The sequence below is a fragment of the Ranitomeya variabilis genome, chromosome 5 (assembly GCF_051348905.1).
Source record: "Ranitomeya variabilis isolate aRanVar5 chromosome 5, aRanVar5.hap1, whole genome shotgun sequence".
Classification (NCBI taxonomy): Eukaryota; Metazoa; Chordata; class Amphibia; order Anura; family Dendrobatidae; genus Ranitomeya; species Ranitomeya variabilis.
In genome coordinates, this window is record NC_135236.1 from 237,166,212 (window position 1) to 237,310,390 (window position 144,179).

The window sequence follows — 144,179 nt, forward strand, 5'->3', positions numbered from 1 at the left end:
GCTAGCACATCTGGGCAAAAACTGGCGGTGTTAGAGCCCAGGGTCAGCAGGAGGAGCAGGGGGAGCGGAGTGTAGGCCGAAGCCTGCACTCGAGCAAGTTGAAAGGAAACCTTTAACACCCCCCCCCCCAGGCGTTTGTAGCTGAAAGAGCCATTGTGTACAGCACTAATGCTGGAAAAGGTAAACTTAGCTCTTTTAATTATGGTCCTTGTACATGCGGAACCAAACATTTATGAAATGTGTCTCCTCACAGCGTTAAACCGTCCGGTAGGTGGAACTTTCCTTTGTCGTGTGACGCAGCACAGCCATCATTTTTACCCCCTTGGCGCCGTGCGCCCACTCCTCAGCGTTGTTTGAATCTGTCCCGGAGCCTGCGCTGTTAGGTTAGCCCTTGGCCATGCACACATGTTGCGCTGCCCGTCTTCTGACCTCATTTGGTGTCAGGCTGGCTGCGCCTGTGCGGGTGCGCTGGCCGAGATCCCGCCTCGCAGTGTCGTCTAATGTAATCCCACCGCGGGCCTGTGATCCGTGCCCGTGCGCAGTGCATATCCTGTCCTCTCACTCCCCTCCCTACGGCTTTTTCAGACTGTGCGTTGTCACGGCCGTGGCATGCTATTAGGGACCAGCTGACATCGCACAGTCTGAAGAAGCCGTAGGGAGGGGAGTGAGAGGAGAGGATATGCACTGCGCACGGGCACGGATCACAGGCCCGCGGTGGGATTACATTAGACGACACTGCGAGGCGGGATCTCGACCAGCGCACCCGCACAGGCGCAGCCAGCCTGACACCAAATGAGGTCAGAAGACGGGCAGCGCAACATGTGTGCATGGCCAAGGGCTAACCTAACAGCGCAGGCTCCGGGACAGATTCAAACAACGCTGAGGAGTGGGCGCACGGCGCCAAGGGGGTAAAAATGATGGCTGTGCTGCGTCACACGACAAAGGAAAGTTCCACCTACCGGACGGTTTAACGCTGTGTGGGGACACATTTCATAAGTGTTAGGTTCAGCATGTGCAAGGAGCATCACGAAAAGAGGCACTTTTTCCCTTTGCATTATTACTGCTGCACAAGGTGGCTCCTTCAGTAACAAACGCCTGGGGGGGGGGGGGGTCAGGTTCCCTTACATTTAACTTGTTGTGTCTGCGTGGCGGTCGCAGTACACGTTGCCGTATACACAGCAGGGGAACAGCTGGCGGTGCTGAACCCCACTAACACATTGGCGAGGTGTTTGGCTCTGTGCGTACAGCACTTCTGGACGGCAACTAGCGGTGTTGGAGCCCAGGGACAGGTGGAGGAGGAGGAGGTTGGAGGAGGTTGGAGGAGGTAGGAGGGATTGCCACACACACAGCAGGGGAAAAGCTGACGTTACTGAACCCCAATAACAGAGGAGGGACTGTTGACTGTGCGTACAGCACTTCTGGACGGCAACTGGCGGTGTTGGAGCCCAGGGACAGGTGGAGGAGGAGGAGGTAGGAGGAGGTAGGAGGGATTGCCACACACACAGCAGGGGAACAGCTGACGTTACTGAACCCCAATAACAGAGGAGGGACTGTTGACTGTGCGTACAGCACTTCTGGACGGCAACTGGCGGTGTTGGAGCCCAGGGACAGGTGGAGGAGGAGGAGGTAGGAGGAGGTAGGAGGGATTGCCACACACACAGCAGGGGAACAGCTGACGTTACTGAACCCCAATAACAGAGGAGGGACTGTTGACTGTGCGTACAGCACTTCTGGACGGCAACTGGCGGTGTTGGAGCCCAGGGACAGGTGGAGGAGGAGGAGGTAGGAGGAGGTTGGAGGAGGTAGGAGGGATTGCCACACACACAGCAGGGGAACAGCTGACGTTACTGAACCCCAATAACAGAGGAGCGACTGTTGACTGTGCGTACAGCACTTCTGGACGGCAACTAGCGGTGTTGGAGCCCAGGGACAGGTGGAGGAGGAGGAGTTTGGATGAGGTTGGAGGAGGTTGGAGGGATTGCCACACACACAGCAGGGGAACAGCTGACGTTACTGAACCCCAATAACAGAGGAGGGACTGTTGACTGTGCGTACAGCACTTCTGGACGGCAACTGGCGGTGTTGGAGCCCAGGGACAGGTGGAGGAGGAAGGAGGAGGTAGGAGGGATTGCCACACACACAGCAGGGGAACAGCTGACGTTACTGAACCCCAATAACAGAGGAGCGACTGTTGACTGTGCGTACAGCACTTCTGGACGGCAACTAGCGGTGTTGGAGCCCAGGGACAGGTGGAGGAGGAGGAGTTTGGATGAGGTTGGAGGAGGTTGGAGGGATTGCCACACACACAGCAGGGGAACAGCTGACGTTACTGAACCCCAATAACAGAGGAGGGACTGTTGACTGTGCGTACAGCACTTCTGGACGGCAACTGGCGGTGTTGGAGCCCAGGGACAGGTGGAGGAGGTAGGAGGAGGTAGGAGGGATTGCCACACACACAGCAGGGGAACAGCTGACGTTACTGAACCCCAATAACAGAGGAGGGACTGTTGACTGTGCGTACAGCACTTCTGGACGGCAACTGGCGGTGTTGGAGCCCAGGGACAGGTGGAGGAGGAGGAGGTAGGAGGAGGTTGGAGGAGGTTGGAGGGATTGCCACACACACAGCAGGGGAACAGCTGACGTTACTGAACCCCAATAACAGAGGAGGGACTGTTGACTGTGCGTACAGCACTTCTGGACGGCAACTGGCGGTGTTGGAGCCCAGGGACAGGTGGAGGAGGAAGGAGGAGGTAGGAGGGATTGCCACACACACAGCAGGGGAACAGCTGACGTTACTGAACCCCAATAACAGAGGAGGGACTGTTGACTGTGCGTACAGCACTTCTGGACGGCAACTGGCGGTGTTGGAGCCCAGGGACAGGTGGAGGAGGAGGAGGTAGGAGGAGGTTGGAGGAGGTAGGAGGGATTGCCACACACACAGCAGGGGAACAGCTGACGTTACTGAACCCCAATAACAGAGGAGCGACTGTTGACTGTGCGTACAGCACTTCTGGACGGCAACTAGCGGTGTTGGAGCCCAGGGACAGGTGGAGGAGGAGGAGTTTGGATGAGGTTGGAGGAGGTTGGAGGGATTGCCACACACACAGCAGGGGAACAGCTGACGTTACTGAACCCCAATAACAGAGGAGGGACTGTTGACTGTGCGTACAGCACTTCTGGACGGCAACTGGCGGTGTTGGAGCCCAGGGACAGGTGGAGGAGGAAGGAGGAGGTAGGAGGGATTGCCACACACACAGCAGGGGAACAGCTGACGTTACTGAACCCCAATAACAGAGGAGCGACTGTTGACTGTGCGTACAGCACTTCTGGACGGCAACTAGCGGTGTTGGAGCCCAGGGACAGGTGGAGGAGGAGGAGTTTGGATGAGGTTGGAGGAGGTTGGAGGGATTGCCACACACACAGCAGGGGAACAGCTGACGTTACTGAACCCCAATAACAGAGGAGGGACTGTTGACTGTGCGTACAGCACTTCTGGACGGCAACTGGCGGTGTTGGAGCCCAGGGACAGGTGGAGGAGGTAGGAGGAGGTAGGAGGGATTGCCACACACACAGCAGGGGAACAGCTGACGTTACTGAACCCCAATAACAGAGGAGGGACTGTTGACTGTGCGTACAGCACTTCTGGACGGCAACTGGCGGTGTTGGAGCCCAGGGACAGGTGGAGGAGGAGGAGGTAGGAGGAGGTTGGAGGAGGTTGGAGGGATTGCCACACACACAGCAGGGGAACAGCTGACGTTACTGAACCCCAATAACAGAGGAGGGACTGTTGACTGTGCGTACAGCACTTCTGGACGGCAACTGGCGGTGTTGGAGCCCAGGGACAGGTGGAGGAGGAAGGAGGAGGTAGGAGGGATTGCCACACACACAGCAGGGGAACAGCTGACGTTACTGAACCCCAATAACAGAGGAGGGACTGTTGACTGTGCGTACAGCACTTCTGGACGGCAACTGGCGGTGTTGGAGCCCAGGGACAGGTGGAGGAGGAGGAGGTAGGAGGAGGTAGGAGGGATTGCCACACACACAGCAGGGGAACAGCTGACGTTACTGAACCCCAATAACAGAGGAGGGACTGTTGACTGTGCGTACAGCACTTCTGGACGGCAACTGGCGGTGTTGGAGCCCAGGGACAGGTGGAGGAGGTAGGAGGAGGTAGGAGGGATTGCCACACACACAGCAGGGGAACAGCTGACGTTACTGAACCCCAATAACAGAGGAGGGACTGTTGACTGTGCGTACAGCACTTCTGGACGGCAACTGGCGGTGTTGGAGCCCAGGGACAGGTGGAGGAGGAGGAGGTAGGAGGAGGTTGGAGGAGGTAGGAGGGATTGCCACACACACAGCAGGGGAACAGCTGACGTTACTGAACCCCAATAACAGAGGAGCGACTGTTGACTGTGCGTACAGCACTTCTGGACGGCAACTAGCGGTGTTGGAGCCCAGGGACAGGTGGAGGAGGAGGAGGTTGGAGGAGGTTGGAGGAGGTAGGAGGGATTGCCACACACACAGCAGGGGAACAGCTGACGTTACTGAACCCCAATAACAGAGGAGGGACTGTTGACTGTGCGTACAGCACTTCTGGACGGCAACTGGCGGTGTTGGAGCCCAGGGACAGGTGGAGGAGGAGGAGGTAGGAGGAGGTTGGAGGAGGTAGGAGGGATTGCCACACACACAGCAGGGGAACAGCTGACGTTACTGAACCCCAATAACAGAGGAGCGACTGTTGACTGTGCGTACAGCACTTCTGGACGGCAACTAGCGGTGTTGGAGCCCAGGGACAGGTGGAGGAGGAGGAGTTTGGATGAGGTTGGAGGAGGTTGGAGGGATTGCCACACACACAGCAGGGGAACAGCTGACGTTACTGAACCCCAATAACAGAGGAGCGACTGTTGACTGTGCGTACAGCACTACCAGGCAACAACTAGCGGTGTTGGAGCCCAGGGACAGCAGTAGAAGCAGAGGAACACAATGTAGGCCGAAGCCTGATTGGAGAAAGGGAACCTTTAACCCCCCCCCCCAAGGCATTTGTAGCTGAAAGAGCCAGCTTGTGCAGCTCAAAAGATGCAAAAGGAAAAGGTGGCTCTTTTAATTATGCTCCTTGCAAGCACAGAACTAAACACTTATAAAATGTGTCCCCTGAAACCGTGAAACTGTCCCGGAGGTGGGACTTTCCTTCGTAATATGACGCAGCACAGCTGTCATTCCTACCCCCTCGGCGCCGTGCCCCGGCTCCTCATCGTTGTTTGATTCCGTCCCGGAGCCTGCGCTGTTAGGTTATCCCTTGGCCAGGCACACTTAGCGCTGCCCATCTTCTGACATCATTTGGTGTCAGGCTGGCTGCGCTTGTGCGGCCGCGCTGTCCGAGAGCCCGCCTCGCAGTGTGGTCTAATGTAATCCCACCGCGGGCCTGGGATCAGTGGCCATGCGCAGTGCATATCCTCGCCTCTCGCTCCCCTCCCTACGGCTTTTTCAGACTGTGCGCTGCCACGGCCGTGGCATGCTATTACGGATCAGCTGGCACCGCACAGTCTGAAGAAGCCGTAGGGAGTGGAGCGAGAGGCGAGGATATGCACTGCGCATGGCCACTGATCCCAGGCCCGCGGTGGGATTACATTAGACCACACTGCGAGGCGGGCTCTCGGACAGCGCGGCCGCACAGGCGCAGCCAGCCTGACACCAAATGATGTCAGAAGATGGGCAGCGCTAAGTGTGCCTGGCCAAGGGATAACATAACAGCGCAGGCTCCGGGACGGAATCAAACAACGATGAGGAGCCGGGGCACGGCGCCGAGGGGGTAGGAATGACAGCTGTGCTGCGTCATATTACGAAGGAAAGTCCCACCTCCGGGACGGTTTTACGGTATCAGTGGACACATTTTATAAGTGTTAAGTTCTGCGTGTGCAAGGAGCATAATGAAAATAGCTACCTTTTCCTTGTGCAGCATTACTGCTGCACAAGGTGGCTCTTTCAGTAACAAACGCCTTGGGGGGGGGGGGGGACAGGTTCCCTTACATTTCAGTTGTGTCAGCGTGGCGGTCGCAGGACACATTGCCGGCTACACAGCTGGGGATCAGCTGACGTTACTGAAACCCAATAACACTGGGTCGTATGTTTTGACTGTGCAGATGGCACTTCTGAGCCTCAACTGGCGTTGTTGGAGCCCAGGAATGTAAGTTCAGGTGGTTGAAAGATGAACACAACAGGAGACCTGGATAACGTATACAGTGACCTAATTATTTAATCAGGAGGAGGAGTGGCAAATTCCTGCGAGATCCAGGCCTTGTTCATTTTCAGGAAAGTAAGCCGGTCAACGTTATCGGAGGATAGTCGCATGCGACGGTCAGTTAGTACACCACCTGCAGCACTAAAGACACGTTCCGATAATACACTGGCCGCAGGGCAAGACAGCACCTCCAATGCATACTGGCTTAGCTCTGGCCATGTATCCAGCTTTGAGACCCAAAACTTGAAAGGGGAAGAGCCGTCTGGGAGTACAGCAAGAGGGCAAGACATGTAGTCTGTCACCATCTGACGGAACCGTTGCCTCCTGCTGACTGGAGCCGTCTGTGATGGTGTAGACTTTTGTGGGGGGCACACAAAACTGTGCCACAGTTGGGCCATACTGGTCTTGCCTTGGGCAGAGGCACTGCTTCTGCTCCCTCTTTGTGCAGAGCCTCCACCACTGCCTGGACGCACTGAGCTGCTTTGGAATGCACTAGCAGCACTTCTCTCAGTTGGAATGGAGAAGATGATGGAACTGACCAGTGTGTCTTGGTACTCCCGCATTTTTCGCTCCCGGTTCAACGGTGTGATGAGGCTTTCTACGTTGTCCCGGTAGCGAGGATCGAGGAGGGTGAACACCCAGTAATCAGACATGTTGAGAATGTGGTCGATGCGGCGGTCGTTTCTCAGGCACTGCAGCATGTAATCCACCATGTGCTGCAGACTGCCAACTGCCCAAGAAACGCTGTCCCCAGCTGGAGGCGTGATCTCTGCCCGCTCGTCATCACCCCACCCTCGCTGTACACACTGAGTACTGGACAATTGTGTAACTCCCTCCTCTGGACGGATGTCTTCCTCCTCCATTGACTCCTCCTCATCCTCCTCACAAACTGTCCCCTGCCTACGCGTTTGTGAGGAACCACGTGGCGCTGACTGTCCAGAAGATGATGGAAGTGGTGAATCCTCATCCTCCACCTCTTCCACAACATCATCCCTTAGCGCTTGCAGTGATTTTTCAAGCAGGCAGATAAGGGGGACAGTCATGCTGACTAGTGCATCATCTGCACTCGCCATCCGCGTGGAATAATCGAAGGGACGCAAAACCTGGCAGACATCCTTCATAGTGGCCCACTCTGTGGTTGTGAAGTCTGTACGGCGCTGACTGCGACTTTTGTGCGCCTGATACAGCTGGTACTCCATTACAGCTTGCTGCTGCTCACACAACCGCTCCAACATATGTAACGTGGAATTCCACCTGGTAGGTAGGTCACATATGATGCGATGTTCCGGCAGGCGGTGTCGGCGCTGCAGAGCCGCAATGCGCGCTTTTGCCGTGCTGGAACGCCGCAAGTGAGCACACTCTAGGCGGACCTTGTGCAGCAGTGCATCAAGATCCGGATAGTCCCTCAAAAAACTCTGCACGACCAAATTGAGCACATGTGCCAGACATGGGATGTGAGTGAGGTTGCCGAGGCCCAGGGCTGCCACCAGATTTCGGCCATTATCACACACTACCATGCCTGGCTGGAGATTCGCTGGCTCAAACCACACATCGCTCTCCTGCTTGATGGCATTCCAGAGCTCCTGCGCTGTGTGGCTACGATTCCCCAAAAAAATTAATTTCAAGACGGCCTGTTGACGTTTGGCCACGGCTGTGCTCATGTCGGTCGTAACAGGTACACGTTCATCACGGGTCCATGTGGAGGTGGACTGTGACGGCTCCTGCAGCGATGATTCTGAGGAACTGGTGTAAGAGGAGGAGTCAATGCGTACAGAATGGATTCCTGCAATCCTTGGAGTGGGCAGGACACGTCCTGCGCCACTCGCACGGTCTGTACCCGGCTCAACTACATTAACCCAATGGGCAGTGAGGGAAAGGTATCGCCCCTGTCCATGTTGACTGGTCCACGCATCGGTGGTGAGGTGGACCTTGCTACTGACGGCGTTCAGTAGCGCATGTTTTATGTGTCCCTCCACATGCTTGTGCAGGGCAGGGACGGCTTGCCTGCTGAAGTAAAAGCGGCTGGGCACACTGTACTGTGGGACTGCCAATGACATCAAGTCACGGAAGCTGTCAGTCTCCACCAGCCTGAATGACAGCATTTCCAGTGACAGAAGTTTGGCAATGCCTGCAGTCAGAGCCTGTGCTCGTGGGTGGTTTGACGAGAAAGGCCGCCTTTTCTCCCATGCCTGTACTACCGATGGCTGTAGACTGGGCTGGGAGTGTGTGGTTGACTGGGAAAGTGGTGCTGCGGGTGGAATTACAGCGGGTCTCTGGACAACAGGGCCAGAGGTTCTTCCACGGCGATCCTGGGAGGAAGCCGAACCAGCTGCGTGTGAGCTAGAGGAAGAGGCAACACGAGCTGAAGAGGTGGTAGCTGCCGCTGTTGGTTGGCCTAGCTCTTCAGTGTGTTTGTCTAACTCCGCCGGGTGCCTGTTGCGCACATGTTTCCACATGTTGGAGGTATTGAGGTTGGCGACTTTTTGACCTCTTTTGATTTTTTGATGACACACCTTGCATCTGACATAGCAAATGTCATCTGCAACTGTGTCAAAAAAGGACCAGGCACTGCAAGTCTTGGGAGCCCCCCTTTTGACTTTTGGAAGAGACATGCTCCTTACGGGTGCCAAAGCGGAGGCTGCAGGATCCGCAGTCTTCCCCCTCCCTCTCCCTCTTTGGACCGTACGGGGAATCTCTTCCTCAGAGCTGCTCCCACCACCTTCCTGTCCCTGACGCCAAGATGGGTCAAGGACCTCGTCATCCACACTACCCTCTGCCCCCAACTGCTCCTCCCGGGTAGTCTCAGCAGCAGAGCACGCACCAGTAAGTGGCACCTGAGTGTCATCATCAGCTGATGCGGCCTGCGATGTGGTGAACGGAGCCACTGGCCCACCCGCCTCTTCAGACTCAGAGAGAAAAAGCTGTTGGGCATCACTGCACCCTGCCTCTTCTTCCATTTCTCCAATGCTGCTTGGCTGGCCCCCTGTTTCCAAGCCAAGAGATTCAGAGAACAGAAGTAGAGACGGCTCCTGTCCTGGGCTCTCTGTCTGCCTGGGCAATTTGGCAGGTGGTGAAGAGACAGATGGCTGCTCTCCAGTGCTCTGTGTCTGAGAGGATGTGGCACTAATGGAAGTTGATGCATTAGCTGCCATCCATCCCACAACGGCTTCAATTTGGTCTTCACGCAGCAGCGGTGTACGGCGCTCGGCGACAAAGCTGCGCATGAACGACTGTTCCCTCGTGAAAGTGGGTGCTGATGAGTCACCGGTGCCCGCAGCGGGCACAGAATCCCCACGTCCCCTCCCTGCTCCGCGCCCACGCCCACGTGCCTTACTCACTGCCTTCTTCATCGTGGTTGACTGATAAAGAAAAGCAGAAAAGTACTAACGGCTTTGTGTGCTTATTCCTGAAAAACTCCTCCTAACAGGTATAAGAAACACTAATTAGCTAAAGTGTGGACTAGACTTTAATATGAGTTAATGTGGCCTACACAAATGTAAAGTGGTGTAACTGGTGTGTTTGGTGAACTTTATTATTTATTTCTTTTTTGGGGGCTGAACTGACAACGGATAGAGCTGCAGTCACACGGAGACCGTGCAGACAGACGTTAACGGCGCTGTAAGGCCCAAAAACCCTCCTCTACTTTATCCTATGTAGTGTTTTTCCACAAATTAGCTGGAGACGGGTGGAAAGACACTAATAGGATTTTTTTAAATTAATTAGCAGCAGACTACAGTACTTGAAAAAAAATTAAAATTGATTTGGCGGTATGACGCAGTTAACAACCCTGAGCTGGAGACAACCAAGCTACGGCTGCTCACAGACTACAGGGCGAGCTGCAGTCACACGGAGACCGTGCAGACAGCCGTAAACGGCGCTGCAAGGCCCAAAAACCCTCCTCTACTTTATCCTATGTAGTGTTTTTCCACAAATTAGCTGGAGACGGGTGGAAAGACACTAATAGGATTTTTTTAAATTAATTAGCAGCAGACTACAGTACTTGAAAAAAAATTAAAATTGATTTGGCGGTATGACGCAGTGAACAACCCTGAGCTGGAGACAACCAGGCTATAGCTGCTCACAGACTACAGGGCGAGCTGCAGTCACACGGAGACCGTGCAGACAGCCGTAAACGGCGCTGCAAGGCCCAAAAACCCTCCTCTACTTTATCCTATGTAGTGTTTTTCCACAAATTAGCTGGAGACGGGTGGAAAGACACTAATAGGATTTTTTTAAATTAATTAACAGCAGACTACAGTACTTGAAAAAAAATTAAAATTGATTTGGCGGTATGACGCAGTGAACAACCCTGAGCTGGAGACAACCAAGCTACGGCTGCTCACAGACTACAGGGCGAGCTGCAGTCACACGGAGACCGTGCAGACAGCCGTAAACGGCGCTGCAAGGCCCAAAAACCCTCCTCTACTTTATCCTATGTAGTGTTTTTCCACAAATTAGATGGAGACGGGTGGAAAGACACTAATAGGAATTATTTGAAAAAATGTGCAGCAGCCTGCACTACTTCAAAAAAAAAAAAAAAAAAGGACAGTATGAGGCAATGAACCACCCTCCCTGAACTGAATACAACCAGCTATGGATGGCCTATGTGGCTGCACTCAGACTAGAGAGTGGGCTGCACTCACACACACACACACAGAGAGACCTTGCAGATCGCTGTGAAAACAGCGCTACAAGGCAAAAGCAAGGTGAATAGTAGGTGAACACAGCGGTTGCTAAATTAGCCTTTGGAAAGCACAAAGAAGCAAATCGCTATCTCTAAACTGTCCCTCAGTCAGCAAACAGCGTCCTGTCACTAACTGAATTCACAGCAGAGTGATCGCAAAATGGCGCCAGCGACTTTTAAACTGCATCATGACATCATTTCAGCAGCCAATCACAGCCTTGCCAGTACTTTCATGCCCTCCATGCTAAACAGGATGTGCCCACACTTGGAATCTTTCTCATTGGCTGAATTTCTGAATTTTGAATCATGGAACTTCCGATTCCGGTATCCGATACGCGCCAAGTATCGGAATCCCGGTATCGGAATTCCGATACCGCTAGTATCGGCCGATACCCGATACTTGCGGTATCGGAATGCTCAACACTAGTCGTATCGTATTATTTATGAAACTACAATTCCGTACATGCAAGAAGAATATAATATTGGCCACTGAGTAGTTCATAATTCATTGGAAGTAAAGATATGATATGTCCAATTCTTAAATTTACAATCACATTTTTAACAGAGAAGAGGAATAAGTCATTTACACTATATAATAGCCAGCTAGGAAAACGAACAGATGATTTCAAGATTATAAAAGTGGATGTGTCACCAGATATCACAATACAAACTGTCCACCTTATTAAATAAATCACCTAGACTTGCGGAGAATGGTGTATTACCTTTGAAAATGCATGTTAGAATGGCTGTTTAACCCTGTTCTTAAAAATAGCATTGTGTATTCATTCTCCACCCACCCAGCCTAACTGACAGCTGCAGCTTGTACTGAGCAGTAAGAGATCTCAGCAGCAGAAGAGTAATCATATCTTACTTATGTTTTAGTAATCACCATGAAACACAAATGTTGTGGTGTTTCTATATGCCATATAATTTAATTACTGGCCCTGTTATTTTCATCTGCAGATTACTGTTTTTCGAATGGGATCAGAAGGACAGCAAGATATTGAAATGGCAATCCTAACAGCACTTCTAAAAGGTATATTAGAGAACAGGTTGTTCTGCATTTCCAATATTCATATAGAAAAGACTAGGTAGAAGAGGCACATTGGACTCAATATCTTAAAGGGAACCTGTCACCCCCAAAATCTTAGATGAGCTAAACCCACCAGCACCAGGGGCATTCTGTAATGCTGTAGATAAGCCCCAATGTATCCTGAAAGATGAGAAAAAGAGGTTAGATTATACTCACCTGGGGGGCGGTCAAATCCGATGGGCATCGCGGTCCGATCCGGGGCCTCCTATCTTCATAGGATGACGTCCTCTTCTTGTATTCACGCTGCGGCTCCGGCGTACTTTGTCTGACCTGTTGAGGGCAGAGCAAAGTACTGCAGTGCGCAGGCGCTGGGAAAGGTCAGAGAGGCCCGGCGCCTGCACACTGCAGTACTTTGCTCTGCCCTCAACAGGGCAGATAAAGTACGCCTGTGCCGGAGCTGCAGCATGAATACAAGAAGAGGACGTCATCGTAAGAAGATAGGAGGCCCCGGACCGGACCGCGACGACCATCGGACCAGACCGGACCTCCCCTGGGTGAGTTTAATGTAACCTCTTTTTCTCATCTTTCAGGATACACCGGGGGCTTATCTACAGCATTCCAGAATGCTGTAGATAAGCCCCTGATGCCGGTGGGCTTAGCTCATCTTCGATTTTGGGGGTGACAGGTTCCCTTTAACTGGTGGGTAGAAAAGAACATAGTTGTTTTCACATGTTCTTAGGTACCTTGTTGGGAATTCTTGATGATGCTCATGGAGCTCTAAATAACACAGACTTAATGAAGTATAATTATAATGGAAACTTTCCCTAAAAAAAATCACCTTTGTGATTGAAGATTTAATTTTTCACATGTGCTTATTTTTGTGACATAAACGTAGATTGATCAATCATTCCGAAAAATACCACAGACATACAAAGTGAATAATATCTGTTTGGGAACATTGATCTATATGATATTGACCAGGGACAAATTTTGATGGCTGGTCAGAGAGTATTAAAAAAGGCAGATTTCTCCAGTATGAAGTAGCTACGCTGCTATAACACGTGACGTTACACATTGATGTGCCATTGAGCTACACTTACTTTAGTCAGCAAGTTATGTTTTTGCATATAGGATGTTTGTGCTGAATTTGCACAGAAATGTCCTTGACTGTGAGGCTATAGCAAGCCATATACATTCATCCTTCTGGACCTTCCTATCAGTTTTTAGCTAATAGACACTATTCTAGAATGTAATTATATCACATTATTTGTGTTGGGCAATAACATGTACCTTTCAATAACGTTAATCTTTCCTATGTTACATGAATAATACTGTAACATTATTTTTAGGTACGAATGCCTCCGCTCCTGATCAGCTTAGTTTAGCACTAGCATGGAATCGGGTTGACATTGCACGCAGCCAAATTTTTGTATTTGGACACCAGTGGCCGGTAATTTCTCCTTTTTACGTGTTAAGAAAACTTGAGAATAAATTATTTTATTTATAGGGTAGTCTATTACATAATTTATACTTTTTTCCTGCCAATTATCACTATATACAGCCAGCAATAGTTTTACCACCCTGAAAATTGATGTGTCATGGAATCTGCCAAAAATGGCCATATCATAATATTCACTCTAAAGATTATGAATAAATTGAGGAAAAAGCAGAAGTGGCGATTCCCGGGTGCTGCCTAGCAGTGCTGAGACTGAATGTGCATTGTTGGAATCTTTATTCATACCTGAAGAAGGAGTTGACCCAATTTCGAAATGCGTGAAAAAAAGATCCCAATAACACACATCCAGTCTCAGCATTTCTTGTCAGCGGCCGGGAATCAGTGCTATAGTTTTTTCCTCAGTTTCTTCACATCTCATCCCACCACAGCGTGGGGGAGCAACCTATGCATTTACAATAACATTTACATACAATTAAGGTAGTAGTTCCAGGTCACAACTTACTCAGGTGAGCATACACCTCCACATACTTTTTTTTACTTCAGCTTATGGTAACACACTTGGAGAGCCTCTTTCTCCTTTTACTCTAAAGATTATATATAGTTTGCACTGAAGTGGCCTTTGTTTGGTATGTGTTCCCCTAATGATCCCTAGAAAGCTCGGTTATATTCTGAAATGCCTGGCAGGTATACAATTCCCATATTTTGTGTAGAATATTTATTAGGTGTGATTTTAGTAATTGTTTGTTTTACTTTGTTCTATTATTGTCCCAGCCTTTAGGAAGCCTTACGACTGCTGACGGGGCCAATCAGGAAAAAGAGAAGCGATCACCTGCTCCACAAACCAAAGGACCCAGAGGGAAGGGCAAAGGAAAAAAGAAAGGAAAAGGCAAAGAGGAACCAGAAGAAGAGACCGATCCCAGGAAGATTGAGCTCCTGAATTGGGTAGTCCTTTTCTTTGTTCTCTTTAATGATTTTTCAGGGATTGCGTGTTACAAGTGTTGGATATTTAATATAAATTACATTTTTGAGCAAGTCACTAGTGCAAACAAAGCCAAATATTAGATAGAATAAAATTAGTCTAAAGAGGCGACAAATCATTCAACAACGTGAGCCACTTCAGCGTTTTAAGACCTTAATTATGTGAATACTTTTCTGCCCAATGATGACAAGAGTATTCACGGAGTGATACCTTTATTGGCTAACCAGAAAATAGTATATGCTTGCAAGCTTTCAGAGCACAGAGTGTTAGGCGTTGAGATTCTCCCACTGTGCGGGATGGATCCCAGGCATTAGCTGGTGCGGTGGTCTCCCATTCAGGCACGGCCGCTGTGGTTGCAGTTCAGCGCAGACGTTGGTCCCAACGTCATGCTCAGGCTCATGGTATATGTTTGGTTACTGCTGGCTCTCTAGCCAAGTCTATGTACTATCTACCAGTGATATGCAGGTGCAGCCTTGCGCTCTGGAGTCTAAGTCCAGAGATCACCTTACTGAGCATGTCCATGATGTGGCGTCTTCTCATTGGTGGTCGGACGTTAACTGCTCTGGTGATTTGGCGGCTCTGGATTGGCCAGCAGGCGATGTCTCGGCTGACTGGGCGTGAGTGTTTGGGGTGGAGCCTAGCATATAAAAGGCTCTCAGTGGCACACACGGACATGCTAGTGTCATTTATGTTTGGGGTGTGTGTGGGTGGATACCACTCTGTCTGCATGTTTGTGTCTGTCTATGCTCAAAGACTGTACACGTTGGCAGACAGGTAGCACACATTTGCGGTTTTGTATCCAAAGTTCAAAGCTTGATTCTCTAGTCTGCTATATGCTTAGAGTGCCGGTCAGGCACAGGTTCACTAGCTTTCAGGACTGGGGTAACTAGCCGCTTGGCTTTGCATCTGTTTCACTCATGTGTGCGGTTAGCACAGTTTAGTTGCAGAGCAAGCTCTAGCCATGTGCTAACATCCCTGTGACATTAACATGGTATAGCACTTAGCACTCTAAGTGCAGTACCTCTCGGTGAAGTAACTGAGCTTGGTACTCCGTGTTCCAATCATACTGTGTGCCGTTAACACAGTGTGCTAAGGCAACTCTTGCTGTTTTGTTCCGTCATTGTTCACACTAGCAGCAGTGTTCATCCCTGCACAGTGAACCCCGGGTTGCAATTGCACTTTTATTTTATATTTTATGTGGCGCAATCCGTCAACCCTAACACAGAGGCTCCTTCTTCAGGCGGATTACAAAAAGGAAGGAGCCTTTGTGCTATGAAAGCTTGCAAGCATATTTTATTTTCTGGTTAGCCAATAAAGATATCACTCCGAGAATACTTTTGTCATCATTGGGCAGGAAAGTATTCACATCGATTTTTCTGGCTAGCACGGTACCACAATACAATTTGTTATTGTACATCAAGATCTTGTTTAAAATGTCTAAAATTTAGACCATCTGAGCAAATCTGCTAAAATATGTTTTGGTTTCGTTTTTTCGTCATTTTAAACATATGTACAAAGACATTATATACAGGCGAGTTAAATTGGCATTACAAAATGCCAACGTTTATAAATCCGCATACATTTAAGAAAAATCTTTTTTTACATGATACAAATTTTAAAATGCCTACAAAACTTCTGTGGTTTTATGTGCCTGATATGAAAAAGATTCTAAAATCAGTAGAGACTTATTATTTAGCAATCAATTATACCAGTTTTCTGATAGTATAGTAGATAAAATATCCTATTATTTAATAGTGTTACCCATTTTTACAACACTTGGCAAGTGGAGTGGCATTATAGCTGCATGTATTGCATGTATTGTGATAAGTAGTGGTGTGTTATAAGGCTACATTCACACTTCAGCTTCGACATTCCTATTGGTTGTTCTATTTTACGACTAAAATGAATTAATGACTAAAACTTATCCTTTGCATAATTGATGCAAATGAAAGCAAAAGGGCTCTGCTGATTATTATCGGTTCAGTCTGGGTTCCGTTATGTGTCCGTTTTTGCATCAGAAAAAAAAGCACATTATACCCATTTATTTTCCATTCAAAAACTGTCAAACAGCAAAACCCAAACATACACCATAATAATCAATGGGATCCAGTTTATTAAATTATAAATCAATTTCGCAGTTGAACAAATGTACAAAATATATCCATTTTGTATATCTCTTAAAATGAAAAGGCAAATTGAATGTTTGAATGCAGGTGTGAAATTAATTAATTTAATTAATCAACATAACATACAATCTGTTAAATATGGTACTGTGGTACTGTGTATGGTGCTGTGCTGAAAATAGCACAAGCTGCAAATAAAATAAAAAAAATTGGTGCACAGCTTGGTTATGTACAGCGTTAGTTGATATGCCACATAGTTATGAAATATTAGCCACAAAAACTATGACAACCATGAAAAATAAATAAGTGTAAGTACAATATCATTGCGCAGAAGAATGGCATAAATAGCGGAGTTTCTTAGATGTGCATTGTACCCTCTGTTAAGAAAACGGAATCTAAGCCAGCTCTGGTTTCATATTTTTAATATCTATACATAAAATCACTCCATTCTGGTATAATTATTCTGAACCATTTTAATGTTGGTGTGAAGCAGGCCATGTTCATCAGAAATCTGTTCTATATATTCTTGTGCCATTGTACAGTAAGACAATTAGACAATAACATACTCCCAATGCGGCTGTTTCTGCCACTAATGCACTCCTAATGTTAATGGTCTCTCCAATTCATTGAAGGCAAAACATTATTTTATCTAATTTACCTCCTTTTTGCCTTGATACAAGTGTAGCTCAGTGTATTTCATGTGCTTTAAACAGGTTTAACAGAGATGATATATAACATTTTTTTCACAGGTTAACTCTCTAGAGCAAGCTATGATGGATGCCCTGGTACTGGATCGAGTGGATTTTGTAAAGCTTCTTATAGAGAATGGAGTGAACATGCAAAGGTTTCTCACTATTCCTCGCTTAGAAGAACTGTACAATACTGTAAGTAATGCAGAATGGTTTGGTTTGGGTAACTACTGTTACCCGCTGCACATAAGTCCAGCACTGTGTTGCAGTCTCCATTTCGAAACTGATGGCTGAACTGTTCCTATTGTTGCACTGTATTGTTGCCACCTGTCCAGAGCATCAGTTGTTTCACTATAGATATTAGAAGATTGGCAGTCATTGGGCGAGGTGCTGGTGGAACGGGGTACGTGACTCATAGCCCAGGGCAAGAGCAATTTTACCACATACTCTACCTTCAAGTGATGCAAAGTTTATTCATCAAAGCAAACAAGGAAAATTGGTTGTGAGAATGCAACACAATTTAACAGATGTTTCGACCCCACCTGGGTCTTTATCAGCCTTTATTGTTGCACCAGACTGGTGTGATCATTGGTTTGTTGGCGTGATCACAATGATTAATGCTATGGCTTGTTCACAATGATTATGCTATGGCGTGATCACAATGATTTATACTATGGCGTGATCACAATGATTATGCTATGGCGTGATCACAATGATTCATGCTGTGGTGTGATCACAATGATTATGCTATGGCGTTATCACTTAGTATATAGCACAGCCTATGTAGTATATAGCACAGCGATGTAGTATATAACACAGCCCACGCCATATATAGCACAGCCCACGCAGTATATAACACAGCCCACGCAGTATATAATACAGCCCACGTAGTATATAGCACAGCCACATAGTATATAACACAGCCACATAGTATATTGCACAGCCTACATAGTATATAGCACAGCAATGTAGTATATAACACAGCCCACGCATTATATAACACAGCCCATGCAGTATATAACACAGCCCACGTAGTATATAACACAGCCCACGTAGTATATAGCACAGCCCACGTAGTATATAGCACAGCAAGATAGTATATAACACAGCCCACATAGTATATAGCACAGCCACGTAGTATATAACACAGCCACGTAGTATACTGCACAGCCTATGTAGTATATAGCACAGCCAATGTAGTATATAGCACAACGAGGTAGTATATAACACAGCCCACGTAGTATATAACACAGCCTCATAGTATATTGCACAGTCTCGTAGTATGTAGCACAGGCAACATAGTATATAGCACAGCGAGGTAGCACCTTCCGTCGGCCCCCGGATCTAGCCGAGGTCTTTAGCGATGCTTGTTGCAATGCTCTGTTCCCAGTAATGCCTTGCGGCAATAACACGTGATCATGTAGCGGTCTCGCAGCATCAATAGTAAAAAGTGAAGTGGTAAATCCCACCCCAATATCGCTGATTGGTCGTGCCCGGCCGGCCGCAACCAACCCGACCCGGGATTTCCGTTACGGAAGTTACAGACAAACAGACAGAAGTACCCATTAGACAATTATATATATAGATATATTTCCTGCATGGAATGAATAGTTCAGTCGTGGCCAAACATTTTGAGACTGACACAAATTTTTATTTTCATTAAATGTGCTGCTTCAGTGTTTTTAGATATTTTTCAAGACTTGTGTAATTCTCCCTGGCATGATGAATATCAGTTTCTGGAACAAATTCTGACTGTTGATAGCTATCCTCATTCCAGTCTTATCAGCTCAAGGAGATTATCCCAGTTTTGGTGTTTTTGTTTGTCCACCTGTTTTCTGAGGATCAACCACAAGTTCTCAATCGGATACATATCTGTGGAGTCTCATAGCCATAGACCTAAAATTTAAAAATTTGGATTACTAAGCCACTTAGTTATTACTTTTGACTCATGACATGGTATTCCATCATGGTAGAAAAAGCATTGTTCATCACCAAATTGCTCCTGGATGGTTGGAGAGGTTGCTCTTGGAGGATGTGTAGATACTATCCTTTATTTATGACTGTTTTCCTAGGCAAAATTGTGATTAAGTCCACTCTCTTGGATAACACATGAATGGTCTTGGAATGCTTTACTGTTGGCATGACAAAGGATGGTAGCACTCACCTTTTCTTCTCCGGACAATTAATCTTCCAGATGTCCCAAACAATCTGAAGAGGGTTTCATCAGACAAAAAAAGTATTCTTTTCCTCTGCAGTCCAATCTATGTATTTGCTGCAAACTTATTTTTTTCTGATGTCCTCTTCAGATTGTTTGGGGCATACACAAGAATGACTGTTCAGACAATAAAAAGCATGACACACACAACATTGTGCCAGCCTGCCTAATAAAAAGATAAAAAGAGGATCTGGGAATGCTGGGTGGTAAGGAAATTTGCAGGTTTCCCGTTAAGTGATCAAGGAGTACTGACCTAGCTGATGGACTGGAATCATGCAAATCAATTCTCCCACCTATCGTGAGGGATAATTCTTTTTCCAGTAGGATGGAGCACCATGTCACAGGACAAAAGTGATATCTAAGTAGCTCAGTGAACAATCCCATTTGTGCTCAACCTCAAAACCTCTGAGCACTGGAGAATGGTAAGGCTTCTTTCACACTTGCGTTGGTACGGGTCCGTCACTAAGCGTTGGCGCAACATACCAACGCACGTTGTGAAAATTTGGCACGATGTGGGCAGCAGATGCAGTTTTTCAACGCATCCGCTCCCCATTCTAAAGTCCGGGGAGGAGGGGCGGAGTTCCGGCCACGCATGCACAGTAGGAAATGGAGGACGCGACGTACGAAAAAACGTTCCCTTGAATGTTTTTTCATGCCGACGGTCCACCAAAACACGATGCATCCAGTGCACGACGGACGCGACGTATGGCCATACGTCTCGATCTGCTGGCAATATAAGTCTATGGGCAAAAAACACATCCTGCGGGCACATTTGCAGGATCCGTTTTTTCCCCAAAATGACGCATTGGGATGGACGTTACACGACGCAAGTGTGAAAGAAGCCTTAGAATGAGTTGTTATCAGTTAGGATGTGACTCAGGAGCTGATATCCAGCATGCCAGGGTGAATTGCAGAAGTCTTCAAACATTAGGGTTAACACTGTAAATACTGATTCTTTGTCTAAAATTGATAAAAGTATAAAAGCTTAAGAAATGCTTATAATTATACTTTAGTAACCATACAAACATAAACTAAAAGGTCTAAAAACACTGAGGTAGAAAACTGTGAAAACCAAAACTGGTGTCAGTCTCAAAACTTTTGGTCATGACTGTACGGTGCCAATTTATTGAAAGAAAGAGAGATGTGAAAGTTTATTATTCACAATTTCATATAAATTTGTCCTAACGGATATTATTTTCTGTTTCAGAGATTGGGTCCTCCAAATACTCTACATTACCTTGTAAGAGATGTAAAGAAGGTAAATTGTATACCCAAAAGTGAAATAGTGATAAGAATAACATTTTTCTGAAAACAAATTGTTTCATTTTTATTTTGTACTAGATGAGGATTTCTTTTATAAAACATTATATGTGCTTGTCATGAAAGTAGTTAGTGAGACATCCCAACTGTAATAACTAGCAAAAGCAATTGGTTGAAGACGGCTTCTTGATGTTGCATATGGCTCCTGATTACTCGATTAGTAGAGCATGCTTAAAGACATCACGAGGCAAAAATGGCCAGTTTTGGATCTTGCTTTATTCCTGCCTCTACCCTGAGCATTCTTTTTTTTTATCATATGGTTCTAAAGATATGGGCCACTACACAGTGGAGCAATGGGAATAAAATTAGAGTAAAAACTGGCCACTTTTGACCTGGTGATAGGTCCTCTTTAAACACATAGGAGCAAGTTGGTGTGCATGTATTTGCATGTTATATGGGTTTGCTTACCATCATGTTGTTCATGCATTGCATTTGGTGCATTAATTCTTATATTTTTTCATTGCCTATGTACCAATTCCTCTTCATCATCCATCTCCATCGCTTCATTGCCATGCAGAGAATGACTAGGGGATTCGGATGGGTTAACATGGAGGTGAATCTCTTTTCAATCTAATTTATAATATCATTAAGTACACAAGTAGTTAATTGCTAGTATTTATGAGAAATAGGCTCTAAGGCCCTCATTAGATAGCTGCTGGCCGAGCAATAGTTAGGCCAACATCTATCTTTCCCGAATCCCCCATCCATAGGAAAGCTCGGCTCGGCCAAGCACTCCTGTGTTCTTTGGAAGAGAGCTGCTGCCACAGGGAGTGGCTTATCTCAAGGGGAGAACAAAAGGATCAGCATTTGGAAAATCCACAGGCCAGATCCTTTTCTCTCTCGAAATAATCTGTCAAGGAGAGTCAGGAGGCCCCGATACACTTTAGACTGTTGGCCTTTATTGGTAGGTTTGGACAAATTTAGTGTAACGTTTTACAGTTGTATTAATGTATAAAATATTATATACATTTTAATATAATCCCAATTATAATACTCATTGAAGATGTAGTAAATTGAAAGTCACTAAAATGTCTTTGGGTTAGTCAATTTTAGCCTATTGTGAATCTTTAAAAAGGTTTAATAAACAATATGTTTTTATCATTTTTTTGCCTTTTTTGTTACTTCCTATAAACAAGAGTATTATATAGGACAGTACTACTTTCAGTTTCATTCATCCCTCACCAACATTAAAAAACCTTCCATCTCTGGCAGATATGAGTGAAAGTTCTTGTTGCCAAGAATTAGACTGTACGGAGAGCCCCAAACCATAGGAAGCTATAATAGACACATAGGCAGTAGTAATCTTTATTTCTCTATATAACAAAGGACATGTTATAGGTTTTATATAGCATGTTTAACTCCTTGAAAAAGCTAGCCTCACCAGCGAAATAAATTTTCATTTTCAGACTAGTACATATATTAAATATCATGCATTAAAAAATAGCTTAAATGTGATATTAACTTTTGATAAATATTATTTTCTGGACAGGGTAACCTTCCACCAGATTATCATGTCAGTTTGATTGACATTGGCCTTGTACTGGAGTACCTCATGGGCGGAGCCTACCGGTGTCACTACACCAGAAAGAACTTCAGGACCCTCTACAATAATTTATTTGGACCAAAAAGGGTAATGTTAAATGCTACTTTGGATTTCCTGATTAGTCATTCAAAATTGACATTTGTAGCACCAGCAGTTTCACAGGACATTACTTATTAACTGGAAAGGAAGTAGAAGAGATAGATTTGCTGTGTTGTCTACTAGTGATATTGCCTCACATTTTAGATGATATATTTCATGATGTATTATCATTAACCTGAGCTTAACAAGAATTACTGAAGAATAAATATCTGTTGTTCCCCACAGCCGAAAGCCCTCAAACTCTTAGGAATGGAGGTAAGTGTGTATTTGCCTGTTTCTCTGGCATTCTGTTCTGTACATATATTGTCGGTCTTGCAAGGTTGTTTTTGTTTTGTTTTTTCTTTAGTTGTTTGTAGTTTTTAAGTATTCCATCAATTTGGAAAGGAAAAGCCACGCTCAGTGCATTCACTTCTATTTAGGCTTATGATGGGCTTGTACTAATTATTGCCACAGAATTTCAACAAAAAGTATTGCAGTGCAAAGCATAGAAACCACGGTAAAAAGAAAAAAATGCAATCGCACAGCCGCTATACGCCAGACCCTTTCTGCTCCAGGGGTATGAATCGCACCGTCTATGCCTTTTGTCAAAAAACAAACAAAAAAACCGCTACAGAGATTCTGCCTTGGTGCTGCTTTTGAAAAAAACATAAAGCATAGAAACGGCTTCCAGTTTAGACTTCCATATATCATGGACTGATTAACTTATGAGCACACTAGATGACCCTTGGGGTAGAGCTCCAGAGATGAGGACAATGTCTTGCTTTGTTTTATAATAGCAAGTGAACTTTTAAAGCTATTCGTGAGTTAATATGTGGAGTAATTTTAATAAAGTACCTCCTGGGTGGAACAAGACAGTACTGCACCTCCTGGGTCTAGATCTAAATCTGGTACTGTCATAGATAAGTAAAGCTACAAATCATTTCTCACAAGAGTTGTTGAGCTTTTCCAAAAGATGCAGTATAAATAAAGATTATGACTTTGTGATTTAGAAAACCTGCTCAATAGCATTTTCAGGTATGAACTTGCATACGCTTTAATGATATGAGCAAAAGGATGTTTCTAAGAGCAGAAGCAACATATCAAATGTTCCGAAAACCTTTATATAAACTACCACTTATCTATAAGGGATAAAGAGGTTGCAGTCACTCTTGGGACTTGGTTTCAGAGACATGGGCAGTTACCCATTGGTGCAACCTGTGCAGCCGCACAGGCGCCCAGGAGGTAAGGTGGCCACTTCTACCTCCTAGGCAACAAACAGCTTCTGTCACAGATAGATTATATGGCTACAAAGGCCCAACATACTGTTCTTGCACAGGGGCCCTCTTCTGTCTATGTCTGTCCATGGTCAGAGGAGATCCACAAATTCCTCTGTCACATAGGAAGATTCTGGTATTAAACGGCACATGGTAAGTGAGGGGAACCTGTTGCAGATTTTTTTTTCCTTTGCGATATGTTTTCTAATCCTCAGATTTAGATAGGACTACAAGCAGGTCAATTGTAGGAAATTTGCTTTCCCTGTCTCCTATAACTGAAATATAGTTGTAAAAGGCCAGGTAAAGTTTAAAGAGAGCTAATTACTTTAGCTAACTATTGACAACACTTCAAATAGATATGCTCAAACTATGACTAATAATTTTCTCATGGTCCAACTGTGTTCAGGGGGCCCGTTCCTACAATGTAAATCATTTGATAAATATGAAATATGTTCTTTTCCAAATATTTCTCACCCTGAATAATAAGTTCACATTTTCCTTTACCCTTTGTACATTGACTTGGAAGCTGCCTCATTGTTTTTTCCTTAGGAACATACATCACTTTGATCACTCCCTGCCTCTTGTCCCTTAACTGGTTCCTGTAGTAAAGGCCTCTCCTTCCTATCCCTATCCAAGTGATTCAGTAACTGTAGAACATCCGTATGTCCAGCAGTAAAAAGAAGACTTTGCATTTACCGAGGTGACAGTTTCTGTTCCATGTGTTGTCTTGAGTAAGAGAAACATTTATTCCAGTGCATATATATAGTATATCATTTTTATGGTATGTGCACACGTTTAGCTTTTGCGTCAGGTTTTTCTGCTTCAAAAATTAGTGTTGGCAGGAAAAACGGTACATAAAATGTGCATTTTTGCATTTTCCTTGTGGTTTTTTCATTTATTTAAATGCGTGAAAAATGATGCTGAAAAAATTGACACGCTACAGATTGAAAAAACACTTTGAAGGTTCAAACTGCAAGGAAAAAGTAAGCAGCATGTGAATGAGATTTGGCTAGTAGTCATTCATTTTGCTGGTACTGTAAAATGTTTTGTTGGCAAAAACACACAGAAAAACAAGGAAAAGGCGCAGCATGTCAACAAGAGCTAACTCTTTTTTTGAACAAAGTCTAAAAAACAAATAATACACTGTATATACAGTCATAGCCAACAGTGTTGGCATCCTTGAAATTGTTCCAGAAAATGAAGCATTTCTCCTAGAAAATTATTGCAATTAAACATGTTTTCTTGTACACATGTTTATTTCCTTTGTGAGTATTGAAACAATAGAAAAAAAGGTAAATTGGACATTATTTCACACAAAACTTCCCAAATGGGCCAGACAAATTTGTTGGCACCTTTCCAAAATTGATGATGAACAACTTTGTTTCAATAATGCGATGTGCGTTCAAACTCAGCTGTGGCAAGTAACAGGTGAGACAATATGAAAATCACACATGAAACATAAAAAATGGAAAAGTTTACTTAATCTTTGCATTGTGTGTCTGTGTGTGCCACACTAAGCATGGAGAATGGAAAGAGGAGAGGAAAACTCTGACGAATTGAGAACCAAAATTATTGAACAATATTAACAATCTCAAAGTTACAAGTTCATTTTCAGACATCTTGATGTTCCATTGCCCACGTAATTGTCCACATTGCAACGTAATCAAGAAGTTTACAACCTATGGCATTGTAGCTAATTTACTTGGACGTGGATGGCAGAGAAAAATTGATGGAAGGTTGCAACGCAGGATAGTCCTGATGGTGGATAAGCAGCCCCAATCAAGGTCCAAAGAAATTCAAGCTGTCCTTCAGGATCAGGGTGTATCAGAGCCAGCGCTAATTATCTGTCAGCATTTGAATGACATCTATGGCAGGAGACCCAGGAGGACCCAACTGCCAACACATAGACATAAAAAAGCTAGACTGCAGTTTGCCAAAATGTACATAAGTAGTAATCCTTCTGGGAAAGAGTCTTGTGGGCAGATGAGACCAAGATAGAGCTTTTTGATAAAGCACAACAAAGAAAAGAACACAGTACCTACAGTCAAATATGGTGAAGGGTCAAAGATGTTTTGGGGTTGTTTTGCTGCTTCTGGCACTGGGTGCCTGGACTGTGTGCAAAGCATCATGAAATCTGAAGATTACAAAAGGATTTCGGGTTGCAATTTAGTTTTCAGGCTCTGAAAGCTGAGTTTCCTTTCTAGGTCATGGGTATTCCAGCAGGACAATGACCCCAAACATATTTCAAGAAGCACCCAGAAATGGATAGAAACAAAGCAAAGGATAGTTCTGAAGTGTCCAGCAGTGAGTCCGGATCTAAATCCCATTGAACATCTGTGGAGAGATCTTAAAATTGCTGCTGGGAGAAGGCTCCTGCAAACATGAGAGAGCTGGTGCAGTTTGCAAAAGAAGAGTGATCCAAAATCCCAATTGAGAGTGTAAAAGCGTGTTAATGGTTATAGGAAGTGATTGATTGAAGTTATTTATTCCAAAGGGTGTGCAAGTAAATATTAAGATAAGGGTGCCTGCCCCATTTTAGGGTTTTGTGTGAATTATGTCCAATTTGTCCTTTTCTCATTTTTTTTGTGCTGTTCCACCACACACAAAGGAAATAAACATGTATTTTCTGGAAGAAACTATTTCAAAGGTGCCAAAACTTTTGGCCCTGACCATATATATGCATAGTGGGGAAAATACAGTAAGTATTTGATACACTGCTGATTTTGTAAGTTTTCCCACCTACAAAGAATGGAGAGGTCTGTAATTATTATTATTGGTACACTTCAGCTGTGAGAGACAGAATCTTTAAAAAAAAAATCCAGAAAATCACATTGTATGATACAATTTTACATACTTAAATTGCATTTTATTGCATGAAATAAGCATTTGATCACCTACTAACCAGCAAGAATTCTGTCTCTCACAGACCTGTTAGTTTTCCTATAAAAAGCCCTCCTACTCTGCTCTCATTACCTGTATTAATTGCACATGTTTGAACTTGTTACCTGTATAAAACACATCCATATATGTAATACATATGTTGAATATATTGTATCACTTCTATCAGTTTTCTGGTATAATTGCCTCCATAAAGACTGGAATATGCCCCAATAGTTTTCTTTTGTTACAAAAAGCAAATTGAACTAAGTTGATCTGGTCAACAGCATGTATGGACAGAAAATTATAGCTTTCGCATTGAGAACTACTCAGAACTATTCGAATATTAATTTTCTAGAAACCTTTTAATGCAATGTTGTAGTTTTCCCAGTATTTACCTATACATGAATAACTTTAGGATGACGAGCCTCCAACTAAAGGGAAGAAAAAGAAGAAAAAAAAGGAGGAAGAAATAGACATTGATGTGGACGATCCAGAAGTTAGTCGATTCCAATACCCCTTCCATGAACTTATGGTCTGGGCTGTACTTTTGAAAAGGCAAAAGATGGCTCTCTTTCTGTGGCAGCGTGGAGAAGAAACCATGGCAAAAGCATTGGTAGCGTGCAAACTATACAAATCAATGGCTCATGAGTCCTCTGAAAGTGAACTCGTAGATGACATTTCCCAAGACCTGGACAACAATTCAAAGTCAGTTTCTTGTATCTCTTTATGTTCTTTTTATAGCTTTAAGATTTCTATTGCATTGCACCCTTTTTTCTCTAGTTTGGGGAATTTTTTGCCTCTTTTTCATTTGCACCTGATTATTATTTTAGGCCTCAGTCACACATCCGTGTTTAAACACATACGGAAAAAATGGTACCAATGTCATCATCAGTTGTTTGGCTCAGTGTGTCATCAGCATACGGTCTGTGTGTCCATTTTTCCAACCATTGTGTCATCTGTATTTTTCTTGCATGGATAAATAAATAAATTATAAAGCTTCTCCTATCTTTTGCAATGTTAGACACAGACAGCACACAGACTTACACTGATGTCATCCGTGTGCTGAACGTGTTTTTTACGGACGCATAGACTTGTATCAGCACTTTTAATTTGTGATAACAAATAAATGGACATGTGAATAGCACCATGGATTATAATGGGTGCATGTTGTATCCGTTAAAAAAAGGGTTACAACATATATCACGGACACAGATGTGTGAATAAGGCCTTATTTTGCACCTTTTTTAAAGTCTATTTTGGGTGTGCTTGCTTTTTATTTTCCTATGTTCACCATTGTGAGTAGAGTTTGGGGTTTCCAGATGTTTTTGTCCCCCCACCCCAACCATGAGTGATTTTATGTATATCATATATTTTGGCCCAAGTTTTGCTCCATTTTCGTGAAATGTGTCTTTTTGTGCTAAAAAGTTACAAAGCAGGTACAAGACAAAACTTAAGAACGTGTGCAAAATACTCTAAGTATGTTTTTAGACAAATATATCCTAAGTTTGGCTTGTGATAGTGACACTCTTAAACATATTATACTTTGTTTCTCATTAGGGATTTTGGTCAGCTGGCTGTGGAGCTTTTGGACCAGTCCTATAAACATGATGAGCAGGTTGCCATGAAATTATTGACTTATGAACTTAAGAATTGGAGTAATTCTACTTGCCTGAAACTCGCTGTGGCTGCCAAACATCGGGACTTTATAGCACACACATGCAGCCAGATGTTACTGACAGATATGTGGATGGGGCGTCTGCGCATGAGAAAGAATCCAGGTCTTAAGGTAATGTGTTACTTATTAACAAACATTAATGAGACATTTTTTTAATGTTGCTTATATAGCACTAACATTTGTCACAATTGTACAACATTTGTCACTATTCACAACGGTGCTTGTCCTGGATGTAAATACTGTATATTCCTATTCTAATACAGTGGGGCAAAAAAGTATTTAGTCAGTCAGCAATAGTGCAAGTTCCACCACTTAAAAAGATGAGAGGCGTCTGTAATTTACATCATAGGTAGACCTCAACTATGGGAGACAAACTGAGAAAAAAAAATCCAGAAAATCACATTGTCTGTTTTTTTATCATTTTATTTGCATATTATGGTGGAAAATAAGTATTTGGTCAGAAACAAAATTTCATCTCAATACTTTGTAATATATCCTTTGTTGGCAATGACAGAGGTCAAACGTTTTCTGTAAGTCTTCACAAGGTTGCTACACACTGTTGTTGGTATGTTGGCCCATTCCTCCATGCAGATCTCCTCTAGAGCAGTGATGTTTTTGGCTTTTCGCTTGGCAACACGGACTTTCAACTCCCTCCAAAGGTTTTCTATAGGGTTGAGATCTGGAGACTGGCTAGGCCACTCCAGGACCTTGAAATGCTTCTTACGAAGCCACTCCTTCGTTGCCCTGGCGGTGTGCTTTGGATCATTGTCATGTTGAAAGACCAAACCAGGTTTCATCTTCAATGCCCTTGCTGATGGAAGGAGGTTTGCACTCAAAATCTCACGATACATGGCCCCATTCATTCTTTCATGTACCCGGATCAGTCGTCCTGGCCCCTTTGCAGAGAAACAGCCCCAAAGCATGATGTTTCCACCACCATGCTTTACAGTAGGTATGGTGTTTGATGGATGCAACTCAGTATTCTTTTTCCTCCAAACACGACAAGTTGTGTTTCTACCAAACAGTTCCAGTTTGGTTTCATCAGACCATAGGACATTCTCCCAAAACTCCTCTGGATCATCCAAATGCTCTCTAGCAAACTTCAGACGGGCCCGGACATGTACTGGCTTAAGCAGTGGGACACGTCTGGCACTGCAGGATCTGAGTCCATGGTGGCGTAGTGTGTTACGTATGGTAGGCCTTGTTACATTGGTCCCAGCTCTCTGCAGTTCATTCACTAGGTCCCCCCGCGTGGTTCTGGGATTTTTGCTCACCGTTCTTGTGATCATTCTGACCCCACGGGGTGGGATTTTGCGTGGAGCCCCAGATCGAGGGAGATTATCAGTGGTCTTGAATGTCTTCCATTTTCTAATTATTGCTCCCACTGTTGATTTCTTCACTCCAAGCTGGTTGGCTATTGCAGATTCAGTCTTCCCAGCCTGGTGCAGGGCTACAATTTTGTTTCTGGTGTCCTTTGACAGCTCTTTGGTCTTCACCATAGTGGAGTTTGGAGTCAGACTGTTTGAGGGTGTGCACAGGTGTCTTTTTATACTGATAACAAGTTTAAACAGGTGCCATTACTACAGGTAATGAGTGGAGGAAAGAGGAGACTCTTAAAGAAGAAGTTACAGGTCTGTGAGAGCCAGAAATCTTGATTGTTTGTTTCTGACCAAATACTTATTTTCCACCATAATATGCAAATAAAATGATAAAAAAAACAGACAATGTGATTTTCTGGATTTTTTTTTCTCAGTTTGTCTCCCATAGTTGAGGTCTACCTATGATGTAAATTACAGACGCCTCTCATCTTTTTAAGTGGTGGAACTTGCAATATTGCTGACTGACTAAATACTTTTTTGCCCCACTGTATACCTATGTGAGACATACAGTAAATAAGCACATTAGGGCCAATAGTTTTTATAGTAATTAAAAAATCCAGAGCACATAAAGGAAATGCACCCCAACATGGGAGGAACATAGAAACTACATGCAGATCTTGTATTTGTTCGTAGAATCATAAAATATTGGAGTTGGAAGGGACCTCAAGGGTCATCGTGTCTAGCCCCCTGCTCAATGCAGGATTCACTACACCATCTCAGACAGATGTTTGAAGACTTCCATTGAAAAAGAACTCACCACCTCTCATGGCAGCTTGTTCCACTCATTGGTCACCCCCACTGTTGAAAAGTGTTTTCTTATATCTAATCTGTATCTTTTCCCTTTCAGTTTCATTCCATTGCTTCTCACATTTCCATGTGCAAATGAGAATAAGGATGATCCCTCTACCCTGTGACATCCATTCAGATATTTGTCGACAGCTATTAAGTCTACTCTTAGCCTTCTTTTTTGCAATCTAAACATTCCCAAATCATTTAACTGTTCATCGTAGAACATACTTTGCAGTTCGCTCGCCATCCTAGAGCTCTTCTCTGAACTTGCTCTAGTTTTTCAATGTCCGTTTTAAAATGAGGTGCCCAGAACTGGACACAGTCTTCTAGATGTGTACTAACCAAGGAGGAGTAGAGGAGGATAATTACTTCATGTGATCTAGACTCTGTGCTTTTCTCAAAGGCATCCTAGAACTGTGTTTGCCTTTTTTGCTGCTGCATCACGCTGTTGACTCATGTGCAGTCTGTGATCTGTCAGTTTTCCCAAGTCTTTTTCATACCTGCTGTTGCTTAGTTCTATTCCTCCCATTCGATAGATGTCATTTTGGCTTTTCTTGTCCAGATGTAGAATCTTGCATTTCTCCCTGTTAAATACCATTCTATTAGTCATTGCCCATTGTTCAAGCTTATTTATATCCTTCTGAATCCTTTCTCTGTCTTCGCTAATGGTAGCTATCCCTCCTAGCTTTGCTTCATCTGGAAATTTGATTACTTTACTTTCAGTTCTCTTATCTAGATCATCTATAAAAATGTTGAACAACACTGGGGCAAGGATAAAGGCTTGTGGTACCCCACTTTGAAAACTTATCCAATTGGATGTGCAACCATTTATTACCACATCATTCAGCCCAAGGCCCACAGATACAGTGGGGTAAATAAGTGTTTGATACACCGCAGAATTTGCAAGTTTTACTACCTACAAAAAACAGAAAAGCAAATTGCATAATTTTTAAATAATTAAATTGCATTTTATTGAGTGAAATAAGTATTTGATCACCTACCAACCAGCAAGAATTCTGGCTCTCACAGACCTGTTAGTTTTTCATTCAGAAGCCCTCCTACTGTGTGCTCATTACCTGTATTTATTGCAACTGTTTGAACTTTTTACCTGTATAAAAGACCTCTCCACCATGAGCAAGACTAAAGAGCTGTGTAAGGACACCAGGGACAAAAATTGTAGACCTGCGCAAGGCTGGGATGGGCTACAGGACAATAGGCAAGCAGCTTGGTGAGAAGGTAACAACTGTTGGCACAATTATTAGAAAATGGAACAAACACAAGTTGACTGTCAATCTTCCTCAGTCTGGGGCTCCATGCAAGATCTCGCCTCATGGGGTAAGGATGATTCTCAGAAAGGTCAGGAATCAGCCCAGAACTACACTAGAGGACCTGGTCAATAACCTGAAGAGAGCTGGGACCACGGTTTCAAACATTAACGTTAGTAACACACCACGCAGTCATGGATTAAAATCCTGCAGGACATTCAAGGTCCCGTTGCTCACACCAGTACATGTCCAGGCCAGTTTTACGTTTGTTAGTGACTATCTGGATGATCCAGGGTTGGCATGGGAGAAGGTCATGTGGTCAGATGAGACCAAAATAGATCTTTTTGGTATCAACTCCAGTCGCCGTGTTTGGAGGAAGAAAAAAGATGAATAGAGCCCCAAGAACACTGTCCCAACCGTGAAGTATAGAGGGGGAAATAACACACTTTGGGGGTACTTTTCTGCAAAGGGGACAGGATGACTGCACCGTATTGAAGGGAGGATGAATGGGGTCATGTGTTGCAAGATTTTGGCCAGCAACCTCCTTCCCTCCGTTAGAGCATTGAAGATGGGTCATGGCTGGGTCTTCCAGCATGACAATGACCCAAAACATGCAGCCAGGACAACTAAGAAGTGGCTCTGTAAGAAGCATTTCAAGGTTCGGGAGTGGCCTAGTCATTCTAAAGACCTGAACCCAACAGAAAATCTTTGGAGGGAGCTGAAACTCAATGTTGCCCAGTGACAGCCCTGAAACCTGAAAGATCTGGAAAAGATCTGTATGGAGAAGTGGGCCAAAATCCCTGTTGCAGTGTACGAAAATTTGTTCAAGAACTACAGGAAACGTCTGACATCTGTAATTGCAAACAAAGGTTTCTGTACCAAATATTAAGTTCCGTTTTTCTATTTTATCAAATATTTAATGCAATAAATTGCAAATTGATTATGTAAAAATCATACAATGTTATTTTCAGGATTTTTTTAAGATTCTGTCTCTCACAGTTGAAGTTTACCTACCATAAAAATGACAGACCTCTCCATTCTTTGTAGGTGGGAAAACTTGCAAAATTGGCAGTGTATCAAATTTTTATTTCCCCCACTGTATATGTATAATTAAGATTAATTTTAGAGGATTTTCTAAAAGTAAAATGCATAATAAAATGCTTTTTTCCATATATGGTTAAGGTCCAACAACACGTATATGCTGAGTGTTGGATGCTGCATATGTGTTAACCTCATGTGGTGTACAGCAGAGGGTTGTGATCTTTGTGGTCTATAATGTGGCTCATGGTAGACAATCTTTCTGTCATGATGAGCCTCATTCCCTCCCCAATAACACACACACACAAATTTCCACAATATATAAAAGGAAAATGGATATTACAGTGGGAAATAGTTAGCACCAGATGAGTATCTGACCTTTTGAGATGGGCTCCTGGACATAGGGCTGATGGTGAATCCCAAATCTGCCCATATTAGAACGGGTAATGTGGAGAATGATGATTTGCCCAGTAGCTGCCTCTTTAAATAGAGAATGATGGTGGTTTTGGTGGTTTATGCAACTAATACCCAATAATGAAGAAGCAGTATGAACATAAAGAGAACAGTCTTTACTAATGATAATAGGGCAAGTAATTATTTACAAACAGCAAGAAACTGGTGTTCAGGTTTACCCTCACAGTTGAATATTGACTCATACATGCAGACAGGCAGATCTCTGTGGGACAGTTGTTTCATTAAATCAGTGTATTCATTCCTTAGCGCTGAGCTATGCTTCTGCTATGAGATAGCTTTTCCTCCTAGAGGTGCAAAAGGAATCTTCCTAATATGAAGGCAGTCAGCTCACCCTCTTTTATTGGTCCCTTCTAGACCCAGAAGTCAGGGGAAGAAAACGTAAACATTTAAGCAAGCACCCGGTCAGGGACATGTGAAATACAGGCTTTCCACATTTATCAACCTACTCAAAGATATCTCTTGAACTATACCTTCCAGACTTAACAAATCGCACCTCCAGGGAAGAAAAATCCCTGTCTAGAAGAGAATACCTACTGAGTGCAACTATCGTGAAAAAGGCCGAGTTGGTCGAAACGCGTTGACATTCAAAGGTTGCTCTTATTTTTTGAACTTTAATAAAAGAAATCTTGTTTGCATTCAAAAGGAATGTGAAATTGATATTTATTCTATATACTGTAGCTTATTAAGAGTAGGGAAAAATACCTTTCCTCCGAAGAAACAAAACATGGCAGGGCTGCTCTTTCCTTTTAAAATCTTGACATTCTTTACAACTTTATAACTTAAATAAAGGGACTTAAACCGTATTGCTTTGACTGCCATGTTATTGCTACTTTTCATTTCAGGTAATATTAGGAATCCTTTTTCCACCGACGATTCTGTTTCTGGAATTCCGGTCCCATGATGATCTTTCATTTCATACCTCAAAAGAATATGAAGAAGGAAAAGAGAAAGAAGATGATAACATGGTAAGAACCTACTTAGACTGCCATTTGTGGATCATTGGAAATATGTTATCTGTTGATTACTTGCAGAAAATGAATTTACAGCAAAAACAGATATATGGCCTGTGAAAGACTTCATACCACTGTTGAGGCCATTAGATTTTGTATTATACTCTTGTAATATACATTTTTTCTTGATTCCCTAACTCATGCAGTAATGTAGATGTTATGCTTGCTCTGAGATTGTTACATCAGGGTCAAGACACTGTCCATCAAGGTCTTGTTACATGACCTTTACGAAACTCCTTCCAGCTCTCCGGCCCCACAGCTGCCGAGCAACAGTACAGGGAGATAGTGTCACCCTGCTCTGCCGCAGAGTTTAACTGTATCAGCAGTCCGCGCTGCGATGCCCAAATGCAAAAATGCCCCATGCATTTAAGTAAAAAAAATATTTCCAAAGGTGGACAACAATTTCAATTTGTTGATACTGGGTGATAATTTCTAAATTGCAGGGAGTCCATGCTTGGCACATGCTCCACCGCAGCTCCAATCAAATCAGAGTCCATAGAAATTGGTATGGGTTCTGGTAATTGGTAGAGGTAACAGCAGTCAAACCAACAGACGTGAAGTAACTACCTATCTTGTGAATAGGTGATAACTTCTTTTTGCTAGAATACCCCTATAGGAATAGCATTTTGTATGTTATGTAACTGTAAATATCCTAATGTATTTAGGACACTGAAGCTTTGAGCAGTATATAGTGGCTAGCAAAAATATTCACCCCCTTGGCATTTTACCTATTTTGTTACATTACAACCTGGGTTTAAATATTTTTGTAATCTGATTTGTGTGTAATGCATCAGCAGCACTAAATAAGTCTATGTTGGTGAAATTAAGTTAGAAAAATCTAGGCATAAATTAAATTTATGGGATCAAAAAACTAAAAATTGGCATGTGCATATGTATTCACCCCTTTTGTTACAAAGCCCCTAAAAATTCCTGGTGCAAGCAATTACTTTCATAAGGGACATGCTTAGTGAAAGGAAGTCTACCTGTGTGCAATCTAAGTGTCGTGTCACATGGTCTGTCAGAAAATGCACAACCTTTCTGAAAAGCCACAGAGGCTACAACACCATTAAGCAAGAGGCACCACTAACCAAACAACACCATGAAGACCAAGTAGAACTCTAAACAAGTCAGGGACAAAGTTGTTGACAAGTTAAGGTCAGGGATTCGGTATAAAAAAAAAGCCCAATCTTTGATGATCCCCCGGAGCACCATCAAATCTATTATCATCAAACGGAAAGAACATGATACCAAAAAAAACCTGCCAAGAGAGGGCCGCCGTGAAGGTAACCATGAAGGAGCTGCAGAGTTCCTAATCAGAGACTGGATTATCTGCACATACAACCACACTAAGCAGTACACTCCATAGAGATGGCCTTTATGGAAGAGTGGGCAGAAAAAAAGCCATTACTTAGGCACAAAAATTGTAAGGCTCATTTTGAGTTTGGCAAAATACATATTGGAGACTCACCAAACATATGGAGGAAGCTGCTGTGGTCAGATGAGACGAAAATATAACTTTTCGGTCACCAAGGTAAACGCTATGTCTATCAAAAAATCAGCACAGCTCATCACCTCAAGAACACCATCCCCACAATGGAACATGGTGGTGGCAGTATCATACTGTGGGGATGGTTTTTGACAGGAAGGACAGGAAAAATGGTCAGAGTCGAGGGAAAGATGGATGGTGCGGAATACAGGGATATTCTTGAGCAAAACCTGTTTCAGTCTGTCAGTGATTTGAAACTGGGATGGAGGTTCACCTTCCAACAAGACAATGGCCCAAAGTATACTGCTAAAGCAACACTCATGTGGTTTAAGGGCAAATGTTTAAATGTTTGGACTGGCCTAGTCAAAGCCCAAACCTTAATCTAATTGAGAATCTGTGGTCAGACTTGAAGATTGCTGTTCACCAGAGGAAACCATCTAACTTGAAGGAGCTGGAATAATAATAATAATAATAATAATTTTATTTCTATAGCACCAACATATTCTACAGCACTTTACATTTTTAGAGGGGTCTTGTACAGACAATAAAATACATTACAGCAAAACAATAATCACATAAATCAACAGATACCAAGAGGAGTGAGGGCCCTGCTCGCAAGCTTACGATCTATAAGCTGGAGCAGTTTTGCCATGAGGAATGGGCAAAAATCCCAGTGGCAAGATGTGGAAAGCTCATAGAGAGTTATCCAAAGCGACTTGCAGATGTAATTTCCACAAAAGGAGGTTCTACGAAGTACTGACTTTAGGGGGGTGAATAGGTATGCACAATTAAGTTTCAGCCATTTTGTCCTTTTTTTTTTGCTTCATAATAAAAAGAAAGCCAAATATTCAAATTTTAGGAATGTTCTTTACATAAACTGATGCAAGTGAAAGGGAAATTCCAGGTTGTCAGGTAGCAACCATGAAAAATGCCAAGGGGCGTGGGGGAATACTTACACAAGCCACTGTACATTTTCAATTTATATATCTTTCAATACCTGCATTTATTATTTTTGAATTTTTAGTAAATATATTTGTCTGCTAAATTTGTCATTAGGATGGAAATGCTGATGCCAATTCTCGGAAAGGAGATGAAGAAAACGGCCATAGAAAACAAAGGAGTATTCCTATTGGCACAAAGATCTATGAATTCTACAATGCCCCCATAGTTAAATTCTGGTTTTATACAGTAAGTAATATGGACTTCCTTTTAATAATTACGTTGTTTGTTTTTTGGGGGGGTGTGGAGTATGAAATTTTTCAAACAACCTCAAAAAGGTAGAAGTTTGCATCTGTTTACTAACAAAATTACAGATCCCTACTACTATCTCCTCTACTTTTTTTTCATTAATTCTTGTCTTAAAAAACTTTTTCATGTTTAGATGTACTGCAATCAAACAAAAATCCCACAAATCATATAACTAATTACTGTGACTCCTAGGTGTTTATTTATAAATTAGGCTTACAAAAGTGATTTGTTACAATTCAGAATCCTAAGCATTGATTTTTTTTTGCACATAACATAACATTGTTTATTTTCAATTATTACACTTCATTATAAAGAGTTATATTTCCATCAGAAAATATATCTCATCTATTTAAGTAAATATATATATACAACTAGATGGAGGCTGATTCTGACGTATCAGGTATTCTAGAATATGTAGGTAGTATATAGCACGGGCTACGTACTATATTGCACAGTGACGTAGTATATAACACAACCAACGTAGTATATAACAGAGCTACGTAGTATGTAACACAGCGTACGTAGTATATAGCAGAGCTACGTAGTATATAACACAGCCACGTCGTATATAACATAGCCACGTAGTGTATTGCACAAGTATTTAGTATATTGATCAGCCACGTAGTATGTAGCAGAGCCACGTAGTATATAACATAGCCACGTAGTATATTGTAGAGCCACGTAGTATATTGCACAGGCACATAGTATATTGCACAGACACGTAGCATATAACACAGTCATGTAGTGTATTGCACATGGATCGCCCCCAGGCGCAGGGCAGTGGGGTACTCGGTACCGGGTCCCTCTGTCTTGGTTCTGGGGATGTCACGGTGGCTCGACCCGGTCCGTGGCCCTGCTAAGGGGCGCCCAATTAAAGGATGTAGTTTGTCAAGTGTTCGTGATGCCACCTATGGTATTCGGTCAGGATGACCGACGCTGCTAGGGGTCCACTGGGGTGATGGAATGGCAGCTAGGTGGTATACCTTCCCACAGGTGAAGTATGTCCCCAGGGCTTCCCAGTAAGGTAGATGATGATGGTGTAGGTCGCAGTAAATAACGAGGACACAGGGTTGCAGTCTCTTTACCTTTTACTGTAGACTTCAGCGTCCACAATCCAGAGCACTGCTAACAGGGCTGGCTGAATCCGGCCGGTCCGAAGGCACATCCAGAGTTCACTTTGCAGGTGGAAATCAGTAGCCTTCCTACTTGCGCCTGTGTGTTGTAGTACCTCCCTGCTGAGCACCACGGGATAGTCCTCACAACTGTCATGTATGTTTCTGATATTCTCTTTCTACGTCCCCCAGATGATATGGATAGGATGACCTGTATGACGGGGTAGGCCTGGAGCTATTTTATAGGGACCCTAGAGACGCCCCTCTCCCACAATTTGCCTCCGTTGTCTTCATTAGGTTAAAGGTTGGGCAGCCAACTTGGAATTAACTGTCCTGCCGTAGTTTGAAGTAATGCGTAGAGCCTATTACTCCCTCGGTGTTCCGGCCACCGGCTACGCGCCTCAGAAGGATGTTGCCGATCTTAAGGCAGAACTCCTCCCGGTATTATCTCCTTGTGCTGTGATCTCATTTCTCACTTCTCCACAATATACTCCGCTTCTTGTCCTTTCTTAAGATGCTGCCGCAATGAGGTGCAGGCGCAGCTCCGTAACGTTCTATCTCTCGCTAAGTCTCTGCCAGGATCCCACCTCTGACAGGGACCTCTGTCTGCAGCTCAGATGTTCCTCCTTCTCTCCCTGTCTGCCTGACAAGTCTTTCCTGGGTCTCACCCAGTAGCGTTCTCCCTAACTTCCTATCCAACTCCCAGTTTTACCCGAGTGTGAGGAGTGGCCTAATACATAGAACCCTTTGCTCCCCCTGGCTGGTGGTTGGAGTGTGAAGTGTAGTGTGTGACTGTGATACCTGGTCAGGTGAACTCCTTTAGTGCCATCAGACGTACCATCACTCCCCCTAGTGGAAGAGCGACAATACTGCACGACCAGGACTCTGGGGCGCTGCACACAGCTGCGTAGTGTATTGCACAGCTATGTAGTATATAGCAGAGCCACATAGTATATAACATAGCCACGTAGTATATTGTAGAGGCACGTAGTATATTGCATAGCTACGTAGTATATTGCACAGCCCCGTAGTATATAACAGAGCCACATAGTATATTGCACAGTCAACGTAGTATATAACAGAACCGACACAGCCACATAGTATATTGCACAGCTACGTACTATATAACACAGAGCACGTAGTATATTGCACAGCCACGTAGTATATTGGACAGTCACGTTGTATATTGCACAGTCACATTGTATATTGCCCAGCTACATAGTATGTAGCACAGAGATGTAGTATATAACAGAGCCCATGCAGTATGTAACACAGCCCACGTAGTATATAGCAATGTGGGCACTGTATGCGTTCTTAAAAAAGACCTAAAATAAAAAATAAACATAAACTCACCTTCCGAAGGCCCCTTGAAGTCCTGGCGCCTGTGTGCGGTGCATGCGGCAGCTTCCCGTCCCAGGGTTGGTATGAGCGCAGGACCTGTGATGACGTCGCGGTCACATGACCGTGACGTCATGGCAGGTCCTTCTCGCATCCTTGGCACCGGAATCTGCCGCTTGCACTGCCGAGGACAGCGCGCGACGTCGGAAGGTGAGAATAACCTTTTTTTATTATTCCGAATAATGAAGAAATAGAAGTGGCACTCACCCAAAATGCTTTATAGTAGTGTCCTTTATTCAGAGCATGAACTCACAGACATAATATGGAGAGGCGGCTTGTGAGGAGAGGAGTGCATGAGGAGGCAAGAGGACGACGGCCGTTTCGCGCCTGTGCACTTCCACGGGTCCAGGTGCGTGAGTTAAAAACGGCATATCCTATATAGGAGACTAAACATCTTGATGTGAACAGGTGAAACAATTAAAAACCCATTTGGATGTAGGCACCAAATTACGCCGATAAGCACAATGAGTAAATCCGTTTACATTATACATATAATGAATACAAATAATGAATACAATTTCTATACTTTTTAAAGGAAAATATACATATCGGATATGCGCGATATACATAGCGCAAACCCAAATGTATTGCGATTTGCGGGTTTGGAAGTTGTAAAAAATCCCCAAAATGGAGGTGATCGCGGAAAAATATTATTACAGCATGAAGCGAGGTGGATTATGGAAACGAATGCGCAGGGAGCCATTGGATTGAACAACAAACTAGATATGTCTATTTTCCTTTAAATTGTATTCATTATTTGTATTCATTATATGTCTAATGTAAACGGATTTACTTATTGTGCTTATCGGCGTAATTTGGTGCCTACATCCAAATGTGTTTTTAATTGTTTCACCTGTTCACATCAAGATGTTTAGTCTCCTATATAGGATATGACGTTTTTAACTCACGCCGCCTCTCCATATTATGTCTGTGAGTTCATGCTCTGAATAAAGGACACTACTATACAGCATTTTGGGTGAGTGCCACTTCTATTTCTTCATTATTCGGATTTATATTGCTAGTGGCGTTGAGCACCACCCACACGCTGTTGATTGTTGCATGCCGCAGTGGTTCTAAGCAGAGTCCTATACTTCCACGTTTCATCGTTCTGAAATCTGAGACTTTGGCGATTCCACGATATATTCAGCATCTAAAGGACAACCACCTAGTGCCGTTCAATTCCTACAATTTTGCTTTTTTTTATTATTATTATTTGTAACATTAGATCTTTTTACTATTGATGCTGCATACGCAGCATCAATAGTACAAAGTTGGTCACACAGGGTTAATAGCTGCGTTAACGGAGTGCGTTACACCGCGGTCTGTTAACACTGGCATTAACCCTGTGTGAGCGCTCAGCGCTGACTGCAGGGCAGTAAAGCAGCGGCCATTTCGCAGCCAGACTATGGCCGTCGCTGATTGGTCGTGGCAATGGTCGTGGGCGCTTTGCACGACCAATCAGCGACTTGGATTTCCATGACAGACAGAGGCCGCGACCAATGAATATCCGTGACAGACAGACAGACAGAAGGACAGACAGAAAGACGGAAGTGACCCTTAGACAATTATATAGTAGATAACGCATTCTTAAAAGAACCACCAAACTCCCTAACCATTCCAAATCGGTACACACTGTGTATACAGTGTACATAGGCTTGTTTTCCAGCATTTTTGGCAGGACCATATAATGTTTTTCCACCAAACATGTGCCTCAGATGCCTGTACAAAGCATTTTTTTGGTAATGACTCGGATTGAAATAAAAACATATAACATGCTTTTCTCAGACTATTGCGTTGAAAAGTGTAATTGACTCTGATTCAATGCAATTCAGGAAAATGGTATGTGGATGTACACCAGGAATTTGCCCTAAGGACACTCTTTTGCCAAGTGTTTAACCAATGATAATAATGTTAAAAATATGAATGCTGAGAATGTCACAGCCTTTATACTGAACATAGAGCCCAAACCTGATGTGAACCCAGCCTTACCTATTTAAACGGAACCTGTCACCTCAGAAAATGTAATCTACCTGCGGATATAGGGTTAATCTGCATTATTATACTGCCTTGCTGCCTTTTTGAAAATGTGGCTACTGAGAGAAAATGAAATTATTTGAGATACAGTCACCGCTCACAGCATCGCTAACTATACTGTGAGTGGCAGCTGTAAGCAAGTTCCGGCACTTTGATTGACAGCTAGCTCTGTGCGGGTGTGCTGTCACGGGATTATCGCGACAGAGAGGAGTCGGAAGACCGCAGTGTCTGATTTCTCCTACTTCTGCACTGTTTAGAAGCACTTCACCTTCACATTAAAAGTGCAGGTTTGTTTTAGCAAGTGCAAGGGTTAATCTGCTCAGTTGAGAGCTCTTGGAAGCTTTCCTGCATTAAGGCTCTCAGCGGTTTTCTGTTGACCACTCCCCTCTCATATATATTCTGGGCCCTGGCAAGTACTCATTGCCAGAGCTAGCTTCATGCTACATGGTTAGGAGATGGTGGTTTGTTGTTGTTGTTTGAGACGGCTTTTAGTGGATTTATCTGAGACTGCTGCTAGGTTTTGTTTGAGTGCTAATTCCCCTTCTTCTACTACTTTGGTTTTAACCCATCTTCAACTCACCCAGTGTTTACCTCTGTTGTTTGTGTGAGTATATTTGTACGATTGGTATTTTCATTTATCCCTGTGTGAGATAGCACTTACTGCATGTGTTGGGGGACACTCACTTAGCAACGGTATTCAGTCACACAGGCACGATTTTCTCTATTAAACAGTCCATGCGATTTATTATGTAGTCATAAATCAGGTCATGCACAGTTCATTATATGCTTCATGGAACACAATAGGCACCAACAGATGACATTAAGTTGCAGCTTTAACTTAGATACTTCATATACGGCTTTAACTCACAGTTCAGACACTACACCCGCCAGTCCTCCTTGACTAGTCCCCGGGGGGTGTCTATATGCCATATCAATGTCTCTACTCATATAGCGCACACAACATTGGTTCGCATTCTCTAAACACGCCGGACCTCACTTCGTCCAGTTACTGTTGGAGACCACACAGTTCATTACTGACCCTCGTCAGTGCATACAGTTCCCCATACTCTGGGTTACCTTCCCGAAGCTCCTGCTCCACACACTGACTCCTGTCAGTACTCTCTCTCAGAGAAGCTGCTGAACTGGGATCACCATCCCGGACAATGCCTTGCTCACCAGGCCACCTGACAGTCCAGATCCTCAGGCAGGCTGTAGCTCCCCCAATGCAGTACCATCACAGACTCTGCTTATATGGCCACTCCATGCGCAATTCAGGATGTGCTCTTCAGGAAGTCCTACTCCCAGGAACTTCCAACACAGGCCTTCAGATCCAAGGCGTCTCAGTGCGCTATTCAGGGATCCGATCCTACTCCCAGGATCTCCCAGCACCCAAGCCTTCAGTTCCAAAGCCCCTCCACGTGTTATTCAGGGAGATATCACTCTCAACACATAGGCTTCCAGGAACTTGCACATGGACCAAACAAATCCAAACACTCTCCCCATGTGACCACCATCGTCACATTATGTAATTGTAACCACTCCCATAGGTGGGAGGTGTGTGTGGTTAGTCAGACCCGCCCAGCTCTCCAACTAACCTTGCAAGCCTCCCTTTACAACTATACAAATACTTGTGGGACTACAGGTCCCAGAACAACAACATTACTGGCTTACAGCTCAGACTCCCTCTGCGATACATACCGGCCATTTACAATAATGCCAGTCACTATCTCATTATCACCATTACAGTTACGCCTCCATGCGTATCCTGAGGAGCACAAACAGCGCCCCCTAGCTGCAGCATGGGTCACTGCATCACACCTGTTTGTATTACCTTTTTAGTTTGGTTGGTGTATTACTGTACAATACTACTATCCCCTTCCCTGGGTGGGGGAAGGGTACAGACTGAGGGCGGATTCAGGAGCTAAGGCAAGGTACATGCCCTGGCGTCTTCACTACCATCAGAAGTAATCTGGGGAACAGGTTGAGCTATGGCTCCCCTACTGTTAGGGACAGGGAAGGAGCCCCTGGTCCCAGGACACCCGACAACAGAGTTGTGACATGTGCTGTTTACAGTCATCGGCGACAGTTAAGTGAGTGGTGTTGTGAGAGGTGACTGGAGCTGCTCCAGGTACTCCCCCAGCAGCTCTCTGGAAGAAATAAGTTCATTTTCTCCTGGAATCCGCACCATTAGCAAGCAGCATTTTAACACTTTTTACCTACAGATTAACCTGTATCGGCAGGTAAATAGTATTTTCTGACTTGACAGATTCCCCTTCACAAACAGTCTCTTCACATAAAAAGAGAACAGGGACTCTAGTGCCACCTGGTGGAACTAGAAATCCTAAAAGTCAGTACTGACTTTTTTGGCCTCCACTGCCAATTAGCATTTTTATGTTTGCGCTTTTTCTTCCTCCTCTGTCAAAGCCATAACAGGACGATTAATAAAGATTGGCATAGCACACACTCACTGTAATACAAAGCGCTGAATTCATTAACAGGTTCATGCCATTTCATGAATTCGGTGCATCACCTGAGTGGCATCCACCGTCAACCGCGCCAGGAATGTTCCTCCAGTCTGGGACAGTCTGACAAATCTGATTCAAACAGGTGTAAAAACCCCAAACATCACAAATTTTTGGAGCAACTATATGTTGCAGAAACATTTGGAGACTTTTCAAAGCTTTTATGCCACATTTCTGGGATAAAAGCTTTGATGAATCAGCTCCATCATTTTTTTATTTTTTGTTGACAAGTTGTAGTTTTGAAAAAATGGTGGTATGAAATTGTGAAAAAAAATGCCATTGTTGTGTTGTAATACACTGAATGGTAAAAATGACACTAAACTTGATTCTTCAGGTGAGTATAATTATGGTGATTTCAAACTTGCATAGATTTTTTATTTACGTGGTAAAAAAATGTTCAAGTTTCTTTAAACAAAATACCAAAACATTTTTATATGTGTCGCCATTTTCCAAAACCCATAATGTTTTTTTACTTTTCTGTTTAGAGAACCATGTTATTTCCATAGTGAGTTTACTGCTTTATTGATACCAATTTGTGGTACATATGACGTTTTGATTGATTTTATTGCACATTTAGGGAGATGTGGTAACCAACAAAAAAACACATCTTGGATTTCTGATTTTATTTCTCTTTATGGCATAATCCATATGGATTAATAATTCTACATTTTAATAAATCAGACTTTTATGACAATTATCTATTCACCAAACATATATGGTGATTGGTGATGCCAAATATGCTTATATTTGTTTTTCCAATTTCTTTTTTAAATAGGGGAAAAGGGGAGTGATTTGAATTTTAACATTTTCGTAATTTTTTTATAGTTTTGAAAACTTATAATTTTTCACTTTATTTTTTACTCCCCTTAGTATAACACTGTATTGCAGTATGTGGTATAACGGTTCAAAACCCATCAGCATGAATAAAATTGGTCCGATATTGTTCCCGAAAAGTCAGACAGGTGTCATGGGAGTACAATACGATTTTTCTCATCTAACATCCGTATGACTTGAGCATGCAATCCGTATACAATGTGATTTTAACATTATCTTTTACATAGAGTAATTGTCTATGTCATTTAAAGCTAGTTTTCAAAGTGAAGATTCTTCTAGATAGATAGATAGCTACAGATATGTAAGTGACATACAGTATATAATTAGTACAGTGCATGTGTAGCTTATTGTGGACACTTCTGGCCATAAGATGCAGCAAACTTTAGCTTCGCTCTTCCCACGCCCTGGTGCGATGGCAAGTGGGGTAATAGTATTGGGGTTGATGTCAGCTTTGTATTGGCAGCTGACATCAAGACCAGGGATTAGTAATAAGATGCCCCCATTATTAACCCCATAGTCATATTGTAAATAAAAAAACTCCCAGAATATAGTTCTTTAATTAAAATAAAGACACTAACACCTTTATTTTAAATTAGTAAAACAAAGTTATACTCACCCTTACGCCAAATCCACTGAAGCACACGTCCCCTATAAAACACCAAAAATAATAACCATATCCCTCACCTGTCCAACGTAAAGATAATCCTCTGATGCCCATGTCTCTTGTAAAAGAAAAAAAAACATATTCCTCACCTCTCCAACGAGAAGATAGTTAATTTGTCCCTTGACGAGTCTAGCTTTGCTACATTTAGTTGCCATGCTGAATGTTCGCATGATTCGAGCATTCAGCCTGGCAGCCAGCAGAGACACTGAGCTGCGCTTTCTATTCTATTCTGACACTATGATTTTACTGTACTTGGCTGATGAAATATCAGGTTTTATAGGAGATGTGTGTGTGTAAAAATCAGGTAGTACATGCATGGTCCGTGTGCTGTGCGATTTTTTTCTCTCGCACCCTTGATTTGCATTGCCGAGTCTCATCCGATATACAAGGACAATCACAGCGTGCTGCGATTCTTTTCTCAGTCCAATCTGAGCTAAGGAAAAAAGAGGAGATGAGCAGGGAATCATAGAATAACATTAGGAAGAGTGCAGACCGATTTTTTTATTGGATTGCTCTCGTTTGTTTTTCTCGCAAATGAGTATGAGCCCTTAGTCTGAATCTCCTATAAAGCTCAGGAGGCACCGGAGTACCAAGATGGAAGCTTTGAACAGACCACTGAATGCCATCATGATCCATCTGTGCCCCTCAATCGTGTTGGCGAGGGGGGCGATTTGAACTGGTAGCCGCTCCATTTAAATGTTGCTGTCAAAGATTGACAGTGGCATCTAAATGGTTAACAGCAACGATCGGAACTCGGCTCTCCTTGCTGCTGTTGAGACAACTATGTAACCAGGGGCGTAACAACTGCGGTCGCAGGGGTCGCAGCGGCGACCGGGCCCGGAGTGCTTTGGGCCCGCCCAGTCCAGCAAACAAGTAGCACTAGCCGGGAAACTCAGCAGACAAGTCACGCACCCTGCTGTCCACGCCCACAACGGCCAGCTTCTCTAGACTTCCAGCGGTGTGAGGCGAGTTGGCGTGTCCGTGAGTGGGCGTGTCTATGAAGGACATGTGACCTAGCTGGTCACTGAAGCTTGACAGAGATGGAGGGGAAACAACAAACCCGAAGAGCCTGCAGCAGCTGTCACAGAGTCCGGGTGAGGCGTGAAGTCAGCAGCTAGTGAGTCAAGTGCAGTCGCGGCTGTAAAGTGCTGATGTGCAGCCAGTGTGCTGCTCACATCTGTCATTCACCTACACACACACACACCTACACACCTGTTCTGTGCGCACAGGACCTGTGATGAGGTCACAGGAGGGGAGGAGTCAGGGGGTCACATGATCAGTGGCCTCAGTGTCTGCAGGACTCTGCTGTGCTGATTGTCATGGTGCTGAATGAGGGGAAGTTTATGTGTGAGGTCAGGAGGGGTTTACAGTGTGGATGTAGCAGAGCCGTGTGTGTACAAGGTGTACAGAGGGGAGCCGTGTATGTGTGTAGTGGAGCTATGTGTACGGAGCGGAGTCAGGTGTGTACGAGGTGTACAAAGCTGAGCCAAGTGTGAAAGAGGTGAGCAGAGTCGTGTATGTATGAGGTGTATGGAGTGGTGCTGCGTGTTTACAAGGTGTATGGAGCGGAGCCGCTTGTGTACGAGGTGTGCGGAGCCGTGTGTGTATGGAGTGTACGGAGCAGAGCCGCGTGTGTATGGGGTGTACGGAGCGGAGCTGTGTGTGTGAGGTGTGCAGAGTGGATCCGCGTGTGTATGAGGTGTACGGAGCAGATCCACGGGTGTACAAGGTGTACAAAGCAGAGCCGTGAGTGTACGGGGTTCACGGAGTGAAGCCGCGTGTGTACGGGCTGTAAATTTCCGAGTCGGGAAGAATGGTACACGGCTGCGGGCAGAGCCCAGCATGTGCACTGTGGGGGTGTATTGGGTGTACTCGCCAGCGTCAGAATGTGCAGTGCATATGCTCCGGAGCCGACCAGTACACCCAATACACCCCCACACTGCACAGGTCCGGAAATGACACACTGCAGCGTCATACCAGGAAGAAACAGCACACAGATTTCAAACGCCGGGAGAGCGCTTGGAATTAGAGCGAGGAAGGACATGAACGCCCAGAGTCTGCACTTCCGAAGACATCACCCTAATTAGTATAGGGACATGTTAGGCTGGTTTCACATTTGCGTTTTTTGCCGCTGCGTTTTTAGCGCAAAAAAAGCATGCGTTTTTTTTCCTATATTTAACATTAAAAACGCATGCGTTTTTTTTGTATGCGTTTTGCCACGTTTGACGATGCATGCGTCATTTCTATGCTTGCGTTTTGTTGCAGAAATGCAACATGTAGTAATTTCTAGAGGCGTTTTTTTGCGGGGAAAAAACGTATTGCTGTCTATGTAAACGCATGCGTTTTTAAGCACATGCGTTTGGTTGCGTTTTAAACGCATGCGTTTCAATAGAAAAAAACAAGAATACACACTGATAAGCCACCCCCCACCATCAAGGTGATAAAGGGATCCAAACCCTAACCCTAACCCTAGGGATCCTAACCATAACCCTAACCCTACCCCTAACCCTAACCCTACTCCTAACCCTAACCCTAACCCTAGGGATCCTAACCATAACCCTAACCCCAACCCTAGCTATTTCTATTTATAGTGGGTTTTCTAGATGATTTTGATGATTGGCAGCTGTCACACACTTCTCAGCATGCGTTTCAAAAACGCAAACGCATGAAAAAACGCATGTAAACGCGTCAAAATGCCGCTTTTTTTTACCGCATGAGAAAACGCATGCGTCTAAAAAACACAGCGTTTGCACGCGTTTACATGCGTTTTTTCACCACCTGCGTTTGCGTTTTAAACGCTGCGTTTTTAAACGCAAATGTGAAACTAGCCTTAGTTATAAAATAATTTTTCTCAGCGATCACAGGGCAGTATTAGGTCAGACTATACAACAAAGCAACAAAACTATAGTGTGCGAAATAAATAGGGAAAATGTGAATTTCGGTGGGAAATATTTTGGCGCGGGGGGGGGGCCCCATTTGAAAGTTCGCATCGGGGCCCCTCACTTTGTAGTTACGCCACTGTATGTAACATAACCAGAATCTAAAGCAGGTAACGGGAGGTTTCCTCCAAAACAAGTGGACTTCACTGCAAACATATAGTTGCATCCATTTGCACCAAGTAGTTAAAGTGCCTTGCTACATGACTTTGAATATGTAGCCAAACCAGAAACATTTGTTTCAGGGGATTTGCCCCCTCGTCAGTACAAAACAGGAAATTGGCTGGTTCAGTGGCTTATCACAGGGGTGTAACAGTTTAATTGCATCATCAAAAACATAGATTTGCAAATGAAGCACATGTGTATTAGGAGAAGTATCCCACTTGTTGTAGATGATGCAATATACATTATATGCTTGAGTCGGCAATATTGAAGAAATGCTTCAGTGTGACCATTTCTTCGGTCAGATGAGAGTTCACTTCAGATGTGATCACTGTGTTAAGCCCTATGACCTTTTCAGTAATGCTTTGTAAATCATCTTAAAGGGGGATTACACATCAAGGACACAACAAATAATGTTATGTTTTCCCGTGCACCTTTTTTTGCACCACTGCATCACAAAGGAGATCAATTAGACTTTATACATTATTAACAAGACATTACATTACATTATTTCAACTTCCCACACAAAGGCATTTACATTTCAAATCATGGTACACTCGTCCACATCATTTAATAAAGCTTTAAATCCATTTAAACAAACTAATATATGTCGATATTTACCACAAAAACTGTAATATGAAAGATAATAAATGTGTTTTTTCTTCATAGATTTCCTACTTAGCATATTTAATGTTATTCAATTACATTATTTTGGTGAAGATGGAGAGATGGCCTTCACTTCAAGAGTGGATTGTCATTTCATATATCGTAACACTTGCACTTGAGAAAGTGAGAGAGGTGAGAATTGGAACTGGAAGTTATTTGTAGAATGAGAGATTGGTTTTGTATTATAATTTCAGATTATTATTATATTTGTATGGCATGCTGGTGACCCTATGAGTTTCAATGTACTAGTGACTGAACGACGGGGACAAGGTAAATCTGTTGGGCCCATTTTAATATATAAAAGTTGAACAGTGTGTCGCAAAGTCAGGCTTACTGGTGGGCCCCATGCTCCCAGTTCAACACTCCTAGTGAATGTTTCAAATAACATCATTTGGATTGTGGGCTATTATAAAGTATAATGTTGGGTCTCATGTATTACAGACCCAGGTATATGGATCAATACAGTTGTGCGCAAACGTTTACATACCCCAGCAGAATTTTTGCTTTTTTGGCCTTTTTTTCAGAGAATATGAAAATTGTGTTTTCTCTTTTTAAATCATAATGACAACCCAAAACATCCAAATGACCCTGATCAAAAGTTCACATACCCTGGTAATTTTGGCCTGAAAACATGCACAGAAGTTGACACAAATGGGTTTGACTGGCTTCTAAAGATAACATCCTCACCTGTGACCTGTTTGCTTGTAATCAGTGTGTGTTCATAAAAGTTGAGTGAGTTTCTGGGATCCAGACAGACTCTTGCATCCTTCATCCAGCCACTAACGTGAGTCATGGGGAAAGCAAAAGAATTGTCAACGGATCTACGGGAAAAGGTAGTTGAACTATATAAAACAGGAAAGGGATACAAAAAGATATGAAAGGAATTGATAATGCTAGTCAGCAGCGTTCAAACTGTGATTAACAAATGGAAAACCAAGGGCTCTGTAAAAATAAAACCACAGTCAAGTAGACCAACAATAATTACATCCACAACTGCCAGGAAAATTGTTCAGGATGCAAAGAAAAACCCATAAATAGCATCAGCTGAAATACAGGACTCTCTGAAAACTAGCGGTGTGGCTGTTTCAAGATGCACAATAAGGAGGCACTTGAAGAAAAATGGGCTGCATGGTTGAGTTGCCAGAAGAAAGCCATTACTGCACAAATGCCACAAAGTATCTCGCCTACAAAGCACAAAACAGCACAGAGGCAAGTCACAAAACTTCTGGAACAAGGTAAATTGGAGTGATAAGACCAAAATTGAACTTTTTTGCCACAAACATAAACGTTACATTTGGAGAGAGGTCAACGAGGCATATGATGAAAGAAAGTTTTCCTACTGTAAAGCACGGAGGTGGATCGCTAATGTTTTGGGGATGTGTGAGCTACAAAGTCACAGGAAACTTGGTCAAAGTTGAAGGAAAGATGAATGCAGCACGTTATCAGCAAATACTGGAGGCAAGCCCGGAAGCTGCGCATGGGACGTACTTGGGTATTCCAACATGACAACAATCCAAAACACAAGGCCAAGTCGACCTGTCATTGGCTATAGCAGAACAAAGTGAAGGTTCTGGAGTGGCCATCTCCTCAGTCTCGACAGTCTAGACAGTCCAGGAATTTACAGGAACTGGAGGCTTTTTGCTAAGAAGAGCGGGCAGCTTTACCATCTGAGAAAATAAAGAAACTCATCCACAACTACCACAAAAGACTTCAAGCTGTCATTGATGTTAGAGGGGGCAATACACGGTATTAAGAAATTGGGTATGTGAACTTTTGATCAGGGTCATTTGGATGTTTTGGGTTGTCATTATGATTTAAAAAGAGAAAACACAGTAGTTTGACAAATGGCTTCACCCAAACACTAGCCATGAGTGGAGAAAATGTTTTGGTGTTATCATTCATATTCTCTAAAAAAAAAAAAAGGCCTAGAAAGCAAAAATTTTGCCAGGGTATGTAATTTTTTTTTTTAGCACATTTGTAACATGGCATTGTCAACCTGCTATGGGTCAATGCTATACTTTTGTTAGAAGTGAGATTTTCCTCTGTAGACTATTAATTCTAGAGAACAAACACAAAAGAATAGTATCTGAAGTGCCCATCAGTATGTAATATGGACCCACACACTGAGTGAATCACCCTTGAATAGAAATGAACCCCAGTACTAAAAGCAGCTGCACATATAGATGAGCTCCTTCATTCTGCCAACCATCAATAAACTCCTGTCCATCAAACATTGGTGGGTTATCTTAACAGTAGGCCCTTAGTATCTGAAAGTGCATATTAGTATCAGACATTTGGGGTCACTGTTGGGTCCTTCACCTATCTCGAGAAATGGAGTTCCTCAACCCTTGTCTCATGGCTGCTGTGAATGAAAAGATTTGCGTACATGTGGACTCTGTGGTCATGCCATAAATGTCTGAGGTCAGAATACACCATTGACCCTGTCCTGACATCTGCCATACATGTACAGTGCATGTCGGGTGTGGGTTTATGAGAGCTGAGCCTTCACCATATTTGGCAGATGCTGGCAGTATTATACAGTCAGCATATGCTAGTAACAGCTGCCATAAGAGCTCATTGCTCTTAACTCGTTAAGTCCCAATATTAATCTCTGACGTTTGAATACACAATCCTCAGGAGCATAATTTTAGGTGCCTATTACCCCCTCCCCGTACCCATCCTGCGATTGGGTACCATCAATAAAAGCCTTCATGGTTGCCATATTGGTACTCCTGTGAAGCCAAGATACAGGCTGGGCTTTATGGACAAAGATGATTCACTAGATTCAGTGGTATTACATTATATAGAACAAGCGATCAGGCAATCGCAGATTCAAGTACTTTAACCCCTTCACCATCCAGACTGTTTTCATCTTTATGACCAGGCGAATTTTTTCAATTCTGACCATTGTCACTTTATGAGGTAATAACTCTGGAAAGCTTCAGTGGATCCCTGTGATCCTGTTTTTTTTTGTGACATACCGTAATTCATGATAGTAGTAAAATTTGTTTGATATGACTTGCGTTTAGTTGTGAAAATATCAGAAATTTGGCAAAAATTTGGAAACTTTTGCAGTTTTAAAACTTTTAATTTTTTATGCCCTTAAACCAGAGATTATGTAGTTATGTCACACAAATTAGTTAATAAATAACATTTACCATATGTCTACTTCATATGTGAATAATGTTTTAAACTAATTTTTTTTAAGAAGTTAGAAGAGTTAAAATTTGATCGTCAATTGCTCATTATTAAAAAAAAAATTTACAAATCCATTTTTTTAAGTGACTTTGAGGGGCCTATGTGAAAGAAAACAACTATTGGTACACCATTCTAAAAACTGCACCCCTCAAAGTGAGTCAGGATAGGCTCTAATCTGAAGAAACACTGTCTCAACTGACAGAGGAGCTATATCACAAGCAAGCATGCATCTGTTAGCCAAAGAGAAGGGCTGTGACATCACAAGAAATACATATTCTCCTTGGCTGACTGTTTAGAGAAGACTGAGGCAGGAGAAAAATATCTTTTGTGCTCAGTCAGCTGAGGAGAAGATTTATTTCTTCTGCTGGCACAGTCTTTCTCTATAGCTCATTGTTCTGTGTGCGTATTATACAGCTCCTTTGTCAGTTAAGACACAGGTTTCAGGAGCTGAGATTCTTCAGACTTCAGGCCATCCTAGCATGGGACTAAGACGGGCTGGGCTGCCATTTGAAATACGTGACAGGGGTCATTTATTACATTCCAAATAGAAGGTACTAACAAAAGTTGTAATAAACAGTTCAGCACATTTTTAACAAAATGACTTATGTTAATACCAGAATTCATGTTGAACTGAATTTCAGTCAGTGTTTTTACACTGTTGATTATTTTTTCCACTTTCTTTGTGTCAATCCACTTTTCCCTGTAGATTCTAATGTCTGAACCAGGAAAGCTGAGCCAGAAAGTAAAGGTTTGGTTACAAGAATACTGGAATATCACTGATCTTGTAGCCATTTCAGTGTTTCTAATCGGAGCAATGCTCAGACTACAAAATCAGCCATATATGGGTTACGGACGGGTTATATACTGTGTAGATATCATCTTTTGGTATATTCGGGTTTTGGATATCTTTGGAGTCAACAAATACCTCGGACCCTACGTCATGATGATCGGAAAGATGGTAAGTTACAAGTCAGCATAGAATTTTTTATATTTTTTATATGCTGATATGTTTATTGAGACCAACCCTATATATTGACAGTTAGCTAACTGTATCAGAGCTATTTTTTTCCATTGAGCTTAGTACCTGTGTGAAAATAATGACGTTTTCTGACAGCATGTTAACTGACAGCAAGCGAAGATCCTGTAAATGGGGAAGAATTGAAATCAAAAGTACTTTAAAAGTTTTTGTGTGTTCCATCATACAATGGATGAATTTATTTACAGGAAAGGAGTGTATTTTGTTCAGCTTAGGCTAGTTTCACGTTAGCGTTTAAATCTGCAGCGTTTATAACGCATCCGCAAGTGGTGGAAAAAACGCATATAAACGCATACAAACGCGGCGTTTTTTAGACGCATGCGGTATCGCATGCGGTTAAAAAAACGCCACATTTGTACGCGTTTATACGCATTTATATGCGTTTTTTTCTGCGTTTGCATTTTTGGTGTGCATGATGAGAAATTTCACAAGAGAAAAATCAAGATAACCAGACACCGCCAATGGGACTACAGAGGGCGTGTGTTATGGAATCTCTATATATAGATCCTAGGGCTACTGAAATCTTAACAGTTTGCTACTGTATCCTGTGTCATGATAGATCTTCACATGGAGAGCTTTTATTTCAACCTGGATTTAAGCATCAAGCTGTTTCTTGCCTGTGCTTTTGCTTGGGAGCAAGACAGAAATCGCGAAAGATGGAGGAGACAACGTAGGCGTTTTTGGAGGCACCCCATTATCGAACTACGTGAGAGCCGTGGAGCCTATCACATGCTGTATGGCGAGCTTAATGCCAACCCGGAGAAATTCCAGGAATACACAAGGATGTCGCAAGACTCGTTCCGGGATTTGCTTGCTCATGTCCAAGGAGCCATTTTTTGGCCCACCTCATATCTGTATACTAAAGACACACAAAGCTGCATTTTTTTTTTAACTACTGGAGATATGATGTGGGCCAAAAAGTAAGTGTGTGGCGAAGTTTCTTGGTGCACAGTGTGTGTTGCCGGCGGCGGAAGACACAATAAACCAAACATAATTGTGGCAAATCAAATTTTTTTTATTTTTACACAACCCAAAAAATTATTTACTGCGCCAGCTTGGGGTAGAGTGATATAAATGGGGGGTGTGAAGCACTGAGGCCTGGCTAACCGTGGACGACGCAGAGGTGGCAGGAGAAGGGGCAATGAAACTAGAAGGGTTTGGAAGTTCGGGGATGGAGCTTGACACATGAGAGGCTTGAGAAGCACTGGAAGGGTGAGACAAACCTGACATTACAGACACATTAGGAGGGGGGGGGGGAGGAATGCTAAGAGTCCTCTGTTTTGTTTTTTTGTGTGTTTTTTTTTGTTTGCCTGGTTGTGGGAGGTCTTGGTGGGCTCATATGGCGTGGCGTGGTGGTGGGTGACCTGTCAGGGTCCGGCTGCACTGTGTCAGAGTCCATAGTGCTCGTAGATCGTGCAGCCATGGCAGAGTCCATAGGGCTCGTAGAGCATGCAGCCATGCCAGAGTCCAAAGTGCTCATAGAGCGTGCAGCCATGCCAGAGTCCATAGTGCTCGTAGAGCGTGTAGCCATGCCAGAGTCCATAGCGCTTGTAGAGCGGAAGGCCATGCCAGGGTCCTGCTGCATCGTGGTGGTGGCGGTACGGAAGGCCGTGCCAGGGTCCTGCTGCATCGCGGTGTCAGTGGAGGAGGTCCAAACAGGAGCAGCGGATGTCATGGTGGTGGCGGTGGGATGTCCAACTGCACTCGGCATGGGTGGTGCTGTAGTGGTGTCCGGCTGTGGAAGGAATTGAGGTGGCCGTGCAGTGGGATGCAGCAGAGGTCGGCATTGAGGTCAATCGTGACAGTGAAGGCACAGGTGGATATGCCGCCACTGTCTGCTGGAAATACCGACTCTGCTGCATAGCCTGCATGTAAGCAGCATTGCAGGCCTGCATGACACTCAGCTGGAGATCAGGAGTAAGGTGTTCCGACATGCCCTGCTCAATTTGGTTAAATAAATGATGTGCTGGCCTCTGGAGGTCGGCTTTCACTTGATCAAGGCTTTTGCTGACCTCCTGGATACGTGCATTCAAGAGGCTATGTGAAACATCCATTCGGTCACCCAAAGCCTTGATTGCTTCGTGTAAAACCGAGCTCAAGTGCAAAAACTCGGGCATGAGTGACCTGTCCGAAGCCCTCTGCCGCTGCCGGGAGGAGCCCAAAAAATAAGGGGCAGTGGAAGAGGACTGCGAAAGGGGAAGACCTGATGGACGAGCTCCCTGGTCTCCAGTTAGTGTGGAAGGCCCACTTGCTGCTGCGATGCTGGATGGCTGGGACGGGTCCCTGGCTGTCGGATGAAGGACCGCTCCAGAACCTGGGCCAACAGTAGTGCTGTATGTGCTGTGAAAAAAGGAAAAAGAAAATTAATACCAAATATTAACCAGATGCAAAGTTCTATGGAATATAAAAATACAGATTATGGCAATACAATACAACCTAATGCATATGATACTTACGTTCTCTGGGCAAGAACCGGTCTTAAAAATGCCAGAACTCGAAGGTATTTGTATCGTCTGATCCTTGCTCCTGAACCACTGGGAACACTGCTCTCTTGACGCAGGTCCTTGTTGAAGCGGTCCTTCATCGAACGCCAACGTGTTTTGACTTTGGCTACTGTTAAAAAAAAAATTGTGGTCAGAAAAAGGACTTTTGGCCGTGCTCACACAACTGTGTGTGATGAGAGAAACTCCTGAGAGTTTCTTTCATCACACACAGTCGAGTGAGCACGGCCAAGGTCTCTGCTGCTTCACACTGCAGTGCAATACTTACCAAATGCATTTTGGACCCGTGTCGGGGCGTTGTCCCAGCCATCCCACATCGCTTGGGCCACCTCATTCCATAAGCGCCGGATCGTGATGTTGTTTGAGTGCAGTGGATCCCGGGTGTCCCACAACGGGACTCGGTCCTGGACCAGGGAGATGAGGAGGTCATTCTCAATTAGATCATCCTCCCGTTGTGAAACTTAAAAATTAAATAAAGTCATTACAGTTTGCTCAATTAACATAAGGAAAATGAAGAAAAAAGATGCTGAGAAATGGCATGAATAGGAAAGTCAACATACAAAAGGATTCCAGAAGAAAAAAGTAAAGAAATACGAATGGAAAGAAAGGAAGATTCAAAAATATTACACTGAGGATACAGTAAACAGTCAGCCTTGTATACGTACCCGCTGCCGTCTTTCCACCGGACCTTGACTCCGCTGCTCCTGCCCTGTCTCTGCCGCAGTAGAAGAGCTCTAAAAAAAAGAAAAAATCAAATTGTCACATGTGTCGATGTGACAGTGAATACTTACCAATCTGATGAGGCAAGTACTCACCTCACTGACATGTTCTACTTCCGACGGCCCAGGACGAAACTCCTCACCAGAAGAATCCGAAGAAGACATTCTGATGCATGTAGAAATAAAGAAATGCAAGAAATTAGGACATGTAGAGACAGAAAATAGAAAATGAAGGCATTGGATAGGATATACTCACATTGTTCAGTGTCTTGTTTTCCTCCAAGGATGTAGCCTGCGTCTCGTCTGCTTCAGTGTCTGGTGAGAAGTGACCTGCAACTGTCCACACCCTCCCTTTATCACCTTGATGGTGGGGGGTGGCTTATCAGTGTCTAGACATGTTTTTCTCTATTGAAACGCATGCGTTCAAGAACGCAACCAAACGCATGTGCTTGTAAACGCATGCGTTTATATAGACAGCAATGCGTTTTTTGTCGCAAACCTTGCGCAATCGACCGCATGCGTTTCCAGGCGGCAAATTGACGCCTCTAAAAATTACTACATGTTGCATTTCCGCGCCAAGCCGCAAATGATTAAACGACACATGCGGCAAAACGCGAACAAACAAAAACGCATGCGTCGCTAATGTTAAATATAGGAATACACAACGCATGCGGATATATGCGGTACAAACGCTGCGGACACAACCGCAATGTGAAACCAGCCTTACTCTGATATCCTGTTTTAGAGTGTAACTGCACTTATTTCATGTTTTCTATGGATAGATCAAATCAATAAATAAACCAGCATTTTATAAATGTGCTGCTTGTTTCATTTGTTTTATTTTCTATTTTATAGATGATTGACATGCTGTATTTTGTGATCATAATGCTGGTTGTGTTGATGAGCTTTGGTGTGGCAAGACAGGCCATCTTGCACCCAGATGAGGAGCCTTCATGGAGGCTAGCCCGCAACATCTTTTACATGCCATACTGGATGATCTACGGAGAGGTGTTTGCAGACCAGATTGACCGTAAGACTAGAGTTCATAGTAAGACTCTGCTTGCTGTTTCCCAGGCAGATGATCAGTCCAAATTAACAGATTTTCTGCTTTAATTTGGAGTGTAAACTTCACTACGTTGTTTTTATATGTTGGCTTCTTCTCCTTATTGTAAAATATATATACTAACAAAAATCATGTTTCTGGTCATTAGCAGGATATTTACATCCCACACACATTTCATTGATAATTATTAGAGATGAATGAAGCTATAATTATCATCTCTTTTTCCAAAAAGTGAATATTCCCTCCATTAGTTTCCAATCTATAATTTGGTGAATAGATGTTACCTAAATTGGGACCAGGTTACTCAGATTGAGTAAAAGGCAGAATATGATTTATCTTCACTACATTGTCCATTCTACCCACACCCACTATAGTGTGACATTCATTATGACTTACCACATGGTCAAAATTAAAAAGTGGTGGAAACCTTTACTGCTTTGGGAGATAGAGAGATATAGCAAGCATGGATTGTAAAATCACTTCGGGAGACATGTATATGGATGTCTAAGAGAAAACAAGAGAACACCAAGCGCAAAAGGGAGATTATCTGATAGACACATGTGCATAGTTGAGGAGTATACTGCTCACCTTTTGGGTTTGTTAAACCCACAGCCAAGGGATCATGGATTGACAGCTGCTGCAGTACCCTCAGTTCGGGATAGCCCGCTGTATAAAGCAAGTATTGGGAGGATAGGAGTAGTAGTCTATCCTGCTGATGAAATTCAAAAATCCAGGAGATGTTGCACATGATTGACAATGCTGTTTATTCTAAATGCGTTTCACAGTTGCACCAACTTCTTCATCAGGAGAACCCCAAAATCATATAGTGTGGTTTTCCTGATGAAGAAATTGCTCCAGCTTTGAAATGCGTGGAAATAACCCACATGGTCAATCCTGTACAACGTCTTCTGGATTCTTGAATTACATCAGCAAGCAGACTACTACTCTTATCCTCCAACTACTTGACATGTGGATATCTGGCACAATATATTATATAATGATGATGCAAGCAGGGGTCGAACTATAGCCATAGCAACTGCTATGTGATCTACGACAACAGGGCATATGCCGGGCAGGAACAATGGATTAAGGTCCAGCAGTGATAAGTGGGTGAAGGAAGTGGTTCTATTAGAGCAGGGGGCTTGCACAACAGAGGAGGGTCCACCCATGCAGGGAATGAGGATTGACTTATGTGAAAACGGGGGGCTGACACAATGATGGAAAACGGCGTGTTGACCCGTGAGGAATAGGTGGTTCTCTCAGAGTGGACAGTTGGCAAAATGGAGAAGGGCCTGTCATTGATGAGCATAACGTGGTGATGAGCAGGGGGCTCGATTCAAAAGTTTTCATTGGAGCACATCTAGATACACTTTTATAGATAAGCGTCCCTTATTTTAATAGGGGGTGAGTACCAGTGTAAGACATCTTTTTTCATAGGACGTTGTAATTTGGAGGACTGCAGGTTTTTGAACAAACAAATCTATTGATTTTAGTAAATAAATAAATAAATTTAATATTTTATGATAGGGAACAATTACATTGTGCTGTCCCATTGGTAACAGCTGATAAAAGGAAAGTTAATGCAACCCGACCCAGTTTAAAAAAACCTGTAACATGAGAAGCACTTGTTCAACCTTGCCAGTGGACTTAAGGGCTACGTAAACCATATATATTCTTGGAGAATGTATGAATCTGTAAGGCGAAAGCACGATCATACAAAACAATATTACCTTTCTAAAATGTGATTGCTTTATTTATTACAAAATGTTTGAATGAGTATGATGGTAAAGCCATAAAGATTATGGCAAACATTTACAATTTTAGTTTTGAGGTTTTAAAGAGAATACATACTTTATTTTTTGGACTATAAGACACAGCGGACCATAAGAAGCACCTAGGTTTTAGAGGAGGAAATTAGGGAAAAAAATTGAAGCAAAAAATGTGGTCAATTCTGTACTTAATATCACCTATCCTGGTATATATGGTCCCCTCATCCCCATCCTGATACACATGGTCCCCTCATCCCTATCCTGGTATGGATGACCCTCCTCATCCCCAACCTGGTCTGCAAGGCCCCCTCATCCCTATCCTGGTATACATGGCCTCCTTATCCCTATCCTGGTATGCATGGCCCCCTCATCCCTATCCTGGTATGCATGACTCCCTTATCCCTATTCTGTTGTGCATGGCCCCCTTATCCCTATCCTGGTATTCATAGCCCTCATCCACATCCTGGTATTCATGGCCACCTCATCCCTAGCCTGGTATGCATGTCCCCCTTATCTCTAGCCTGGTAGGCATGGCCCCCTCATCCCTATCCTGGTTGGAATGGTCCCCTCATCCCTGTCCTCGCAGGAATGATCGCCTCATGCCTATCCTGGTATGCAGGGTACCCATCTCGTACTAGTATGCATGGCCCCATCCCTATCCTGGTATGCAGGGCCCCATCCTTAACCTGGTATGATTGGCCCCTATTCCACTCCTGGTTTGTATGGCCCCATCCTTATCCTGCTATGATTGGCCCCCATCCCCATCCTGGTATGCATGGCCCCATCAGAAAGCATTAAAAAAATTACACTTACCTTCCCAGCGCTCCCTCGCAGCATCTTGTTCTGATGCCAGCAGCTGCTTTATGCTTGTAAGTCAAGGACAGCTGCCGGAATACTCACTGCTCTGCACGCCGGGACTGTGTGCGCAGAAAGAAGTGAGTATTCATTGCTGTTCAGTAGCGTGCACAGTGTCAGCCGCCGTTTCCTTCAGCTACCAGTTGTCACGCGTGTCGCTACTAAGAATATTAACCGAATTCCACACCTATGGACGTGGAATGCAGTGAATATTCATTTCTCTTTAGCAGCGGGCACAGGAGTTAACCATAGCAGCTGGTTCCTGCCTCTGTGACCCGCTGCTCCGCCGATGCCGCTCCTCCACCTCTCCACCACTGCCAGACTATAAGATTCACCCCCCATTTTCCGCCACATTTTTGCAGGAAAAAAATGTGTCTTATAGTCTGAAAAATACAGTAATATCAGTATCATAAAAGGTATTTTCTAATTTTAGTAAACCCCGGTGTCTCATCTGCAATTTGTTTTTAAAATATAAAATGTTCTTTACTCACCCTCCCTGGATTCAGCGCCGAGTCTCTAATGCTCCTTCTGGGGTCTGTTATTGTTTGCTGCACTGTCACGTCAACAGAGCTGCTGTATCCAATACCTGAACTCAGCAACTTGTGCCGTTAACTTGGGCACAAACGCAGAACTCAGTTAGTGGCTGCAGAAAGACATCAGAGTATAAAACAATGACAGACACCGGGAGCACTAGAAGAGGCTTATTAAAAATTACTGTTATTGTGAACACTTAAGTTGATAATGAAATGATCTCTAAAAGGTCTATAGTTAAAGATGACAAATTTTCCCATGCATTTTAGGAAAACATATATATATATATATATATATATATATATATATATATATATATATATATATATATATATACTATATAATTGTCTAAGGGTCACTTCTGTCTGTCTGTCCTTCTGTCTGTCACGGATATTCATTGGTCGCGGCCTCTGTCTGTCATGGAATCCAAGTCGCTGATTGGTTTCGCCAGCTGCCTGTCATGGCTGCCGCGACCAATCAGCGATGGCCACAGTCCGATTAGTCCCTCCCTACTCCCCTGCAGTCAGTGCCCGGCACCCGCTCCATACTCCCCGCAGTCACCGCTCACACAGGGTTAATGCCAGCAGTAACGGACCGCGTTATGCCGCGGGTAACTCACTCCGTTACCGCCGCTATTAACCCTGTGTGGCCAAGTTTTTACTATTGATGCTGCCTATGCAGCGTCAATAGTAAAAACATCTAATGTTAAAAATAATTTAAAAAATATATAAAATAAAATATATACTCACCTTCCGCCGCCTTTCCCGCTCCTCGCGATGCTTCGGTGACCGCTCCATGCAAACGGCAGGTTCCGGTAGCAAGGATGGTGTGCGAGAAGGACCTGCCATGATGTCACGGTCATGTGACCGCGACGTCATCACACCCTGGGACCGGAAGCTGCCGCCTGCACCGCACACAGGCGACAGAACTACAAGGGGCCCTCGGAGTTGAGTATATGTTTATTTTTTATTTTTTTAACCTGTGACATACGTGGCTGGGCAATATACTGCATGGCTGGGCAATATACTACGTGACTGGCCAATATACTACGTGACTGGGCAATATACTACGTGGCTCTGTGCTGTATACTACGTCGCTGTTCAATATACTACGTGGCTCTGTGCTGTATACTACGTCACTGGGCAATATACTACGTAACTGGGCAATATACTACGTGGCTGGGCAATATACTACGTCACCGGGCAATATACTACGTAACTGGGCAATATACTATGTGGCTGGGTAATATACTACGTGGCTGGGCAATATATTTCGTGGGCTGTGCAATATACTACGTGGGCTGTGCAATATACTACGTGGACATGCATATTCTAGAATACCCAATGCGTTAGAATCGGGCCACCATCTAGTTATATATATACTAGATAGTGGCCCGATTCTAACGCATCGGGTATTCTAGAATATGCATGGCCACGTAGTATATTGCCCAGCCACGTAGTATATTGCTCAGCCACGTAGTATATTGCCCAGCCCACGTATTACATTGCCCAGCCCACGTAGTATATTGCCCAGCCCACGTATATTGCCCAGCCCACGTAGTATATTGCCCAGCCACGTAGTATATTGCCCAGCCATGTAGTATATTGCCAAGCCACATAGTATATTGCCCAGCCACATAGTATATTGCCCAGCCACGTAGTATACGTGGTCACACAGGGTTAATAGCAGCGTTAACCGAGTGCGTTACACCATGGTCAACGCTGCCATTAACCCTGTGTGAGCGGTGACTGGAGGGGAGTATGCGGGTGCCGGGCACTGACTGCGGGGAGTAAGGAGCGGCCATTTTCTTCCGGACTGTGGCCGTCGCTGATTGGTCGTGGCTGTTTTGCTGCGACCAATCAGCGACTTGGATTTCCATGACAGACAGAGGCCGCGACCAATGAATATCCGTGACAGACAGACAGAAGGACAGACAGACGAAAGTGACCCTTAGACAATTATATCGGGTATTCTAGAATATGCATGTCCACGTAGTATATTGCACAGCCCACATAGTATATTGCCCAGCCACGTAGTATATTGCCTAGCCACGTAGTATATTGCACAGCCCACGTAGTATATTGCCCAGCCATGTAGTATATTGCCCAGCCACGTAGTATATTGCACAGCCCACGTAGTATATTGCCCAGCCACGTAGTATATTGCCCAGTTACGTAGTATATTGCCCAGCCACGTAGTATATTGCCCAGCCACGTAGTATATTGCACAGCCCACGTAGTATATTGCCCAGCCATGTAGTATATTGCCCAGCCACATAGTATATTGCACAGCCCACGTAGTATATTGCCCAGCCATGTAGTATATTGCCCAGCCACGAAGTATATTGCACAGCCCACGTAGTACAGATATATTGCCCAGCCATGTAGTATATTGCCCAGTTACGTAGTATATTGCCCAGCCACGTAGTATAGTGCCCAGCCACATAGTATATTGCCCAGTTATGTAGTATATTGCCCAGTTATGTAGTATATTGCCCAGCCACGTAGTATATTGCCCAGCCACGTAGTATATTGCCCAGCCACGTAGTATATTGCCCAGTGACATAGTATATTGCCCAGCCACGTAGTATATTGCCCAGCCACGTAGTATATTGCCCAGTTACGTAGTTTATTGCCCAGAATGAGGGCCATGTGCGCATTACGTCACCAATTACACTCCAGTTCATATGGCAGCTTAGTGAAAGCAGCGATTTGATTGTATGTAGTGAATATATGGCGCTGTCAATCAACTTTATTTTCAAAAACAGGCATCGTTCACATATTGCGCTAAATACATCTGGGCATGCTGGGAGCTGAAGTTTTACTACTCCATAATTCAGCGCTCTCTCCGCCCGTGCATACAGTATGACAGACCTGACTGCCGGCTCCGGGGCTCTCCGTGTCCGGGAACTGATGATGTGTAAGAAAGAAATCACATTCACTCTCCGCCCGGCTACTCACTGCCGTCCACACGTCCATAGCCGCACTGCACTCTGGGAGATGTAGTTCCTGATCGTCACATAGTTTGAATCACAGACCGGAAGTAAGAGAGCGAGAGAACTACATTACCCGACATGCAACGCTGCTCCGGGCACTGACTGCAGGGGAGTAGGGGAGGGACTAATTGGAGTGTGCCCGTCGCTGATTGGTCGCGGCAGCCATGACAGGCAGCTGCCGCGACCAATCAGCGAAGCGGGATTTCTGGGACAGACAGACGGAAGTACCCCTTAGATAATTATATATATAGATATCTATATATATAATTGTCTAAGGGTTTTTCCGTCTGTCTGTCTGTCTTTCTGTCTGTCTGTCTGTCTGTCTGTCCTGGAAATCCCGCGTCTCTGATTGGTCGAGGCCGCCAGGCCTCGACCAATCAGCGACGGGCACAGTATCGACGTAGATGTCATAATGGTTGCCATGGTGACGATGATGTCATAAAGGTTGCCTCGACCAATCAGCGACGGGCACAGTCTGCCGCGAATTCTGGAATCATCATTGTCCATATACTACGGGGACATGCATATTCTAGAATACCCGATGCGTTAGAATCGGGCCACAATCTAGTATATATATAGTTAGTAAGGCCGAAAAAAGACATTTGTCCATCCAGTTCAGCCTATATTCCATCATAATAAATCCCCAGATCTACGTCCTTCTACAGAACCTAATAATTGTATGATACAATATTGTTCTGCTCCAGGAAGACATTCAGGCCTCTCTTGAACCCCTCGACTGAGTTCGCCATCACCACCTCCTCAGGCAAGCAATTCCAGATTCTCACTGCCCTAACAGTAAAGAATCCTTTTCTATGTTGGTGGAAAAACCTTCTCTCCTCCAGACGCAAAGAATGCCACCTTGTGCCCGTCACCTTCCTTGGTATAAACAGATATATATATATATATATATATATATATATATACAGTAAAGACCAAAAGTTTGGACACACCTTCTCATTTAAAGATTTTTCTGTATTTTCATGACTATGAAAATTGTAAATTCACACTGAAGGCATCAAAACTATGAATTAACACGTGGAATTAGATACTTAACAAAAAAGTGTGAAACAACTGAAAATATGTCTTATATTCTAGGTTCTTCAAAGTAGCCACCTTTTGCTTTGATGACTGCTTTGCACACTCTGGGCATTCTCTTGATGAGCTTCAAGAGGTAGTCACCAGAAATGGTTTTCACTTCACAGGTGTGCCCTGTCAGGTTTAAGGGATTTCTTGCATTATAAATGGGGTTGGGACCATCAGTTGTGTTGTGCAGAAGTCTGGTGGATACACAGCTGATAGTCCTACTGACTGAATAGACTGTTAGAATTTGTATTATGGCAAGAGAAAAGCAGCTAAGATAAGAAAAACGAGTGGCCATCATTACTTTAAGAAATGAAGGTCAGTCAGTCCGAAAAATTGGGAAAACTTTGAAAGTGTCCCCAAGTGCAGCTGCAAAACCATCAAGCGCTACAAAGAAACTGGCTCACATGAGGACCGCCCCAGGAAAGGAAGAACAAGAGTCACCTCTGCTTCTGAGGATAAGTTTATCCGAGTCACCAGCCTCAGAAATTGCAGATTAACAGCAGATTAGAGACCAGGTCAATGCCACACAGAGTTCTAGCAGCAGACACATCTCTACAACAACTGCTAAGAGGAGACTTTGTGCAGCAGGCCTTCATGGTAAAATAGCTGCTAGGAAACCACTGCAAAGGACAGGCAACAAGCAGAAGAGACTTGTTTGGGCTAAGAACACAAGGAATGGTCATTAGACCAGTGGAAATCTGTGCTTTGGTCTGATGAGTCCAAATTTGAGATCTTTGGTTCCAACCAGCGAGTCTTTGTGCGATGCAGAAAAGGTGAGCGGATGGACTCTACATGCCTGGTTCCCACCGTGAAGCATGGAGGAGGAGGTGTGATGGTGTGGGGGTGCTTTTCTGGTGACACTGATGGGGATTTATTCAAAATTGAAGGCATACTGAACCAGCATGGCTACCGCAACATCTTGCAGCAGTATGCTATTCCATCCGGTTTGCGTTTAGTTGGACTATCATTTATTTTTCAACAGGACAATGAACCCAAACACACCTCCAGGCTGTGTAAGGGCTATTTGACCAAGAAGGAGAGTGATGGGGTGCTGCGCCAGATGACCTGGCCTCCACAGTCACCAGACCTGAATCCAATCGAGATGGTTTGGGGTGAGCTGGACCGCAGAGTGAAGGCAAAGGGCCAACAAGTGCTAAGCATCTCTGGGAACTTCTTCAAGATTGTTGGAAGACCATTCCTGATGACAACCTCTTGAAGCTCATTAAGAGAATGCCAAGAATGTGCAAAGCAGTCATCAAAGCAAAAGGTGGCTAATTTGAAGAACCTAGAATATAAGACATAATTTCAGTTGTTTCACACTTTTTTTTAAGTATATAATTCCACATGTCTTAATTCATAGTTTTGATGCCTTCAGTGTGAATGTACAATTTTCATAGTCAAGAAAATACAGAAAAATCTAAATGAGAAGGTGTATCCAAACGTTTGGTCTGTACTGTATATATTGTAATTTTTTGTTTTTTTCATTTTGAAAATTACAAAAAGGAAAATGCAAAAGTTATTGGCACCCTTGGAGATTTGTGTGCTAAGAGCAATTTGACCAAGGTTTTAGACCTTGATTAGCCTATTAGAGTTATGGCTTGTTCACTATCATTGAAAGGCCAAGTGATGGAAATTTTGCAGCTTTATAAAAACCTTGCCACCTCTAACCTTGTACTAAAAAACAGCAGCCGTGAGTTCTTACAAGCAGCTGCCTAGCACTGAAAATGAAAATGGTGGATGTTGCCCTTTCCTCAGTTCAAAATGTAATTAAGAAGTGGCAGTTAACAGGAACAGTGAGGCTGTGTGCACACGTAGCAGATTTTTTGCGTTTTTTTCGCGGTTTTTCGCTATAAAAACGCTATAAAACCGCGAAAAAAACGCTCACATTAAGCATCCTATGTAACAGAATGCAATACGCATTTTTTGTGCACATGCTGCATTTTTTTCCTGAGCGGAATCGCAATCCAGAAAAAAACGCAGCATGTTCATTAAAATTGCGGAATCGCGGCGATTCTGCACACATAGGAGTGCATTGATCTGCTTACTTCCCGCACGGGGCTGTGCACACCATGCGGGAAGTAAGCAGATCAAGTGCGGTTGTACCCAGGGTGGAGGAGAGGAGACTCTCCTCCACGGACTGGGCACCATATAAGTGTTAAAAAAAAAAGAATTAAAATAAAAAATAGCGATATACTCACCTTCGGGCGGCCCGACCTCCTCAACGGCTTCTGTGGTGTGTGTGAAGGACCTGCGATGACGTCACGGTCACATGACCGCGGGTCACGTGACCGCTACGTCAATGGAAGGTCCTGAACACAGCATTAGGAACGGAAGCCGCTGAGGTGAGTATAACCTTTTTTTTTATTTTTTTTATTATTTTTAACATTCTGTCTTTTACTATAGATGCTGCATAGGCTGCATCTATAGTAAAAAGTTGGTCACACTTGTCAAACACTATGTTTGACAAGTGTGACCAACCTGTCAAACAGTTTTCCAAGCGATGCTACAGATCGCTTGGAAAACGCTAGCACTTTGCAAGCTAATTATGCTTGCAAAACGCTAGTTTTCTGTGGGTATATGCATGCAAATTCTGCATGCGATATACCCGCGGCAGGAGGCGCAGAATTGCCGCGGAAATTTCCGCGACAATTCTGCTACGTGTGCACATAGTCTGAAGGTCAAAATAAGGTCTGGAAGACAAACCAACATTTTCAGCGAGAACTGCTCATAGAGTCGCTAGAAAGGCAAATCAGACCTCCCCCCCCTGACTGCAAAAGACCTTTTTCAAGATTTAGCAGACTCTGGAGTTGTGGTACATTGTTCTACTGTTCAGAGACACATGCACAATATGGTCTTCATGGAAGAGTCATCTAAAGAAAACCTCTCCTGCATCCTCACCATAAAATTCAGGGTATGAAGTATGCAAACGAACATCTAAACAATCCCTGATGAAGGAATATGCCCTATTCCGAAACTAGTAGGAAATTGGTCCACCGTGCTATCTGTAGCAAGTCACGTGAGCAATCACATGACCGTGACGTCACGCAAGGTCCTGCAGAGGCAGAGAACCGAGAGCTGCACAACAGCGCATAGTCGCTACTAGCAGTGAGCGAGCATAGGGCTGTTTGCCGCCGGCCGGGGCACTGCCTGGAGCCCGCTCACGTGAAAGCAAAAGAGGAAAAAAAACTCCACCGAAGCCGCATTTTTCCACATTTGGACTTTTACAAAGACCGACTAAAGGGAACTGTGGACATTATCGACTATACCGCACCAGGTAAAAAATCAATTTATTATCTCGCTCAGAATTTCCTTATGGTAATGTCGTGCTCCACGGTGGAGCTATTTTAAAACACAGCACAAACTTATTTTTTAATAGTTTTTTAAAGTCATATAAAAGGTGCAAATATTTATTGTTTTTTGGAGGTATTTAGTGGTCACAAAACTGGAGAACCCAGCGCGGATTATTTTTATATATATACCTGTTTATAGCTACTAATACAGAAGGGTGGCACTGTATTTGTATCCACTGCAGGATTCACAGTTTCTGAAGCCCTACTGGTGTGCTTAATTTTATCCCCTTTTTGAACATCTAAACAAGCCTGATGCATTTTAGAAACAAGACCAATGAGATTAAAATAGAACTCTTTCGCCGCAATGATCAAAGGTATGTGTGGAGAAAAAAGGGCACAGAATTTTCAGGAAAAGAACATCTCACCAACCACTAAGCATGGGGTGTATTAATCATGCTTTGAGGTTGTGTTGCAGCCAATGGCATTGGCAATGAAATTTCAACAAATTCTTGTTGCAAACATAACACCATCTGTAAATAAGCTGAAGTTGAAAAGAGGATGGCTTCTACAAATGGATAATGATCCTAAACACACGTCAAAATCCACAATAGACTACCACAAAAGGCGCAAGCTGAAAGTTGCAAATGGCCCTCACAGTCCCCTGATCTGAACATCATTTAAAATCTGTGGCTAAACCTCAAAATAGCAGCGCATGCAAGACAACCCAGGAATCTCACAGAACTGGAAACATTTTCCAAGGAAGAATGGATGAAAATCCCTCAAGCAAGAAGTGAAAGACTCTTGTCTGGCTACAAAAAGTGTTTAGAAGCTGTAATACTTTCAAAAAGGGCGCTAGTAGGCACTAACCATGCACGGTGGCCAAACTTTTGCATCAGCGCATTTTCCTTTTTGTAATTTTTTTAAATGTAAAACATGAAAATATTTTTTTTTGTCTAAAATACAAAGGAAATGTGTAATCTTTAAAATTAGGCCTTTTAAAGATCATTTTATCTTCAAATTGCTTAACTACAATAACAGTAATATCGACCAGATGTGCCCAAACTTTTACATGCCGCTTTATGTAGTATGTAGAACAAATGACCGTTTCATTATTATTTGTACAAATATCGCTTGGAATCACCAAGTTAGAGTCACATACTTACTTTCTACATTGATATCCATACAAACAGTGCAGTAAGGTGTGTGTGTGCTTTATAGCAGCTGCAATTAATGGTAGCTATTTGTCATAAAAGTGGCCATACTGTAAGGGTGCATTTACACGGCACAATTATTAGGAAAGAGCATTCCTAGGAATACCTGTTTCCCGATTTTGCTAAAGTGTAAACAGGTTGGCAATCACTCGACATGTATTCACATGCATTAAACCTGTCAACAGAAATAAAGGTCCCCACACACATTAAGGTACCGTCACACTCAGCGACGCTGCGGCGATATAGACAATGAGCCGACCTAAACTAGATCGCTGGAGCGTCGCTGTTTAGGTCGCTGTAGAGACGTCAAACACAGCAGCTCCAGAATGATGCAGGAGCGATCCAGTGACGTAACGGCGACTCACTTCTCATTCTCGCTGGTTGTTAGCTCCATGTCAAACAGCCGGAGTGTACCGACTGGCTAGAAGGAGACGCTGCAACGCCCCCTATGCTCGTTGCTCGCGTTGTTGCTTTTGATGTCAAACATGACGATACACGCCGACCTGGTGACAAAATAAAGTTCTGCACTTCTAGTTCCGACCAGCGATGGCACAGTGGGATCCAGATCGCTGCTGCTTGTCAAACACAACGAGATCGCTATCCAGGACGCTGCAACGTAACGGATTGTTGTCGTTCTCATTGCAAAGTTGCTGAGTGTGACGGTACCTTTACACTAACATCAGTCAATATCAACTGGTTTGGCTGATAGTCCAATATGGAGGCAAAAGCAGTGGAATCAGTGGAGATAAAGATTCAGTGTGTCTGATTTCAGATTGTAAATCTATTTTTCTCTAAGAGATAAGCTGCCTCCGGAAATGTTCTCTTAAAGAACACAGAAACGCTCAGTGAGGGAGTCCTCTTGTGTCGGGCGCTATAGCTGTTGACTGAAAAATCGTCCAAACCATCAGCCGACAACCCTCAACCTTTTACCCAAAATGTTAACAGGTTCACAGTAATGATCTTCTATGTTCTGGTAGATCTAGGTTAATGTCAATATTAACTTTTAACAGTAACTAATTAAACTTTTTTTAGTAATTATCCTACAGGAACTACAAGGTATGAATTTTTGGAATACATGGCATTACCTTATTTTACTTCCTTCTCTCTCTTCTCATTATGTTATTTCCTGTCTCAGTGCCCAGTTTATGCTCCTTTAAAAGCTGATGCTCAGCAAGATCCATGTACTATATTCAGTCTGTGTGTGTGGGACTTTCCGCTCCTAAACCAATACTCAGACGGGAATTCCCGTACACAGACTGTTTGCATGCAGTGTATGGATATTGCTGGGCAGCAGTTGAAAGGAGCTTCTAAAAGAGCATAAACTAGATATTGAAGCATTGCAGTGTAGTGTTTGTGAGTGAAGAATGCATAAAAAGTAAAGAAGGATATTGCAAACATTCATAACTTTGTAATGCCTTTATGATAATTGTAAAAAAGTAATTAGTTACTCTTAAAATAATGTCTTCAAATGGCAGTAAGAAGTCGGGGAAGGCAAGAAAGTGGAATTATTCTCCAAAACAGTCAAACTAGTTGGTCCTCCTTCTGGCTTGATTGACATCTCACAGCCTGTACGTTACCTCCCTCCATTGTCCTTGCACTGGACACTACTGGATTTCACTGCCAGTTTCTTCATCAGTTTTTCTTTCAAAATATAAACTGATAACAATTATTATGTTTTGTGGTATCTGTTATGACATCCTTTTCCATGTATAGATAATCACCGAACATGAACAAAGATAAAGAGAACAGATATAATATAATAGTTATTAGTGAAGATCAAAATATAGATTATAAGTTATATTATTTTTTAATGTATCGTTTTCTTGGTTCTACCATATATCATTTCTATAATGTGATTTTTATGACTTTCTCATGTATTGTATCTTTTTTTCTGAACAGTGTACGCAATGGAGATAAACCGTAAGTATTTTTATGTGATGTTTATCACTTTCAAATATGTTAGTGAAAAAATAAAATGCGTGGGACAAAAGCCTAATGTCTAAATGACATACGTAAATCACATCCCAACTGTTCATGAAAGTGGAGGACGGTCATTCCTGTAATAGTATTACAAACCATATTCAGCAATACAAATCCCTTCTAGGAGTCCAATTCACTTCTAATAAATGAATCTACATGTTTTATTATCGTCATTTTTAGATCCAAAATTCAGTGCTGATTACTTTCATTATACCTTTGTATTACAGTCTCATGTTTTTATATACAGAGTTCCCAATCCCCTGCATAGACATACATGTAAAGCATACAAATGTTGCTACCATTAAAAGATGATTCTATCATTCTGCTATATTATAGAAGCACTCCAGAAACATTTTTCTTAATTGGCTTCCAGAAAACAGCATGTACAGTCAATTTTCTTACCTGTTGCTTTTCTCTTGACTTGTTATCTCCATTCCATTCTGCTATTATTCATTGGAAATCTTATTGAAAGGCATATTTCCAGATTTTATAGTTACCCGGGCTCTACCCATATGATAGTGGGTAACTGACTGATTACTAGAGGTCCGAACTCTGGTAATTTACTGTTTATGGAACTGTCAAAAATTGCCAAGCACTGATCTTGGATTTCTCTGGCAGCATCATACTTAATTAATAGAGCGAAGACTGAGTACTGTATATATATATTTCCACTCCATTCAAGAGCCATGATCTTGGGATCCACAGCCCCATTCTAGGGATTTCCAAAATAGAAGAAAACGAACGAACGGCACCAGAGGAATATATTCAGCGCACATGCAGATTCTAGGAATTGCTTGCGGTCCCTCAGAAACGACCCTGAGTGATCAGTAAGTTGTGCCGTATCCTAACTTTCAATTCTTGAAATACGCTTTTAGGCTGGAGTCATTCACAATGTATTAAAAATCTGCCCGATTTTGTCTGCCGAGAATCGCACAAATGTTCTCCGTATGGTGATCCGTATTTCATCCGTGTGCAATGCCAGGATGCGTTTTTCTCAAAAAAGTATCCGTGTGTCATCAGTATCTCATCCGTATGGTAAGATTTTCTCAGACACTTGCAAAATGAGCAAATAATGGCTGAGCCTTTCCTGTCACCTGCCCAATGCCTCAGAATTTCTCGCAAGTCACACTGATGGTCCGTGTGTAATCTGTATTTTTCTCGCCCCCATAGACTTACATTGGCGCTTCTCAGCTGAGATACGCGGACAATCGCAGCATGCTGCGATTTCACTCGCAAGTGTAATACGGACGAGAAAAAAGCGGAAGTATTACAGACTAGTGTGACTCCAGCCTTAATGTGAGTCTCATATGAACACATAGTGAAGAAAACATTTCATAGACACGTAAGAGGCTGTATGATTTGGGAGTCAGAGGCTTGTGGTACAACAGAGGAAAAAAATTGAGAGATAATTCAAGAAAAATGACACCACTAGGCAAAATAATGGTGCTGTCATTAACAGATTGCCAATTATTAACTGACCAAATGATAAATGTTTGACCGGCGTCACACTAGCGAGTTTTACGGACGTATGAGCGCAGAAAATACGTCCAGAAAATACGCATTGCACACGGCCCAATGATTCTCTATGGGGCAGCTCCTATCTGCCGTATATTATGCATCCGTAATATACGGTATGTGTGACGGGCGTAGAAAATCGTAGCATGCTGCGTTTGTCAGCGTATTGCGCAAAAAATCTGCCAATGAAAGTCTATGGGGGTGAGAAAATTACGGATTACACACGGACCAGCAGTGTGACTTGCGAGAAATATGCAGCGGTGTTCTATAGAAAAACCAGTAATTCAGTGCGGTGTACAGTAAAATCACACTGACAGAATAGAATAGAATAGGTAGAATAAATGTGTACACATAGAATGTATATATATATATATATATATATATATATATATATACTGTATATATATATATATGTCAGTGAGACACATATATATATATTTATATTTAATTCAGCGCTAGATAGCAGAGAAGCCAGTAATTCAATTGCCGACTTTTCCTCTCTCCTTCACAAACCCGGCAGGATATGAGACATGGCTTACATACAGTAAACCATCTCATATCCCTTCTTTTATTACATATTCCTCTTTACTAATGTAAGAAGTGTCTGTGTGTCAAATTTGGGGTCTGTAGCTATTAAATTAAAGGGTTAAATCACGGAAAAATTTGGCGTGGGCTCCCGCGCAATTTTCTCCGCCAGAGTGGGAAAGCCAGTGACTGAGGGCAGATATTAATAGCCTAGAGTGGGACCATGGTTATAGGACCCCCCCTGGCTAAAAACATCTGCCCCCAGCCACACCAGAAAAGGCACATCTGTAAGATGCGCCTATTCTTGCATTTAGCCTCTCTCTTCCCACTCCCCTGTAGCGGTGGGATATGGGGTAATGAAGGGTTAATGTCACATTGCTATTGTAAGGTGACATTAAGCCAGGTTAATAATGGAGAGGCGTCAATTATGACACCTATCCATTACACTGGTCAACAGCATTTTTGGTGCCAAAGATATTTCATCGAATTTAGGGTATTTTTGGGGTGCTGATTCTGAATATGTCATCAGTTTTGCCAGATTGGCTCAAGTTTTTGAGATTTTTGGTATCTTATTTATAGCACTTGTTGGTAAATGCGACGCATCATCTCATTAATTTCTTTGGATTAGTACTTGAACTGAGCAGTTCTCAATATAGTTTTGTGTTAATTAGTGTTCTAAAAGTTTGTTCATAGCTTGATTTTTGCACTAACTTTATGTTGTTGTCTGTTTTCCAGTGAAAAGCATGAACTCATCAAGAAGAAGTTGTGTTAACGAACCAGACTCATTCTGTTACATTTGTGGTGAATACACACTGCCAAAACATAGAAGAAATATAACAGACTTCGTAAAAAAAGTGTATTTTGCCTATTTTGGGGTTATGCTTGGGGACCAAGACAAGTTTTGGGCACCACACATAGTGTGCAAAGCATGTATCGAATTATTACGAAAATGGAGCAAAGGACAAAGAAAAAGCTTCAAATTTGGTGTTCCAATGGTGTGGAGAGAGCCAAAAAATCATCATGATGACTGTTATTTATGGTAAACACAGGTACAGGCACATCTTCACAATGAGGGACAGGCCTTCTTGCAGATTCCATGTTACTCCCATTTTCGTTTCTTATGCTTATTGAATCCTTGCACTTGCACTTGCACTGCACAGAAATAACAGTCATCATGATGATTTTTTGGCTCTCTCCACACCATTGGAACACCAAATTTGAAGCTTTTTCTTTGTCCTTTGCTCCATTTTCGTAATAATTCGATACATGCTTTGCACACTATGTGTGGTGCCCAAAACTTGTCTTGGTCCCCAAGCATAACCCCAAAATAGGCAAAATACACTTTTTTTACGAAGTCTGTTATGTTTCTTCTATGTTTTGGCAGTGTGTATTCACCACAAATGTAACAGAATGAGTCTGGATCGTTAAGACAACTTCTTCTTGATGAGTTCATGCTTTTCACTGGAAAACAGACAACAACATAAAGTTAGTGCAAAAATCAAGCTATGAACAAACTTTTAGAACACTAATTAACACAAAACTATATTGAGAACTGCTCAGTTCAAGTACTAATCCAAAGAAATTAATGAGATGATGCGTCGCATTTACCAACAAGTGCTATAAATAAGATACCAAAAATCTCAAAAACTTGAGCCAATCTGGCAAAACTGATAGCATATTCAGAATCAGCACCCCAAAAATACCCCAAATTCATTTAAATATTTTGGACACCAGAAAAAAAATTTTTTTTTGTTGACCTGTGTTATTAATCCAATAGTACGAAATGGTTAATTAAACACACACACATTATTAAAAAGTATTTTAATGAAATAAAGACACATGGTGTTTTAATATTTTATTATACTCTCAATCCACCTGAAGACCCTTGTCACCTGAAATAAAGTTTAAAAAAACAAACAACAATATTCCATATGTTCCGTCATTCAGTTTTGTCCCAAGCTGTAAATCCATCTGAAGGGGTTAAATCATTTTACACACAGGAGCTCTGCTAATGCAGCTGTGCTCCTGCCTGTAAAACTTGGTGAATGAATGGAATGCAGGGGAATGTACTGTAGTTACCTCGAGTCGCGGTGATGCGCCCCCTGCTGGATGAACTCATATGAACTCGAGCCTGGGAAAATATTCTGAAAAGTTCCCAGGCTCGAGTTCATATGAGTTCATCCAGCAGGCCATACGAATGACACACGGATAAATTTGTGGGTAAAAATCGCATCCTCGCATTGAATACGGAACTGTATTTTGGGACAATTACTGCGTATTATGGCCATAAAAAACGGACCGTATTTTCATACGCCTAGTGTGACGCCGGCCTTTCTGGGAGTGCTTCTTCAATAGTTTGCATTGTAGGGAACATGCCAGGTGATGTATGCTGCCTGAGGCACAGGCAGCATGAATCGGGGATGAGCTCCCTAATTGCTGCTCTCTGTGTTTTATCATGAACCATTGAGTCACTGCATAGAAAATGTAGTTTAAACAGGATGTGCATGTCTTTGCTGACTTCTTTAGATCTCCCCCTATGTGTGTTCCCACCCTTATAATTTATCTCCTCATTCCGTGCTCCTTTTTAAACTATTGTTTTCTCTGAAATGCCATAAAGTTTCACAGTAAATCATAGATTTCTGTAAATAGACAGATTCATGGTGCCTGTGGTTCAGGATCACTTTGCAGGTTCCCTTTAACCCCTTCACAACCTTTGACATATTTATGTCAAAGGTCGTTTCCTGTCTTTCATATGATCTCGCGCATGGAGTCTACATCTTTCCCCTCACATGATGACTGATTTATTCAGCCATCAAGTGCCTTTAACAGACGTGAGTGGAGCAGTGTTCCGCCCATGGTTGTTAACCTGTTAAATTCCACTGTCAATCACTGACAGCGGAATTTAATACATGCCTACACAAAATGAGTCCTTAATCCCACCCATTGGCACCCAGCGATCAAGTAACAGGGACGCCGATAGGTTTTCATGACAGCCGGGGTTCTGTTGATGAGCCCATGCCTGTCATTGTGAGTCTCCTGTGAACTCCAGCCCATGGTTAAAGCTCTGCTATGTATATCACAAGCAATCGGACCATTTCAGCTTCAAGTCTCCAAAGGGGACTATTGAATTCAGTAAAAAGTGTTCATAAAAAGGTTTTAAAAGTATGAAAAAAATGAAAAAACCCACAAAGGTTCAAATCACCCCCTTTTGCCCTATTGTATTGATAATAAAACAATAAAACAAATACACATACTTGATATCACTGCTTTCAGAAATATCCGATCTATCAAAATATAGAAACATTTAATCTGATCGATAAACAGTGTAACGAGAAAAAAATCAAAAAGCCAGAATTACGTTTTTTGGCCACCGCCAAATTACAATATAATTAAATAACAGGTGATTAAAACATTGTATCACCCCAAAATGATACCAATGAAAACGTCAGCTTGAGCTGCAAAAAATAAGTTCTCACACAGTCCCAGATCCTGAAATATGAAAATGCTTCAGGTCTCAGAAAATGGCGACAGAAGCAAAAATTTATTTTTTACAAATTTCTGAATTGTTTTCACCATTTAAATATAAAAAAAGATACATGTTTGGTATCTGAGTACTCATACTGACCTGGAGAATCATATTGACACCTCAGTTTTACCATATAGTGAACATATTAAAAAAAAATATATGAAATTCAACTTTTTTTGTAATTTGACTGCACTTGGAATTTTTTTCCTTTTCCAGTACACTATATGGTAAAATCAATGATGCCATTCAAAAGTACAAGTCATCCCGCAAAAAAAAAGCCCTCATACAGCCATATTGAGGGAAAAAATAAAAATGTTATGGCTCTTGGAAGAGGAGGGGGGAAAAACTAAATTGCAAAAAAGGAAAATCGGTCATGAAGGGGTTAAAAAGGTGGTCCATGAATTAAAATAATGGTCGCAAAGCAGGAAATGCTTCTAACAACATAAAATCAGAATATAAAATAACTTAGAAACTCCTGGCAGAGGTAGGCATGCACTTCAGATTTAACGATCACCATCAAAGCATTTACACTGCATAATGCTGAACGAGTGTTCCTAGGAATGCTTTCATGTTAATTATGCAGTCAAACAGGCTGCCTGTCAACTAAGGAAAAAAAAATGCTCCATTTGTCAGGTGAAATTATATTAATATATAATATATATCATATATATACTGTATATATTAATATATATGAATTACATTTTGGTTGCTCAAAAGATCATAGTTCTCAGCGGCACATCATCCTGTTAAACAGTACCTGTGCTGTCGAGAACAATCTATTACTGATCGTTCTGTGCACATCTGAACTGCAGTTGGCCTCTATAAATAGGCTAATAAATGACCAATGACCCAAAAACATGTTCCCAGCTAGTGATAAGCAGTGTAAATGAGCCGTTGCTGGAGCAGCCGGTGCCAGATTAAGATTTTACTTTCACAGTGATGCCGATGATATAATTATACAAAAAGGTTCCTCTTTAGAACTGTCAGCACTTTCACAGGACCAGCAAACTGCTGATCCCCCCTTAAACCTATGTATGCAAAAAACTAATTGGAAAAAATCTATCTGTTGCTATAAAGTGGATACAGAGCATTGTATCGGAAAGCAGAGCACTAAAGCTGGTTTCATATTTGCGGATGAGGGGTACACAGGCTATGCAGATATATGCGGATGCCTCCACATGTGTCGTTTTGTCGCTGCGCCGACCTGCGACCAGCGCAATTTTGTTGCGGTCGGCACATCATCAAAACGACACATGTGGAGGCATCCGCATACATCCGCGTGGCCTAGGTACCCAATTATAAAGATAGGGTACGCAGGACACATGCAGACATAGGCGGAGCTGAAGGAAGAGGCGCGGCAGTGGGCGGGGATTAACGGAGGAACTACGCAGCCCTCCGCAAAGCCCTCATCCGCAAATATGAAACTAGCCTAACGGCTATAAGGATACATTAATAACCTAATCACTACAGGATTTAAGCTCACCGAGAGAAAAAATAGTCTCATAACGACATTCCCTTTATTATGACTTAGTAGGGGACGTCATAGAGAGGCAGTCAAAGAAAGGTGGGTGGGTGAAAAGCAACTTCTGATCTTTTAGTCTTGGGTTGTCCATAAATTCTAACATGCAGCAATAAATGCCGAGGAGTTTTTTGTACTTGTATGCCAAATACTGATGTTGCCGAAAACATATACCTGAATTACCTATAAGTATAACTATACTGTGATCCTGATAATTCTAGCTTTATGTTTCAGCTCCTTGTGGTGAAAACCTGTATGATGATGACGGCAAGCGTCTCCCTCCTTGTATTCCGGGCGCTTGGCTCACTCCAGCCATCATGGCATGTTATTTGTTGGTGGCAAATATCCTCTTAGTAAACTTGTTAATAGCCGTGTTCAAGTAAGTTTTCTATTACTAACTTATAATTTAACCCATAACTAAATTTTTTGCCAATAAATTGATCCCAAAAATATATCTATGAAGTTGCCATCAGACCAGTAAAAACTATGGGGCCAATGCGCCAAATAGCTGGTGTGAAACACTTTTTTAAGTCACAACATTTTTGCACAATGTGAAATTACGCAAATATTTTGCCATTTTTGGTGAGTTCACAGCAGCCCGAGCCAGCTCCACCATGGGCAGAGCATGGGCAGGGCAACGTCCACCCATCTAATTTATGACCAGACGTGGCGTATTTTACACCGGGAAATTTACGCCAGTCCACCTCTGGAATAAGGCTATGATTGGAGTAAGATTTCTGGAGAGAAGAATAGAGGCGCACATGACTTGTAAGATGCATCTGATTCATTAAGGCTACTTTCACACTAGCGTCGTGTGACATACGTCGCAATGCGTCGTTTTGGAGAAAAAACGCATCCTGTAAGTTGCCCGCAGGATACGTTTTTTCTCCATACACTTGCATTAGCGACGCATTGCGACGGATTGCCACACGTCGCATGCGTCGTGCAACGGATGCGTCGTGTTTTGGCGGACCGTCGGCACAAAAAAACGTTCCATGTAACTTTTTTTTGTGCGTCGCGTCCGCCAATTTCGACCGCGCATGCGTGGCCAAAACTCCACCCCCTCCTCCCCGGACTGCAGAATGGGCAGTGGATGCGTTGTAAAACTGCATCCGCTGCCCACGTCTTGCAGTTATTTCACAGCGTCCGTCAGTACGTCGGCCCGACGCATTGTGACGAGCCCGTACCGACGGATCAGTGTGAAAGTAGCCTTAGTGGCATTCACTTCTTAATGAACCAGGCACCGCTAACCCCACCATGCCCCCTTATTAACACTGGCATACTAAACTCCTCTTCCTATTCTACTATGCCCTCTAGTGGCTAATTCTATAACTGCACTGTCCCTTTCTACATAATACATAGATAGATATAAATATACTACACATAGCAGTATCATGTAATTATATGCACAATTATACGAACAAGGTAATATCAACATGAGGAAAGGGAGTGGGAATCTCCTGGTCCCGGTGCACCCCTTACAAATGCGCCCCATATAATGCTCCATCCAGAATGCGCCCCATATAATAATGCTCCATACAGAATGGGCCCCATATAATGCTCAATGTAGAAGGGTCTATATACATAAAAAATAAAGAATCAAATACTTACCTCTCCTCGTTCCATGCTGGCTGCAGCTCCGATCTCCTCAGATGACTTCAGCCTATTCTGGTTCTCTGCATTGCTCAGCGCAGAGCGCGCGCTGTAGTGGCGTCATCGCATCCTTTGCCCTGGGATGTCAGAGAGTCAGAAGATGCGGAAAAGATAAGATCTAAAGCCAGCGGGGAACAAGTATTTCAAACATTTTAAAGCATCGACTCATGGGTCCCATAGCATGCCAATGTCCCCGATGCAGAGTGGGTCCCCGCTTGCAGAGGGCCCAGGCACTTGGCAGGGTGGGCAGGGTGGTGATGCTGGCTCTGTGTGGCAGTAATAGCAGTCTGCAGCATTACTCTTAATGTCAAAAGTATTCTGAACCCCGATGGAAATCTAATGGTCCCCATTGCAATTTAATTAGATCTGTCAGGATTCAGCTGGGTTTGTTTGAAAATCGTTTTGGCTTACCTGATATAACTTTATGAATAGAAGCCATGACACTAATGTGAAAAGTGTCTGGTTAATAAAATCAATAATAAAAATAAGGCTTTTACTTTTCACTTTTTTGTTTTTTACATTCACACCCATGAATTGCATAATTTGGAAAATATTGGAAAATATATTTCAAAAGTTTTATATGCCAAGTTGTAAGCAGACAACCCACAAAGAAAGCAACAGCTGTGGGTGCGAATCATATTGGTTTTCTTTAAAAGCATAACTGCCATTAAATTTCCAAACAAGATAATCTCTTCTGACGATGATACTCGTTCCCTAAATTTCACAACAATGCCAAATGTCAAACTAAACAGTTTTTCCTAGAATTTACTTGGCGAACCACAGAAAACAGAGAGTTACTGTTTAAGAGAAAGCAGATGGTAACGTAAGCTTATTATGAAAGCAGTGCACAGCCCAGCTAAGCCTAATGATTCTAATGGAGCCATTTCAGGAGGCCGGAAGCATTGTATTCGTGTAGGACTCTGCCATCTGCTGTTTGCTTGGATGTAAAGACAGTTATGTGTTTGCTAAGAAAATGTAGAGAGCAAATTCTAGAACGAGCTTTATACATATCTCTTACTGGGATTGTTGTGCCAGAAAGAAAGGAGCAAGAATGAACGGAGAGTCATTTGAGCTCTAGGGTGTATAAGCAGATTACTCGGATGCAACAGCGCAGGCAATGAGGAGGCAGTGGTATAAAATCTTAGAATCACAGAATGTTAGAGTTGGAAGGGACCTCAAAGGCCATCGTGTCCAACACCCTGCTCAATGCAGGATTCGCTAAACCATCTCAGACAGATGTCTGTCCAGTCTGTCCTGTCTTTGTTTGAAGTATTTCATTGAAGGAGAACTCAACAACTCTTGTGACAGACTGATCCACTCATTGATCAACCTCACTGTCAAAAAGTTTCTTTTAATATACATACAATAATTCAAATGGGGAAAAAACAGTAGAGGCTTGAGGGACTTTCCTGATGGAGAACAACAATTACGGTAGCAGACAGTCCCAGTTTCGGCCATCCTTCTCTATGTCCTTCCTCAACATTGCCTTCAAGGTTTTATTGAACATTGCCACTAGACCGTCCATCTGCGGCATGTACACCATAATCCTGAGATGTGCAATTTGTAGGGCTTTGAACAACTTTCTTATAACCTTTGACAGGAATGGAGTCCATTGATCCTTTAGAATTTCATTAGGCATACCCATTCTACAGAAGATATAGACCAACTCCCCAGCTTTACACCTAGCGCAGGAGTTTCTTAGCGGCCCTGCCTCTGGGTTCCGTGCAGCATAGTCAAGGACCACCAAGATATATTGATGTCCCCTGGTGTCGGCCCCCGACTCTTGAGGAATAATATTAAGTACTGTCACTTTTTCAAGTGCACCTTTCAGAGTTAGGTTACTGGGTTGGGCTGTTCCAAAGTTTTCCCCGCACACCTCCAACTCAGGGATATTGGCTTCAAGGGATGCTGCCTCAGCATCCTCGACAACGAGCATACAATATGGAAACTTGTCAGCATGTCAGGCGATGAGATTTCTTTAGCGGCGACCTGGTTATCACCTGGGCAGCTGGGCGACCCTGCTTTCCCCATGTCCCATCCCAGAACAGAGTAAAGATCCATTCTATTATCACTGGAAGCAATAAGCCCTTGACAACTCCTACTTCATGGGACACGGTAGCACAGTTCGTGTTTGTTGACCTGATGCCCACCACCTTCGCAGGGACCAGCTGATGAGGAAGTATGTTCCTGACATGGGTTACCAAAGTCCCTGAGTCCAGCAGATCAGTCACTTGCACTCTGTTTACAGCTACTGGGCATGCCTGGGGCCCCTTGATGGAATGAGAGACAGCACTGTAGGTAGAGAAACCAAAATATGAGCATTGCTGTCCTATGCTGCAGTCCATTGGCTCGGAGGTCATGGGGAAATGGGTGGCTATATGACCCTTGGCGTAACACCTACCAACACACAACTGTATTATATTGAACTCTTGAAAGTAACTCAGATGCCTCCTAGATGAGGTTTTAGTCTCTTTCTTGTGGGTACCACAGTATGGTAACTATAAGGCACCTTAGCTCCCCAATGAACTCTGAACCACCTGGCATATTTCCACCAGGCCCACCAGATCATCAGCATTCTGGGGATCTCCCTGGATAACCCAGCACTGGATCAGCTTTCTAAGAGATTGAATGAACAAGTCCATCACTACTTTCTCCACACCCTTCTATCAATCAATGGTTTCAGGTTTTCATTCAGTCCATTGCCAAAAATATATAACATCAAGCAAGTAGCCTTGCTATCTGCCTTTACAAAGAATGGATAGTTCTAAAGACTCACCGAATTTGACCATGGTTCTGTAATAGACTGCCACAGTTGTAACAAGTCAATTCATCAATTCTAAATTATTTACTATCAACTATAAACAGTATTACAGAAGGATGGAAGCATATAGGAAGCACAGAAGCTTAACTGTAAAGTTACAGAGCTGGATCGCCAAGTGCTGTGATGCATGTATAAAAGTCACCAATGCTATGCTGACTTAATAACTGCACAGATCCAGACCTCTTCAGGCATTAACACCATGACAAAAATTGTGTACCAGGAGCTTCATGGCATGGCGCACCATGGTCAAGTAGCTGCATGCAAGCCTTATGTCACCAAACACAATGCCAAGCTTCGAATGGAGTGATGTAAAAGACACTGCTACCGGCCTCTGGGGCAATGTTCTGTGAAATTAGGAATCACTCTTCAATATATGGCAGGAAGTTAAGGGGCGAACCAGAACAGTAAAGTTCGGGGTCCATACCAAACACCTACATTTCGGCACCCCAAACATCGGATGTTTGCCATGAAACATCCACGACTCTAAAATGATACCTTGGGGTAATGAAATCCGTCTTGTGGTTTTTGTGTAATCAGTGTTAGAAATTTTCAGTTAATGAGATGCCCGTCCTCCGGGGCGGGACTAAAGGCAGAGTCTTTTCTTCCTGCTCTCAGCCAGTAGCTCTTCTGATTGAGAGTGCAACATTCCCACAGACACCTCCAAAATCTTGTAGAAAGCCTCCCCACAAGAATGAAAGCTGTTATAGCTTCATAAAGGTGACCAACTCCATATCGGAACTTATGATTCATAACGGTATGTTACAAAAGCTCCTGTAGGCGTAATGCCTACACGTTCCTAATACTTTAGTCCATACACTGTGTATAAATGTCAGTTCTTCAATTACTGTTTTTAAATAACGTTAGCCATAAAGTTAGCTATATAGAATGATGTTTATGAATATTTTCATTCTTTATTTTCAGCAATACATTTTTTGAAGTAAAATCAATTTCAAACCAGGTGTGGAAATTCCAGCGTTACCAGCTTATTATGACTTTTAATGACCGACCCGTTTTGCCACCTCCAATGATAATCTTCAGCCACATGTACATCATTTTAAAGCGCCTATGTTGCCGCTGCAGAAAGATGCAAGAAGGAGATCAGGATGAGCGGGATCGAGGGCTGAGTAAGTTGGAAAGCTTTCCACATGATTACGACCATGCTTTCTGTGTCCTCTTTTTTATTATTGAATTGTTATTTTGGTTTCAGCACATTAGGGATATATTTGATACAATAAAAAGTTTTACAATTTACAATCCTTTCTGACTCCCTACCATCCTGTATATCTGCTTAGTGTCATTCAATAGGAGGCATAATTGTTTACACTCAGTAGATAGAAATGTGACTTTTTTCCTTTTTGTCTCACTGTTTGCACATTTCTTTTGGTCGTGTGTCATTTTATTTGTTTTTTATTTGTCTAATTGTAAAGAGCTGCAAAATATGTTGGCGCTATATAAATAAAACATATAGTAGTTGTTATTATATCGCATGGACAACTGCAATTTTTCTTTTGGCAGAATATGGAAGGAAATTGTGCTTGGAATAAAGTTGACGAAATCAATAAATATATAATCCATAGATCTTGAACACCCTTGTAGTCAAATGGTTCCTTGATTTAAGAGTGTATTAAGCCATAAATTTTGAATTTTCTAGAAGAAATCAGCTTCTGTATTTTTTTACACCAATGGCTCACCAAATGCCAGGGACATGACTCACAATGTAACCGAAGCAATCTACAGCAACTCTAATGCATATCTGTAGCAAAATCTGACCATGGCCAACCGAATCACTGAGGTCTAAGTCACATAAGCATAAGGCATATTACCTACTAATACAGAGATTGTGCTTTTAACCTTGTAGAACTGTTTCTGAATGAGGAGGAACTGAAGAAACTCTATGAGTTTGAAGAACAATGTGTAGAAGAATATTTCCAAGAGAAGGAAGATGAGCAGCAGTCCTCTAACGACGAGCGGATTCGGGTAACCTCCGAAAGGTATTGCCACAGACACCTTTTTGCCATCACCAACATTTTTTTCTAACCCTTAAGGATTTCTTGTGTTTCTTGAAGCTACAGACCAGAGATCTGAGGCTAGATTCAGGAGCTATTTTAATGGCAACATGCCCACTGCTGTCAGGTTCAGTGGTGCCATAGAGACCTGTGAAAATCCAAATGATCAAATACAAGAGTTTTCACAGCAACTCCATGACAATTCTCTACCTGATAGATATCAAAACAGTATAATTATTGTCCCTTTTATATGTATACAGCCCTCATCATTATAAAACATGAAAAGCATTGTACTACGTTAAAGGAGTTTAAAAAATGTAATTAACAGGAAAAAAACAACTAATTATTTCTTAAAGTGAATCCATAAGCAGGATGTTGCTATGCAATCTGACAGCACCATGATGTTGGGACATAGACTCCAGTGATGTGTCACTTAGTTTATTAGGTGCAGTGGTTGTGACAGTTTTCTCTGCTGCAGATCTAGCAGAGCTCAGTTGTTGAGCTGTGTATAGTCTTCATCCATACACCGCAGTTTTCTGTGCACATTGTATAGTGACAGAGAGCTGCTAATCAGCGCTGGGGATAGGGTTGGACCAGGAGGCAGGAGGCCAGTTGTCCTGTAGTGCTAATCTCCTGCTGATAAAATACTGATTGTATTGAAACAGTAAAACACAACCCAGTAAGTGACATCGCTGTAGTTAGGGTCTCTGCTCCTACAGGATGGTGCTCTCAGATTACATCGCTAAAACCTGGTGACAGATTCCCTTTATCTCTAGTGCTCCCCATTGGATTTTATAGATTTCATTGCAGCAATAGCAGGATTTTCATCTAGATGAATGCTGCAGCCAATCATTAGGCCATGTGCACACGTTCAGGATTTTTCGCGTTTTTTTTGCGTTTTTTCGCTATAAAAACGTGATAAAAACGCGAAAAAAACGCTTACATATGCCTCCTATTATTTACAGGGTATTCCGCATTTTTTGTGCAAATGTTGCATTTTTTTCCGCGAAAAAATCGCATCGCGGAAAAAAAAGCAACATGTTCATTAAAAATGCGGAATTGCGGGGATTCCGCACACCTAGGAGTGCATTGATCTGCTTACTTCCCGCACGGGGCTGTGCACACCATGTGGGAAGTAAGCAGATTATGTGCGGTTGGTACCTAGGGTGGAGGAGAGGAGACTCTCCTCCACGGACTGGGCACCATATAATTGGTAAAAAAAAAGAATTAAAATAAAAAATAGTGATATACTCACCCTCTGATGGCCCCCGAAGTGTTCCCGCCTCTCCGGTGCATGCTTTCTCTTCCGTTCCTATAGATGATGTGGTTCAGGACCTGTGATGACGTCGCTGTTTTGTGATTGGTCGCGTGACCGCTCATGTGACTCACGCGACCAATCACAAGCCGCGACGTCATCGAAGGTCCTGAACCACACCGGCATCTATAGGAACGGACGCCGCTGAGGAGATTGGCTGTCTGCAGAGGGTGAGTGTAACCATTTTTTAATTTTTTTTATTATTTTTAAACATTCTATCTTTTACTATAGATGCTGCATAAGCAGCATCTATAGTAAAAAGTTGGTCACACTTGTCAAACACTATGTTTGACAAGTGTGACCAACTTGTCAGTCAGTTTTCCAAGCGATGCTACAGATCGCTTGGAAAACTTTAGCATTCTGCAAGCTAATTACGCTTGCAGAATGCTAAAAAAACCACACAAAAAACGCAAAAAAAACGCAAAAAAAAAATGCGGATTTCTTGCAGAAAATTTCCGGTTTTCTTCAGGAAATTTCTGCAAGAAATCCGGACGTGTGCACATACCCTTAGACTCATCAGTAATTGTAGCATGTACCACAAACGGCCGCTTGATGCAGCAATAGTGTGGACAACAAGTTATTGCTGCAGGAAAGTGAACAAAGCCTATGAGCACTGCTGGATAATTGGCACTGGAGCGGCAGGGGATTTAAAGGGGTTTTCCCTCAAACAACGTACATTCTAATCAATACATCTTGGAATAATAATAACTTCCACAATTGGATGTGTTTAAAAAATGTTCCTGTGCTAAGATAACCTTATAAATGTGCCCCTGCTGTGTACTGTGTAATGGATGTGTCTGACCGTTCAGGGACATGGTCTGATGAAACCACATCTCCTGGGCAGGGGAGGAAGCAAAAGAGAGTATACAGACATTACAGCATGGGAAACGCAATTGGTTCTTTCTGTGAGGAAAAACATTTCACTGCCTGTTTTAAAGGAATGTTTTACCTCACAAAAAGAATCCCTCCCCTGCCAAGGAGCTGGGGTATGATCAGACCATGTTCCTGCACGGTCAGGCACAGCTATTACACAGTACACAGCAGGAGCACATTTATAAAATGATCTCAACACGGAAACATTACTTTTAAACACATCCAATTGTGGAAATTATTATTATTCAAATATCTATTATGTAAAATGTTGATTAAAATTAACTTTGCTCGTGGGGGAAACCCCTTTAAGGGAATTTGTCATCAGAAAATTACTATTGTTTAACCCCTTAACGACCGCAGTTACGCCTTTTAACGGCGGCAGTTAAGAGTACTTTAACCACAAAAAGTGCATAGTGCCCCCCAGAGTCAGATTTGCTATGGGGTCTCAGTTACCAGGGGTAGCCGAGACCCCAGAGAACATGATTCGGGTCAGTTTTTACGGACCCCTGTTTTGCGATCACAGGTAATCGTTTACCGGCGACTGCAAAAAAAAAAAAGCGGTGTGTCATTCTCTGTCTTCTGATGTGATCGTACATCAGAGGACAAAGAAATAGGGGGGTCGGGGACCCTGTTATATTTATCGGTGTCCCAGGGTCCTCCTGCGTCCCCTCCTGGCTGTTGGCTTCTTCCTCCGGGAAGAAAATGGCGGGCGCATGCGCAGTGCGCCAGCCATGATGTGCCAGCCAGCAGAGAAAGATTCTTCCTCTTGTTTTATTTTGGTCACTGTGAGATCCTATCACAGTAATCAAAATAGAAAAAATAATAAATACCCCCCCCCCCCTTTTATCACCCCCTTAGTTAGGAAAAAACAATAAAATAAAAAATATATGTATTTTCATTTTCCGGTTAGGGTTAGGGCTAGGGTTAAGGTTGGTGCTAAGGTTAGGGTTGGTGCTAAAGTTAGGGTTAGGGTTGGGGCTAAAGTTAGGGTTAGGGCTAGGGTTGGGGCTAAAGTTAGGGTTAGGGCTAGGGTTGGTGCAAAAGTTAGGGTTAGGGTTGGGGCTAAAGTTAGGGTTGGGGCTAAAGTTAGGGTTAGGGTTAGGGTTGGTGCTAAAGTTAGGGTTAGGGTTGGGGCTAAAGTTAGGGCTAGGGCTAGGGTTAGGGTTGGGGCTAAAGTTAGAGTTAGGGTTGGGGCTGCAGTTAGGGTTGGGGCCAAAGTTAGGGTTATAGTTGGGATTAGGGTTATGGTTGGGATTAGGCTTTGGGTTGGCATTAGGGTTAGGGCTGGCATTAGGGTTAGGGTTAGCATTAGGGTTAAGGTTAGGGTTGGGATTAGGGTTAGGGTGTATTAGGATTAGGGATGAGATTAGGGTTAGGATTGAGGTTAGGGTTGAGAGTATGATTAGGGGTGTGCTGCGCTTAGGGATTTGATTAGGGATAGGGTTGGGATTAGGGTTAGGGGTGTTTTGGCATTAGGGTTGTGATTAGGGTTATGGTTAGGGTTGGGATTAGGGTTAGGGGTGTTTTGGGGTTAGGGTTTTGATTAGGGTTATGGATTGGGTTGAGATTAGGGTTAGGGGTGTGTTGGGGTTAGGGTTGGAGTTAGAATTGGGGGGGTTTCCACTGTTTAGGTACATCAGGGGGTCTCCAAATGCGACAGCCAATTTTGCGCTCAAAAAGTCAAATGGTGCACCCTCCCTTCTGAGCTCTGCCGTGCGCCCAAACAGTGGTTTACCCCCACATATGGGGTATCATCATTCTCAGGACTAATTGGACAACAACTTTTGGGGTCAAGTTTCTCCTGTTACCCGTGCGAAAATAAAAAAAAATTGGGGGCTAAAAAAATTATTTTTGTGGAAAAAAATGATTTTTTATTTTCACGGCTCTGCGTCAACCTTCTGTGAAGCACTTGGGCATTCAAAATGCTCACCACATATCTAGATAAGTTCTTTGAGGGTCTAGTTTTCAAAATAGGGTCACTTGTGGGGGGATTCTACTGTTTAGGCACATCAGGGGCTCTGAAAATGCAACATGACGCTCGTAGACCATTCCATCAAAGTCTGCATTTTAAAACGTCACTACTTCCCTTCCGAGCCCTGATGTGTGCCCAAACAGTGGTCCCCCGACATATGGGGTATCAGCATACTCAGAACAAATTGGACAACACATTTTGGGGTCCAATTTCTCCTGTTACCCTTGGGAAAATAAAAAATTGGGGGCTAAAAATCATTTTTGTGGAGAAAAATTTTTTATTTTCACGACTCTGCATTATAAACTTCTGTGAAGCACTTGGACGTTCAAAGTGCTCACCACACATCTAAATAAGTTCCATAGGGGGTCTAGTTTTCAAAATAGGGTCACTTGTGGGGGGTTTCTACTGTTTAAGTACATTAGGGGCTTTGCAAACGCAACATAACGCCCGTAGACCATTCTATCAAAGTCTGCATTCCAAAACGGCGCTCCTTCCCTTCCGAGCTCTGCCATGTGCCCAAACAGTGGTCCCCCCCACATATGGGGTATCAGCGTACTCAGCATAAATTGCACAATAAATTTTGGGGTCCAATTTCTCCTGTTGCCCTTGTGAAAGTAAAAGTTTGGGGGTGAAAAGATCATTTTTGTGGAAAAAATATGATTTTTTTATTTTCATGGCTCTACATTATAAACTTCTGTGAAGCAGTTGGGGGTTCATAGTGCTCACCACACATCTAGATAAGCTCTTTGGGGGGTCTAGTTTTCAAAATGAGGTCACTTGTGGGGGGTTTCTACTGTTTGGGTACATCAGGAGCTCTGCAAATGCAACATGACGCCCGCAGACCATTCCATCAAAGTCTGCATTTTAAAACGTCACTACTTCTCTTCCAAGCTCCGATGTGTGCCCAAACAATGACCCCCGCCCCACATATGGGGAATCAGCGTACTCAGGAAAAACTGGACAACAAAGTTTGGGGTCCAATTTCTCCTGTTACCCTTGAGAAAATAAAAAATTGCGAGCTAAAAAAATCTTTTTTGAGGAAAAAAAAAGGATTTTTTATTTTCACGGTTCTACGTTATAAATTTGTGTGAAGCACTTAGGGGTTCAAAGTGCTCAGCACACATCTAGATAAGTTCCGTAATGGGTCTAGTTTCCAAAATGGGGTCACTTGTGGGAAGTTTCCACTGTTTAGGCACATCAGGGGCTCTCCAAACGTGATATGGCGTCCAATCTCAATTCCAGCCAATTCTGCATTGAAAAAGTCAAACGGTGCTCCTTCTCTTCCAAGCTCTGCCATGCTCCCAAACTGTGGTTTACCCCCACATATGGGGTATCGGCATACTCAGGACAAATTGCACCTGGTACCCTTGTAAAAATAAAAATTTGGGGGCGAAAAATCATTTTTGTAGAAAAAATGCAATTTTTTATTTTCACGGCTCTACGTTATAAACTTCTGTGAAGCACCTGGGGGTTTAAAGTGCTCACCACACATCTAGCCAAGTTCCTTAAAGGGTCTAGTTTCCAAAATGGTGTAACATGTGGGGGGTTTCTACTGTTTAGGCACATCAGGGGCTCTCCAAATGCAACATGACGTCCGATCTCAATTCCAGCCAATTCTGCATTGAAATAGTCAAAAGGTGCTCCTTCTCTTCCAAGCTCTGCCGTGCGCCCAAAGAGCGGTTTATCGCCACATATGGGGTATAACCGTACTCAGGAGAAATTGCACAACAACTTTCGTGGTCTAATTTCTCCTGTTACCCTTGTGAAAATAAGAATTTGTGGGTGAAAAGATCATTTTTGTGTAAAAAAATGTGATTTTTTATTTTCACGGCTCTACGTTATAAACTTCTGTGAAGCAATTGGGGGTTCAAAGTGCTCACCACACATCTAGATAAGTTCGTTAAGGGGTCTAGTTTCCAAAATGGAGTCACTTGTGGGGGGGTTTCCACTGTTTAGGCATATCAGGGGCTCTCCAAACACGACACGGCGTCCGATCTCAATTCCAGCCAATTCTGCATTGAAAAAGTCAAACGGCGCTCCTTCTCTTCCAAGTCCTGCCGTGCACCTAAACAGTGGTTTACCCCCACATATGGGGTATCGGCGTATTCAGGAGAAATTGCACAACAAATTTTGTTGTTCATTTTCTCTTTTTACACTTGTGAAAATAAAAAAAATTGGTTCTGAAGTAAAATGTTTGCAAAAAAAAAGTTAAATGTTCATTTTTTCCTTCCACATTGTTTCAGTTCCTGTGAAGCACGTAAAGTTTTAATAAACTTCTTGAATGTGGTTTTGAGCTCCTTGAGGGGTTTAGTTTTTAGAAAGGTGTCAAGTTTGGGTTTTTTCTGTCATGTACACCCCTCAAAGTGACTTTAAATGTGAGATGGTCCCTAAAACAAATGGTTTTGCAAATTTTGTTGTAAAAATCAGAAATCGCTGGTCAACTTTTAACCCTTATAACTTCCTAACAAAAAAATTTTGTTTCCAAAATTGTTCTGATGTAAAGTAGACATGTGGGAAATGTTATTTATTAACTATTTTGTGTGACATATCTCTCTGATTTAAGGGCATAAAAATTCAAAGCTTGAAAATTGCAAAATTTTAAAAATTTTCGCCATATTTCCATTTTTTTCATAAATAATCGCAAGTAATATCAAAGAAATGTTACCACTAACATGAATTACAATATGTCACGAAAAAACAGTCTTAGAATCAGCAGGATCCATTAAAGCGTTCCAGAGTTATAACCTGATAAATTGACAGTGGTCAGAATTGTAAAAATTGGCTCGGTCATTAAGTATCAAATTGGCTCTGTCACTAAGGGGTTAAATTAGGTTTTTATGTATTTTTTCCAATTTTTGATATGTTTTAAATTTTTCAGAACGATATTTATTAAATCAAAAAAAGAATATTCTTGCAGTTACCCTTACGTGTAATGTTATAGAATTTGTTTTAGAAAAATACACTGTATATATTCTTTAAAAAAAAGAATAGAATTAACACATCATTTTCTGATGGCACATTCCTGTTAGACTACATTCACTCACGCATGCGATGTGACACATCTTAGTGCTGTCCATTTTTATATCGGACAGCACGCTGACCCATAGCGTTTCATCAATATATCCACAGATAAGTTTTAAAAGGGTCTGTTTCTCTGGTCTGTCCATTAGACTCAGTGCACGTCCTATTCTCATCTGTTTTACAGATCAGACTCAGGCTTTAAAGTTTTTTGGGATCCGTGAGACATGGATGAAACTAGGAAGACAAATTTCTGCTTCAGAGTCCCATCCTAGTTCCATCTGTTTTTAATTTATACATTGTTAGTGGAGTTATCCACTACTAGGACAACCCCTTCTTAAACTAAATGTTCAGCCATGATAACATAATAAAGCCTATACTCACCTCCTGTGCCGGCTCTGTTCCAGTGGTGTCAGCACTCATGGTCCTGGGGCTGTGATGCAGTGGAGTGACATGCGATGCCCGGTGCCCAATCAGAACTGGTATCACAGTCTCTGCCTTCGGGATCAGCTGATCCATGGCTTCCTCTTCATGTTCAGTTTGTCCGAAGGCAGAGACAGTGATGCCAGCACTGAGGGCACCAGGCATCACGTTATTCCACAGCATTACAACCCGAAGACCACAAGTGTTGACACCACTGGAACAGAGTCAGCACAGGAAGTGAGTGTAGGCTTTATTATGTTACCAGGGCCGAACATTTAGTTTAAGAAGGGGTTGTCCTAGTAGGTGACAACCCCTTTAAGAGTAAACAGATAATAAAGTTCAGTCAGTCTACCTGCTTCAGTGAATAGAAAGGATGAGAAAAAAATCAGGCGCAACTAAGGTGACATATTCGAAAAATCGGTTCATTACTGTCAAATGGTAACTCTCAGATATGTGAATTTAGCCTTAGCAGGTGAATAATGGTGAAAATTATTTATTTTCTGAAACAACACCTTACATTAATACATAGGTAGCGATATCTATATATAGATAACTTTTTTTATTGTTCTTTACTGACATTGAAAGAAAAAGTATGCATTTGTAACACTTGTAATCAGTACATCATTGGCATAAAGGGGTTGTCCAGGTTTGGCCTGAAAGGCTGCAGTCAGTCATTCTATGTTACTGCAAACGTGTGCATCGTCACAACGTGCATATTGCGTGCTGTCAGGATTCTCTGTGACGGTGTCAGGAGCAGTTGGTAATGTGATCCACCCCAGTATTGCCAATCACAACTTGGCAGTGTCTGAGAAATCTAGATGAGCTGCCAAGCTGGGAGAGAAGGATGATAGTACACACACCCAGAGAAAACTATGAAGAAATGTCCAGACTACAAGCAGAAATGTCACATATTGCACTCCAGAATAAACAAATGTGAATATTTCTGCAATGGAGCCGAGACACGCAAAACAGAAAAGAGAGGCAGAATCAGGGGAGCTCAGGGATTTTTGAGCAAGTGATGATCCTGTTCAATACAAACTACAGAAAACTCATCACCAAAGCTTAGTGCATAATTCTGTGATTTGTAAAGATTTTTATGTTTCATATTATAGGGTTGAAAACATGTCCATGAGGTTGGAAGAAGTCAATGAACGGGAACATTTCATGAAGGCTTCTCTGCAAACAGTTGATCTTCGTCTTTCCCAGCTAGAAGAACTTTCTGGTAGAATGGTGAATGCTCTTGAGAAACTTGTTGGAATAGACAAGTCTGAATTGGTTCATGTTCGATCACGAGCTTCATCAGACTGTGATGCAGCTTATCTTCTAAGACAAGGCAGTGTGAACAGTTCTGATGGCAACAGCATATATAAATACCATGCAGAGGGTGATGACATACCATGTGATGAAAGCGCAGGGTCAATGTCACCTGCATTGGGGTTACGTAAAAAAGCTTATTCTTTCGGGATGAAAACAGAGAAAGGTGAAGATGATCAAAAAGACCACTTAGTGCCAAGGCAGGCCAGTCTACGGTATGCTTCTAGCGCCAATGCTGTCACCACTAAAGACTTAAGCACACTGACTTTAGGAATTGTCTCACAAGCCAGACCAATTTCTTGTATTGATACATGGACTCCCGAAAGTGATAAGCAAGAACTTAGCAAGGAAGAGACCGGAGGAGAAACAGTTGTACAAAACGATGTCATCATAAATGGCAAGTCGCTTGCAAATGTTCCCTCTTCTGACTTTGCAAACTCTCATTTAACAGTTGAAAGGACAAAACTAGAAGCTACAATATCCTACCCATTAGAAAAATCAATAGCTGCAAAATATTATCCTGGTCAGTCATATAACACCTGTCAAACAACTATGACAAAATCTAGAAGTTTTATATTTACCCAGGCTGGTAAACTAGTGGGTGGCGTTAATAACTGGACAGCAGAGTATAGCACAATTATGAACCAGATTTGTCCACCTGCAGTAGAAGATTGGGCCAACCAGCTCAGTTACCAAGATGCATCTCCCAAGGGAACTCCAGAACCTCCCAGCATTGTGTCAGAAGCTGAGATTCAGGCTGAGCTTAAACCACTGTTAACAGATACAGAAGATGAAAGTGACATCGGAGAAATAGGAAACAGTGCCTCCTTCCCTTGTACACTTTTCACTGAAAGGACAGATACAGAAAACTTACTCTCTGTAAAGTCAGAAAAGAATTTTGACTTTGCTTCTCCTAGATCCAAGAGTTTACACAGTCATTCTAGAAAGGCTCGATCCTTAATGGATAGACTAGAAAGACCCGGACATGCCAGTAGCGTCATGAACATTGTAGTGGCTTGTGGGAGTGCCACAGAGGACTCAAAAAAGACTAAAGAAAGTACATCAACAGAAACAGAGTGTTAATGTGAATGTGTTGTAAACTGCTTAGTAAAAAGGGAGACACCAATCACAATGATTTATTATGATTCACACCTACCTTCAAAAAAATTATATATACTGTATGTCTTTCAGACCATATGTGCAATCCTATTGGAAGAAAAGACTGTTAAGAGGTTTATACTTCAAGTTCTAATGTTTTAGTTTGAATGAATGAATGAATGAATGCCACTTAATGCAAGAGATTTACTACCTCTTTTTACTTAGGCATTTAAAATATTGTTAGTACTTATTACATTAGCTATTGCTTATCCCAATAATTTCTTGTAGTCTGCCAGAAAATACTATAGATGGCAATGTTAATAATAAATTCATTGAATTCAACAAATACACATTATAATAAACTCCATAAAAGTGTGGACTCACATGGATGTAATCAACATTCAGCTATTAAAGGGATTTTCAACTTTTCCTATCTATTGGCCAGGGCGATGTCAGAATAGTAAAATAAGACGATACTCACCCTTCCTGGTGTCCAGTGCTATCTCTCCACCACTGCTCCAGTCTGTGTATTGGTTGCAGTGGTAATGTCACCATAACTGTGCACCACTGCAGCCAATCACTGAACTCAGTTGTGATGTGCGCTATAGCCATAACGTCACCACTACAGCCAGAGATGGGATTAACAGCAGAATGTGGTGGTGGAATCCAGGATGGGTGAGTACTATTTCATTTTACTATCTTTAGACAGTTCTAGACCATAGAAAGCTGAAAACTCCTTTAATACATCACCGAAAACTCTAAATTTAAATTCATGGTAGATATATTTGACTATTATAGAGTTTAGCATGTCTAAAATAGAAAATCTACAATGGAAGGATCTCACTTCTGTGAGGGAAACGCCAAATGTCAAGACATTCGCACAACCAAATTGGCTTTGCATTGCTAAACGCTACTTGGAACGTCTTGTTCTATTATCCTTAGATGGATCCATGCTGATTTCAGAGAATAACAAATGTTTTTGTCCACTGCTGCCATCGTTCTGTGATTTCAAAGAATGTCAGTACATTTTTTGTTGACTGTTGCTTGAGGCTCTAGTGAAAGATCTTAATTTAAGCAAATCAAAAACTATAAGGCATTGATTTGATGCTGCCTTAAACCCTAGACATTCTAGGGAACTGTGCTGCTGGCCCTTTTGGCACTCACTAGCTAACTATGGTATATGGCAAATTGAGAGCCATTCTATAGTGCAGTTCTAGTGCTAGGACTTAGTACCTTTAAAGTATTAAAGAGCCGAGTAATAACATTGATCTACCTTGAATGGACAATATTATTAACCGTAAATAATAAAATAATTGCTCATTTCTGTGATTTTTAATAAAAGTCATTTTCACACTTTCCACTTGTCTTCATTTTCAAGACAGACTTTTGTGAAAAATGTAAAAACTAAATGATTCAAAGTACCATTTCTGATATCAGAGGGGGCATTTATTCTGGGCATTTATTAAACAATATAAAATGGGCTTTGATTTCCGTCTTTTTGTTCCTACAATGGAATACAGATTCAATATAAAACAGGTACAAATGGAACCAGTAGGACTGGTAGGACTCTATTGACTAAAATCGTGTCCTTCTGGTTTCCATTAAGGTGCCCATTATTTTACTGGATAACTCACAACTTGTGTATGTCTTACTAATAACGGAATTGTTGCAGCTTTCATGCCACATTAGAACAGGGCACCTAAGAAAATGTGAAATCCCCGGACATTTTCCTATATGATTTTCATAGTTTTTGTAACATCTGAAATTGTGATAATGTTTATTGTCTTAACACAAGGATTGCGTTACCAATTACTTGTGCCAGACTGTTCTTTGATTGACCACTGACATATAACTTCCTTTTGCTATATACAGAGCGGGATTATGGTGAAGCCAATTTTGTTTACATAAGATTACTGAATACGGTATACTTACCAACAAGTGAGCTACCAGACCTAACAAGAAAGCAAGATGCTGTGAGCTTGTGTCCATGACTTAGTATCTGAGGCACAAGTCTCTTCTACCACTAATAATAATAATAGTTTTGATTTATATCATGCCAAAACAATTACCAGCACTTTAGAATTAAGTGTATAAATGTACAAACCAGACATCACAGAGTAACCCACTATTCAACAATCCAAACAAGATGAGTGAAGACCATGCTACTTACAATCTTACACAATCTATAAGGAAAAATGAGTAACACATAAGGTAAGCAGTCCTTGTATTGTATGGGCCAGCCATAAATATAATAAACTAGATTGTGGCCCGATTCTAACGCATCGGGTATTCTAGAATATGCATGTCCCCGTAGTATATGGACAATGATGATTCCGACTGTGCCCGTCGCTGATTGGTCGACCTTTTTGACATCATCATCGCCATGGCAACCATTATGACATCTACGTCGATACTGTGCCCGTCGCTGATTGGTCGAGGCCTGGCGACCTCGACCAATCAGAGACGCGGGATTTCCATTATGACATCATTCTAGAATATGCATGTCCCCGTAGTATATGGACAATGATGATTCCAGAATTCGCGGCAGACTGTGCCCGTCGATGATTGGTCGAGGCAACCTTTGTGACATCATCGTCGCCATGGCAACCATTATGACATCTACGTCGATACTGTGCCCGTCGCTGATTGGTCGAGGCCTGGCGGCAGACTGTGCCCGTCGCTGATTGGTCGAGGCAACCTTTATGACATCATGGTCGCCATGCTGTGCCCGTCTCTGATTGGTCGAGGCCTGGCGGCCTCGACCAATCAGAGACGCGGGATTTCCAGGACAGACAGACAGACAGACAGATGGAAAATCCCTTAGACAATTATATATATAGATAAGGGTATTCATGTAAAGCAGCATTTGCCACTAGTCGGTCGAGAACTGTATATGTACAGAAAGTGCTACCAAGGGCATGGAGAGTGTAGGAAACTGATGACTTGTAGATTCTTCTGGCACAGAGAATGAATTAGAGAGACCGTAAAAGGTTTTGTCTCAGACAGTGTTTCATGAAGCGATTCGTTTGGGCAACATGAATCCATAGACAGATTCCTTTTAAGTAAAGATAGGGAGAAAAAACACAAAATGTTCAGTTTTGGAAAAAACTGAAGATTCAGAATAACATAAAGGACATCATGTTAGATACAGCAGAGAGACAGTCATTGGATTTTTGTACTACTATGTGTGGGTGATAGTACAAGAAGAAGTATAAACAGTGGAGAATATAAGTATTTGATATGATACATTGCCAATTTTGCACGTTTTCCCACCTACATAGAATGGAAAGGTCTGTAATTTTTATCGTAGTTAAACTTCAACTGTGAGAGACAGAAGTCTCATGCTGAGTGCCGTGGCGATCGGGTGCGGGTGTCAGCTGTATGTGACAGCTGACACCCCGCAGCAATGCCCACGATTGGTGCTATCACCGATCGCTGCCATTTAACACCTCTGATGCCGCTGTCAGTAGTGACAGCAGCATAGAGAAGCATGGCGCAGGGAATCGGTTCCCTGCGTGCTTCCCTCAGGACAACGCGATGTCCTGAGGGTCTCTGTGACACCCCAGGCTCCTGGTTGTCACAGTGGCATTGCTTTCCTCACGGGAGAGTGATGTCACACTTGGGAGGAAGCATCTTCTTTATCAGGTAAACATAAGCATGTAACATGTTTACACTCCAGGCCAGAAGGGGGAGCTCTGATCCAGCATGTGGGTGGCTCCCCTATATATATTCTGGTCTGGAGGGAAAGAGAGAGTTCCTGTCAGAGAGACAGAGGAGAAGGAAGAAGAGGGACCGTGCAGCCACGAGAAGTGCTGCAGCTCCTAGAAAGAGTAAAAGAAAAAGCCGAACGGATTGTAGAGAGCGTGTAGAAGGAGTGAAGCGCAGGAGAGTGAGTACTGGGGAGAATAGCTACGGCTGGGCTACCTCCCTACAGAGCGCATACACTGGTAGCCAGAAGACCGAGGTTGTGAGGGACTCCATGGCTCACAGCAGAAAACGGCAGGACAGCTGGATTACAAGTCACCTGTCCACCCTGACACCTGGAGACAGAGTGGCGCATAGAGCCCAGGTCATGATAGAGACCCTGTAAAAAGGCTCGAGTCACCTGTCATATGGGTTAGTGACCTACATACAAGGAGGACAGAGAGAACCCTTGAGGACCTTGTGAGAAGCCTAGGGCAGCAAGGGACTACACCACAGCACTAGAGGGAAGGCTTCTAACTCCACCTCGTAAAGGGGACTCCCAATTCGCTTCCAAGCCAGCCAGACCCTACCTATACCTGTGATCTGGTGCCCTGGACTGTGGCTGCCCGAATTCACCAGTAAACCAGGTAAAGAGACTGCAAACCTGTGTCTTCCGTTTCGTGCTACACTACCAACCATCTTCATCTATAGACTGGGAGCCCTGGGGACCCAGCTTCACCTGTGGGAAGCCATATCATCTTAGCTGCCATAACATCACCCCAGTGGACCCCTTTAAGCAGCGTCAGTCATCCCTGATCATGAACCACAGGTGGGGTCATGAACACAAACTTTATTCACAAATCCCTTTTAAGACTTTTCCCTTAATATGGGCACCCAGGGACATGGACCGGGCTGCCGTGACACATCCCTTTAAGTACCGGACCCGGTATCGGGTGTCCCACAGCCCTGGCGGGCATTCCATCTCCATGGAGACTCCTGGCACCAAGATGGCTGTGGGGTCCTTCCAGGTCCTGCAGGGAGGTGGCTTGTCAGTGCCTGCTGAGAACAGGACATGAGAAGCCTCCTTCATTACCTGTCAGATCGCTGATCTGATTCTAAACAGTGTAAAGTGTCAGATCAGTGATCTGACATTATATAGTGATGTCTAGTGTTGAGCATTCCGATACCGCAAGTATCGGGTATCGGCCGATACTTGCGGTATCGGAATTCCGATACCGAGATCCGATACTTTTGTGGTATCGGGAATCGGAATTGGAAGTTCCCAGTGTATGGTTCCCAGGGTCTGAAGGAGAGGAAACTCTCCTTCAGGCCCTGGGATCCACATCCATGTAAAAAATAAAGAATTAAAATAAAAAATATTGATATACTCACCTCTCCGGAGGCCCCTGGACATCACCGCTGGTAACCGGCAGCCTGCTTTGCTTAAAATGAGCGCGTTCAGCACCTTCCATGACGTCACGGCTTCTGATTGGTCGCGTGCCGCTCATGTGACCGCCACGCGACCAATCACAAGCCGTGCTGTAATTCTCAGGTCCTAAATTCCTAGAATTCGGAATTTAGGACCTGAGAATGACGTCACGGCTTGTGATTGGTCGCGTTGCGGTCACATGAGCGCACGCAACCAATCAGAAGCCGTGACGTCATGGAAGGCCCTAAACGCGCTCATTTTAAGCAAAGAAGGCTGCCGGTTACCAACGGTGATGTCCAGGGGCCTCCGGAGAGGTGAGTATATCAATATTTTTTATTTTAATTCTTTATTTTACACAGTAATATGGATCCCAGGGCCTGAAGGAGAGTTTCCTCTCCTTCAGACCCTGGGAACCATCAGGATACCTTCCGATACTTGGTGTCCCATTGACTTGTATTGGTATCGGGTATCGGTATCGGCGATATCCGATACTTTTTGGGTATCGGCCGATACTATCCGATACCGATACTTTCAAGTATCGGACGGTATCGCTCAACACTAGTGATGTCCCATACTGGGACAATGTAAAAACGTAAAAAAAATATATACAGTGGGGAAAAAAAGTAATTAGTCATTCAGCAATAGTGCAGGTTCCACCACTTAAAAAGATGAGGGGCGTCTGTAATTTACATCATAGGTAGACCTCAACTATAGGAGACAAACTGAGAAAAAAAAATCCAGAAAATCACATTGTCTGTTTTTTTATCATTTTATTTGCATATTATGGTGGAAAATAAGTATTTGGTCAGAAACAAAATTTCATCTCAATACTTTGTAATATATCCTTTGTTGGCAATGACAGAGGTCAAACGTTTTCTGTAAGTCTTCACAAGGTTGCCACACACTGTTGTTGGTATGTTGGCCCATTCCTCCATGCAGATCTCCTCTAGAGCAGTGATGTTTTTGGCTTTTCGCTTGGCAACACGGACTTTCAACTCCCTCCAAAGGTTTTCTATAGGGTTGAGAACTGGAGACTGGCTAGGCCACTCCAGGACCTTGAAATGCTTCTTACGAAGCCACTCCTTCGTTGCCCTGGTGGTGTGCTTTGGATCATTGTCATGTTGAAAGACCCAGCCACGTTTCATCTTCAATGCCCTTGCTGATGGAAGGAGGTTTGCACTCAAAATCTCACGATACATGGCCCCATTCATTCTTTCATGTACCCGGATCAGTCGTCCTGGCCCCTTTGCAGAGAAACAGCCCCAAAGTATGATGTTTCCACCACCATGCTTTACAGTAGGTATGGTGTTTGATGGATGCAACTCAGTATTCTTTTTCCTCCAAACACGACAAGTTGTGTTTCTACCAAACAGTTCCAGTTTGGTTTCATCAGACCATAGGACATTCTCCCAAAACTCCTCTGGATCATCCAAATGCTCTCTAGCAAACTTCAGACGGGCCCGGACATGTACTGGCTTAAGCAGTGGGACACGTCTGGCACTGCAGGATCTGAGTCCATGGTGGCGTAGTGTGTTACTTATGGTAGGCCTTGTTACATTGGTCCCAGCTCTCTGCAGTTCATTCACTAGGTCCCCCCACGTGGTTCTGGGATTTTTGCTCACCGTTCTTGTGATCATTCTGACCCCACGGGGTGGGATTTTGTGTGGAGCCCCAGATCGAGGGAGATTATCAGTGGTCTTGAATGTCTTCCATTTTCTAATTATTGCTCCCACTGTTGATTTCTTCACTCCAAGCTGGTTGGCTATTGCAGATTCAGTCTTCCCAGCCTGGTGCAGGGCTACAATTTTGTTTCTGGTGTCCTTTGACAGCTCTTTGGTCTTCACCATAGTGGAGTTTGGAGTCAGACTGTTTGAGGGTGTGCACAGGTGTCTTTTTATACTGATAACAAGTTTAAACAGGTGCCATTACTACAGGTAATGAGTGGAGGAAAGAGGAGACTCTTAAAGAAGAAGTTACAGGTCTGTGAGAGCCAGAAATCTTGATTGTTTGTTTCTGACCAAATACTTATTTTCCACCATAATATGCAAATAAAATGATAAAAAAACAGACAATGTAATTTTCTGGATTTTTATTTCTCAGTTTGTCTCCCATAGTTGAGGTCTACCTATGATGTAAATTAGACGTCTCTCATCTTTTTAAGTGGTGGAACTTGCACTATTGCTGAATGACTAAATACTTTTTTGCCCCACTGTATATATTATAATCTGTAAAAATATATTTTTTTAAATTCCTAAAGAAAAAAATATATAAATATTTTTCCAATAAATACATTTATGTAAATAAAAAAAACAATAAAAGTACACATATTTGGTATCGCCGCGTCCGTAACAACCCGCTCTATAAAAGTATCCTACTAGTTAACCCCTTCAGTGAACACCGCAATATAAATAAATAAAAAACGAGACAAAAGACAATGCTTTATCATCATACCGCCGAACCAAAAGTGCAATAAAACGCAATCAAAAGGACAGATGTAAATAATAATGGTACCCCTGGACTCCCAGTTCTGGCTCTCACTGCAGCGGGCATATAAGTGGAGAGCTCCCGCAGCCTCTCCACAAAATTGTCAGTTGCAGACCTTCCTGAACCTGCCGTGGACCCAGTATCGCAGCAGGTGACCCCCGATAATCCAGAGGCATGGAGCGATACCTTTTGAGGAGCGCGGGGACAGGTGACGGCCCAGGAGACCGCACTGGAGAGCAGCGGCTGCAGAAATCCAATGTGGCACCGACGGGGAAAGCGTCCCTCCTCCAGACAGGAGAAGCTGGAGATGAAGCAGATAGGAGACAGGGCGGGAGAGACGGGCTTGGCTGCGGATGGAGAGCGAGGAACTCACTGCAGAGGAGAGAGCAGGCACAGAACGACAGCTAGGGGAGGAAGGCACCATGGGAGACTGCGGACTATCCGGTGAGGAAAGTGAAAAGGTGGAAGTTGAGACAACATACCAGCAAGGAGAGTGGGGAGAGGCCTCTGGGTCCCCTGCGCCACCAATGCAATACATGACACCAGATCAAATGAGCCAGAGACTCCATGTGGACTCTGGGGAGGACTGTGACAGGGGCAAAGGGGATTCCAGGAGCTCCAGCCGGGAAAGCAGAGGCAGGAGGAAGAGGCGAGGAGGGGGCCATAAGAAATCCGAGGGGCAGCAGGCACACCATTGCACCATCGATTATAGTCGTTATAGTTAGGTAGTGGCGCATTTGATGGATGAAATAAAGGGCACAGATGGGGAATCCTGACATTATAGTTAAGATTGCTCGGGGATGGGGTTTAATAAGAAAGAATTTTACTAATGAGTGTAACGTCGGTGGGTTTATACCTTGTTTCTTCGGCGTTACTCTGCATGTCTCTTCTTTAACCCTTTGCTCCTCTCCCCCTAATTTGCAGGGATACTGTTACCTGTATGGATGCTGCTCAGTTCCCTGTGCCGCTGCACAGCTGTACATATGCTGTGATGTCTTTGCCCTGCTGCATGACCACCCGCATGTGCGGTCCCTGGCTGCTGCTGTGGAAGCTATCTGTGGGTTGCCAGGTCCTCTGCAGCTGGTGCATGACTTTCCACGTGTGTTCAGGCTAGCAGTTGTGCCAGGTGCCCTAAGCCATAGTCCCTGTGCTGTCTGTGCTGTAATGGTTTCTGTTTGTGCTTAGGGTGCGCGCGGCCACACCTACCCTGCTTTTATTAGGGTCTGTGTGTGCACTAGTGATGAGCGAGTGTACTCGTTACTCGGATTTTCCCGAGCACGCTCGGGTGACCTCCGAGTATTTATGACTGCTCGGAGATTTAGTTTTCATCGCGGCAGCTGAATGACTTACTGCTACTAGCCAGCCTGAGTACATGTGGGGGTTGCCTGGTTGCTACGGAATCCCCACATGTACTCAGTCTGGTTAGTAGCTGTAAATCATTCAGCTGCCGTGATGAAAACTAAATCTCCGAGCAGTCATAAATACTCGGAGGTCACCCGACCGTGCTCGGGAAAACCTGAGCAATGATACACTCGCTCATCACTAGTGTGCACCTGTGTTTCTTTCCTCAGCCTATCGCTGAAGGGCAGCTCCTATGTAAACTCTCTCTTTCCTGTTGGGTGTTGCCAGAGCATTGCATTATGTTTCTGAGTCTTGCCTTGTGTGTGAGGTATCCAGCTCCCGTTCTGTCTGCAGTATGTTCTGGGAGTGCCAATACCTGTTTTCCGCCTGTTCTGGGGTCAGAGCACCCAGATCCGTTAGTGTTTTGTTTGTCTGCCTGTTCTGGGGGCAGAGTACCCAGATCCGTTAGTGTCTTGTTTTTCTGCCTGTTCTGGGGGCAGAGTACCCAGATCCATTAGTGTCTTGTTTCCTGGAGGCTGCATATCCAGTACCTAACCCTGTCTGAACTGTGTCCTCTGTGTTATGTTCCTGAAGTCCTTTTGTGTCTGGCACCCCGTACCCAGAGACTGTGAACTTCCTGGCCTTATCTTTTAAAGATGGAGTCCGGTATTCTTGCTGAGCTTTTACTACACTGTGCTCAGCCTGCTATGCAGTGCTAACTCCGTCCGGCCCAGGTCCAGTCCGGCGGTGCTTGCACCATCCCGCTTGAGTTCCATCCTAGGTCCGATGCCCGGAGCCTGACGGCCATAGCTAGGAACCTGATGACCACCGCTGCCTGGTCCTGTGCCATCCATGTCCCAGCCGATGACCTGGGCTGCCATGCCAGTGTCCCAGATGTCTATCCGGTATCCCTGGTGTCCTGATGCAACTGATGTCCTGGCTGCCACGCCTGTGTCCCAGATGTCTCCGATGCCCTGGGCTGTCACGCCTGTGTCGCAGATGTCATTCTGGTATTCCTGATGTCCTAATGTAACCGATGCCCTGGGTTGTCACGCCTATGTCCCAGATGTCTTTCCGATGCCTTGGGCTGCCACGCCAGTGTCCCAGATGTCTCTGCTGTGTCCTGATGTTCTGATGCCCTGTCTGAGTCCTGATATCCTGATATCTAGCCTGTGTCCTGATGTCCTGCCTGTGTCCAATATCCTGATGTCCAGCCTGTGTCCAGATGTTCAGCCTGTGTCCAATGACCTGATGTCCAATCTGGGTCCGACATCCTGAGGTCCAGCCTGTGTCCTGATATCCTTCCTGTGTCCGATGTCCTGAGGTACAGTCTGTGTCCTAATGTCCAGCCTGTGTCCGATGTCCTGATGTCCAGCCTGTGTCCGATGTCCTAACGTCCAGCCTGTGTCCTGGTGTCTAGCCTGTGTCCTGATGTCTTTCCTTTGACCCGATGTTCCACCGGTTCCCTGGGGTCCACTCTGTGATGACGTCTATCCGGGATTGGTGTCTGATGTTCTCCTGCTGAGCCTGTGCTACACCTGAGGCCTGAGAGAGAGGCCATCCTAGTATGCCTGTGCCAGATGACCCTGGACTGCATCAACCCGTGATGACCCCTGCCATCATCTGAAGTCTGTCCGAGGTCGGTGTCTGATGTTCTCCTGCTGAGCCTGCGCTACGCCTGAGGCCTGAGAGAGAGGCTGTCCTAATATGCCCGTGCCAGATAACCCTGGACTGCATCAACCCGTGATGTCCTCCTGCCTTCACCTGTTATCCTGTGACATGTATCCTTCCTTGACGTGTGGAATCGGGATCCTGACATTATTATGTTTTGTTTATGTACTGTGTTTTCATTTAAGTTTTGCGGTGTAATCTAGTTCCGCACATTGTCATCTGCTCAGCTGCCACAGACCCAGCTCACTGCCGTTCCCTAGTCTGGGTAGGTCCAGGTTACTCTATGTGGTGCAGTGGGTCCACATTCCATCCCACTTGGGATGCTCGCCCACGTCGTCATGGTCTGGCGATGTGGAGGCGTCGGCTTGGCCGCGTCTGAGGTAGACAGCCATAGCTATGAGAATTGGAGAGACACCCAGGTCAGAATTATACACAGGGCTATTTATGGCTTCAACCTCCTGGTGCGCTCGGCTTGCTCGGGGAGCATCCAGAGGTTTCCAAAGTGTGGGACGGCTCGCACTAATATGTTTCATGTTCTGTGGGGGTGTAAGGTCATTCAACAGTTCTGGAGGACAGTCCGTAACTTTAGTTAGGGGATAGAGAAAAAAGACTGGGAGCTAGATCCGATGCTGTGGATTTTCCACTATGTGGGGGAGGGAGATAAAGGAGGAGGTAAGATATCACTCTTGCATGATGTAGCAATTCTAGCTAAGAAGTGCATTTTGAGAAGCTGGATCAAAGCGGAGATCCCGACTGTGAGCGAGTTGCTAAATAATGTGCATCTAGAAAAATTGGAAGCTGAAAGAGACAAAACAAAACTGAAGGAGAAATTCTTTAATAAATGGAGAAGGTTTATTGAGCGCAAATGCTCTCAGGATGAGATTAAGCGACTAATGACTCTGTTCTTGCAGGCAGATTGGTACCTGATGAACGATCTACAGGGTTCTTTGGGGAAAATGAAGGTCCAAACTTCTTGATTGTCATGACCGTACGTCGAGCAGGGGGTGCTATTCGGTTCAGGGGTTGAGTTGAATGTAACATAGCAACATAGTAACATAGTTATTAAGGTTGAAGGAAGACTTTAAGTCCATTTAGTTCAACCCATAGCCTAACCTAACATGCCCTAACCCATGTGGCAAAGAGTAAGCTCCACATTGGGGGAAAAAAATTCCTTCCCTACTCCACATACGGCAATCAGACTAGTTCCCTGGATCAACGCCCTATCAAGGAATCTAGTATATATAACCTGTAACATTATAGTTTTCAAGAAAGGCATCCAGTCCCCTCTTAAATTTAAGTAGGGAATCACTCATCACAACATCATACGGCAGAGAGTTCCATAGTCTCACTGCTCTTACAGTAAAGAATCCGCGTCTGTTATTATGCTTAAACCTTCTTTCCTCCAGACGTAGAGGATGCCCCCTTGTCCCTGTCTCAGGTCTATGATTAAAAAGATCATCAGAAAGGTCTTTGTACTGTCCCCTCATATATTTATACATTAAAATAGGATCACCCCTTAGCCTTCATTTTTCCAAACTAAACAGCCCCAAGTGTAATAACCTATCTTGGTATTGCAGACCCCCCAGTCCTCTAATAACCTTGGTCGCTCTTCTCTGCACCCGCTCTAGTTCAGCTATGTCTTTCTTATACACCGGAGACCAGAACTGTACACTGTATTCTAAGTGTGGTCGAACTAGTGACTTGTATAGAGGTAAAATTATGTTCTCCTCATGAGCATCTATGCCTCTTTTAATGCATCCCATTATTTTATTTGCCTTTGTAGCAGCTGCCTGACACTAGCCACTAAATGTGAGTTTGTCATCCACACATACACCCAGGTCTTTTTCATTGACGGTTTTGCCCAGAGTTTTAGAATTAAGCACATAGTTATACATCTTATTCCTTCTACCCAAGTGCATGACCTTACATTTATCCCCATTAAAGCTCATTTGCCATTCGTCAGCCCAAGCTTCTAGTTTACATAAATCATCCTGTAATATAAAATTGTCCTCCTCTGTATTGATTACCCTGCAGAGTTTAGTGTCATCTGCAAATATTGAAATTCTGCTCTGTATGCCCCCTACAAGGTCATTAATAAATATGTTAAAAAGAAGAGGGCCCAATACTGACCCCTGTGGTACCCCACTGCTAACCGCGACCCAGTCCGAGTGTGCTCCATTAATACCCACCCTTTTGTTTCCTATCCCTGAGCCAGCTCTTAACCCACTTACACATATTTTCCCCTATCCCCATTATTCTCATTTTATGTATGGGGTGGGAATGAGGGATGTTTCGAAGATTATTATCCTGTATAGGGATACAAGTGAGTTATCTTTTTGTGCAAATGTTTTGAGTTATGAAAACTAAGAAATTCAGTAAAAAAGATTTTTGTTAAAAAAAAATGGTACCGTTGAAAACGTCATCTTGTCCAGCAAAATACAAGCTGCCATACAGCTCCATCAGCAGAAAAATAAAAAAAAGTTATAGCTCTCAGAATAAAGTGATGTAAAAATAATAATTTTTTCTATAAAATAGTTTTTATTGTGTAAGGCTATGTGCACACGTTGTGGATTGTAGGCGTTTTTGACGTGTTTTTTCACCGCGAAAACGCATACACAACCCATTGAATTCAATAGGATTCCGCAATGCTATGCTACTGCTGCGTATTTTTACGCGGCGGAACCACATCGCGGAAAAATACGCATTCCATAGGAATGCATTGATCCATCAAAATAAAAATTGTTATATACTCACCTTCTGACGGCCCCCGGATCCAGCGCAGGCCTTAGTGATGCTCCCGGCAGCTCCCGTTCCCAGTGATGCCTTGCGACAATGACCTGTGATGACTTAATGGTCTCGCATGATGCTACGTCATCTGGGGTCATTGTCGCGAGGCATCGCTGGGAACGGGAGTTACCGGGAGCATCGCGAGGATCGGGAAGGCTGTGGGGGTTGCAGGAAGGTGAGAATAGCACGATTTTTATTTTTTTTTTTATTATTTTTAACATTCTATCTTTTACTATTGATGCTGCATCTACAGCATCAATAGTAAAAAAGTTGGTCACACTTGTCAAACACTATGTTTGACAAGTGTGACCAACCTGTCAATCATTTTTCCAAGCGATGCTACAGATCGCTTGGAAAACGCTAGCATTCTGCAAGCTAATACGCTTGCAAAACCCTAGTGCTTAGCAGGAATACGCATGCCAATTCTACATGCGTATTTCCCGCAGCAGGGAGTTGCGGAATTGCTGAGGAAATTTCCGTGGCAATTCTGCAACATGTGCACATAGCCTAAAAGCGCCAAAACATTAAAAAAATGATATTATGAGGTATCGCTTTAATCGAACTGACCCGAAGAATAAAGCTATACGGAATACGGAACGGTATAAAAAACAAAAAGCAATTCCTGAATTGCTGTTTTTTGTTCATTCTGTTCCCCGAAAATCGGAATTGTAAGCGATAAAAAAATGTCATGTGCTTGAAAATGGTAGCAATAAAACCAGCAACTAGTCAAGCAAAAAATAAGCCATAACATGACTCTGTCAGACGAAATATGAAAAAATTATAGCTCTCAAAATATGGTGATGCAAAAACTATTTTTCGCAATTAAAAGCGTCTTTTAGTGTGTGACAGCTGTCAGACATAAAAACTCGATTTAAATCTGGTATCGCTGTAATCGCACCGACCCAAAGAATAAAGTTGCCTAATCACTTATACCGTACAAGGAACGATGTAAAAAATAAATAAAACAAATTCTTCACATGCTGTTGATTTTTTTCATTCTGCCTCCAAAATATCGCAGTAAGGCTCAGCACACATTTATCCTGCGCTCTGCACTGAGCGCTTACACCGAGGTTTCTGTGTAAATCTCTGAAATACGTGATTCAGACAGAACCCCTGGTGGAAGATTCCTTATAATGAGGCAGATGGAGGCACTGTGGGTGCCATAGGACCTGTGATCCGGCGGTGTCCATCTTTTTAGGATTGCATAAAAGTGCCATCAGCCACAGTTTTGTGCACTTCTAAAAAGGACACCGCTGAACAGAGGCCAGACGGAGTCCAGAGTAAATCTACTGCCTCATTATAGTGAATGGATCCCTCGGGGGTTTCATCTATCACGTCACTCAGAGATTTAGATGGAAACCCCAAATTGCTCAGCGTAGAGCGCCAGATAAATGTGATCCCTAATGTTTTATGAAACTGCAGCACAGATCTAGGAGAGATGGGGGAAAGCTGACCCTGCACTAAGACTAGGCTGAAACCCTACGATGGAGTGGGCGACCCATTCCTTGCGAATAGACCCACCGGCGATCCTAGTCTAAACTCAGCAAAGACCTATAGATAAGGGGAAGGAGGTCCCTAAAAGATCTAAGGACTGGGTACAAAAAACAGGTCACCTCCTAATAGGAAACACAGAGAAGGCTGCAGAAACAAACTGAAAACAGAAACAAAAGATAGCAGAACCAGAGATCCCAGAACTGCAAAATATCAAACACAGAAAGCTGTCAAAGCACCTAGCCAGAACTCTAGCGGATTAACACTGTTGTCCAGAAAGGAATGGGAGGCAGGTGCTGGGTAATAAAGGGTGATACAATCACCTGACCAAGACAACCCAGCACCAGGGGAAAAAGACCAGCAGCCAGAAAACCACAACAAGATGGCGGATGGTCAAAACAAAACAGATTCTAACATAATGTTATGTAACATGTTCCCAATAAAAGCTTCAACTCAATCCACAAAAAAAGCAAGTCCCCACTCAGGTCCGTCATCTGTTAACGGAAATATAGGGGCTTCCACCTTACTGGTAGCACAAAAGCTCTGGAAAAGCAAAATGGATTCAAGCTCCCCAAAAGAAATTCAGCAAATTCTGCACTCCTAAAGCCAATTCCCCCCTCCTCCCTTCTGAGCCCCAGTGTGTCTAAACAACATTTAGCGCCCACATGCTTGGCATTTCTGTAGTGATGAGAGCCCACCTAATTTACAGGTGCATGTCTCCAGAAGCATGGGCTGGGCATAATGTACTGGTCACTACAACAGCAATTTGCAATATTCACTCAGCAACATCCACTGCTGCTTGTTTCTGGAAAACACCCATGGAGTCAAAGTCGTCACTAAACCTCTAGATAAATTCCATAAGGGGTCTAGTTTCCAAAATGGTGTCACTTGTGGGGGGTTTCCACTGTTTAGGCACATCAGGGGGTCTCCAAACGCGACATGGCAACCGCTAATTATTCCAGCATATTTTGCATTCAAAAAGTCAAATGGCCCTCCTTCCCTTCCAAGTCCTGCTGTCCACCCAAACAGTTGTTTTCCTCCACATATGGGGTATTGGCTCAGGAGAAATTGCACAATAAAATGTATGGTCCATTTTCTCCTGTTACCATTGCAAAAGTAAAAAAAAAAAAAAAAAAAGGTCTAAAGGAATTTTTTTGTGAAAGAAAAGTAAATGTTTATTTTTATCCTCCACATTCCAAAAAATCCTGTAAAGCACCTGAAGGATTACTAAACTTCTTGAATGTGGTTTTAAGTACCTTGAGGGGTGAAGTTTTTAGAATGGTGTCATTTTTGGGTATTTTCTGTTAAATAGGCCCCTCAAAGTCACCTCAAATGTGAGAAGGTCCCTAAAAAAATGGTTTTGCAAATTTTGTTGTAAAATTGAGAAATCGCTGGTCAACTTTTAACCCTTATAACTTCCTAACAAAAAAAAATTATGTTTCCAAAATTGTGCTGATGTAAAGTAGACATGTGGGAAATGTTACATATTAACTATTTTGTGTGACACCACTCTCTGATTTAAGGGCACAAAAATAAAAAGTTTGAAAATTGCGAAATTTTCAACATTTTCACCAAATTTCCATTTTTTTTAACAAATAAACCCAAGTCATATTAAAGAAATTCTACCATTATCATAAAGTACAATATGTCTCGAGAAAACTTTCTCAGAATCAGCAGGATCCGTTGAAGCGTTCTAGAGTTATGACCTCATAAAGTGACAGTGGTCAGAATTATAAAAATTGACCTGGTCAGGAAAGTGAAAACAGGCTTTGGGGTGAAGGGGTTAAATAATTACAGTAAATAGCATTTTATTGCATGTGTAGGAAGGGCCAGGGGGTGCTAGAGTGGTAGTCATGTGAGTCGCCCACCAGGGCAGTGGGATACTCGGTACCGGGTCCGGTCGCTCTTAAAGGGGATGTCACGGTGGCTGCGACCCGGTCGGTGGCCCTGGGACTCAATTAAAAAGGAACGGTCTTTTAAGGGGAATTGTGAATAAAGTCTATTGTTTGTGATGCCACCTGTGGTTCTCGGTCAGTAGGGACCGACGCCGCTTAAATGGGTCCTCTGGGGTGATGGTATGGCGGCTGGATGGTGACGCTTCCCACAGGTGAAGTGGGGTCCCCAGGGCTCCCAAAATATATGGCAGGGATGATGTGTTGCCGGTAAATAACAGAGGACTCAGGGTTGCAGTCTTTACCTGGTTTACTGGAGTTGTAGTAGGCCTCAGTCAGGGTACCGGCAACAGGTACAATAGGAGTCCAGGCAGCATGGGAACAAGAAGAAGTCCCCTTGGCAGGTCAGGTTGGGAGCCTTCCTCTATGCACTGGGTTTCTCATACCTTGCTACCTGTGGTTTTCTGGCAAAGTACTCCTTTCTCTCTCCTGTCCTGGGACAGAACCTGCATGGCAGGCAGCTTGAGCTGTACTCTTGGGGGTCTCTGTCACAGTGACTCTAGGCTCTATCTGCTGCTTTGCCCAGGTATGGTATGGGCAATATACTTATAGTCCTATGCCCTCCAGCTCTGCTGTGGACCTTACAGCTATCCACAATCTCGGGCTCCCGGTGCCCTTTTTCTGCGCTCTGGCTCTTAGGGGCCTAATCGTCGCCTCCTTGAGCCCTCAATCTCTCCTCTGCTCCTTTCCTGTCTGCTCCAGACTAAACTGAACTCTCTCGTCTCTCTGGACCAACTGTCTGACTCCTCCAGACCAGGATCCTTATCCAGGGAAGTTCCTGGCCTGGATTCAGAAGGTGTTGTGTGTGTGGTTACCTGCCAAAGGATCCCTCTGGTCTCTAGGCATAGCACTACCCTCCCCGAGAGGAAGGAAGCACTACTGTGGTACCCTAACTCCTGGGGTGCCACATTCCCCACTGTTAAATCCAGTACTCCTGGACTGGGAAAAGGAAACATAAACAACTGGTTACAAAGGTGCAAAAACATTTTGAAATACATATGAACAGGATAATAACTTTTTCTTCCCTTATAAATAAAATAAACATTTTATAAATGTACATCTGGTCTTATACCAGGGTGTCCTTGTTCATATAAAACAGTACCGAAGCGAGGGACCCGTCATAAACCTCCAACGTAGGCTTGGGCGGGCTACAAGGCGTATCCAGACCCGGGGTTCGGCCGCACCAGACGGTTTTAGCTTCAGGTCTGAAGAAACAAGGCCCTACCCACGCTGGCAAAGTGGGTAGAAACAGGGTGCACCTTGAGGGTGCCAACTAATAATAATAATAATAATAATCTTTATTTATATAGCGCCAACATATTACGCAGCACTTTACAATTAAGTGGGGACATATACAGACAGATTCAATACAAGTTAAGACAATTTAAACAGTGACATTAGGAGTGAGGTCCCTGCTCGCAAGCTTACAATCTACAAGGAAATGGGGGGACACAATAGGTGAAAAGTGCTTGTTATTTCAGGTCTGGCAATTATAATAAATAGGGATTTTCATATAAAGCTGCATGATCCGGTCATCAGCCCGTGTGTTTAAGTGCAATAGTCAAGTATCAAGTGCAGTTATCATGAGCATGGAGGGTGTGGAGACAGATGAATAGTAGGGTGCAGATTCAGAATAATATTTGGAAGGAGGGAACAGGGCAAAGTTAGTTTACTGAGTAGTTGATGTGGTAGGCTTGTTTGAAGAGATGGGTTTTTAGAGCGCGCTTGAATAGGTCAGGGCTAGGTATCAGTCTGATCGTCTGAGGAAGTGCATTCCAGAGAGCTGGCGCAGCACGAGAGAAGTCTTGTAGACGGAGGTGTGAGGTTCGGATTACGGGGGATGTTAGCCTTAGGTCATTTATAGAACGGAGGGCACGTGTAGGGCGATAGACAGAGATGAGAGAGGAGATATAAGGCGGTGCAGAACTGTGGAGGGCTTTGTGGGTGAGTGAGATGAGTTTATACTGGACCCTGTAGCGAATGGGTAGCCAGTGTAATGGCTGGCACAAGATGGAGGCATCGGTGAAGCGGTTGGACAGAAATATGACCCTGGCTGCCGCATTCAAGATGGATTGGAGAGGAGAAAGTTTGTACAAAAATAGTTTTTGGGTAATTCACTGTCCATTACCCCATTGTCCATTTTAAACCTGTAACAAATATATGCAAAAACTTCAAACAGGTAACACCAATTATTGACATTTTTAGTCCCTGTAGCGGGCTGGGATTTGACCCCTGGTGCTATGAGTAGACCTATGTAGTTCCTGGTCTAACATGTTTGCTGTTGCTGTTGTGTACCCACTAGTGCCTGTACTAATTGTAGGCCTGCATTGTATAGGTAAACTAGGTAACTGTCTGTGACTACTTAGATTCACCATGGGTCTGACAAATTCACCAATAGCAGAGGGTGGATTCTCTGGTTCCACTGCTGGGGCGACGTTTGCTGCTTGAGCCTGCTGGTGTAAAGTCTTTTCTGTTTCAGGATGGTTCTGAGTCACTTCTTCTGGTATTTCCAACTGGGGAAAAGTCAGGACAGGTATCACTATGGCCTGATGTACTTGAGTCCAAGACTGGGGAAAATCTCCAAGAACAGTACGGATTTTCTTTTCTTCTTCTGTAGGTTGAGAAGTACTGGAGTCTTTTTCCTTGTCTCTCAGTTTATCAGGGCATACTTTGAGATGATCTCTGGATACTGCAGTTGAAGTTTCTCCTCCATCTTTGCTTATTAGTAGTGTTGAGCATTCCGATACCGCAAGTATCGGGTATCGGCCGATATTTGCGGTATAGGAATTCAGATACCGAGTTCCGATATTTTTGTGATATCGGAAATCGGAATCGGAAGTTCCCAGTGTATGGTTCCCAGGGTCTGGAGGAGAGGAGACTCTCCTTCAGGCCCTGGGATCCATATTCATGTAAAAAATAAAGAATAAAAATAAAAAATATGGATATACTCACCCCTCCGGCGGAGCCTGGACCTTAGCGGTGTAACCGGCAGCCTCCGTTCCTAAGAATGCAGTGAGTTTAGGACCTGCGATGATGTCACGGCTTGTGATTGGTCGCGTGAGCGGTCACATAAGAGGTCATGCGACCAATCACAAGCCGCGATGTCATCGAAGGTCCTTTACTCAGCATTCTTAGGAACGGAGGCAGACGCTTGGACCGGTGACAGCCAGGGGCCGTCTGAGGGGTGAGTATATCAATATATTTTTTTTTTATTCTTTATTTTATACATGAATATGGATCCCAGGGCCTGAAGGAGAGTTTCCTCTCCTTCAGACCCTGGGAACCATTCCGATATTTTGTGTCCCATTGATATGCATTGGTATCGGGTATCGGTATCGGCGATATCCGATACTTTTTGGGTATCGGTCGATCCAATCCGATACCGATACCTTTGCATATCGGAAGGTATCGCTCAACACTACTTATTAGACAGACTTTAGTATTGTCAAAGTTTGATGGTAAGATGGTTCTGCTTCTCACTGGTCATCGAGTTTGTGCATTCTCCTTTTATGCTTTAGCACTTGTTCACCTGGTGACAAGGGAATTGCAGGGGCACGTTGATTATAGTTTCTCTCTTGTTTTTGTCTCGCATGGGACAAGCTTCTTTCTACACACTCCTGTACTTGGTGTCCCATTGATATGCATTGGTATCGGGTATCGGTATCGGCGATATCCGATACTTTGTGGGTATCGGTCGATCCAATCCGATACCGATACCTTTGCATATCGGAAGGTATCGCTCAACACTACTTATTAGACAGACTTTAGTATTGTCAAAGTTTGATGGTAAGATGGTTCTGCTTCTCACTGGTCATCGAGTTTGTGCATTCTCCTTTTACGCTTTAGCACTTGTTCACCTGGTGACAAGGGAATTGCAGGGGCACGTTGATTATAGTTTCTCTCTTGTTTTTGTCTCGCATGGGACAAGCTTCTTTCTACACACTCCTGTACTTGGCGGTATTTCTGTTGTCGCTCATCATCCCAATCTGCATCTGGTGAGGTTGCTTCTGGTGTGAAGACTCCCATTTCAAGATCAACAGGTAATTTGCTAGATCTTCCTCTCATCAGGTAGGCTGGAGTGCAGTTGGTGGAATTCACTGGGATGTGATTGTACAAATCTACCAGGTCTGTCAACTTCTCTGGCCATAAGTTTCTGGCATTATCATTAACAGTGAACAGTTTAGCAAGTGTGGCATATCTGGGTAAGTGGACCTCTTTCTCCCCACAATTAAGGACACATACTGGTACCCTCCCCTTGCGGACATCAACCACCCCTCTGGCTGTCAGGATGGTGGGCCTACTATCTGAATACACAGGTTCTACCAGGGCCTGTGTCAGGACTCTGAACATTTTTTACCTTTTGTGCATTACTGCCCTTTTCCAAGATGGCATCTTTGGTCTCATGTGCACTGTGTCTTCCTGCTATAAAACTCCACCCCAGCCTTCAGTCTGTGCTAGAGTATTCTGCCTTGCATCCAGCTCCTGACCTCTGATTACTCCCTGGCTATATACCTGCTCCTGTGAACCTGTGTGGTGATCCTGCTACTCTGCTCTGAGTTCCTGCTGCATACACCAGTTCCAGTAATCCTCCTTCATCTGCTGCTCGTGTTTACTTCCATCTGCATTTACTGGACATGTAAGCGTTTGCTGCTCTGCAAAAACCTGAGACTATTAACCAGGCCTCCCTGGTTGAGCTAAGATATTATTTGAAATGCCTTATAAGCTTGGACTTGTGTTTGGACTAAGACAAGGATTTATTCGTGTCAAGTTTCCTCAAGAATACTGTGCTTCATAGACTTTCTGCTTGATTGCATTTTCCTCTGAAGCTTCCTATAGACTGCTAAGCTGCGTTTAATATTTACACCAAGTGTTGTGGACTTGAGTTTCTCTCTGCACCTGTTTGAATCACCGTGTGATAATATAGACTTTACCACTTATAAAACTGTGTCCTGTAGCTGTCTTGTTCCACACAAAGAGTCTCCTGAGTTATCCCCTATAATTATTACAGGATATCCTAGCCTAAAAAAAAAGGGGATTGCTGGAACAATGTCTGCAGAAAGCAGACTAGAGCAGGTGTTTTCCATAATTAGATCACTGCAGAAAGATATGGAAGGTCTGCAAAAGAAGTTTGGAAGCTTTGAACACAATCAACAAGTGTTTGGACAAACTTTGCAGGACTTAAGCAACCGCATGGCAGCCCAGGAAAACAAACTTGCTGGCATAGAGTCCCAGTATGGACGGGCTTTTCAGGACATAAGCACGCAAATAGCTGCACAAGTGACTTTACCCTCTGGGCAACCGCCACCAGCTAGCCCACCTAAGTTGCCCCCATTCAGATTTAATGGTGATCGCGACAAATTTCGTGGCTTTGTGAATCAATGTATGCTATATTTTGATGTGCATGCTGACTGTTTTCCTACTGATAGATCCCAAAGTATTGTATGTAATAATGCTACTGACCTCACGAGTGCTTGCCTGGGCGAATCCGATGATTGAGTCTTGTGACCCACGGTTAAATAACTTGGATGATTTCTTGGCTGCTATGGCATTAATGTTTGATGACCCTAATCGCCGTGCAACCGCTGAATCTGTTTTGTTGTCTTTACGCCAGGCTAAACGTTCTGTTATTGAGTATGCCACTGAATTCAGGAGATTAGCGGTAGATACCAATTGGGACAGTTTTGCCTATTTTGCCTATTTTTAAAAGGGGTCTGTCTAGTATTATAAAAGATGAACTAGCTCGCTCTGAGTCACCACAAGAGCTAGAGACATTTATACAGCATTGTGTGCGCATAGACATTCGCCTTACTGAGCGTAGGCAGGAGAAATTTGCTGCTTATAACCGTATTTCTAACTTTTCCTTCCTTCCAAAGAGCCTGCAGGTAAAACCTCTCAGGAGGTGGAGGAGGTGCCCAAGTGCAGCGCCCCAGAGTCCTGGTCGTTGCAGTAATGTCGCTCTGCCACTATGGGGGGCGATGTTACGTCTGATTGCACTAAAGGAGTTCACCTGACCAGGTATCACAGTCACACATTACACTTCACACTCTGGCCACCAGGGGGAGCAAAAGGTTCTATGTATTAGGCCACTCCTCACACTCTGGTAAAACTGGGTTGGATAGGAAGTTAGAGAGAAGCTGACTGGGTTTTGCCCAGGTAACATCTAGTGAGAGGAGAGCGTTACTTGGGAAGATTCAGGGGGGTCCCTGTCAGGGGTGGGATCCTGGCAAAGGCCTAGCAAAGGACAGATCGTTACGGAGCCGTGCCTGCACCTCATTGCGACAGCATCTTAAGAAAGGACACGAAGCGAAGAATATTGTGGAGAAGTGAGAAACGAGATCACAGCACAAAGGCGATAGAACCAGAAGGAGTCGTGCCCCGAGATCGGCAACATCCTTCTGAGGCGCGTAGCCGGCGGCCGGAACGCCGAGGAAGTAATAGACTCTACGCATTACTTTGAACTACGGCAGGGCAGTAAACTTTAGGTTGGCTGTCTCACCTTTTACACCTAATGAAGACAACGGAGGCAATTGTGGGAGAGGGGTGTCTCTAGGGTTCCTATAAAATAACTCCAGGCCTACCCCGTCATACGGGTGCGTCCTATCCATATCATCTGGGGGACGGAGAGAAAGAACAGAAACATACACGACAGTTGTGAGGACTATCCCGTGGTACTCAGCAGGGAAGTACTACAACACCCAGGCGCTAGTAGGTAGGCTACTGATTTCCACCTGCAAATGGAACTCTGGATATGCCTTCGGACCGGCCGGTCTCAGCCAGCCCTGTTAACAGTGCTCTGGATTGCGGATGCCGAAGCCTTCAGTAAAGAGGTAAAGAGACTGCAACCCTGTGTCCTCATCATTTACTGGGACCTACACCGTCACCTACATCTTTAATTGGACGCCCCTTAGCAGGGCCACGGACCAGGTCAGGCCACCGTGACATCCCCAGAACCGAAAGAGAGAGACCCGGTACCGAGTACCCCGCTGCACATGCAAATTGATTCCGTTCAGAGGCGCGAGATCAATGAGCGCCGGGAGCATCGTCTTCGTGAAAGTCTATGTTTCTACTGCGGCCAGTCTGACCACTTCTTGATCAATTGTCTTAAGTGTCCTAGATGGCCTAACAAGGTGCTAGCAGCAGTAGGGGAGTATGACAACTGTGATGATGAATCTGACATCTCTGAATGTAGCCTTCCTTTAAACGCTGTATTCCATTCACTTTCTATGACTTCACCCCCCAAGGAGCTGAAGGAAAAGAACTCTCACTGTTCTCTCCCTATTAAGATCCTGTGTTCAGGACAGTGGATTTCCAGTGCAGCTATGATTGACTCTGGTGCAGGTGGCAATTTCATGGATATCGCATTTGCCAAGGAACATGGTATTGAAATTCAGCAAAGAGCCTCTCCAATTACCATGGAAACAGTGGATGGGTCACTTTTAATCACTGGGCCTGTGGATCAGGAGACCGTACCCCTTGAAATTGTGTTTGAGCCTAATCATCAGGAGCAACTTACTTTCTTGCTAATTTCTTCTCCTCATTTTCCTGTGATTTTAGGCATGCCTTGGTTGCGTTCTCAGAAACCAATTATCAACTGGGAGACCAAGGAGATTACCTTTCCAACAAGGAGCAACTCAGCGTTAACAGAAGCTGTCCCGGAGTCCACGGCTACGGAACCACATGTACAGGTATTTTCTTTACCTCCATCATATAAAGAGTTCTCTGACATCTGTGACAAGAAGAATGCAGATCAGCTTCCTCCACACAGGCATTATAACTGTCCCATTGAGCTGCTTCCCGGGGCAGCCATTCCTTTTGGTAACGTATACCCTTTGGCGGCACCTGAGCTTCAAGCCTTAAAGGAGTATATTGATGAAAATCTGGCCAAAGGCTTCATACGTCCTTCTTCCTCACCAGCAGGGGCACCTATATTTTTTGTAAAAAAGAAGGATGGGACCCTGAGACCCTGTGTTGACTATCGGGAACTCAATAAGGTAACCGTACAAAACCGTTACCCTTTGCCTCTGATTCCCAAATTACTGGAAAGAGTCCGCCATGCTAAGGTGTTCTCTAAACTGGATCTTCGTGGGGCTTATAATTTAGTGCGTATTCGTCCAGGGGATGAGTGGAAGACAGCATTCAGATGCCGGTATGGACACTTTGAATATCTTGTGATGCCCTTCGGGCTTTGTAACGCCCCTGCAGCGTTTCAACACCTTGCTAATGACATTTTCAGAGATTTGTTGGACCAGTTTGTGGTGATCTATTTGGACGATATACTAATCTTTTCTGACTCTTTACAGGAACATGAAGAACATGTCAAAACTGTTTTAAGACGTCTGAAAGAGAACCATCTGTATATTAAGCCAGAGAAATGTGAGTTCCATCGTTCTGAGATACAGTTCTTAGGTTATATCATCTCTCCCCAGGGGCTGAACATGGAATCTGGTAAGATTCAGGCTATCCTTGACTGGCCGGTACCCAAGAACGTTAAGGAGTAGGGTTGAGCGACTTTCATTTTTTTAAGATCGAGTAGGGTTTTGGGAAACCCGATTTTGTCCAGAGTCGAGTCGAGTGCAGTCGGCCGATTATCGCTAAAAATCGGGGATCGACCGAAACACGAAACCCAATGCAAGTCAATGGGGAAGCATAGTCGGCAGTGAGTGGAGGCCAGGAAAACACCTACAGTGCCCATTTTAATGCCAAAAACATCCATTCTTGTTTCTGAAGCTTGCCAATCTTAATTAACTGTATAATAATAGTTGGGCATAGGGAATTGGGGGAAAGTTGTGGGGGGAGTAGGGCTGGCTCAAGTTTTTCGTGGGCCCAGGAAATGCGGACTACGTCACGGCGGTGTTGCAGGGAAAGGTAAGTATTTAAAAGTTGCAAGTGCTGTGATCCTGAGCAAGCAGGGGGGGCCCACTCGTTCGCATTGCCACTGGCACAGGGCCCCTCAAAGTACGGCGGTGTGTTTGCATGGCGGGGGCGCCTCCCACCAGCAGCGACACTTTTGCGTACTCTGAGGGGCCCTGTGCCAGTGACGTCGCCAACGAGTATGCCCCCCCACCTGATGAAGGAACCTGCACTTTCATCTGCACCTTCCTCTTTGTCCCTGTGTAAGGTGGTATAACATGCGGGAAGGGGAACCTTACTTTCAGCAGGGACAGATTCTGGCTGTGTAGAGTACAAGGGGAATGTAGTGGTCTAGGTCAATGTACCAGCAGACTCATTTAGCAGTGGCTGGGCAATGGGCAGGATGAGGAGGAAACAGATATAGGGCCAAAGAATAAAGTAGGCTACATGCAGTTCAAAATTGGTAACAGGACTAAACAGGCGGCATTGCTTTGTTCAGTGGAGTAGCAAACCCAAGAGCAGCAGACACTGTTTCAAGGGCCTAACCACACTAGTAGGCCAAATGCAGTTTAATATCTGATAGTATAGGGCGAAAGCCAGAATGTGGAAGCTCAGCTTTGTTCAGTTGAGGACAACACCAGGGAGGGGCAGACACCTTTAGTAGGCCGGAAAAGCCTATTGCATTTTTTAAAATGGTAATTTGGAGCAGAAGGTTGAAGCTCAGCTTTATTTAGTTGAGGGCAACACCAGGGAGGGGCAGAAGCCGTTAGTAGGCCCTAACCACCATTTTTTTTTTTTTTAAAACCACTTAATGAGAGCCGGAAGGTTGAAGCTCAGCTTTATTTAGTTGAGGACAACACCAGGGAGGGGCAGAAGCCGTTAGTAGGCCCTAACCACCATTTTTTTTTTAAAACCACTTAATGAGAGCCGGAAGGTTGAAGCTCAGCTTTATTTAGTTGAGGACAACACCAGGGAGGGGCAGAAGCCGTTAGTAGGCCCTAACCACCATTTTTTTTTTTTAAACCACATAATGAGAGCCGGAAGGTTGAAGCTCAGCTTTATTTAGTTGAGGACAACACCAGGGAGGGGCAGAAGCCGTTAGTAGGCCCTAACCACCATTTTTTTTTTAAAACCACTTAATGAGAGCCGGAAGGTTGAAGCTCAGCTTTATTTAGTTGAGGACAACACCAGGGAGGGGCAGAAGCCGTTAGTAGGCCCTAACCACCATTTTTTTTTTTTTTAAAACCACTTAATGAGAGCCGGAAGGTTGAAGCTCAGCTTTATTTAGTTGAGGACAACACCAGGGAGGGGCAGAAGCCGTTAGTAGGCCCTAACCACCATTTTTTTTTTAAAACCACTTAATGAGAGCCGGAAGGTTGAAGCTCAGCTTTATTTAGTTGAGGACAACACCAGGGAGGGGCAGAAGCCGTTAGTAGGCCCTAACCACCATTTTTTTTTTTTAAACCACATAATGAGAGCCGGAAGGTTGAAGCTCAGCTTTATTTAGTTGAGGACAACACCAGGGAGGGGCAGAAGCCGTTAGTAGGCCCTAACCACCATTTTTTTTTTAAAACCACTTAATGAGAGCCGGAAGGTTGAAGCTCAGCTTTATTTAGTTGAGGACAACACCAGGGAGGGGCAGAAGCCGTTAGTAGGCCCTAACCACCATTTTTTTTTTTTTTAAAACCACTTAATGAGAGCCGGAAGGTTGAAGCTCAGCTTTATTTAGTTGAGGACAACACCAGGGAGGGGCAGAAGCCGTTAGTAGGCCCTAACCACCATTTTTTTTTTTTTTAAAACCACTTAATGAGAGCCGGAAGGTTGAAGCTCAGCTTTATTTAGTTGAGGACAACACCAGGGAGGGGCAGAAGCCGTTAGTAGGCCCTAACCACCATTTTTTTTTTAAAACCACTTAATGAGAGCCGGAAGGTTGAAGCTCAGCTTTATTTAGTTGAGGACAACACCAGGGAGGGGCAGAAGCCGTTAGTAGGCCCTAACCACCATTTTTTTTTTTTAAACCACATAATGAGAGCCGGAAGGTTGAAGCTCAGCTTTATTTAGTTGAGGACAACACCAGGGAGGGGCAGAAGCCGTTAGTAGGCCCTAACCACCATTTTTTTTTTAAAACCACTTAATGAGAGCCGGAAGGTTGAAGCTCAGCTTTATTTAGTTGAGGACAACACCAGGGAGGGGCAGAAGCCGTTAGTAGGCCCTAACCACCATTTTTTTTTTTTTTAAAACCACTTAATGAGAGCCGGAAGGTTGAAGCTCAGCTTTATTTAGTTGAGGACAACACCAGGGAGGGGCAGAAGCCGTTAGTAGGCCCTAACCACCATTTTTTTTTTAAAACCACTTAATGAGAGCCGGAAGGTTGAAGCTCAGCTTTATTTAGTTGAGGACAACACCAGGGAGGGGCAGAAGCCGTTAGTAGGCCCTAACCACCATTTTTTTTTTTTAAACCACATAATGAGAGCCGGAAGGTTGAAGCTCAGCTTTATTTAGTTGAGGACAACACCAGGGAGGGGCAGAAGCCGTTAGTAGGCCCTAACCACCATTTTTTTTTTTTTTAAAACCACTTAATGAGAGCCGGAAGGTTGAAGCTCAGCTTTATTTAGTTGAGGACAACACCAGGGAGGGGCAGAAGCCGTTAGTAGGCCCTAACCACCATTTTTTTTTTTTTTAAAACCACTTAATGAGAGCCGGAAGGTTGAAGCTCAGCTTTATTTAGTTGAGGACAACACCAGGGAGGGGCAGAAGCCGTTAGTAGGCCCTAACCACCATTTTTTTTTAAAAACCACTTAATGAGAGCCGGAAGGTTGAAGCTCAGCTTTATTTAGTTGAGGACAACACCAGGGAGGGGCAGAAGCCGTTAGTAGGCCCTAACCACCATTTTTTTTTTTAAAACCACATAATGAGAGCCGGAAGGTTGAAGCTCAGCTTTATTTAGTTGAGGACAACACCAGGGAGGGGCAGAAGCCGTTAGTAGGCCCTAACCAAAGTTGAAGGCCAAATGCAGTTTAATTTCTGATACTATAGGCCGAAAGCCAGAAGGTGGAAGTTCCGATTTAGACAGTGGAGGACAATTTGAATTAGGGACTGCAGACAGACTTAGTAGGCTGTCCCCTGTGGACCATGCATCCACCACATTAACCCATTGCGCCGTAATGGACACGTAATCTTCCGTGGCCATGCCTACAGGTCCATGCGTCTGTTGTCAGGTGCACCTTTGTACTCACAGATTGCCAGAGTGCATGGACAATGCGGTCTTCTACATGCTGGTGGAGGGTTGGGATGGCTTTTCTCGCAAAAGAAGTGTCGACTGGTTAGCTTGTAGCGTGGTACAGCGTAGTCCATCATGGCCTTATTAATAGTAAATAAAATATATAACTAGGCTCTATGAACTTTTAAATAGGTTCCAGGGGTACACGGGCAGCATTGGTGTGGTCAGTGGAGGAGTATTGCAAGTAGGGGCTGCAGACAGGCTATCAAAGGCCTAAAATAACAAACAGTAGGCAGTCATGGCAGTTTTACATCGGTTACATGGATACACAGGCAGGCACTCCAGGCAGCATTGTGCTCAGTGGAGGAGTATTGCAAGTAGGGGCCGCAGACAGGCTATCAAAGGCCTAAAATAACAAACAGTAGGCAGTCATGGCAGTTTTACATCGGTTACATGGATACACAGGCAGGCACTCCAGGCAGCATTGTGGTCAGTGGAGGAGTATTGCAAGTAGGGGCCGCAGACAGGCTATCAAAGGCCTAAAATAACAAACAGTAGGCAGTCATGGCAGTTTTACATCGGTTACATGGATACACAGGCAGCTAGGTGGTGAGTGGAGGAGTATTTAAAGTAAGGACCGCAGACAGGCTATCAAAGGCCTAACATAACAAACAATAGGCTCATGGCAGTTTTACAGCGGTTACATGGATACACGGGCAGGCAGCTTGGTGGTGGTGAGTGGAGGAGTATTTAAAGTAGGGACCGCAGACAGGCTATCAAAGGCCTAACATAACAAACAATAGGCTCATGGCAGTTTTACAGCGGTTACATGGATACACGGGCAGGCAGCTTGGTGGTGAGTGGAGGAGTATTTAAAGTATGGACCGCAGACAGGCTTCGAAGGCCTAACACAATAAAATGGGCTGGCTGTAGGCACTTTAAAATTGGTTCCAGGGGTACACGGGCAGCAGTGGTCTGGTCAGTGGAGGCCTAGTGGAAGGAGGGACCGCAGACAGGCTTCGAAGGCCTAACACAATAAAATGGGCTGGCTGTAGGCACTTTAAAATTGGTTCCAGGGGTACACGGGCAGCAGTGGTCTGGTCAGTGGAGGCCTAGTGGAAGTATGGACCGCAGACAGGCTTCGAAGGCCTAACACAATAAAATGGGCTGGCTGTAGGCACTTTAAAATTGGTTCCAGGGGTACACGGGCAGCAGTGGTCTGGTCAGTGGAGGACTAGTGGAAGGAGGGAGCGCAGAAAGGCTTCAAAGGCCTAAAATAACAAACAATAGGCTCATGGCAGTTTTACAGCGGTTACATGGATACACGGGCAGGCAGCTTGGTGGTCAGTGGAGGAGTAGGGACCGCAGACAGGCTATCAAAGGCCTAAAATAACAAACAATAGGCTCATGGCAGTTTTACAGCGGTTACATGGATACACGGGCAGGCAGCTTGGTGCTGAGTGGAGGAGTAGTGCAAGGAGTGTCTGTCCCAGTACTCCCAAAATATAAATAGATGTTAATGTCTCGCAAAACAACCAAAACAAAAAAAAAGATGGCATACTTAGGTACAGGGGTGGGCTCATCTGCTGTGTTTCTGACATAGTAATTTGGCAGTAACTATTTAATGGTGCCAATATAGGACACAGACACAGACTACTTTAAGTTGCATCATAGATGTCTACAAATTTGTATTGTCAGTGCCAGACATTGAATGATGTCAGCGAATAGACTAAAGATTGGTGGAGCTGTGCGACATAATTTTGCACGTAGTAGAGCCCAGTTTGAGCTGGGGTAGGGGGGAACTCTCTTGAGGCCGGCGGGACCGCCCCAGGGCCACTCATGTTACAACGGTGTGTCTGACGTTGGGTGCGCACCACCACCGCCAGAGACACTACATTGTACTATGAGGGACCCAGTAGCAATGCCGTCAACCAAAAGCGAGCACACCCACCTCTTCAGACAAACAGCAGTCTCACGGGTGCTTGCGCCAAGTCGCGATACCACGGCCCCGTGTGGGGAGTTTGGCCATTTAGGGAGGTGTAAACATGTCGTATGCTGTACAATCTGCAGCAGCAAATTAGACATTAGAAAAGTAATTCACAGGCAAGAGCTTTTCATAGGAAAGCTAGGTGTCGGCCGGGCAAGGTGGGGCAAAAGATTTTGAAATCCAGTTGTGGTTCATTTTAATGAATGTTAGATCGTCAACATTTTGGGTAGCCAGACGAGTCCTTTTTTCGGTTAATATTGACCCTGCAGCACTGAATACTCTTTCTGATAGGACACTTGCTGCCGGGCAAGCAAGCTCCTGCAATGCATATTCTGCCAATTCTGGCCAGGTGTCTAATTTGGAGGCCCAGTAATCAAATGGGAATGACGGTTGAGGGAGAACATCGATAAGGGATGAAAAATAGTTAGTAACCATACTGGACAAATGTTGTCTCCTGTCACTTTCAATTGATGCAGCAGTACCTGTCCTGTCTGCGGTCATAGCAAAATCACTCCACAACCTGGTCAGAAAACCCCTCTGTCCAACGCCACTTCTGATGTGTGCACCCCTAACACTCCTAGTCTGCTGCCCCCTGGAGCTCGTGTGAGAACGATCACGTGCGCTGTGTGCTGGGAATGCCTGAAGCAAACGGTCAACAAGAGTTGATTGTTTGGTTGCTAATATTAGTTCCAAGTTCTCATGTGGCATAATATTTTGCAATTTGCCTTTATAGCGTGGATCAAGGAGGCAGGCCAACCAGTAATCGTCATCGTTCATCATTTTCGTAATGCGTGTGTCCCTTTTTAGGATACGTAAGGCATAATCCGCCATGTGGGCCAAAGTTCCAGTTGTCAAATCTCCGGTTGTGATTGGTTGAGGGGCAGTTGCAGGCAAATCTACGTCACTTGTGTCCCTCAAAAAACCAGAACCCGGCCGTGACACGCAACCAATTTCCTGTGCCCCCGTGAAAGTTTCCGCATTAAAAATATACTCATCCCCATCATCCTCCTCGTCCTCCACCTCCTCTTCGCCCGCTACCTCGTCCTGTACACTGCCCTGACCAGACAATGGCTGACTGTCATCAAGGCTTCCCTCTTCCTCTGGTGCAGACGCCTGCTCCTTTATGTGCGTCAAACTTTGCATCAGCAGACGCATTAGGGGGATGCTCATGCTTATTACGGCGTTGTCTGCACTAACCAGCCGTGTGCATTCCTCAAAACACTGAAGGACTTGACACATGTCTTGTATCTTCGACCACTGCACACCTGACAACTCCATGTCTGCCATCCTACTGCCTGCCCGTGTATCCTCCCACAAATAAATAACAGCACGCCTCTGTTCGCACAGTCTCTGAAGCATGTGCAGTGTTGAGTTCCACCTTGTTGCAACGTCTATGATTAGGCGATGCTGGGGAAGGTTCAAAGACCGCTGATAGGTTTGCATACGGCTGGCGTGTACAGGCGAACGTCGGATATGTGAGCAAAGTGCACGCACTTTGAGGAGCAGGTCGGAGAACCCAGGATAAGTTTTCAATAAGCACTGCACCACCAGGTTTAAGGTGTGAGCCAGGCAAGGAATGTGTTTCAGTTGGGAAAGGGAGATGGCAGCCATGAAATTCCTTCCGTTATCACTCACTACCTTGCCTGCCTCAAGATCTACTGTGCCCAGCCACGACTGCGTTTCTTGTTGCAAGAACTCGGACAGAACTTCCGCGGTGTGTCTGTTGTCGCCCAAACACTTCATAGCCAATACAGCCTGCTGACGCTTGGCAGTAGCTGGCCCATAATGGGACAACTGGTGTGCAACAGTGTCATCTGCCGATGGAGTGGTTGGCCGACTGCGTTCTGTGGAAGAGCTGTAGCTTCTGCAGGAGGACGAGGAGGAGGAGGAGGGGGTGCGAACGCCTACAGCCAACTGTTTCCTAGACCGTGGGCTAGGCACAACTGTCCCTAAATTGATGTCGCCTGTGGACCCTGCATCCACCACATTCACCCAGTGTGCCGTGATGGACACATAACGTCCCTGGCCATGCCTACTGGTCCATGCATCTGTAGTCAGGTGCACCTTTGTACTCACAGATTGCCTGAGTGCATGGACGATGCGCTGTTTAACATGCTGGTGCAGGGCTGGGATGGCTTTTCTGGAAAAAAAGTGTCGACTGGGTAGCTCGTATCGTGGTTCAGCGTACTCCATCAGGGCTTTGAAAGCTTCGCTTTCAACTAACCGGTAGGGCATCATCTCTAACGAGATTAGTCTAGCTATGTGGGCGTTAAAACCCTGTGTACGCGGATGCGAGGATAAGTACTTCCTTTTTCTAACCAGAGTCTCATGTAGGGTGAGCTGGACTGGAGAGCTGTAGATCGTGGAACTTTCGGGTGTGCCGGTGGACATGGCAGACTGAGAGACGGTTGGAGACGGTATTGTTTCCGCCGGTGCCCTACATGCAATATTTCCTCCTACAAAACTGGTGATTCCCTGACCCTGACTGCTTTTGGCTGGCAAAGAAACCTGCACAGATACTGCCGGTGGTGCGGAAAATGGTGGCCTTACAGTGACGGAAGGGATGTTGCGTTGCTGACTAGCTTCATTGGCCGAGGGTGCTACAACCTTGAGGGACGTTTGGTAGTTAGTCCAGGCTTGAGAATGCATGGTGGTTAAGTGTCTATGCATGCAACTAGTATTTAGACTTTTCAGATTCTGACCTCTGCTTAAGCTAGTTGAACATTTTTGACAGATGACTTTGCGCTGATCAGTTGGATGTTGTTTAAAAAAATGCCAGACTGCACTCTTCCTAGACTCTGATCCCTTTTCAGGGATTGCAGACTGAGCTTTAACCGGATGGCAACGCTGTGCTCCAACAGGTTTTGGCTTTGACACGCGTTTTGGTCCAGATACGGGCCCGGCAGATGGAACCTGTTGCGATGTTGATGCCTGCTGCGGCCCCTCCTCCACCTCCGCTTCTGAACTACTGCCGCCTGCACCCTGTTCCCCCAATGGCTGCCAATCGGGGTCAATAACTGGGTCATCTATTACCTCCTCTTCGAGCTCGTGTGCAACTTCGTCTGTGTCACTGTGTCGGTCGGTGGTATAGCGTTCGTGGCGGGGCAACATAGTCTCATCAGGGTCTGATTGTGGATCTGTACCCTGAGAGGGCAATGTGGTGGTCTGAGTCAAAGGAGCAGCATAGTACTCTGGCTGTGGCTGTGCATCAGTGCACTCCATGTCAGAATATACTTGTAATGGGCATGGCCTGTTAAATGTTTCACTTTCTAAGCCAGGGACGGTATGTGTAAAGAGCTCCATGGAGTGACCCGTTGTGTCGCCTGCTGCATCCTTCTCTCTTGTTGTAGTTTTTGCTGAGGAGGACAAGGAAGCGACTTGTCCCTGACCGTGAACATCCACAAGCGACGCGCTGCTTTTACATTTACCAGTTTCGGAAGAGGAGGCAAAAGAGCTAGAGGCTGAGTCTGCAATGTAAGCCAAAACTTGCTGTTGCTGCTCCGCCTTTAAAAGCGGTTTTCCTACTCCCAGAAAAGAGAGCGTTCGAGGCCTTGTGTAGCCTGACGACGAAACTGGCTCCACAGCTCCAGACTTAGGTGGAATATTTTTATCCCCACGACCACCTGATGCTCCACTACCACTACCATCATTACCAGCTGACAATGAACGCCCACGACGACCTCTTGCACCAGACTTCCTCATTGTTTTAAAATCTTAACCAAAGTAACTTTATTTGTTGCTATCAAACAACTTACACGGTGAGCTATAACTTCAGTATGATTTCAATATCCCTTAACAGGTTGGTGAGACCACAAGGAAAATCAGGCACAATGTTACACACTCTGTTTTCTGTGGCACAAAATCACAGAGATGACACACACGCAGGACTGTCACTCAAGCACTAATGTCAATATTAATCTCCCACCTAATTTATTTATTTTTTTTTCTCAGGGAGACTTTAGAAACCAAATAATATTAAAAAAAAAAAAAAAAAAGGCTTTCTATGGCCCACAATTAGAGAGAGAGAGGTGGCACAACCAGGAGTCAAGACTGGCGCACAAGCTGAAAGGGCAATATTACTCTCCCACTGTTTTTTATGTTTTTTTTGTTTTTTTCAGGGAGACTTTAGAAACCAAATAATATTAAAAAAACCAAAAAAAAAAAAGGCTTTCTATGGCCCACTGAATGAGAGGGAGAGAGGTGGCACACCCAGGAGTCAAGACTGGCACACAAGCTGAAAGGGCAATATTACTCTCCCACTGTTTTTTTAGGTTTTTTTTTTTTTTCAGGGAGAATTAGAAACCAAATAATATTAAAAAAAAAAAAAATAGGCTTTCTATGGCCCACTGAATGAAAGGGAGAGAGGTGGCACACCCAGGAGTCAAGACTGGCACACAAGCTGAAAGGGCAATATTACTCTCCCACTGTTTTTTTATGTATTTTTTGTTTTTTCAGGGAGACTTTAGAAACCCAATAATATTTAAAAAAAAAAATAAATAGGCTTTCTATGGCCCACTGAATGAGAGGGAGAGAGGTGGCACACCCAGGAGTCAAGACTGGCACACAAGCTGAAAGGGCAATATTACTCTCCCACTGTTTTTTTAGGTTTTTTTTTTTTTTCAGGGAGACTTTAGAAACCAAATAATATTAAAAAAAAAAAAAAAAAAAAAAAAAAATAGGCTTGCTATAGCCCACTGAATGAGAGATAGCACACACAGCAGTGGCACACAAGCCCTGACTGAGGCCAATATTTTTCTCCCACTGATTGATGTAGTGTTTTTGTGTTGAGGTAGAATTTAGAACACAAATCACGGAAAAAATAAATAGGCTTTCTATGGCCCACTGAATGAAAGGGAGAGAGGTGGCACACCCAGGAGTCAAGACTGGCACACAAGCTGAAAGGGCAATATTACTCTCCCACTGTTTTTTTATGTATTTTTTGTTTTTTTCAGGGAGACTTTAGAAACCCAATAATATTTAAAAAAAAAAATAAATAGGCTTTCTATGGCCCACTGAATGAGAGGGAGAGAGGTGGCACACCCAGGAGTCAAGACTGGCACACAAGCTGAAAGGGCAATATTACTCTCCCACTGTTTTTTTAGGTTTTTTTTTTTTTTCAGGGAGACTTTTGAAACCAAATAATATTAAAAAAAAAAAAAAAAAAAAAATATAGGCTTGCTATAGCCCACTGAATGAGAGATAGCGCACACACAGCAGTGGCACACAAGCCCTGACTGAGGCCAATATTTTTCTCCCACTGATTGATGTAGTGTTTCTGTGTTGAGGTAGATTTTAGAACACAAATCACGGAAAAAATAAATAGGCTTTCTATGGCCCACTCAGTGAGAGATGGCACACACAGGGATGGCACTGTAGCAGAAATGCCAATCTTAATCTCCCACAAAAAAAAAACAAAAAAAAAAAAAAAACTGTCCTACAATTACTATCTCCCTGCAGTAATGTAAGCCAGGTATGGCAGGCAGCAATAGGAGTGGACTGATGCACAAATTAAATAAAAAGTGTGGACAAACAAAAAAGATAGCTGTGCAGAAAGGAAGGAACAAGAGGATATGTGCTTTGAAAAAAGCAGTTGGTTTCCACAGTGGCGTACACACAGCAATACAGCTATCACGGAGCCTTCTAGGGCAGCCCAATGAGCTACAGCGCTGAGGGGAAAAAAAAAAAAAAATAGCTTCCACTGTTCCTGCACACCGAAGGTGGTGTTGGACAGTGGAAATCGCTGCAGCACAAGCGGTTTGGTGGTTAGTGGACCCTGCCTAACGCTCTCCCTGCTTCTGACGAAGCGGCAGCAACCTGTCCCTAAGCTCAGATCAGCAGCAGTAAGATGGCGGTCGGCGGGAACGCCCCTTTATAGCCCCTGTGACGCCGCAGACAGCAAGCCAATCACTGCAATGCCCTTCTCTAAGATGGTGGGGACCAGGATCTATGTCATCACGCTGCCCACACTCTGCGTTCACCTTCATTGGCTGAGAAATGGCGCTTTTCGCGTCATTGAAACGCGACTTTGGCGCGAAAGTCGCGTACCGCATGGCCGACAAGCACAGGGGTCGGATCGGGTTTCATGAGACGCCGACTTAGCCAAAAGTCGGCGACTTTTGAAAATGATCGACCCGTTTCGCTCAACCCTATTAAGGAGGTCCAACGTTTTATTGGTTTTGCAAATTTCTACAGACGCTTCATTCGAAATTTTTCTGATATTGTCCGTCCCATTACTTCCTTGACAAAGAAGGAAAAGCCCTTTAAGTGGTCATCACAGGCTCAAGAAGCTTTTGATCGGCTTAAGATCTGTTTCACATCAGCACCGCTGTTGATACACCCAGATCCAACACTTCCTTTCATTGTGGAGGTGGACGCTTCTCATAATGCTTTGGGGGCTATTCTCTCCCAAAGAACTGGAGAGAAGGGTCTGCTACATCCTTGTGCTTTCTTTTCCCGTAGACTAACCTCAGCAGTGAAGAATTACGACGTGGGAGACAAGGAATTGCTGGCTATTATTGCAGCTTTCAAAGAATGGAGGCATCATCTGCAAGGAGCTGCACAACAGATCATAGTGCTAACTGACCATCGCAATTTAGAGTTCCTTAGATCCGCTAGATGTCTTTCTCCTCGTCAGGCTCGTTGGAACTTATTTTTAAATCAATTTAACTTTGTTATCTCGTACTGTCCAGGTTCTCGTAATGGGAAGGCTGATGCTTTATCCCGAATCCATGCTGCGGATTCCGTACCTGGAGCCCCGTCCAAGACCATTCTATCTGATGCCAATTTCATCGGAGTTATCCACGATCAGGACTTGTGGAAAGAGTGCAGGGAGGCCTATGACGGTGATGTATATCTGGCCAACCCACCTGTGGATATTAATCTTGTCTTTAAGGGTGGCATGTGGTTCAGAGATCAACATATCTACGTCCCTGAGGTTGTCCGTCTGCAGATCCTCAAGTTGGTACATGACTCCAAGTTGGCTGGTCACAGGGGGGTACAGAAGACACAAGAGTTCCTGAGCCGATTCTTCTGGTGGCCAACTTGCCTGAAGGATACCACGGACTATGTTCTCTCTTGCGACGTATGTGCCCGTTACAAGACTCCTCATGTGGCACCTACGGGTCTTCTACAACCATTACCTGTTCCGTCCCGCCCTTGGGGGTCTATATCAATGGACTTTATTGTGGAGCTGCCTACATCGGGGGGCATGAATACAATCATGGTGGTAGTTGATCGCCTGACTAAAGCTGCTCATTTTGTTCCATGCACCGGCCTCCCCTCAGCTAAAGATACAGTGAACTTGGTTATACAGAATGTCTTTCGGTTGCATGGGGTTCCGGATGAGATCATCTCTGACCGTGGCGTACAGTTCACGTCAAGATTCTGGAAGGGGTTTTGCTCTGCACTCAATATTAATGTCTGTCTCTCTTCCACTTACCATCCCCAGACAAATGGTCAAACTGAGCGTACCAACCAGACGCTGGAACAATATCTAAGATGCTATGTCAGCCATCTCCAGGATGATTGGTTGGAGTTGCTGCCGTTAGCCGAATTTTCATATAATAATTCTCAGAGCGCCTCCACTAAATTTACACCTTTCTTTGCCAATCTGGGTTATCATCCGTGTATTTTACCTAGGTCTCCAATTAATTCTCCGGTTCCAGCAGTGGAGGAAAGGCTGACTGCGATGAGACAAAATCTGGAGGCTCTGAAGGAATCCCTGACCACAGCTCAAGAACGTTATAAGTAGTGTTGAGCATTCTGATACCGCAAGTATCGGGTATCGGCCGATACTTGCGGGTATCGGAATTCCGATACCGAGATCCGATACTTTTGTGGTATCGGGTATCGGTATCGAAACAACAGTAATGTGTAAAATAAAGAATTAAAATAAAAAATATTGCTATACTCACCTCTCTGACGCAGCCTGGACCTCACCGAGGGAACCGGCAGCGTTCTTTGCTTAAAATGCACGCGTTTCCTGCCTCCCGTGACGTCACGGCTTGTGATTGGTCGCGTGCCGCCCATGTGGCCGCGACGCGACCAATCACAGCAAGCCGTGACGTAATTTTCAGGTCCTGAATGCCTAATTCTAGGCATTCAGTATTTTAAAATTACGTTCCGGCTTGTGATTGGTCGCGTCGCGGTCACATGGGCGACGCGACCAATCACAAGCCGTGACGTCACGGGAGGCAGGAAACGCGCGCATTTTAAAATTACGTCACGGCTTGTGATTGGTTGCGTGCCGCCCATGTGACCGCGACGCGACCAATCACAGCAAGCCGTGACGTAATTTCAGGTCCTGAATGCCTATTTCTGCATCCCTTCCAGGGATGTGTTGTGCCACCTCCGCAGCCTGTGGTGATTGATGGGCAAGAACAATTTGTGGTGGAGGAAATTATTGATTCCAGGATTCGCAGGAATCGGCTCCAATATCTGATAAGATGGCAGGGATATCCCCCTGAAGAAGACTCTTGGGAATCTGTGGAAAACATCAATGCCCAACAGAAGATTTCTCGTTTTCATCAGAGATTCCCTGAGAAACCAGGTCCAGGATCGTCCTGAGGCCGCTTCTAAGGAGGGAGTAATGTCAGGACTCTGAACATTTTTTTCCTTTTGTGCATTACTGCCCTTTTCCAAGATGGCGTCTTTGGTCTCATGTGCACTGTGTCTTTCTGCTATAAAACTCCACCCCAGCCTTCAGTCTGTGCTAGAGTATTCTGCCATGCATCCAGCTCCCGACCTCTGATTACTCCCTGGCTATATACCTGCTCCTGTGAACCTGTGTGGTGATCCTGCTACTCTGCTCTGAGTTCCTGCTGCATACACCAGTTCCAGTAATCCTCCTTCATCTGCTGCTCGTGTTTACTTCCATCTGCATTTACTGGACATGTAAGCATTTGCTGCTCTGCAAAAACCTGAGACTATTAACCAGGCCTCCCTGGTTGAGCTAAGATATTATTTGAACTGCCTTATAAGCTTGGACTTGTGTTTGGACTAAGACAAGGATTTATTCGTGTCAAGTTTCCTCAAGAATACTGTGCTTCACAGACTTTCTGCTTGGTTGCATTTTCCTCTGAAGTTTCCTGCTAAGCTGCGTTTAATATTTACACCAAGTGTTGTGGACTTGAGTTTCTCTCTGCACCTGTTTGAATTACCGTGTGATAATATAGACTTTACTACTTATAAAACTGTGTCCTGTAGTTGTCTTGTTCCATGCAAAGAGTCTCCTGAGTTATCCCCTATAATTATTACAGCCTGGTTGTCTTTACCTCTGCCTGACACCAGATCAACATTTCACTCCTGGGGTGTATTTCAATGGGGATCAGATCACTCACTGTGACACTGCCAACTTCTCCACCAGACAGCTCGACCTGTTGTCTCTGCATCAAGGCTCTGATTTCTTTTTGCAGGTCACGCTGCTCACTGGAACCAGCAGTTTCGGCCACCTGTTGTAACAAGACAATAACCTCAGCAGGACAGTTTTCTATGACATTAGTACCTAAGGTCATCAAAGGGTTACATTCTCACCGGTCAATATCACCAATCACCAGTCCTTGGGCCTTCAATTATACCCACCCCACCTTAATGGTCACATTCTTGTATCCCACTTGTGGCAAAGGCTGACCATTGCTGGCTACTATTGTCAAGTCACTATCTGGGCCACGAGTAATATCAGAGTCAGCCCAGTACCATTCGTAAAGAATGTAAGGCATAGTCATCACCTAAAAGCAGGTGTCCAGTAAAGCGTTCATCGGGATGCCGTCAATCACAATGGGGAGGACCGGTCGTCCTCCGACGTACTTGGCTCGCCAGCTTTGTTGGCCTCCTGGTTGTCTTACTCCTGGGGATTGGCCCTCTGCCCCAGGGGTCGCTCGTTTAAATGGCAGAACCTTGCGATGTGTCCTGCCTGGTTGCAGTGGTGACAAATGGGTCTTCCATCCTGATGATAGCTGTCATTGTCTCTTCCTCTGATCGGTGGGATCCTCTTTTGTCATCTACAGGGGACGTCATCTGGACTGGAAGCCGGCTGGATCTTTCCTTTTGGAGACTCCTGCAGGGACTGCATGGTTCTGGCTAGTGGAGCTACGCTTTTCGTCAGTTCCTGGACCTGGAGGCGCAGTTCTGTTGAGGGATCATCATCCAAGATCTGTGCGTAGGCATCAACGGGGGCCTGATGAAAGGATGCCACCTCCTGGTGGTACGTGACTGCTGGACACCTAGGGGGCGCTGTGCAGCTGGGCTATGGTTCATGTAACACCCGGATGGCCCTGTCTTTAAAATGTGCAAAGTCCAGGTCAGGGTTTTGCAAGGCCAGGATGCGCAGCTGTGTCCTGTGGGTACTGGACAGGAGTCCCTCGATAAACTGTTCCTTCAATAATTTGTCCCCATCCTGCACGCTGTTCGGGTCAACCTGCTTAATGGCCCGCACTGCCTCCTGGAGATTAAGGGCATAGTCCCGTATGCTATCTTGTGCCCTTTGTTTGCACCCGAAAAACCTCATCTTGCTTTCTGCAGCAGTGCGGGTGTCAAAAGTTTTTCAATTTGGCTAATATCTGTTCCACAGTTCCTTTTTCAATATCTAGCCAGGATTTACCTCCCTTTGTGCTGCTCCAATTAATTGGCCAATTAGGATGCTGACTAGTGTTGAGCATTCCGATACCGCAAGTATCGGGTATCGGCCGATACTTGCGGTATCGGAATTCCGATACCGAGATCCGATACTTTTGTGGTATCGGGAATCGGAATCGGAAGTTCCCAGTGTATGGTTCCCAGGGTCTGAAGGAGAGGAAACTCTCCTTCAGGCCCTGGGATCCACATCCATGTAAAAAATAAAGAATTAAAATAAAAAATATTGATATACTCACCTCTCCGGGGGCCCCTGGACATCACCGCTGGTAACCGGCAGCCTGCTTTGCTTAAAATGAGCGCGTTCAGCACCTTCCATGACGTCACGGCTTCTGATTGGTCGCGTGCCGCTCATGTGACCGCCACGCGACCAATCACAAGCCGTGACGTAATTCTCAGGTCCTAAATTCCTAGAATTCGGAATTTAGGACCTGAGAATGACGTCACGGCTTGTGATTGGTCCCGTGGTGGTCACATGAGCGCACGCAACCAATCAGAAGCCGTGACGTCATGGAAGGCCCTAAACGCGCTCATTTTAAGCAAAGAAGGCTGCCGGTTACCAGCGGTGATGTCCAGGGGCCTCCGGAGAGGTGAGTATATCAATATTTTTTATTTTAATTCTTTATTTTACACAGTAATATGGATCCCAGGGCCTGAAGGAGAGTTTCCTCTCCTTCAGACCCTGGGAACCATCAGGATACCTTCCGATACTTGGTGTCCCATTGACTTGTATTGGTATCGGGTATCGGTATCGGCGATATCCGATACTTTTCGGGCATCGGCCGATACTATCCGATACCGATACTTTCAAGTATCGGACGGTATCGCTCAACACTAACATTGCTGACCTTTTTCGTGCTCCGTCAGGGGATATACTTCAAAAAGGCTGCAGAGCCTCTCTTTAATGTCACTCAGCGTGTGGGACTCCCCTGAATATTGTGGCAGCCAGGCCGCTCCCGGTATATAGGGCATGGATAACGGCATTATGGGAGCTGTAGCGGCAGAGTCCGGCCGATGCATAGGGGCTGCGGTTGCTGCTGCTGCGAGGCCTGGTGGTAGCATGGGGCCTGCGGCTGTGAGTGCCGCTAGATCTCCTCCCGGGTCGGACATATCCCTTCCCCCATGCTAACCTCAAGCAGGCCTGACGTCCCATCACCAGAGTCTGCAGCGGTTCCTCCTGCGCTCGGTAAGGTGCTCCTCCCTGTTCTCTGTCCGAGGCTTCCGGCTTTTTCACTTGTGGATCCTTCTGCACGGTACCCACTTCCTCTTCGCACTCTTTTTCCAGGCTCCGCCCATGAAGGTACGCCCCTTCTTCTCCTCACGCTCCACGTTGCGCGGCAATGGCGGCTCACAAACAAATTCAACGCAGTCTATGGCACACAGTGCCCGGCGATGCCAGGGCAAGAATCCTGTTAGTGACACCAAGATTGGAGCGCCCGCCAGGGCATAGGGGTACTCGGTACCGGGTCCAGTGGTCATTAAAGGGGAAGTCACGGTGACAGCGACCAGGTCCGTGGCCCTGGGAGTCCAAATTAAAGGGAATGTCTTTAAAGCGGTTTGTGAAATAATAAATGTTCATGACGCCACCTGTGGTATTCGGTCAGAGGTGACCGACGCTGCTAAAAGGGGTCCTCTGGGGAGTGATGGCACTGCAGCAAAGATGGTATGGCTTCCCACAGGTGAAGCTGGGGTCCCCAGGGCTCCCGGTGTGTTTGGCAAAGATGGTGTGGTGCCAGAAATAAGCAGAGGACACAAAGTTGAAGTTTCTTTACCTGATTTACTGGTGGTAGACAGCCACAGTCCAGGGTACCAGCAACAGGTAACAGTGGAGTCCAGGCAGCTTGAAAACAAGTAGAATTCCCTTTGCCAGGTCAGATTGGGAGCCTTCCACTATGCACTGAATAATAGTCCCTTGCTGCCTATGGCTTCCTTCAAGGTCCTCTCTCACTCTCTGTCCTGGGACAGTACCTGAATGGTAGGCAACCTGAGCCATTTCCTTGGGGTCTCTATCCACGGTGACTCTGGGCTCTGGATGTTGCTGTACCTCAGGGCAAGTCACTTTCAATTTCCTGCCCTCCGGTTCTGCCGTGGGACATGTAGTTTCACACAGCCTCGGCTCCCGGTGCCCAGTTTCTGTGCTTCAGCTTGGAGGGAGCCCAATCGCAGCTCTCCTCTAGCTCCTGACTTCTCCTGTGCTCCTTCACTGTTCCTTGTCTGCTACAGACTAACTAACTCCTCCTCCAGACCAGAATGTATATCTCTTCAGGGAAGCTCCTCTGAAACCGGGTTCAGAGCTCCACCTTCTGGCCTGGAATCAGAATATGTTGCATGTAGGTATACTGCCTGTTAAAGGGATCCTCCTCATTTCCAGGCATGACACCACCCTCCCTGAGAGGAAGGTAATACCACTGTGGTACCTGAACTCCAGGGGTGCCACATATGCACCACCAAGACCAAACCCAATTTATCATATATCTCAGCCAGAGCATACATAGTATGCTCACAGGAATATTTCTCTTCGTACAAACTCTAAAACGGAAACAGACATCATTAGACAACATCAAAAATGGCAAAACTGTTCAAACACAATTCTCAGGGGATGTTCCACAACTTTTATCTAAAATCTGCCATTAAATTAGTCCATGAGGGAATCAGGGCAGGGGGTATACCTTGGTATTGAAGGAGTGTAAGGGGCTACAGTAGAGGCTTTGTATGCCTCCATCAGGTGTCCCACCTCTATCTTTCCAACCCCCTATTTTATTTGTCACTACCCTCCTGGGCGTGGCGATTTGCAATTTACTTTTCCTCCTCAGATCTTGCCATCTCCTCAACAGGTCACTAGTAGAGATCGCAACTATCTCCTGAAATGGAACGCCACTAGCTATCAGGTCACAAAACAACTCCTTCCTGCTCTTTCTAATTTGGGTATCTGAAGGGAGGAGAGCCAAACTTGCAGTCTCTCCTGCGTGCCTGGGCCGGAACTGTCGGGGCTGTCACCATTGTTTCAGGGGGAAGAGATTTCGGACTGGAGTAGTTCAGGACACCTGACAGATGGGGGTGGGTCTGACATAAATAGCAGTCTGAGCAGGAAGATGGGACACTTGGCGGGGAACGAGCTTGTGAGTAGTGAGACCCATGCCAGCTAGCTGTGCCTGTATCCCCGGCTAGCGATACTGCCGACATATATTACCCCCAGCCCAGAGAGACATCCGCACTGGGTAATGACCAGGATAGAGTGCATACCTTGGCACCACTCACCACCGCGGAGGCACTGCTTAGTCCCATACTTGCGGTGCCTGCTAAGGACCGGCCTGTGCCTGTGGCTGTGTCCGCTGGACTGTGTGCTTCAACTGCGGCCTTGTCTACTGAACTTTCCGCTTCTTCCACTGTGCCACCGACCATCATCTCTACCCCACCGTGTGCCCAGATCAGGAGATCACGTGCCGAAGGACCCAGAGGATTCGTCGTCGCAAGGAGACAGTGCATCGTCCTTCTGCAGGACCGGATCGGAGACATCTCATGCCGCCGCCGAGGGATCTTCAAGCCACCTTCCTCCAATGCACAGAGACTGATAAGTTAACCTGTGATTTTCTTCTGCATTTGACTTTCCCCCATCCACAAGTTCACATCCTTTACCCCTCTGCTTGTACCATTAGTGTTTATATATATAAAGAACCTGTTAACCCTTGCTCTGCCTCCTGTGTGTCACAGCATCCTACGCACCTGCTAGCATCTTACATATCATCCTCTTTTCTACTCTCTCTACTGTACTATCTTTTGACATTTTTGCTTCCTCTAGAGCAGATAACTGAGATTAAATTGCATGCAGTACAGACAGTAGTGGAATTTCCTATAAGTGCACTGAACATAGTGAATAATGGGGATTTGAAAGCAGCCGGGGCACCTTCTATAAATTTATTCTTCATCATTACTGTCAACATTGCAGCATCTGGTCCCTTCCAGTGCTCTACAACAGCAAAGTGATGATTCAAATCTGGCAAAGGATTACAAGTTATACCACCTATGCATGGTGCTCACCACAGATAAGTTCCTTGGGGGTCTAGTTTCCAAAAATGGGGTTACTTGTGGGGGGTTTCCACTGTTTAGGCACATCAGGAGTTCTCCAAACGTGACATCGCGTCCGATCTCCATTCCAGCCAATTTTGGTTTGAAAAAGTCAAACGGCGCTCCTTCCCTTCCGAGCTCTGCCGTGTGCCCAAACAGTGGTTTCCCCCCCCACATATGGAGTATTAGCGTACTCAGGACAAATTGAACAACAACTTTTGGGCTCCAATTTCTCTTGTTACCCTTGGGAAAATAAAAAATTGGGGACTAAAAGATCATGTTTGTGGAAAAAATATGATTTTTTATTTTCACGCCCGGGTGTTATAAACTTTAGTGAAACACTTGTGGGTTCAAAATGCTCATCACACATCTGGATAAGTTCATTGGGGGATCTAGTTTCCAAAATGGGGTCACGTGTGGGGATTTTTCACTGTTTAGGCACATCAGGGGCTCTCCAAACGCGACATGGCATCCGATCTCAATTCTAGCCAATTTTGGTTTGAAAAAGTCAAACTGCACTCCTTCCCTTCCGAGCTCTTCCGTGCACCAAAACAGTGGTTTTCCCCCACATATGGGGTATCAGCGTACTCGAGACAAATTGGACAACAACATTATCTGTCCATTTTCTCCTGTTACCCTTGGGAAAATAAAGAATTGGGGACTAAAAGATCATGTTTGAGGAAAAAATAAGATTTTTTATTGTCACGCCAGGGCGTTATAAACTTTAGTGAAACACTTGGGGTTCAAAATGCTCACCACACATCTAGGTAAGTTCTTTGGGGATCTAGTTTCCAATATGGGGTCACTTATGGGGGGTTTCCACTGTTTAGGCACATCAGGGGCTCTCCAAATGCGACATGGCATCCGATTTCAATTCCAGACAATTTTGGGTTGAATAAGTTAAACGGCACTCCTTCCCTTCTGAGCTGAGGCAAGATTGCCTTGTGCAGGCATGTACTACGGAGGACAGAGAGTGAACTTCAATCCAATATTGCAGCCAGCATGCAGCCAGCTGGTAAGGAAAGGGTGAATCAAACACCCGAAAACCCCGCCCCTATGGCTGAAAATTGTTACCTCCAAATTCAGGTGACAGAGTCCCTTTAAACACCTGATCAGTTAATACACTTCTTGAATGTGATTTTGATCAGGTTGAGTGGAGCAGTTTTTAGAATGGTGTCACTTTTGAGTATTTTATACCATATAGACCCCTCAAAGTGACTTCAAATGTGATGCGGTCCCTAAAAAATGATTTTTTAAATTTTGATGCAAAAATGAGAAATCACTGGTCAACTTTTAACCCTTATAACTTCCTAACAAAAAAACAAACTTTGTTTCCAAAATTGTGCTCATGTAAAGTAGACATATGGGAAATGTTATTTATTAACTATTTTGTGTGACACATTTCTCTGTTTTAAGAGAATAAAAATTCAAAGTTTGAAAATTGCAAAATTTTCCAAATTTCCGCCAAATTTCCATTTTTTACACAAATAAACGCAAATCACATAGAAGAAGTTTTACCACTAACGTGAAGTACAATATGTCACGAAAAAACATTCTCAGAATTGCCAAGATCCGTTGAGGCATCCCAGAGTTATTACCTCATAAAGGGACAGTGGTCAGAATTGTAAAAATTGGCGCTGTCATTAATGTGCAAACCACCCTCGGGGGTAAAATCCGCCACTTTCAATTAATTTTCCGTCCAGATTTTATCCATAGATTTGAATTAGATGCAGAAAATCCACAGGTAAAAAAACTCATGTGCATTTTTAGTGCGGTCCTGCTGTGGAAACGTGCCAAACACGCATTTAATTCACAAATGAAGCTTTGATACAGCCAAATGCCAGGAAGTATCAAAAACAATGTTATTTTATTGAAAACATGACATATCAACAATAGACAGAACCTGCAGTGTAAAAAATGCATAAAAAATCCATGTAAAAGAGCAAACTCAAAAAGTTACTCAAAGGGGTGGTCCAAAACACAACTTCATTTTAATCCTAAAATCTTAAATAGAACCTAAATAGATCCCTATTTAATGCCATAATCGGAACGATTTTCTAATATACTTGATTTAAGAATTCCCCATCATTCCCTAACTACACTGAGGCTTCTTTTACACTTGCCGTGATTTTTGCGGGCCGTTTTTGCGGGCCTTTTTTGTGGGCCGTATTGCCGCAATTTTCACGGTCTCCCGCAAAAACGGGCCACAAAAATCTTGCAGATCGCAAAAAACGGTGTTGCGCAAAAATGGTATTCACGGTGCACCACAAAAACAAGCTTCTGTTGTTTTTGCCATGTTTGTTTTGGCCGTGTCCGTAAGCCGTGAAAAATATCGAGCAGGCTCGATATTTTTTCACGGCCGTAAATACGGCCCTCACAGTCATGGCGCTCTGACGAATTTTTGCAGCCCATTTTTACAGCCCCATAGAAATGTATTGGGGCCGAAAAAATGGGCCGCAAAAACACGGCAGGTGAAAAACTGCTTTTCTTTTATTACAAGTTCCTCTTTCATTACGCTTTGTTTGAGAATCCAAGTGCATGCTGGGATCCTGAAACCAAGCGCTATCAAAGAGCAGAGGCTGCCGTCACTACCACAGCACCTGCTCTCTGCCTGAAATGAAGCATCATTAGCGACACGATGCGCACAAAGACAGCGTTCTCGCTAGATAGCTCCGAACAGCTGAAAAGAGCTGGCAACAGAGTGCACTGTCAGTGCTCATTGTTGGAATCCCCAGAGTGCAGAGACCAAGACCAGCGCCAGCCCCAACATAATGCCACGTGTGGAGGCGGTACTGATCTCTGCATGCTGGATATTCATCTTACAACACAATACACAATAGCTCTGCACTCTGGCGCTGCGTTACTACCGAGCTGACCCATAGAGAGAGCGCACTGTCTTTGTGCACATCGCTCAGGGACCAGTCCATCCCAGAAAATCATTGTGGGCACAGAGGCTCAGGACAAAACCTTAAAAAAATAGACTCGTATGAACAGAAAATCGGAGTTTCCGTAGAAATCAATTGGAAGAATATTCCCAAGCCTTTTTGTGGCTATTTTCTAGTGAATCCACCTCAAAAGACTGTGTGAACATGCCCCTTATCAATTCTACAAAACGATATTCAGTCAATTTCACAAGAAATGTGGAGTATTCTCTCATTTCTATCATTATAGTATTATTATATTTTCTATTATTATTATTATTATTATTATTATTATTATTATTATTATTATTACTACACAGAACACCTTCCTCGGCTTATGTCTTGCGTTACAACACATTGCCACCAGATGGCAGTGCACGGCTCCGGAGCGGCGCTCCTGAATGCTTTTCTGCACATGTGCACAGATTGTGAAAAGAAAGGGACAGACTCACAGGAAATCAGAGAGAATGCAGATACAAAGTGCGTGTGGGAGTGAGACCCACAGAGGGAGATGTCTGTGCTGAGATCCCACAAAAGCCAGCAGGCTGCAGCCATGGAGCAGGCTGCACAGGTCCAGGGAGGCTAAGAGCAGCCGGAGCAGGGATTAGAGGACGCGCCGGTCCCTGGAGGCGCTGCAGGCGGGAGGGAGCAG

The 144,179-nt window shown here is 44.0% G+C and overlaps 2 protein-coding genes across 2 annotated transcripts in view; both read left to right on the top strand.

The window, feature by feature from the left end:
- The first annotated feature begins 11,893 nt into the window (after window positions 1-11,893).
- Window positions 11,894-96,370, top strand: TRPM1 (transient receptor potential cation channel subfamily M member 1). The gene is made up of 20 exons (XM_077263921.1): window positions 11,894-11,961; window positions 13,308-13,408; window positions 14,186-14,356; window positions 17,266-17,400; window positions 20,628-20,678; window positions 21,258-21,293; window positions 22,230-22,370; window positions 22,608-22,637; window positions 26,931-27,220; window positions 28,073-28,301; window positions 33,978-34,100; window positions 36,688-36,819; window positions 49,211-49,339; window positions 53,112-53,363; window positions 57,517-57,691; window positions 71,358-71,378; window positions 78,758-78,902; window positions 83,919-84,121; window positions 84,856-84,988; window positions 93,717-96,370. The coding sequence occupies exons 1-20, from the start codon at window positions 11,904-11,906 to the stop codon at window positions 94,999-95,001; spliced, it is 3,840 nt and encodes a 1,279-aa protein (XP_077120036.1). The 5' UTR covers window positions 11,894-11,903; the 3' UTR covers window positions 95,002-96,370.
- A 47,581-nt stretch (window positions 96,371-143,951) lies between these two features.
- Window positions 143,952-144,179, top strand: part of MTMR10 (myotubularin related protein 10) — a 92,083-nt gene continuing 91,855 nt past the window's right edge. The window contains exon 1 of the mRNA XM_077263926.1: window positions 143,952-144,179. This exon is cut by the window's right edge and continues 103 nt beyond it. The gene's annotated coding sequence lies outside the window, so the exon portion shown is untranslated.

Coding starts and splice junctions, on each gene's coding strand:
- TRPM1 (XM_077263921.1), top strand. CDS start 11,904: ATGGGATCAGAAGGACAGCAAGATATTGAAATGGCAATCCTAACAGCA. Junction 22,371..22,607: donor ATTTATTTGGACCAAAAAGG/GTAATGTTAAAT, acceptor TGTTCCCCACAG/CCGAAAGCCCTCAAACTCTT. Junction 84,989..93,716: donor ATTCGGGTAACCTCCGAAAG/GTATTGCCACAG, acceptor TTCATATTATAG/GGTTGAAAACATGTCCATGA.